The following is a 121,220-nucleotide window of genomic DNA, read 5'->3' on the forward strand; positions in this document are numbered from 1 at the left end:
TTTTTATCGGAATAATTCCCACGGTGTACCATATTGATCGTATGAGTAGATTATCATATTTTATTCTAAGTCCCATGGGTATGGTATATATATCAATTGCTGCATAGATATATACAAGGTTATGTAGTCTAGTGGTAAGTAATGCTCAAATGTGTGAGAATTGATTATGGGATTGCAGCTGAGCTTGCGTGGTCGGGAGTCGTGAGTTCAAACCAGGCAAGTGGCAAAGATTAGTGGATTTCTTTTTTTCTTTTTTTGACAAAATAAAAACTTGAATATGACAATGAATTTGGATCAGACAATGATTATCACCCCAACATTAAATTCATTGTTTGTCAATGAGCGATTCAGTGTCGCACAGCGGCACTGATTTACATCAACTGTCAATTAATTTCCTAGCTTTCAGCACTGATCATAAAGGTCTTTGGTTTTGATATTCATTGTCTCCACTACCCTCAGTATACGCAGCATTACACACTCAGCTAAAATGGCAGACTCCACTCGATGAGCATTTTCAACTTTTAGATTTGAATGAACACCTCACTGAGGACTTCGCCCTCTGCCTAACCACAAATAAGGTTTCAGCCGACGCAGGCGGCAGTTCCCAAGTATACATATATACAACTAGAAAGCCCAAAGCCATCATAACATGCACTCGCCCCCACCGCCACTGTCTGCTTACCCCCAGGTTCCACCTCCTTAATCATCTCAGCAGACTTGCCACCAGAAAAGAAACTAGCTCTGAACATATGTGTTGACGCACTAGCATTAGCTAGAATTATGATCTTGCTGAAGAGAAAAAATCAGCGAAAAGGGCTACAATCATGACTCTTGAGTTGAAACATACGTAGGCGATGCTGAAAAGTGGCTTCAGCAACTGTGTCGAGTAACTCCGTTATCTCAGAACTGAAAGATAGCCCCAGCAGATAAGGCGGGGTCAACAAGTTCACAGTCTTCAAAAATCTATATCTTCGCACAGCAGTGCTCACAGCTTCCCTGACGGCAGCTGCATTCGAAGACGCCTTGAACTGCTCCAGAGCAGCGTCAATAGGGTTGACGCACTCCTGTTGGGCCTGAAGATGGCGTTGCTGGTCCCAAATATAGAACGAGCGTTCAAGAACAATGACAACAGCTAATTGAAGAAGAATAAGCAGGCTTCGTGCGATGCCTCCAAAAAAAACTCACCTGGAGCAAGATAGAGCATTGAATCCAATCTTGTTGAGCACCTGGACTCGGAGGCCTAGCACATATTCAGCATGAGAACAGTGGGGACAGGCTGTGACTAATGGGACTTGCCAGAGAGTGTAGCCTGGACCAAATTTCGTTCTTTGAAAGGCGGTAAGGCTGATAAAATCATGATAGAGAGTCAAAATTGGTTCATATCAACTGAGAATAAATACGCTCACGCCCTGTCAACCCGGATCAGCGGTGTACTCGGTCAGCAAGGCTGAAGTTCGATGGAGGATAAACAACTTGCCGACTGTCAATGCACCAGCGATTTCTACGGTTAGCAGATTCAAGCTCGAATGAGATCAACAAACTTACAAACTATCAACGGGCGAGCAGTTTCTTCGGTCAGCAAGGCTTGTGCTCCACAAAGGATCGACACACTCACAATCTGTCAACAGATGAGTAAATTATTCGGTCAGCAAGGCTCGAGCTTGACGGAGCATCGACAGACTCACATCCTGTCAACGGGCCCAGATTGCCTTCGGTCAGAGCAATAGTCGAGCTCGGGGGAGGATCAAAACACCCACATGCTGTCAACAGGTCAGTAACCCCTTCAGTCAGCAAGGTTCGGGCTCAACGAAGGATCAAGACACTCACTCGCTATCATTAAATAGCAATAAAATCGTCATTCAGCAAGGCTCGAGCTTAAATGATGGTCAACACACTCACTCGCTGTCAATGGATCAATAGTGTCTTCGGTCAGCGAGTTTGAGCTCGACGAAATATCAACGCACTTACAAGCTGTCAGTGCATCAGCGATTTCTACAGTCAGCAGGATCAAGCTCAACGGAGGATCAAGATACTTACTCGCTGTCATTAGATAGAAATATAGTCACTCAGCAAAGCTTGAGCTCAAATGATGGTTACACTCACTGCCTGTCAATGGATCAACAATGTCTTCAGTCAGTGAGATCGAGCTCGACGGAATATCAACGTACTCACACGCTAACAATAGATCAGCAATGTCTTCGGTCAGCGAGACTCGAAGTCGATGGAAGATCAACGTGCTCACAATCTATCAACAGATCAGCAAGACCCGAGCTCGAGGGAGGATCAACACACTCACTATCTGTCAATGAATCATGGACATCTTCAGTCAGCGAGGCTCGAGTTCGACAAAGGATCAACACATTCACCAGCTGTCAATGGATCAGGGATGTCTTCGGTCAGCAAGGGTCGAGTTCGACAGAGGATCCACACTCACTTTCTGTCAATAGATGAATAAAGTCATTCAGTCAGTAAGGCTCGAGCTCTACAGAGGATCAACACACTCACATCCTGTCAATAGATCAGTGATGCCTCTGGTCAGAAAGGTTTGAGCTTTACAGATGGGCAACACACTCACCCACTTTCAACGGATCAACAATGACTTCGATTAGGAACTCTCAAGCTCGAAGGAGGATCAACACACTCACATACTAACAACAAATCAGCCATGTCTTCGGTCAGGCAGGCTCTAGCTCGAAGGAGGATCAACACACTCACTTTCTGTGAACAAATCAGCAATTTCTTCTGTTAGGAAGGCTCAAGCTCGGAGGAGGATCAACACACTCACTTCCTATCAAAAAATCAGAAATGTCTTCGGTGAGCATGTCACTAGTATGGAGGATCAACATACTTACAGCCTATCAAAAAATCAGGAATGTCTTCGTGAGCATGTCACTAGTAGGGAGGATCAATACACTCACTTCCTGCGAACAAATCAGCAATTTCTTCGGTTAGGAAGGTTCGAACTTGAAGGAGGATGATCAACACACTCACCATCTATCAACAATTCGGGAATGTCTTCAGTGAGCATGTCACTAGGTAGGGAGGATCAACAGACTTACTGCCTGTAAATGGGATCAGCAATGTCTTCTATCGGGATGGCTCAAGCTTGAAGGAAAATAAATACACTCACTCGCTGTTAATGGATTAGCAATGTCTGCAGTCAGCAAGACTCGAGCTCGACAGGAGACCAACACTCACAGCCTGTATCAGCAATTTCTTCTGTTAGCAGGGCTCGAGCGCGACAGAGGATCAACACACTCACATTCTTCAATAGATCAGCAGTGTCCTCAGTCAGCAAGAGTTTTGTTCGATGGACGATGAACACACTCACAAACATAAACGAGCTCTTGTGCTGCCAACATTTCAGCAATGTCTTTGCTCGGCAAGGTATAAGATACTCACTTGCTGTTAATGGATCAGCAATGTCTTCGCTCAGCATGCCACTGGTAGGGAGGATCAACTGACGTACGTTCTGAAACCGACCACCCAAGATAAATGACAGCATTTTTGAACACTCTGTTAACTCACCGAAATGTGTGGGAACCATTGAACTAAATCATTCACAAACTCCTCTTCCCGATAAAATCTTCCATCTTCCTCTATCTCCGCCCCCACGTTGCTACAGACATTGAGATGATATGAGCTGTAACTCCTCGCCACAGATAGTGTGATTCAAGAGTTACCTTTTTATCGCATATATCATACACAGCTTCAAATTAGTCTGCTGAGTTGAGACGAACAGCTGCTTGAGTACACGATCATCCAGAATTTCGGCCGTGCGTTCAATGAGTGGCCCGCAGTCTGCATCGTCCTTGGCCATGTCTAAATGTCGAGCCAAAATAAGCAACAGATTAAGTACCGATGCACTGATTCACTGGCTTACCAGGAAGGCATACATGACATTTTGGAGGACGTCGGTTGCCCTCGCAGTTGTACAACATCTTCACCTGTGGCCCATTGTCAAAGGATTCTCTGGCTTGCTGCGAAGCCAGCGCTTGAGCATCTTTCCTCGATACTCCCTTACTTGTGAGCTCTACAAATTCATCATCGTAGAGGGCATCGAATTTAGTAAATAGCACAATTACTGGAACTGAGGATTGCGAATGAGTTGATCATAAATCATGGCAAACCCAAAGACTTACTGCTTCCAGTGTCACACTCAGAGAAAAACTTGATTTCCGCTTCTGTGAAACACCTGCTCTCCTCGTCCATTGGAATGCAGTACCTGTGCCCCAAAAAACTGAGCTAGCACCTCTCACCGACTGAAGGACCAATTACCATATGACATGGATTCGATCTTTTAAATTTACTTTCTCTGAACAGTTTAGAATAAAGGCCTTCACCTTTCCGAATTCGGATTGTCCTCCAGCCTCAAACCCGCATGAATCGTGGAAGACGAATCTTGGGTTGGTTCAAAACACCATTTCATTCTCGATGTCGTGCAACCCTCGCTGAGAACACATCAACTAAGTCACATTATCAATCAACGCCACACCCTACCTCTCTCGATGCCTTCGACGACGGAGGGGTTTTGATCTGGTCTCGATGGGTCAATCATCCTTATACTAGGATCATGCTCCGCACCTTCTTCCCTTTTCTGTTGTATACCTGTGGGTCCTCATTTGTCTTGCAAACCCTCTGGAGGATGGTAGTTTTCCCTGCATTCGCTCTTCCTATAATGAGGATTCGGAAGCGATTGAATTTCTGTCTTCATTGTGAAGGGTCCATGGAAGAACGTGGTGGTATGTGTTGAGAGAAAGTGAACTCTGTGAGCGCCCGAGACGCAACTGGGTCGCAGCACTCTTATAAGTAACGGTGTCTGCCTTAGTCACTAGGCGGACCTATAGAAGAACAAGGACAATAACGTAGCATGTTAGCAAACATTGATGGTGCTCATTATATCTGGCACGTAAGCGGTTGTTTTGATGGTAGCAGTATGCTTCGAGATGGAATGACCCAGTTGTCTCCAACCTTTACTAAAATAAGTATACAATGATTCTAGTGTCTAGGAGCGCACACATGATTTGTCTCCGTTGCGAGAAAGGTACGGCCTGACGTGGGATATTCGTGGTTCCAATTACGGCCACTTCCCAATTGGCTGCGGTGGTAGCACGAGACCCATGACAAGGACAGGGTGATTTGGGCGGGGCAATGCGATGCGATGCGATGCGAAGCAGCACGGCATGACGGCATGTGGATTCAGAGACTTTTGTTCCTATAGAAATTGTCATGGGTCAGGACTCTGGACCAGGAGGTTAATGGGTCTCACGAGCGAATGAAACAGCCAGCGGCACTGCAGCTAAGGGGAAGAAGCACAAGACTCGAGCCCATCGACTTTGGGTGCAGTGAGTGTTGTCTTTCCGTCCCTGGCATGATCATGATGAACCCTTGATGTCAGTTTGTTTTTACCATGCCAGCAGACCCCTCCGTAGGATAAGAACAGGACCCATTGAGAGTATTCTAAGGCAATAAAGATCATTCAGTGGCAGAACACCATATGCAGGAAATGCGACAGCACCCCACTGTTCAAGGTCAATCTTGTTTTTTGCAGACGCAAGGGAGTCATGAGCTTTGTGGTTTAGATGACAGCCTCATGATAGACAGCATCAAACTGATCAGGCAAACGTTCTACTTGTTGACGGTCTCTGAAAAAAATCGATTGTGGCCTCTACACAGTGGTTCGTCTCCTGTCTAAATAGCCAAACCCCAGTTTGTGCTTAGCTGAAAAGCACCCCTCTCGTGCCTACAAAGCCCGTAGCTCTCCATTCAGTGAGGAATGGTATGCATTTGAAAAACCACCTCGGCGTCTCTCGTTTCCTTGTAGTCTGGCCAACTGAGTTTCTTAGCATCTTGAACGAGAGCAGTGAAAAAGCACCGTCGTTGGACGACAAAGTCCAACGAAGTGACTGTGCCCGACCTGGTGGCCAGTAAGGATAGAAAAGCTGAATCACCTGATGTAGACGGCACAAAGGGCTCGATGCAAAGGTGACTAGTACTTGTGAGGGGATGCAAAAACGGAGTAACTATCGTGGTTGGTAGGAAGAAGTGACTGACATACGGTCCGGGCCCAATCCGGGCCGTAGTATAGCACAACAGATCTGCGCGGAAGCCAACTAGTTGTTTGCACTTAAGTAGTATCTGCTATCTTGCCTTCACATTTAGCATGGACGCTGTTGAAAAAGCCAATACAGAGAGACAAAGACGATGGTAAGCTCCTTTCTGCAGGTTTCATCCAGTAAAATCCATCACGCTGCAGGGTAAAAGACCGGAAAGTTGGTGAAGGTACATACGCTGTCGTGTACCAAGGTGAGGTAGCTCATGTGCTAGGCGACAAGTCTCTTTTTAACTCTTATCAGGTCGAGAGGCATCAACAAGCCGTAAGGTCGCCATTAAGAAGATAAAAGTTGGACAATTCAAAGATGGGCTCGACATGTCTGCCATTCGAGAGGTCAAATATCTACGAGAGCTTCACCACCAGAATGTCATCGAGGTCCGTCGCAAATCTCCTTTTCACTTTAATGAACGCTGAACATCTGTCTTGCAGCTTCTGGATGTCTTCTCTTCAAAAACGAATCTTAACCTGGTGCTGGAGTTCTTGGACAGCGACCTTGAGATGATAATTCAGGACCGGTCGCTTGTCTTCCTTCCCGCCGATATCAAGGCATGGATGGCGATGACTTTGCGTGGCCTGGAATTTTGCCACAGAAATTTTATGCTTCACCGAGTATGTTCCAAGCTTCTCACAACCTTTCACTACTCATGGCGTGTTGCAGGATCTGAAGCCCAACAATTTGCTCATTGCGTCCGACGGACAACTCAAAATCGCTGATTTCGGTCTAGCAAGAGATTTTGCAGATCCGGGGCATAAAATGACGTGTCAAGTCATCACTCGGTGCGTGCGTTGATGTTACCGGTTTGTTCTTACTCCTCAACGAGCGCAGATGGTACCGACCACCAGAACTGCTGTTTGGCTGTCGGTACTATAGCTCTGCGGTCGACATATGGTCCGTAGGCTGCATTTTCGCCGAGCTCATGTTGAGAACGCCATACCTTCCCGGTGAGAGCGACATGGACCAACTCAAAACCATTTTCCGGGCTCTGGGAACGCCCACAGAAGAGGACTGGCCGGTGTGTATTTGGACGAGACTATCTATGTCTTACTTGTGTCTCATATCTCGCAAAGGGCCACACCAAACTACCAGATTACGTGCCAGTCGGACAGTTTCCAAGAACGCCCCTTCGCGACCTCTTCACCGCCGCGTCTGGAGATACGCTGAATCTTCTTAGCAGGTTCCTTGTGTATGAGCCACGAAGGCGCATAAGCGCAAGGGACGCTCTTAACCACGCCTACTTTTTCGCCCTGCCACACCCGTCACATCCCTCCAAGCTCCCCAAACCCGTTGTTCAAACCTCCCGTCCCCTCGAAGAACTTGATGGTAATGTTGACATGGCTGGCGCCGGGCCAGGCGTCAAAGCCGCTGCACCCAATAAACTTAAACGAAAACTGACTTCCCCCGATGGCACCGACCTGAGACCACTCGCTCGCAGATTAGACTTTTCTCAACTTGCAAAACACTCATGATCACTCGGTATTGACAACCAATGACACCTCCGTTCCGCACCTTCATCGGTTGTGTACATAACGACTAAGCTAGAGAGGCGTTGTATGAAATAAGGGAATATGTATGAACTCAGACTTGGTAGTGGATAAAAACAAACACTAGTGGTACGGGACAACCCATGGATGGGACAACAAGCTGATGGTTACAAGTGACGAAAAAGTACCGCGGTAACGCTATGCAACTTTCATTCTGACCCCAACGCCATCCCTTGCTCCTGAAGTGGAGCACATACACGACTTAGTTCTCCGTGCCGCCGCTTTCTTCTGAACTCAGTCCATCGTATCCCGAGCAGTGTCACAAACTGTACACTTGGTCGCGCTGGTAGGTACGTTCAGCATGCAAAGGGAACAAGTCCACGTATCCGCGGATGAACCTGGGACTTTCAACCCTGCAGCAGACCAGTCAAACACTGCAGGAACCGGGGCAGATGCCGCGCCAGGACGGGCCGCGTCACAGACAGTGCATTTGAGTTTCGCACTGTCTGGATTAGAAAGCATGCAAGTATCGCATTGCCAAGTCCCAACGGGTTTTGAAGGAACTTTGATAGCAGTTTTTGACCAGTCGAATATCTTCTGAGGAGGCACATCTGCAGGCTTGGGGGCACCACCTGACCTCGGTGCATCGCAAATTGTGCACTTATCCTTGGCGCTGTCAGGATTCTCCAGCATGCATATGTCGCATGACCAAACACCAGAGGTAGCAGCAGTAGGTGCTTTCATGCCTGCTGCGGTCCAGTTGAACCCATTTGTGGATGGTGCTACCGGTTTGAACTCGAAGGTAGGAAGGGAGAGCAGAGACATGCTTGCAGCTGCGATGCGAGCTTTGACGTGGCTGGGCCCAGGGGGATAGGCAGCCTCAGCAAGCTTGAGGCTATACTTTGGCAGTTCATCGACATCCATAGCCGCCACAACTTCCTTAGGGGGCAGCTTCGCCTTTGGGGATGTGGTCTGAGGGAGGTAACGGGATGCCAGTAACGGTGCCGGCGGTGCCTCAGACATAGGTTCCTCCTCAGCTGACGCAGTCTCCTTATCAGCGTAGTAACTGTACCGCAACTTGGATGGTTCCCTAGGAGCCGACGTCTTGGCTACAAATGCATTCTTCGTCGACGAAGGCGAAAAGGGAGCATGTGAGGGGAACGGCGAAGCGCTTGGCGTGGTGAGTGACGAGGGGGCGTCTTCAGTTGGCTCGATAATCTCGGTAGGCCGCATAAAGACCGTAGATTTGTCCTGAATCATCTCCACATCCTCCACCTTTTCCACAGATAGCATAACGGGAGCAGGTTTCGTGGTCTTTCGCTTCTTCGTAGGGCTTTCGTCCTGGTCTGAGACTTCTTCGGGAGTAATTGTTGGTTTTGCGATCTTGCTGTGGCCGTTGGTCATCGGGACATATGTGTCCTGAGCTTCGCGGGTTGGTTTCTCTTGCCTCTCCATATCTGGCGGAGGCCTTGCGCGCTTGCTTCCCTGGAATCGACATTAGTATGGCCCCTTGGACCTGAATCACCAATTCTCACTGACCTTCGGCACTGTGGCTTCAATAATCGCTTGCACGGTCATTTCTGGCTCCTTCTGCTTCTCTTTCTTCTCTGCTGGAGGGCGCGAACGTCTTGCGGGAGCCTTCCTAGCGGGCATCTTCACAGGACTCGCAGTCTGGTATGGGTTCGCCACGTCAGGTTTCTTAAGGGGAGTGACTTCTTTAATGAGCCCCGTCATATAGTTTGCAGCGCGCGTGGGTCGTGTTGGAGGCTGTGGTGGTGAGTCGTTCTGCTTCCACGTTTGTCGTAAAGGTGAAGGTACGGCTGGGGTCGTGGGCTTTACAGAAAGGCCCGCCGTTGTGCGTAAACGAGGCGTGGCTGTTCCATTCGCTTTCGGCGTAACAACAGGCGCCGGAGCCAATGTCGATGCAGACACTGGTGAAACTGTAGTCTTTCCGTTGACTGCAGGTCCAGAACAGGTGGGAGAAGTAGAGTTTGAAGTCGGGAAATCAATTGTAGACGTCGGTACTGGGGACGCAGACTTCTGTGCAGTCGAAGACTCAGCTTCATTGCCAACACGGCGACGTTTGCCGTCGGTTGCGGAAGGCGTCCGTATAGGAGATAGCTCAATACGAGGGCCTTGAGGCCGTGACCCAAACCCAGGCGATCGATATCGGTTACGTGGACGGGCACTACCCGCACCCTGCCAGCGCAATATGCCGTTAGGATTGCGCGAAAGCGTCTTCTTCGGGGCATGTGCGTCGCCTGATGCACCGTTTGGTGTCCCGAACCCATGGTTAGGAGAGGTTCCACGCGACGGAGATGTCGAGAACCGGAATGGCTCCGGTTTGTCTGCTGTTTGAGTTTGAGCGCACGCTTATACAGCATGCTGGGAGCAAGAAAATTCGTACCTTGCACGTTCTTCTGGATGTAGTCCACAATGCCAGCTGCCTCGAATTCGTTAAGAGGCCGCCCCGCTTTCTCGACAAGGAAACGAGTGACAGGCTCGAGGTTCTTAGCAAGCGACGGACTATGCTGCAAGTAGGGGGAAACATTGCTTTGGTGAGGTGGTGTGTTCAAACTATAAAGAGGCTGTCGGGTGGGCGTGACGGGTTGGGATGTCCGATTCGAAGGTCCCGGCTGTTGAGCATCCCAAGCAGGTGGGTAAACTAGTTCATCCGAAGGCTACTCCTCGTGAATCAATGCTATTAGACCAAACAAGAGACTACAAACCTCATGCCCTGGTGGTACATCACCAGGAGGAAGAGGGAGCACAAACTCAGGCTCAGAGTTCCGATCAAGTTGAACTCGACGAGCCGGTATACGAGGAGGCCCCTCCTGTTCCTGAACCTGCAAATCCTCGTCCTCGTCATTACTGGAGGACGAGGCATCTGTGCGCACCAGATCCTCAGCTCGATCATCCTCCTCCGTGCCACCGAATCGTAAGAAGCTCATTAAACCTGAAATGCTCCATAGCTTGGACGTCCAATGTCAGACAAAGTTCCAAATAGAAAACAATAGTATGCCGTGTGTGCTCACAGATTTTTTCGTTGGAACTGGCTTGGTGTGTCTTGTTGGCCGAGCGTAGGGAGATGAATGAGCAGTCCTCTTCGCCCGGCGGTCATTCCGTCTGTCCACGCTCATTCTCCTTAAATGGGCCTATAAATGTGCCAGCGAGTTAAGAAATTACAGGCCGTCTTGTGCTCGTCACAGAACGGGCGACCAGCGACTAGAAACAAAAAGAATAGAAGACGTTGAGGACAAGTTATAATGATTGGACTCACTTGGTGAGCAGACCTGGCACTTCCCGGTTTAGGGCCGGTCATTGTTCGCGACGAACCGTGACCTTGTCTTCTTGCACACAACGAGCACCCTACAGTGATTATTCTTTTCGTCAACATCTGTCGCGATGCCGAACAAGGTCGTCACGACACCATACCCGCTTGTCGACGCTGACCCACACGCCTTCCGCGTTGTGCGTTATTTCCGTTCTTCAGACTATGCAACTTGGGCCGCAGGAACTGCCGCATTCCCGGGTGCTTTGTATTTCTGGAGTACGCATCCTTGTTTCAGCCAGGACACTTTGTATTCAGCTGATATGGATTATCATTATGCTCAGATATGGCCGACCCCGCGAAAGTTAGTCTGCGGACCAGCCTTCGGCTCGGAGGCTTCCTTGGCTTCCTTGGTGGCTTCATGCTAGCATACCAACGCTCAAGTTGTGAGTTGCCCTGGTTTGCATAACTTGAGCAGCTTCATGATTTTCCCTGCTAGTCCGTTTCTGGGGCTGGTCAGAGAACAAACGAGAGGAGGACATGGATCTAGCCGAACTCTCCCAAAGGGCAGCTGAGGGAAAGCCTTTGTATGGCACATCCAGCCAGCCAGAGTGGGTGCAGGGAACTGCATACCGGAACTCTGCTTGGTCTCAATTGAAATTCCGTGAGTGTCACTGGAGTATATCAACTAGCGTTCTCTGGCTAAATCCATCAAAATCTGCAGACGCATTCCCCATGTACGAATATATATCACTAACGTCTCCAGTCCCTGACTCACAGTAATCATTATAGGTTCAACTTCGTGAACCATCAACATCACGGCACCGATCCCGCGAAATATGGTGTGAAGGAAAAGGAACTCTCAGATTAGATGTCGATACACCTTCCTGCTGGTTGTACTCTCATTGGGCCGAACCTATTTTGGCGCTTGAATATAATGGCCGCGTCGTTATCAACATTCCTGCCATGGTTTATCATTTGGTGACAAGTTTCTGGCTGTCGCGACACACCGATGACTGGAGCGTTGCCGACCACTCTATTGAATTCCTACCAGAGTGCAGTTATGGGCCCGAGGCATATATGCCGCGGTCTCCCGTGATATGACAGTCAATGAGACATGCGGCGATCGACACTAGATACAAGTCCGTCAATGAACAGCCATCCGTCGCCCATGCTCTTACAGATCCTATGCAAGTAACAAGGTAGAAGGGCGTGTTTTAGCAAACAAATATTTATTTGCGGGCCTGAGATGACCGAGCCATTCCCAGTACCATCAAAAGGGTTTCGCATCGTTGTAGAATGGCTCAGTCCTGCAACGAGTAGGAGGACAATTTACTTCTTGCCTTCTGTCTTCTTACCTTTCTTTCTCGGCCTCTCTACGTCACCTTCATCCTGGCCTTCACCTGGCGCAGCAGCAATCTGACCTTCCAGGGTTGCCTTTTGTTTTTCCTGTGTCATGACCTTCTGCACAACAGTCTCCCACATCACGTCGTTAATCCCCTTCGCCTTCCCAAGTTGTTCTCTCAAATTCTCTACCTCAGCTTCAAGCTCGGCGACACGTGCACTCGACGCCTCCGACGTGCCCATCGCGTTGGGTTGTACGAAAAACGCGTAGTCTCGTTGAAACTCGCCTTCGGGATAGTTATAAGCACTTGGTATGCCTCCAGGGGTCTTGGACCAATATTCGCATAAGCAGAGTACGCATTTGAACAGAATAAAAACTTACTTCGTCCTGCACGGGAAGCATCATCACTGTTTCGTGCGCCTCCCTTGCCTTAGAATCCTTCATGCGGTGGAACGGTACAACAGGGCGCATGGGAATGACGTCCTTTGCATCGGCGGAACTTCCAAGGTTGAGGGACAGGCTAACATGCCCGACGAGGTCAGGCGGCTTGAGCATGGTTGCGAGATGGGATATTGACATGCCCTTGTGCGTCGAGATGGTGCGAAGGAGCTGGTGGGAGGCAATGTCGTAGAGGTGGATGAGCCCCGTGGCGGTGCCCACAAGAAGAAACGAGCCAGTGAGGGAGATGGTGAGAGATGTTATGGGTTGGCTAAATTCGAGACGCGTCAGCTAGCCATGCGCATGGTAGATTGCATGAGACAGACATACTCGACTGATATAAGTCGTTTTCGACTGCTACTGTTATCTTCGTCGGCGACACGGATTATATCGCTGACACCTGCGCCTCCAACGGCTTCAATTGTCTGACCAGCGTGTTTTTCAGTTCGCTGGCGGAAAAGATTGACTTGGTATATGAAACCATCCGGTGAGGCGGCGAAAAACAAGCGCTCGGTGATGTCCCAAACCGCCGATGATATGGACTTCGGGAAGTGAAAGGTAGTCAACAAGGACTGGGAAGAGAGGTCCCAGAGCTTCGTATCCGAGGTGAACGAAAAGTAACCATGGCTAGGAAAGACGAGCTCACCTTTACGCTGTGATCGAGGGATGCGGAGAGGACGCGACATGTAGGGAATGCACCAAGGCCGCAAACGATGTCTTTTACTGGTAGGGTGTGGTCTGATAGTGTACAATATGGCGTCGGAAGTTCATTTTGCGTGTCATTGTCGACAAGTCTACCTTTCTATTAACAGCACATCGACGACCAAGAAATATGCAACGCACCTTGCCACGGACCAGACACTGACACCAGAGTCATCGCTGCCTGAGACAAGGGCAGCGCCGTCATGAGTAAATTTGAGGACATTAACGTGGCGATAGTGGGCATCCCAGGAGTTGTACAAGATGCCTGACGCGACCTACTGTCAAATTTTGAGTCGGGTATCATCTGACATATTGTTTATCTGACGCGCCTCCCACAGATATATTCGACCTTGGGCCGTCCCTCCCGCACAGAAGCTTCCTGAATTATCCAGTGCAATGCACGAGAGCCTCTCAGGGAGGACTATTTTAAAAGCGAGTTGGTCCTATGATAGACTGAGAAACGTAGAAGCTATATCAGAAATGTGAGGGCTCACCTTTTGAAAATTGTAGACATTTAGGATGGATTTGTCTTGTTGTGCTGCAAGGATGAACCCTCCCTGGCCATCGCGCGTTTCGACAAATGATGTGCAGTGCGATGTAGAGCTGGATTGCTTGAAGGATGCGAGGGAGGTGCCGGTCTGTATGTCATGGAGGACGATTGCGCCTGAGCCAGAACCAGAGGCCTGGGGTGCAGTAGCACATAGAACGACTTCTTGCAAAATCATTTCAGAGACGCATCAATTTGCATCAAAGTTTTGATAAGTAGCAGCCGTGGGAAATTGAAATTCCCCTATGGCTGCACACTGTTCGTAATAACTGAATAACTGACAATCTTAGCTTGTAGACTGCGTCGAACGTCGCAAAGGCTGAGCGCTGAGCGTTTACTTGGGCACAATACAGAAAAAAATTGGAAAACTGAAATAGACTTGGAACTTTTAGAGGATAGCCCAGAAATGGCAGTCAAGGAGGGGACTTCGGAGGCAATAGAATGTCATGGACTCTGAGCCCGTTCTGCCGTTGAACGTTCACCTCATAGTCTTCTGTGACTTTCTACTCTAGACTCAACTCTTGTATTGGTACTCCTCACAACGTCTCAGAATCTCTTGTCCGACACCTAACATGGCTAGCGACCTTTACGAAACGCTTGGCTTGGTCAGAAATGCTACCCCAGACCAGAGTACGTACTTGAGTATACAATAGGTCGAGTCTTGCACACTTACAACCCCTACCGCAGTTCGCAAGGCTTACAGGAAGAAAGCCTTAGAAACCCATCCTGACCGTTTGCCTCAAGGTGCTTCTCCAGCACAGAAATCTGCGTCAGAGGAAATGTTCCGCAAGGTAACCTTCTGGCGTTCATGTCTTCCGTATTGAATTCATCAAGTATTTTAGGTCAATAACGCTTACGAAGTCCTCAGCGACCCAGACAACCGTAAAGTTCGTATCAGTTGTACCATTCATATATTTTATTACAATCTTCTTTCAGACCTATGACCAGTGTGGAGTATGGCCTCCCCCAACTGCCCAGGAGAGCTACACTCAGGGCAACTGGCAACGTCCTACTAGAGAGCCCTTCCAAGATCCATTTTATCAAGATCCCTTTTCCCGACATCCATTTTTCGGTAACAGCCACCAAGCAGACCCATTCGGTTTCTTCGTTGCTTCACGTCATCCACACTTCCATGACTTTACAGATCCTTTTGTGCTCTTCAATCGCATTTTCGGAGATCTCCACCAAGCCTTTTCGAGAGATCCCTTCGGTGATCCGTTCGGTCATCGGGATGATGGCTTCTTTGGCCGGGGGTCCATGTCTCCAATGTCTATGAACCACATCACGAGCTCGCCGTTTGAATTCCTCAACGCCGGCAACGTAAATGTATACAGCTCTTCTTCTCGCGGTAGACTCGGTGGTGGCTCGAACGGCTCGAGATGGCTTTCTGAGAGTTACACGACTTCCACTGTGAACGGTGTTACCCACACCAAAGCTGTCCGTAGAGATTCACAAGTAAGTGGTGTTTACTTATCTGTCTTGACAATAATTCATCCTTCATTAGGGTAACGAGCACGTCACCTACTCGTTCCCGGATGGTACCGAGCGCCGCCTGATCAATGGGGTCGAGCAACCCTCAAACACTAACCATCTCCCATCTCATCACAACAACCGTGCAATCGCTGCGCCGCCGCCAAGTCAAGTACCCCCTTCGCCATATGATGCTCATGTTGTCCCACCGTCAGCTGCAGGATCCACGCGCTCATCACAGGGCCTTCATTCGAGGTCCCGAGACTACGCAAGGCAACCCCAAGATCCCAATCCTACATACGACTCTTACTCGATGCAACCACAAGTGCCTTATGCCTCGCAATATGCGGATCCAAATTCGTCTGGTGCGTACCACGGTTTGCGTGCGTTCAATAACGTCGACTCACACAGTCGTGTCTTTATTTTACAGGACACCGCCAGAAATACAGGAGCCGCGGTGGCGCAGACGAGGCACGGGGTGGGGCTGCGTGGAACTTTTGGAAGTGAATGAGGTTGTGATCAAGATGATGAATTTATTTTGTACTCCATACCTGGCCGTTCGCTCTAATTTCTGATGATTCTGTATACTCATGCGGTGTATTTGTTGTTTGTATTTTTTTTCCTTCCGCTAGTGTTGTATCCTTGTCCATTGTACATTTTACTTTCCATTTTGTTACCTCCCTACGGAGAGCTCGCCCGTTTCCCATTGAAGTAGCAGGGCTCCTGACAATAGAAGAATCATCCTCTCTCATTCACATCAATTTTGCCCCATAATTCGTTAATACACATGCTACCGTGATAAACCTAAAATTGACAGGACAGTCTCACAACCCTTCGAAGAAGGACAAATCTTGTGCAGTCAGCCCACCCGTATTAACCGGCTTCGCAGGCGGTCTCTCCGCTCGCGACGACGACGGTGACAACGATGCAAATGTCAACAGTGGCTGCGACAATGGCGCAGGCGGCGGGGATGGCGACATCTGGGGCACCATCATAGACTGCACCTTCGGCGGCGGGGACCCATACCTCGGTGCCGACAGCGCAGCGCCGCCATCGCTCAATAGATCCATATCCCGACCAAATGACGGAGAAGCAGACGGTGGTGGCAGCACGGGGTGCATGTGCGCACGCGGTGGGGACGGCCACTGCCCGCGTTGTGTAGCAGCATGATCAAGCAGACTCTGCGTGCGTACGTGCATGGACGTGCCAGATCGTGAGCTTGACATTCCCGCTCCCGCTCCTCCAACCACCTTGGAAGGCTTTGCTGGGACGGGCGGCGGGGATGGCGTGCGAATCCGGGAAGAAGTTATAAATTCGTCAAAGTCGTCGAAAGACATTGACGTTGACGACTTGCCGGAGTTCAGTGCTTGTGTGGAGGATGGTGAATTGAGGGATGAGTCGATGGACTCGCGTGGTCTGGGGAAGGGGTCTGTGCGAGGGAGGGCCGAGAAAGCGGAGAATGAGTCGTCGTCATCGTCATCGTCCTGATATGTGGCCGCTGCCCAGCTGGAATTCGGGGATGATGTGAAAGAAGTAGCCGCCGGTATGGAATGCACGACGGGCCGCGGGGTTTGCGGTGGTGAGACAGGGGGTGGTGGCAGGAGTGGTGGTATCGAGAGAGCAGAAGGCGCCTTCAACGGCGGTGGGAGCTGAAAGGGAGAGTGCGTTCTCAAAGATGGTTGAGGTGGGGAGGGTATCGCAGCTGGTATCTTTGGGTTAGTGTAAGCAGAAAAAGTTGCGTTGATTGGTGAAGATGGTTTTGGAGGTACCGCTGGGCTGTGCGGACGCGAGAACGACATCCCTGTCACTGGGGACAATGGTGGCGGCAGGAATAGACCACGAGCCGAAGTAGGCTGTGGAGAACCACTGGCAGGCTCCAGAGCAATACCCAAGCCGCTCAGACCAGCGACAGATGGAGGTCGGCTGGTGTTCAAGTATGGACTCGGAGGCTTTGGCGGCGGCGCAAGTGGGGGCGGAAGCTTTGTAGGCAGCGATGTTGGATTTGAATTGATCAGATTCGACAGCGCCTTCAGCTGGGCATCGTCCGTGTCATCGTCGGGGTCATGTGCACTAGGTACAATATCGGAAAGGAAATCAAGGTCATCTGTCGACAGAGCAAGAGACTTGCGCTCAGATCCAGTGCCTTTGGCGCGAGAGAAACGGTTCAGGAAGCGCGAAACGGCCGACGGGGCGGGTGTGACCGCTGGTATCACGATATCAGGAGTTGTGGATGAGCTGGCTACTGGGGGCGAATCCATGAAGACAGCTGGAGTGCGAGCAGGAGAAGTATCACGTCTCTCTGGCACCTGTGGCTTCGTGTTCTCAGCGCTAGAACGCCCAGGTATAGGCGATGATCGCGCATTCTCCACCTTTGAATCTGTGTAAGGTATTGATGACGATGCCTTGCGATTCCAGAACGATAGTAATCCTGCACCAGATTTCTTTGGTTGACTGGCGTCAGTAATGGCAGCGCTTTCGTCTTTCTCTAGGATTCGCCACCCCACTGGAGCATCGTCCACAAAAATATCTTTCCTAGCTTTGACTGATTTCTCCCAGTCCGTTGACCCTTTGGAACTAAGGAGGAGGGCCATTGGGCTCTTACGTGTCAAAGGCATATGCCTCGTGAGCTTGAGAGCGTTATTTACCGCTTTCACAGTGGCTGTCTGTGAGAATTGTATTGGAGGGGGCAGAGCCACGTCCTCAGGGACTAAGTCATTTAGTAGAGCCGTACTGATGTAAGAGGCATGTAAATTGCGCCGTAGAGAAATACCAGATTATGTACATACATGTTCTCAAGTCCATCAAAACCAGTCCTCCAGTTGCTCTGTGCAACATCTGAGTGAAACTCCATTCCTGGCCAGAGCTCACCAGAGACTTCCTGGCACTTCTGAATGAGAGATGCCATCGTTTCGGGAGGCTAAACGCTGATCAGTTAAGTCGGCGGACATGAACAGCATTCATACCACTGAACGGTTCAATTTCTCCTTCTCTTGTCGCGCCGCTTCCCATTCGTCGGGTGGTTCCTCAGCACTAACAGACACATCCGGTACAGATGTCTCTGCCCAAGCTGCACCCCACTCATCGCCATCATCTGTTGAGAGGTTTATTGGATCTGCCCATGCTTCACCGTCATCCTCAGTTTCATCGTCTTCCTCCTCAATAGACGCGCCGGCTTCAAAACCACCAACTACGTCAGGACTGTCTGGAACTGGTGGAATAGAATCGAACGTTGGCATCTCTAGGCGAGGCTCCGCAGAATCTGGGGGAACAAGTGCTACGATATTGTCCTCCTCGCTGGCTATGGTGGCAGCGGGTACGGGACACATGTCTTCCTCTTGAGTCTCTGGATCATCTACCGGTTCTGTTATTCTCTGACGAGAAAGGTTTATCTTTGCGTAAGTTGAAGAGCCCCACGCGCCATTGTCGTTGGTCGAAGACGTCCAAAGGGCGTCGCTGGTGTGAGATGGTTCTGGCCATTGTGTATTGTCGCTTGCGGACCAGGATGGGAGCCCAATATCTTCCTCTTGATCATGAGTTTGACTGCCAACGGTATAGGTCCAAGACGATGTCGGAACGGGTTTCTTTTGATCGTTTGACTGATCGTTTGACGGCTCCCAGGTTGTGACCCAAGGGTTGTCCATAGCAAGCAAGTAAGCCGAGCCGGTTCAGGCTGCCACTGAATAAGCAAATTTCAGCCGTTCACTCGCGACACTGGACAAAAGACTCCAGTTTCTCTAGGAGGCACCTATACATACCCTGATGATATATTGTCGAGCTCAAAGTGATTGCGTATGAATTGCACAACCCCGTGGGGGGTCGTGGGAATACTTTCAGTTCAATTCTTGCACTCAACCGCCATGGCAGGTCAAGATCCGATGCACAAGTTCGGTATCGATGGCTACTTAATGTTAACTTGCTCCACCTCGAACTATGCCATCCAACCTGACACGTCTGGGCTGACGATCTGTCCTTTTGAAGGTCAAGCTAAAAATCGATCCGAACAAGGACATTCGGTGCCGTCGATGGTGTCACGGGCGAGGAAAGCTCATTTCGTCAAGGGAGGCTGTGTATTTCGAATGTATTCATGGGTTCATGGGTTCCTGGGAGCCTTATCTGCTCTGTATCATCCTGCGACATCCTGCTAGTGAGTGCAACTGCTGGCTGACCTTGGCGGACAAACGGCGGCCTTCCAGAACATTACCCAAGTGGCGGTCCCTTACTATCATGATGATGAATCGTATGCGCTATACGATAGGCTCGAAAAATGGAAGCAGATCTGTACATCAGGTCGGAATTGGCGCAACTCATGCGATTCTCTGCTGCACAACAGGATTTTCACAAGGAGTTTTATGAAAACTATTCATGCTCAGCCGATCGTGTACAGTGAGAACCACAACTGAACCCCACATAATTCACTAAAGAAGATCTCTATTTTAGCATTCGCAGTGCACGTCTGACTTGGGATCGAAGACGTCCCGCGTTCTAATTCAATCAGTCCCGCGGCGACGATATACTTAGCTGTTGTGTTCGTCCCGAAGTCTACAGAGATTTCAGGGCGACTGTGATGGCTAGGTGCATATTGGAGGAAATTGAGGTCCTTGTAGCCCCTTTTGCGAGTCGTAATCCTTCGCTTCTGGTCTGTTCCCCCACATCGTCTCGTTGTCGCCATCGTAGGGGTTGGATGATACAAAAATGGTAACGCGCGCCTTCTATAAATAGTAATACAATCATGTGACCTCACGTACTACCAAAAATGGCAATTGATGTGGCTTGACTGGCGGTGTCAGGTCTCTCTGTTAAGCTCTTGTCTGTTCCCCTCCCCCTTAGCATTCAGTCACGGTCGTCTTCGCCATGGCCATGGACATTGCCAACAGTGAACATAGCATATTGGATTGGGATGAAGACCATGTCCACCGATGGCTTTCAAGTCTTGGTTTTCCGCAGTATGAAGCTCAGATCAAAGGTGCTACTCGTGTCATCTCCGAAGGTTCAAACGTTGAATTACATTCCACATATCAGAGCACAATATATCCGGTGACGTTCTTTGCATGCTAGATGCAGAAGATCTCAAGGCAATCGGCATAAGCACAGTGGGTCAGAGATTGGCCATCCTTAAAGCCGTCTATCAGGCTAAGCTCGCCCACCATGTGCCTGTCGAGGCCGACCACTACATTCCTCCTTGTGCGCGCTTCTGCGATGACCACTACTTCAGAATCTGATTTTTATCTCTAGCCGAAGTGCAGGAACGCAGTGTAACGGTTGAGAAGCTCCACGACATCGTCAAGGAACAAGGTCAGTCAAGACCCTTTCCGTTTCATGGTGATGTGCTAAGATCATCCCCTACAACAGCACAAAAAGTTCATTCACTTGAGGAGGACAACAAACGTCTGAACGAAAGGTTTCAACTGCTTGTTGAGGAGATCAGCCATGCTCCGCTGAAGCGACAGCCCTCATTCAAGTGGGCTCAGTACGTTAACCCTACCAAGTCACCGACCAAACCCGACGTTGAATCTCCCCACCCTTCTCCCCAACAAACGGACCCTGATGTTTCTCATAGTCGCGGGCACCAGCAACATCAAACCCACAAGCAGCCACCAGCACCTGTAGAGTCACCTGTGCAACCATCACCATCAACATCATCATCGCGACCAAGCCGGCAAGACAGCACTGACAATCTCAAGAGTTTCAAGGTCAGTTTGGAGGACCCGACGTGGAAAGTGCTTCCCGCCGCCCTGAAGAAGTACAAGATCAACAACGACCACTGGCAAAATTATGCCATGTTCATATGTTACGGCTCCGCAGGTAAGCACGATGGACTTTACGAACATTTTTTAGAAAAATGTCACTTCTGCAGGAAACCGCATCGAGCGATGTCTCAGTTACGATGAAAAGCCCCTGCTTCTCTTCCAAAAACTCAAAGACGCAAAGAAGAACCCTGTTTTTATGCTCAAGCACATCAAAGATATCCGTTCTCCCATCGCAGTTGCACAGCAAAAACACGCGCTGCGGAAGGCGTCTGTTGCCTCAGAGTCATCATCCAGTCAATCAAACAATAAGTCTTCGACATCAGGGCAGGGCAGGGCCGCGACGCGACCACCGAGATTGGAAGTTAACGACATTACAACTCCCGCACCCCTTTTAACAGGTACCACACCGCAAGCCGGATGGCCAGAGGTCATGTCGCCAGTACTGGAGAAGCAAGATCAGGAGGTTGTGAACAACCGAGACACATGTTCGACTTCGACGACACTCGTAGGCCATACGAGCACCATAGAGGTTCCAAAATCACGGATCACGAGCACTGCTGACGTAGACACGGCGAAGAGGGAGATGCCACCACCAATGGCTGGGGTATCATACGCGGTTGCAATATACCCGTACATGGCTGAGCAGGAAGATGAGTTTGACGTGGTTGTGTAGGTGTTTTTTTCTACTGACCAGTGGTGCCTAAACTTAAGTCTCATTTAGTGGTGATACGTTTGTCATTTTATCGCGAGCACGAGGATGGTGGGTAGTGCAACGGGATCCGACAGGTTCGGGTGTGGTCGACACAGACACCTCAAAGCAGGGCTGGGTACCTGCAGGTTGCTTGCTTGAAACAAACGTCCCAGTTGCATCCGCTATTGCAGAGGCCACCGCAGCCTCCAAGGCACCAGGTTCCTCTGAATCGCCATTAGCAGTCGATTCTAAGACGCCCATCCTCCCTTTGAGCATCATATCGACGAGTTTCCCTGGAATAGCCCTTATGGACTACAAGAAGAAAGGCGAAGAGGAATTGGATCTAGTGAAAGACGACGCGCTTAGGGTGTTCAAGAAATACAATCACTGGTCATATGTAAGATATAGCTTGCCGTCCATGACATGACGCAGCTCATTCGTTATTTAGGCTGTCAAAGAAGATGGTGGTGATCGAGGATGGGTACCTGTGCGTTACGGTGTTCGTATTGATGGTTCCCCACTAACCATACTTTCTGCTTATTAGTCATGGTTCATTGGCAAAGTGCCTACCCCTGGCGCAGCGCCACCGACTCCGAGCACGAGCTCCGCGCCCGCACTCAGCAGTGGACCCTCCGTCTCCCTCGACGCTGAGGGTGCGAACCAAAATCAGGTTTCACCGATGTCCTCCGCCTTTCCCGTGCAAAATAGAGGCGGTGTTATATAATGTCTCCATCACACACTGACAATAATTCCCCTCATGTACATTATTCCATCCTTCACTGCTGATATTTTCTCATTCTTGGTTCCTTACTGGGGTACTTTGTGGTTGATCTGATCGCGATGCTTTCTTTCTATCGTCCATTCGCGACGCATCATTTTCTAATACCTACACATACTTACATATTACGCATGGTCATACTCTGCCGTTCTCTTATCTGCCAAAATGACGCATTCATATCTAGCAATCAATTGCGCTGAACTTGCATCAGTAAAACCGCGCTCCTTGCATGTTATGCACACCCGGATCATGAGAAACGATTGCTGATTAGGTTTGCAACCCTGCCTGTCGTGTAGAACCAATATGTGCTGTGTGATTGAACCGATGTTTTGTTGCATACCAATGAGGAACCCTTTCTGACAATAGCGCCTGCCATGTTAGGTAACTCACAAAACCCGGCATCCAATAAATATGCAAAATTGTGTTGGCCTTGACCTTCTTGTTACACAGGATATTGTCCCCTTCGGGGTGACATACGAAAAATTGGAACGATACAGAGAAGATTAGCATGGCCCCTGCACAAGGATGACACGCTTTCCCGGAGTGGTAGACCTACGGGTCTCAATATTTATTTTACTTTTTCATAGTGTAATTATTTTCTTGAGAGAGATTAACATCGATACATTGACTATGAAAAGGTTAAGATAGGATGCGATGGAAGTTGACCGCACTAGTGCACTTGGTCTCCTTGATACATGTGATCCGGGTACCCACGGTTTGACTGGACCACAACGTTCGTGAGCATGAACCAAACACATGAGTTGAACGTATCTCTAGAGCATCATCTTCTGGAAGTTCTAAACGCTCTCCCAACTGTCTTACCCGACGACCTGGCTCTAGAATTGTCAGCCTTCATATCACCATCATCAAGCACTGTCATTCCGTACTCCATTCTCCTCAAGATCTCTCAATGGTCTCGCTCGCCGGCAGGCCTCAAAGCCCTGCAAAGCTCTTCGCTGGACCCTCAGTCTTATTCCATGGTCTCTATGCTTGCTGGCACACGAACATCACCAGAAAAGAAGTTTCCTGCATACGTAGCAAAAGACCCAGAAACAGAGCGCCGGCAGGCGGCAAATGACAAGAAGTCGGTCTCTACGGTCGTTAATGGCGTCCTCAGCGTCGCAGGAACCGGGTTTGCGACATGGTGGGCAAGCGAACGTACAGGCCTGCGGCTTGAATGGGTATGAAGCTTCTGCTGGGTGTTATTAGATGCTCATAAATGTCTATCCAGAGAGCATTGTTTGCCACATGTGTTGCCCTCGTTGTTGCCCTCGCAGAGATTATTCTGTACATGATATGGGACTCTCGTCGATCAACCAAGAAAACAGATCGCGCTCCGCGCATAATATCAAGGAACGAGAAGCTAGTGGAAGGCTCGGATAAGGCTGACATAGTGGATGCTACCGCAGCTTCTTCTAGCACAGATCCTCATCACACTGCATTACGCCAACGCCTAATACAACCCGCTTCCATTCCTCACGACAGTTTGCCCGGGTGACACGAGATACTCCGTCTCCCACTCCTATAACGGCGAGCGAGTGAAGTGCGACAGTATCTCCCATGTCATCCTGTGAAGTGAACAGCGCCTTAGTATACGCTGTAGAGCAGATAGGCAATAATGTGTAGAGATCCTACTTGATAAAGACAACCTGTGTACGTTGGCTGTGTCTCAAAATATAATCATATGGTCGAGATCAAAGGAGTCATACGCATGGTACGTGCCATGGCCATGGCGTGAAAGTCACGATGCTGTGGAGTATGACGAGTCTGCCGAGAGCTGTACAGCACCAGCGTCGTGAGTCATCAGCCCTTCTTTGTCTTCCTTTTTCTGTTCCCCGTGCCATTACTTGGGCCAGTGGCAGGTGGCAATTCAACAGTGCCTCCAGCCGCTTCGGCCCCCGTGCCGTCCTCCTGCTCGATTTTTGCCCGAGCTTCCAAGAAGAACATGACGTCTCTGACCTGATCCTGGAGTTCATCGATTTTAGCCTGATACTCTTGACGCTGCGTCTCCGATTGTGTGCTCGTCTCCTTCATTTTGGTTAGATTCCTCAAAAGTCCCTCACTGACGGCCTTCTCTTCCTTTAATTCTTTTTCAAACTTCCTCGCGAGCTCTGCGACGCGTTCCGCTTTCTTCTCTGCCTTGATCTTGTCCTTGTATACCTCGTTTAGTTTCTCCTCCTCTTCTCGACGGCATTGTGCCTCGCGTTCCTTTGCTTCTGTCTTGTCCTTTGCTAGGTCTAAACTCAGCCTTTCTACCAAGTTTCGCAGCTCTTCCACCTGGGTCTTCAACTCAGTCGTTTGCTCCTCGTAAAACAACCGCTGCGAATCCAACTGCGACGTGAGCAGATAGGAGTACTCGATTCCAATAGCCTCGATCTTCTCTGCGCTGAGCGAATCGGCATGGCTTGGTCCTAACGTACCGTCGTCTCGAGAGTTGACACCCATCGAGGACGCAGCGGAAGGAAGCTCGACGAGTTTACCATCCGCTTTGTTCTGAATGAGACGATGTACATAGCCATCGCCCGCGTAGTCCCAGACACGTTGTGTTTCAAGCTCGAGGGCGTAGAGATGGGTTGTCTTTTCGTAATGTGCATGTGCATGAGCACGGCCATAGCGCCCGCAGCCAATATTGCCGCATATCAGGCAGATCCACAAGTTCGTGGTGGAAGAGCAGTCAGCGCATGTAGAAAGAGAGGGGGGTAGCAGCGTTTGCAAAAGGGATGGGCCGTGAACGCGAGGTGGACGATGTCGGATGTGAGGAGAGAAGTGTTTGCGAATATCGACAAACGGGACATCTAGTAATGATCATAAGTTGCTAAAGGGGAATTGCCATAGATAATAACGTACCGACTGTCGCCCCATTTACTGAGACACATGCAATGGAATGTATGTGAGCAAGGGACTGTGATGAGACCGGTGACAGCCGAATCCATCCTTTCCAGACACACAGGGCAGGTCGGCAGTTCATAAACTGACTGAGGTAGACGCGCAGCGGTAGAGAAGGAAACAGAATCTGAATCTATCTCGACAGACAGGACACGCACAATATGACACGTCTCGGGCTGCGATAACACTCAGTATCGAGCTAATGGTAGTGTTGAACAACCTACGTCCATAGAATTGAACGGTTTGCCATTGTATGCTTCTGCAAATTCAAGGGCTTGATCGGTCTGCCGAAACTTGATGACAGCGATGGAACGGTTCGGCACGGAGTCTCTGAAAATACTCCATAAGCCTCAGGACGCGAATGATTGATTTTGAGTGCACACCGGATGAGACGAAGGTGAGCCATACCCTCCGCAGCGGGTGCCACAAACGCGAGAAAGTCCGAAGGTGTCATCCATGCAGGAACTGCTAATACACCAAGCGTGCAGCCGTCTTCTGGAACGCTCTCGCTCGCACTTGCGGCAGAGGGTTCGTTGGCCTCATCCGTGCCATTCTGTCGCCGTTCATTACATTGGCGGTACACGTGAACTGTGCCCTCGGGCAAATTCGTTGAACCAGACCTCGTTGTCGCATTAGGGATAAACTCTGCTGTCGAAGGGCCTGACAAACAGCTTGAACTCTCGTCCGCAACAATATGTAATTACTCGCACCTCGCCCTGCTTGTTTCTCTTTACCAGCGTACATAACAGAATTCGCACTCTCGAAATCAATCCAGTCGAGTCTTATTGGACCGAATCTGTAATCCTTGTGAGCTGGGTTGAATAAAGCGTTCCTCCTGGCAGTTGGTTTGGGGCGGTGTAACGGTAAGCTTTGAAATAAGGCCTTCGGCGTGAAAGTGTCGACAGAGTCGGGATGTGACAAGGAGTCGTCAATAATCTTTCTGTGTAATGCAACTCGGATATGATAGCCGTTTAACATGTTGTGGGCTTTCGAGAGGAGCCCATTGATATCGGATAATCTAAGTTGCACTGTGCACGAGCGCTCAGCGCTCGTCAGCTGATCGTCGCGGACCTACTATGGTCATCGCCACTCAACGTTCAACAAAGCTTGTTCCTCATCCAGATGGACTCCGACCAACCTTCGCTCAACCTCCGCTTTTGCGAGATCTGTGCTGGCTTTCTCAGCCAGAGCAGTAAGGACAGTGTCCCATCTTTGACCAGGGCGCTTGATACGATCGCTAGTGATCTCGCTAGAAATGAGGACCTGAGGTGCGATAGGGAATTATCTCCCATGAGAACTCAATAATCAACAATGTAGGATTCGTATGGGATTGGATCATCCTTCGATCTGGCCGTCCCTCCAACAGGTGTGGAATTATCTTGCGGACTATCCCTCAGCGGATGCGGATGTCGCAGAATTGCGCATCCTCGTAATAAGCGTCGCCAGATTTACCAGGAATCTTGTCGCAGGTGTTGCAATGAACCAGCAGAACGCATTGTGAGTCAAACAAAAGTCAAATGATGCTGATGTCCTAACGGCCGAGCGAGTTTCAAGTGGAGTCGAGCCGGCTCTCCGCCGTATTTTGCATTTGTACAGCTCCTGGTCTGCGTTTCAAGTCCCGGATTGTGAGTTGCCCATTCTTCATTACACATGGGAATTCAAATCATATACCCGCACCCACAGCTTTTCCAGCTACTAGGATGGCAGTTCAAGCGCTCTCGAACATTGTTACCACCAATGAGGATCTCACGTCCCGTCTTTGGAATACTTATCTTTCCCTGCCTGAGGAGCATGTGGTTCTCATGTAAGCCACTACAGCTACTTGCTGAGCTACAGGAGTTGATTGTCTTCTTTGGAACAAATCCAGCCGCTTGCTCGGCTCCCCTGACCATAGGACCATCCTATCACTCTTGGTCCTTATGGTAAATTGCATTCACGACAGTACTGAGCGCCGGTACGTAACGTATCGCTCGCTCTGTTTACCCTCTTGACAAATTCCCTTTGCATCCAGTTCTTTACTCACGAAAACACGTGTGGGAGCCCGAATATGTATAACGCTTTTGGACCGTGTAGTCCTATTGTACGATGCGGAGGAATCCAGCGACGGCGCAAAGGCGTTTGACTATGGGTAACTGCAGCTAGTGTATTGTGAAACTTCTTAATGACTCTCTTTAATAGGTATCATTTGTTTGCCCACTTGTTTGACGGCGGCTTTGCGCCGGACCTGTACAATTCCTTGTCCGTGTACGTATAATACTCTTATTCCACGGCAGACAAAGTACTCATGCTCTGAGGTAGTGAAGGGGAGGCAATTGCGCCGCACCAGACTACTTTTTTGAAACTCCTCGACTCATACCTGCAATCGTCGCAGATCTGTCCGATTCATCGTGACATGTGCCCCATGCTGTCGGAAATTTTTCTGTCCCTCGCGTCATATTCGCAATCATCGATTACACGAGCTATTAACCCAACCAATTCGGAACCTTTGGATGGTTCCATCGAACACCTACAAGAACTTGATTTATTACTGCCCAAAACGTGCGAAGCACTCGTACTTGCAACTCAATGTATCGTCAAAATCTCATTACTCTCCGAGGACCAGCGGGCGATGGAACCATCCGCTTCCGATTTGGGAGCGATCTTCCGAGATGCCACCTCAACTGACGGTCAGGGCATGGCTGAGAGTATTATAGGCAGGTCTAGACCGTCAAGCTAGATTAGAACGTAACACCTGATTATCTTTATTCAGAGCTCCTGCGCCTTCTAGACGCGTTTCTTCCACGTATTTACTTTGGCAAGGCTGTCGTAGATCCCGTGACGGATCAAACCACCCCATTGTCAACCGCAGGATCCAACGGATTTTCGTATTTGAAGCGGGATCTTGTGCGTTTGGTCGGGGTGCTTTGCCATCGAGATAAGACATTCCAGGACCGCATTCGGGTATGTAGGGGTATTCCTGTTATTATGAATATGTGTGTTGTGGACGAACGAAATCCGTGTACGTCAACTTTTTTTCTTGTGAGAGCTCAGGTTTCACGCCCTTGAATCTTTAGACCTTCGAGAACATGCTATATTAGCACTTCGGAATCTGTTAGACGACAACAAGGAAAACCAGGACGAAGTTCATAGCATTAAACCATCAGGATATTGGGATGAGACGGGAGTGCTGCGTGAGAAGGTTGGAGCTACGTTGAGATGAACAGCTGTCAAAAGCATCAGATTATGCGTAATTATACATAGAACAACGATGAATGGAAACTAGGTGGCGGCAAATTATTCGTCGTCGTCGTCGAGCGCCATCGTTCTCTTTTTACGTGCACCAGACCCAGCTTTACGGACCCTATGCTCCTCTTCTTCTTCCTCGCTTTCGATGTCCATGTCTTGGTCGCCATCATCATCCCCTGCCTCTGCGCCATCATCCCCTGCCTCCGTCGTCCCCCCGTCGTTTCCAACGTCTTGGTGTTTCCGCTTCCGATCATCTTGCTGGCGCTGAATAATTTTAGCATCAAGCTGATCCAGAGGATCTTCTTCTTCCTCCTCTCGGTGTTTCCGTTTCTTCTTGGACCTAGCCTCACCATCAAACTCCGCGTCATCGTCTGACTCATCCGCCACCACGAAATCGTCCTCTTGATATTCGCCGGGACCCCTTTTCTTTTGTTCATCTGTTTTCCGTTTGGAAGCACCCAAATCATCGTCATCCTCTGAACCTTCATACTCCGGTTCTTCTTCATCTTCCGACCAGATATCGTGTCCCTGCCTTTTCCTTGATTGACTATACCTCTTTTTACGAACACCAAATCCAGTATCGTCAGTTTTCTTTTTGGATTTTCGAGCCGATTGCTTCATCAACTCCATCTTTTCGCGCTCAGGGTCCATGGTTGGATCGGGGGCCATACGTAGTCGTGCCACCTTGTTATGTTTCTGACCAACCGCACGCACCAGCATACGATGCGTTTCGGACTGCATGCCTGTCGGTCGCAGTGTCATATACCCTGTGACGACAGCTTCCGCTTGCAGTACCTCTGATCGCTTGTGTTGTGCGACCAGATATGTTAGACCTTGAGATCTTGAGTTAGAGAGAATGTTTTGTGATGCTGCCGGCTGGCTCTGTGATGCCTGTGACTGCTGAGTGCCTCCTAGTGATTGGCGTACGATGCCGCCGGATGTGTCGACAGTCTTGGTAATATCAAACAGCTCCTTGCCTAATCTCAGGCTGAGAGAACCATCAGACCAACGAATCACGCGACTGTTCGACTGCCTTTTCTGTACATAGTAAGAAGGTCAGGCATCAGGGGCTTGCACAATTTGAATTTTCACTACTTACATCTTGACCAAGTTCATCTTTTGTCCACCGCCAGCGTACAGTATTTTCGACTTTGAGCTTGATAGACATGCTCTTCTCACGGATGCTCTCATTATGGTGGCTATCGTCCTCCTCGTGCTCTGGACCAATGTACGTGTCCGGATGAAACGGCTTTGAGTCCATTTTGACAAATGTTGGCATTCTAATTGCCCAGTGCTATGGAAATGCAGCTTTTAGCGTACAGACATAGTAATGAGACTAAATTACATACATCCCCATCTGAGCTCTTTGGAACCGGGATGTTGGGAATGCGCACATCAGCTTCTCGGACCTCTTCCACGACGACACCGGGCTCTTCAGGTTCCAGATATTCGAGTGCTTGTCGGTGTTCTTTCTCCGTCTGTGAGATATCGTCGGACTCAAACCCAGATTCAGCGGGGGTAACGGCAGGGGCACTAGGATGGTAGCAGTTGTACTCATCAAAGCCTCGTTCCTCGTACACTGTGTATTTACCTGTCTGATTTCGAATCTGCAACGTCATGCTTTTCATCTACCTCGTTTCCAAAGAGATCTTCCATTTCTTCTTCTTGGGCTCCGTCTTCAAGCACCCCAGAAACTTGCGCGGTATCCTCTTCCTCCTTCGGAAGAACGTCAGTGCTCGGGGGCTTCATGTCCACGTCTTGGTGATTGAATCCTCCTGGGATGACAGATGATAGTTCTGCCGAAAACCCATGAGTGTAGCTTGCGGGATGGTCCAGGGCGCCAGCGAGGGATGACATATGAACTCAGTAGCTTGTCCCTTCGAGCGCGACTTGAGCTTGAGCGTTGAACTGAACGTTTGAACTTACAAATCTTGATTCTGGAAAAGGAAATTTCGGGCACAACTGCACTAGTCAGCTGTCAACGGTGAACTCACACCGGAAGTTCAAACTTAATAGTGCGAATGCCGTCGTTTCAATATGTATCCTTCTTTCCTTCTTATCTCCCAAATTCAGTAAACCTGGCTGGGCAGGTGGGCACGAATTCATCTCATTGGCATGCGGCGGGGCAGTTCGGGTCGTTGCTGTGTAGCTGGAGAGCGAATTAATCTCATTGGCGCCGCGGGGCGGTGGATCTCTGGCCATGGTCGTGACAAACAAACTTATTTTGGTGCCCACCCCGCAGCGCTCAGCCATGGCCTGGTTGCTGTTCCTAGATGTTCCGCGACTTGAACCGGATCTGGAATGCCACTGACACTTGGCTGTCTATAGGCTTGCCCATTTATGTGCGGATGTTTCGTTTAGAAACCACTCTCCAACGCGCTTAAGGGCCGACCATTTGGACTGCGGAATTTAGTCTTCCCCAGAGTAAGATATGACCTGACTCAATAATCAGGATACTTGCGATTGAACTATTTAGTGGTAAAGGCTTAGGTCCCTTTTTACTTACACGTTTCACGAGGCAGGTGTCGTTATTCCGACGATCTCTTTAGAACGAGCGTTCCGGCCGCTCCAGATTATCGGCCACACCCCTTGGCTTGCACAGCAACTATGTACTTGCTGTATTTCCATCTTCCATGTCATCCAGTGCCTATAAATTGTGGTCTCAACCGGCCAATTCAATCTTGCTTGACATCATCTCCCCATGACTGACACACCCTCATTCGACGGCTTCGCCAGCGTCTTCAATGCAGAGAATGATATGGGATGGAGCATGGACTTTGAACAGCAGCACCAGCAACAACAACAACAACAACAACAACAGATGTCAAGGTCTGCCTTCTCCCATGCTCCTGTATGTGTGTTTTTGCATGCTTGTCACCTCGCTCACCACCGAAATATATAGATCAGCCAACTGAGTCCGTATGACTACCCAGGTCACGAATTCCCTGGCCAGCTACAGTTTGACTACTCATCATTCCCTGTACCGGTTCAAGATGCTCCTAGGAATGTGCTTCCTCGAATTGACACGAAAAATTTTGGTCCGCCGCGGGTATCAGTATCTGACTCTTCTTCAACGACTTCAGCAGGATCAATGATGCCGCGGACTCCCTCTTACAATTGGGTAGCAGATGGTCACCTTCAGGTCCTTGGACCTCCGGGAACTCCATCATCTCCATCCAACCTATATCATGCATTCTCACCCTCAGTATCAGTATGTCTCGATGAACTAATTACACTATTCATTGACAATCGATGTGTCAGATTTCGAAAGGCCTGTCACCTATCCCCTCTCCAATGTCACCAAATTCGCCTGCTGCAATGGGTAGCTCCGATGAGGGGTCCTTTTCGCAAGTTTTCGACGACGACGATGAGGTTAGTACCAATTGGTGCAGTTGTTGTACACGTTGTTGAAAGATAGATGGATACAGGAAGACGCCCCTCAACCTATGGAACATGTCGTGAAGTGGAAGGCCATCCGCGATCAAGCGATCATCACCACAGGCACCACTCTCTACATACCTCAGACGATCTATCAACCATACACAGAAGCCGATCGTGTCCGCTACATCGAGAAAGCCGACCTTAAGGAACCAATTATCTTCAAGACAGCACACCCTGATCAATGGGGCATAGCACTCGAGGATGCCCTGAGAGCAAAAATGAAAGACCTTCTCGATAAAGATGACAACATGTTTGAGGACTGCGGTCCCTCAGTGTCTATCCGGCTTCAGGTACACTAGTTCCTCGCTGACTCGATTGTTTCCTCATATATCCACCCTTAGTGGCCTGGATACCGTGCGTGGACAAAACAGATCCCTACGATGGACTTCAAAAGTCCGAAAGGTCCTATCACAAGGGCCAAGTTGGCTAAAAACATTGCCAACTGCGTGAAACGATTCATCGAAGTGCGTCCTACAGTCTATATGCATAATCTGTGACTCATCTCACATTCATTACAGGAAAAAGAAAAGGAAAGAATGGAAATGGAAGCAGACCGAAGGTGGAGGGTCGGAACACGCCACATCAGAATGGAGGACCTAATCTTGGTGTCCCTGCACCACATCTCCAAAGGCAGTTGGCAACCTCAGCTACGTCTACGCACTCCACTGAGTGAAATTCACCTTCGGCGTACCAATCCAGTCCAGCCTTCCAGTGCATAGACTGACAGAAGTGCACTGCTTAATTACAATGCAACATGCATTGAACACCCCGGATGCCATCTGGATGACACCATGCCGGTTCCGCTCAGGCCTTTGAACTCGCTTCATTTCTCTGCTACCTCATTGGAAACGTGGTCTGTGCTCTTCGATAGGTTTTCTCAAAATGTGTGGTCGTTTTATGGAGTATCACATTTTGTATCGCTCTGCCTCTCACTGCTGTTAGATTTATAGCTTATTAACGTTTTAACGCCGGGCTTTCGGGTTTCCGTTCTTACTTGTCCATCGTGCTGTTTGCTGTGTAGCGTTCAATGCTTCGCTCCAGTAGGCTTCACTCCACGTTTTCTTGCTGCTTTCTACCTAGATCTGGACATTTAAACGACAGGATATCGTCTGTAACCCTATGTAACTTTTCATCGTGTATCCGTTTTTATACCCAAGGAATGGTATTGGTCAAGGATTTCAAGTTTGGCTGGCCGCTGGACCCGCCGCATCATGGCTCAGCGCCAGCGCTCAGTACTTTTACAGCCTTCTCAAGGTACTTACGAAGGACCAAAATATCAATCTTGCTTGTTGCAAATTCACGATGGTTCAAGAGGATATTTATGGTGTGTTTCATGTGCGTTTCATATGCATGTGTTGCTGTATTTCCAGAAACATCAAACAAAAACAAATTTATCTTGCTCTGCCTCATAGCTAGGCCTCACGAGCACTATCACAAACCAACCGCTGCTTGGTAGTCATGGAACTAACACAGGCTAGGTTTGATGCTGAACAGCGCTGAACACTATGCTGTCTCGATGAAGCATCGGCTCAAATCACTCTCACCCAGGATGTCGCACTGCCTGTCGCACTGCCTGCACCAGCGCCTACTGCCAACGCACACCCCCCAAATGCCTAATCTCCATCCATCGTGCACCTTTCATCCTCCCCACTCTCTGCGTCGGTCTGAGTCGCACTGGATATCGATGTTATTAGTGAGGATGCAAAGAAATTATAAGCCTGGTGGCATACTAGCAATTGCCAACTCTGATGCAAAACTGATGCAAACTAGGGCTCCGTGAAAAACTCCCCACGGAGTTATCGACGAGTTTTTAACCTACCCCCACCTTCGAGGGGTTTTTGACACGAGTTAAAAACTAGTTTTTGACCAGTTTTTGACACACTCAAAAAATGTGTTTTTCCAGGTCATTTTGACATTTTTTCGCTACGGTAATGCAAACTCCCACTGTACGGGCCCTCCCAATGGCGCTGGAACTGTACCAGTGTCCTGTAGTTGAGGTATCGTGCTTGCTCCTTCCACCGGCTTCTCTGATAGTAAGTCTAACAATCGAGGAGCATCAAGATGAGCATCCTCGCTACCCACAAGCACTCTTGTATCACACGACCTGTACATTGGATCACACTCGATTTCTGGGTCCTCACCCTCCTCCAACCAACTGTCCTCTGAGTCCGAATTAGGTGGGACAACACGAACACGTTCAGGATCCATCAAAGCCCACTGCCGATGGAACCTCATATGATGTGTCAGTGAACGTTATTTTTCATACATGCATTTACTCACTGATTGCTTTGCACAATTATAGTGATAAACTGTGGTCCGCCACAGATCACGAAGCCATTTTTGAAGCAGCGCAGAATTGGGACACTGGTTGAGGGCAGCCGTTAGAACGTCGACAACTGCAACAAGACCTGGCCCGCGCTCCTCAAACTCAAATGGGCACAGTGCGGACTCATCCTTCCGGCCTCTGGGTGCAAACGTGACCTCGAGCACATTATTCAGCGCAGCTTCGGTACTGCCATAGAGCTCGACCCTATCCGGATCTGGTACATAGTGTTCAAAATTATATTTGGAATTTCCGAGGGGGATGCTATGTGGAAGTTGTGTGAGTGCCGTTCGGAGGTGGTTTAACCGTGCGTCGTTACGCACAACGTCGTGGAAGAAGCTCATCAAGATTGTGATCATCGAGATACTTAGTTTGTCGGTCATATCTTATCGATCGTTCGGTGATTTCGGGTGTTCGAGAGAGTTGACAGGCTATGTTCCTGGAATCATATACATATATATTTGAGTTTTCGACGAGTTTTTGACATCCCAATATCAGGCCCGAGTTATCGACAGGATAAAAACACGTTAAAAACCGGTCAAAAACTCCAACGTCAAAAACTCCGAAGTTTTTAACGGAGCCCTAATGCAAACCGCGCTTACACTAAATCCATCATGCATCACACAGTTGATGACATCGGTGTCACAGGCATCAATCTGAGTTTTGCACAGAGGCCAGATACATCATGATATCTTGACGTCCGATCATTTGCATTGTTGATTGAATCTACCATCATGTGAGTATCTATCATTCTCGATTTCACACCTGTGTCACCTATCCAGCTATATCTTTGTTGACCTGCCTCTTGTCCATCCCAATACTTTCGCCGCGCCATTCCAAATTCTTCCCCATGATGAGTGACGCACCCCCGTTCGATACTTCCCCGGTCGTCTGCAGTCCAGATGATCATAGCCAGTCAGACATACTATTGGAGGGCTCGGATCTCGCCCATCCACAACAGTTGCCGATCCCACCATACTCTGTTACTCCTGTACGTGTTTCTTTGTATAGTAGTTGCCTCGCTCACCACCGAATCATGCAGCAAACCGGCCACATGAATGAAAATCGCGACCCCCGTGAGCTGCTGTTCAAGTATCATGGTGTACCATTTCCTGCAATTCTAGATGGTCCTCTGAGGAATGGACTTTCTCGAATTGACACGAAAGCCATTGGTGCACCACCGGCACAGTTATCAGTAGATAGTCGCCTTCAGGTCCTTACACCTCCAGAAATTTCAGTATCTCCGCCTGGCTCAATATCATACCCTGCATGCCCTCCCATGGTGTGTCTCGATGAACTAATTACATTATTCATTGACAATCGATGTGTCAGAATTCGAAGGGCCTGTCACCTATCCCCTCTCCAATGTCACCAAATTCGCCTGCTGCAATGGGTAGCTCCGATGAGGGGTCCTTTTTCCAAGTTTTCGACGATGACGACGAGGTTCGTACCAATTGGTGCAGTTGTTGTACACGTTAAAAGTTAGATGGATACAGGAAGACGCCCCTCAACCCATAGAACATATCGTGAAGTGGAAGGCCATCCGCGATCAAGCGATCATCACCACAGGCACCGCTGTCTACATTCCTCAGACAGTATATCAACCATACACAGAAGCCGATCGTGTCCGCTACATCGAGAAAGCCGACCTTAAGGAAACAATTATCTTCAAGACAGCGCATCCCGATCAATGGGGCATAGCACTCCAGGATGCTTTGAGAGCTAAGGTGCAAAACCTTCTCGATAAAGATGACAACATGTTCGAAGACTGTGGGCCTTCGGTGTCGATCCGGCTTCAGGTATACTAATTCCTCGCTGGCTCGATTGTTTCCTCATATTCACACCTCTAGTGGCCTGGGTACCGTGCGTGGACCAAGCAGATCCCTACCATGGACTTCAAAAGTCCGAAAGGTCCTATTACAAGAGCCAAGTTGGCTAAAAACATCGCCAACTGCGTGAAACGATTCATCGAAGTGCGCCCTACAGTCTATATGCATAATCTGTGACTCATCTCACATTCATTTCAGGAAAAAGAAAAGGAAAGAATGGAAATGGAAGCAGACCGAAGGTGGAGGGTCGGAACACGCCACATCAGAATGGAGGACCTTATATTGGTGTCCCTGCACCACATCTCCAAGGGCAGTTGGCAGCCTCAGCTACGTCTACGCACTCCACTGAGTGAAATTCACCTTCGGCGTACCAATCCGGTCCAGCCTTCCGTCGTATATTGATGCAATACCCCATATGCCACCAGGATGATACCATGGCTGACGGTTTGGCTCAGGCGTTGAAACTCGCTTCATATCTTCACTATCTCATTGTAAATGTACTCTTGACTTTTCGATATATTTTCTCAAAATACGCTGGTGGTTCTATGGAGTGTCACGCCGTTATAGAAGCACCAAAAATCGAGTTTCTCATGGCTGTTAGATTGATAAGTGACCGGGCTTTCAGGTTCTTGATTTGTGTTGATCTTTCTTTTTTTGTTAGGTGTTGGAGCGGTAGACATACACGTTCGTTGGTTCAGGAGTGTGCGTGGACGTTAAAGCGTATCTGAAAGGTATCGCCCCAGCGGGCAATAAAGCAAGATTTATGAAGAAAAATAATTCTGAAGACCAAGTAAACGCAGACTAGTCTAAGTCGTTGCTAGCTGTGTTAGAAGGCTTACGTACTCGGTCCTTTCAGCCCATTCCGACGGAATGCGACCATAGTCCATGACGGATATTCAAATGACATATCGTAACTTTTTTATCGTGTATCTCAGGCCTCAGGGCCCAAGGCTCAGAATTGCATGTAAATTGCGCAGTTCACGTTGCCGATTGCAGTCGTTTGGCCGGTGCGCATCTTATGAACGACTAGCGCGTCGCCGCATCCCTTCTCGCGGAAAAAAATTAGTTTAGGTATGGAAGCGTTGCGCATCTGATAGACCTGTTCAAACTTTTCTTCGAGGTATCACCTTTGCCCAGGCCGCTTCCCTGCCTGTCCCTCTGGGCCCGGGAAGTTGAATGGAGCGCGACCCGTTTTCTTGATCGACCAACAAGAGTATCGCGTACAAGATCTCCGCAGAGGCAACATCAAGAGCAGTGTTACTCCCTACTTACGGGTCCGGAACCTCCGAGCATCAAAGAATGGAATGACCAGTGGTATCGATTCCAACTTCAATGGTTCGCCTACTAGGGAGACTAACCCTTGGCAGCTTAATACTACCATTAATAGTTTCATACCCCGTTGTGGAGCTGAAAGAGGGGGTATTCGAGCCGCAAGCCTGGTACGTTTACTAGCGCTTACTTGCCACCATGTTGCGAATCCTGTTCCCGTAACATTCGGAACGATCGTGGGACACTGCCTTCCTGCCTTGCCAGGCAAGCAAGAAATCTATTTTTTCTGGTGACGTCGTGTATCAGCAATCAGAGACATCGTAAATAAGACGGGGGATTCGGCGAAGAGCTTTCGCTTGCAATGAGAGCCGAAGCAGCCCCTACTAACATTAATTCTCTCGTAAATTACACTCGTAAGTGATAAATTTGTACTGCGCGTGTTTCACGAATTGAGCTGATTCATATCTAGAGTCATCTACAAAGGCAGATCTTGGGGTGACTGGGGCTAGCCCAGCTCCTGACTTCAATATCATCAGTATCACTTCGGATTCCCGGTGTATCCGACGTTCCACAGCTGTGGGAGTTTCACAGCAACTTGTAGTTGATGGCCTTCCAAGGAGAGGAACTACGCGATCTATTGGTGTTGGTCATTTGGTCATTTTCACTGAACCCTCTGCGTCGGTACAAAAATTCACCGATGAGATTGATAAAGGACTACAGAAGTGAATGTCAGACGTTTCGTCATTCATGTCCTTCAACAACGCCAACCCCTTTTCTTTTGACAAGCTCGCCACCCCAGAAGCACCCGGATTATTGAACGGTGGGACGACTTCGGCGGATGATCTGACCGCTCGTACACTGTCTGGTAATGTCAGTTATTGCTCTCTTTCTTGAAATCTTAAATATTCGAATTACTCATCCTCGAAGTCATCATGCTCTGCAGGATTCCTGGAACTGCCGCTGCGGCCTACTTCAGAGTCCCCGCTGGATTGGGATTGGGATTGGGATGCTTTCTCGACCCTCATCGGCATTTCTGACAGCCGCATCACACTAGCAATGTGTGATTGTGAAGCGGAACAGCACACGCTCCCGATTGATTCCTTTACAAACTCCAACACAGACATGCAGTTGACAGAAATGGTGAGTTCATGGTTTGTTGGGTGGGTCGGCGATAACCCATTTTTTGTAGCGAATCCAAGCGGAACTCACGCCATTGCATGCTTTTGGCACCACCGACAGCGTATGCGAAGACTCTGGGAGCGATCTCAGCGAGATAAGTCGGTCTCCTCTAGAGAGCTGGGTAAGTTTTTTTTTCTCTTGTGATTCTGTAAGCTCTTACCAAGACTGTACAAGGACACCGGGGCAAGTAGTCGCTCAAATTTCAGGAAACCTGTCGACGACCAGGAGGAGGACCTCCAGCTTGCCATATTTCCGACCGGAACCACTGTCGTTCCTCAAAAAGTGTATCAGCCGCGAGGAGAAACCGAGCGACAGAAGTACGTACACACGGCGATATTATCTTCGCCCATCTTCTTCTACGCTGAGAAGCCATCTGAGCTGGGTATATCCCTGGAAGAGATACTCGAAAAAAATTCGAGACGTCTTAGCGATAGGGATGACCTGGTGTTTGAAGGCGGCGGCCGATCTATCTCATTGAGAATAGAGGTCTGCCACGAACCTTGCGATCTGGGTGTTATGAACTGATCGCGAACTTGAATAACAGTGGCCTGGCTATCTTTCTTGGAATTGTCAGCTCCCTACCAGAGACTATCGCAAGACACCAGGCCCCATCACTAAAGCAAGACTTGCAAAGAACCTTGCTACCTGCATACGCAAATTTGTTCGAGTAAGACTTCACGTTTCTTCGTTCTCTCCTGCCGAAAATTTTAATCATTTCCTTCGGTGGTTTTTTTTTTTCAGAAAATGGCTACTCACCACATGGAGGCCGGCGCTGATCCTATGTGGAGGATTAGTCCCCGTCGCATAAAATTTGAAGATCTCATCCTTGTCAGTTTGGATCATGTGTCGCAAGGAAGTTGGCAGCCTCAGTTACGACTTCGGCGACAGGTGCGGGGTGCATCCAGCAGAGCCTGATGATTCTGAGGTTAGTTTCATATTGTGGGGTGGAAGACAGTATCTAATTTCTCAGGCCCATTGATTTTCCCTCAAGAGGGATGCCGAGACTTCGATTTCTTATCGCTTTCACCATTTCAAATTCCCCCCACGAATCCCATGCTTTCCGTCACAGGACTAATATTTCTTCGCAGCTTTGCCGTTCACTATAACGTGTGTGTGCAGCGTGAGATTTATTCCATTGCAAGTTGTTACAATTTTCTCGTTCTCAAACTTCCTTCATAGTCAACTTGTTGTGCGCTGTTGTATTATTATGCTTTCTGCTGTCTTGTTTTCGTAGCTATCCGATGCATAAATTTTAGTCCGCATCTTCTGAACTTGATAAAGAGGATCTTCGGCTCTCAATGAAAGTCAATACCCAAAATGGTATCATAGGGTATGTCATATATCCGATATCCTTATCGCGACCTTCCAAGTCAGCACATTCTTCCATGTCGTTGTACTTTCTCCTCAAGAATAACTTTGCACGAAAACCTTTTTGGCCATTAGTTTATTGTCCGTCACGTGTTGTACTACCTTTGGACAGTGCTAGCCAGCATGGATGGGTGACAAGGTTGGCCATTTCTTATTCTTCGCCGCTGAACAGGGAATCGACTGTTGTACGTATGACAAGGGTCAAGCCTCAGGAGTCTTGACAGACCGTCGCTCTGTCACTGTCAGAAATGCTCATATAACTGAGGATGACCCTTAAGTTTCCCAAGCGTTCCCAAGTCTCCATTGTCAATTGCCAGTGGGCTTTATCTACTACCAGAGAGCCGTCTCTCATTCCTTTCGTATTTTTTGACATTATTGGCCATTGTATCAATTTCCATATACTTCATCGTCGCCCATCATGAATCGCGGAACAGTCGCTATCGCTGTTGTGCAGCACCAAGTCATGATCATACAACTTGCACAAGGTACGTGCTCGCCGAAACTGTTCAAGATCAAGTTCCTTAGAAAATTCTCTACGCAGCTGCCTCAGACTACTCTCACCATCGTCGTGATCGATGGCTGGACGTGTACACTTATACGCCCTTTGGCGACCACCTGTTCCTGGCTTCATCCGTCCCTCAGGCGCGCATCGCCCCCTCAGACCTTCTTACCGTCTTCCCGTTTCGTACCACCACTACGGACATGATTGAGTTGCCTGCACAGGCATATCAGGAATTCCTGGAGCTCAAAGTCAAGCATCAGAAGAAACAGGAGAATTTGTGGCGTACCTGGAAGGCCAGATTGCGCTAAATCATATGGTCCATTTGTTTCGCATACTATGAGCTGAGGAAAGACGGAATTACTTGTATTTTTAACATTTTTAACAATTTCCCCGGAATGTAGCTGGAACTAGATACCGCATCACATTGTAGCCTTAGTACCTGAATTCGAAACTGTATCTTGGTAGAATTTTAAGACATCTCGTCCATTCGGCGGTATACAACAGATTATTATGTGCTTAAACCGATATTTATAAGAGAAAGCAAGAACAACACAGAAATGGTGTAGTAACAGATGGAAATAAAAATATCGATAAGTCGATGGCGGGCCAAGGGAAGTAACTACGTCGATCGATTACAGTTAAGCAGCAGGGGTGGCATCTGGGTCCCTAAATACCTATGGGCGCAAAGGGTCAGTCACAATCAATGACGAAAGCAGTGGGCGCACTTTCAAACTCCATATATCTCCCACTTTGTCTCTGTCTTCAGAGTCCATGGCTGTATTCTCAGCTTCAACCTCCTCGTCTAGCTGGCAGTCGGGAGAAGTCTGTAGCTTCAGTCCCTGCTCATTAGCAAGGTGCAATAGACATATGAAGCAGAAGCTCGTGCTGATCTCTTCCATCTTGTCCTTCGGATACGATTTCTGTAATCCGGATATCACTGAGCTGAAAACCCTATGTTCGGCAGGGTTAGTGAGAGGCGAGTCATCAACATCCTATGGGCGGGTGAGCAGAAAAGGCGGAGCGATTCAAAAGAGACAAACCATATCGTCCTCTTCGTCGTCCTCCTTCGGTTTCCCGACCTTAATGTCCAAGCCCTTCCATATATTTTCTTTCAGCTTCCTCACGTCTACCCGTTTGGCACGCTTGGCATAATTGACGAATTCTGGTCGAACCCGCCGCGTCTGACCTTGTGTTGCAGCCAAGAGATCTTGCTCCCCAGAGTCCTCCAGTGCTGCACCGTCGCCGTCAAAACCGTCATCAAAGCCCGGGCCGTCATCATAGTCATTGTCGAAGAACTGGGTATTGAAGGGTATATTCAGTCCATCACCGGCTTGCAGAGCAATGAGTTTAAAACATATAAATCGTAGATAAATAATATTCTCACTTTCATCATTGTCAGCTGCAGCACGACCTGCAGCTTGGTTCGCCGCGGCCTGTGCCCAAAATTGTTCGTCAACCTCTCCGTCGCCGTTTTCATTAAATCTGACAGGTTGTCCACGCATCTTCAACTGGAGGTGCACATGTGTCAGCTCATGTCCTCACGAGAATAATTGCACGTACTGAGAATTTGGGCTTCAGGAAAAGGGTAACGAGCTGCCTGCTTGAGAAGTGCATGTCATCAGGAAGAGTATGTTCATCACGTTTCTCCTCCTTTGCTTTACGGCTGCCCCGAGCCTTTTTGCCAGTCTTTGAACCTCCATAACTGGGCAAAGTAATACCAGCCCCCCGCGTGACTTTTGCAAACATCTCATTTGCAATTGTCTTGATGTCTTTCTCGGCGGGCGTCAGGAAGTCGATCTTAAATGCTTCCTTCTTCTCTCGCCGGGGTTTCGGAGCGTCAGCTTCTGCTGTAGCGCAACTTCATTAATATGGCTTTCATGAATGAGCTAAAGAACTCACGTTTCCGGACCACTTTTCTCAGCTTCCAGTGCTCAGGACCTGCCCAGTTTTTCATGAGGTTCTGATCAAAGTAGCCCATCATCGCGTTTTCTCCGTCCGCGTCCGTAATGGCCACCACACGATCTGGCTCATTCGGTGCACGTCGTGGGTCGAAAGGAAGAAATGCGCCTCCTGGTCGTGCCGCATGTCGTTGATCACCTTCGGCGCCGACCGATCCATTCTCGCCACCCCCATAGTCACCCCCACCAAAAGCATCCCCACCGTCATAATCATCATCGACAGCTTGGTCGCCCTGGAAGAAGTCCTGGCCACCATCCACGTCCATGGGTGGATCATTTGCGCCGTAGTCTCCGAAGCCCACATCGTCGCCGTCGTCATCATCAGCTTTATTATCGACTGTATCATCACGGTAGAGAGAGTCGTCAAATGTGTGGTTGCTGTCTTTGGCAAACGAGAAGGTGACCAGCGAATGGGAGATCGCCTTATCTTCGAGAATATCCAAGTCAGGCAAAAATTGATCTGGTATAATAATGAGTATTTTTTCGCCCAAAACGGTTTTCAACATACTTCGTAGGTAACTGATGTCCACATCTTCTGCGGGCTCTCCTCCTCCTCTTCATCGTCTGCCACTCGGCCCATAGAGTCACTCGCGTCAAAAACGACGCGCATACCACCATCACTTCCAACCCCCAAACTGAGGTGATTCATTAGCAAGCCCTGTGCACCACCCTCGTCAAAGTCTGCACAAGTTTTGCGGAAAAGGGGGTCGACGCGGAACTCGAGATCCAGCTTCTTGCTCCGGAGCTGTGAGGCATCTTTAGCAAGCGTAGAGTCGGGGCGATGCGATTTCTTCTTTTTCTTCGCCTGCGTCGGGTCTTGACTATCAGGGTTGTCGGACAAGGCTTCATCGTCTTCTGCGCCAACCATGCCTTCGTTGGCAAGATTGCTGAGCAGCTTGCCTGTTTCTGTGCCAACGGAGTCGACGCGACTAGTCCAAATTTTAACGCAGCCGTCAAGCGTACATGAAGCGCGCTGGAAGTTGATGGAATTGTCGATGTTATTTCGGAGTAGCGACATGTCGTGGAAGTAATCAATCAGTGCGAAGTTCCATGAGTTCGCAGCGTTGATTTTCTGGTGATAACTATGGTAAGAGCGATATATAGTTTCCACTAATACACGTACATTGTCCGTCGCCATTTTCATCCATTCCTCAAAGTTGGAGCTCATGACGTCTAGGGGTACGTTGATAACAGGAGGCGGGGCTACAGAGGTGAGCTGTTGCTGCTTCTGCTTCGCCTGTGCAGCCTTAGAAGACTCTGCCTGATCTTGACGCTCTGTCGAAGGCCCCGCTTCCGCGTTTTCAATGACAGCTAGCTTATTGCTCTTCCTCCGCCTGCGCTTCTCAGCAGCGTCGTCATTGATGTTGACCGCCCTTAGGGGAGGGCGTCCAGATTCAGACTGTGCATCATTCTCACCGCCATAGACATCGCTGATCCGTTTCTTGCTGCCCTGTCGGTGTGTGGGTCTTGGTGTATCTGGTTCGGTGTCACCACCTGAGTCCGAGCCATAGTTCTCTGTATCTGCAATCCTAGCGCGTCTTGAATTCATTTTCCGTTGAATAATGTGTCGGCCGTCCTGAACGCTGTCGTAAAAATGAACTCGCTGTTACCGTTTGGTTACCGTCCTTGGTGGTGTTCACTGTTCAACAAATGATGATCAGTCCATTCTCAAAGCACGTGACAAACGCGCCTTGTCACAGAGTCACGCATCACGCCATGTACATACGCGAGCACAGCCACCAAAAAGCGAACTCTAAACGTGAGATCGCGGCTGCACGTGATTCACCCATTATGCTCAAAACCCAAACATTGTCAACTCTTTGATTTGCCCACGAGTACTTAAGTACTTAAGCTTTAAGTCTTGCTCTACGTTCGTTGTACTACTTCATGATTTTCGGAGACTTGTCTGCTTGTGTATTCGTTGACGGCGAGGAGCTTCCGGAGTATGATGTCATCCTTTCCACCACACCAACAGAGAACAGAATAACCTGCTGGATCGCATCGGAAGAGGGAAAGGTGTGTTATTCATTATATGCACTGAAGAAAGTCTTACATGCTTCCCTAAGAAATTTGGGGTCAGGTGGATGAACACAACTCAGCAGTCCTGGGGCATCCGTGCAACCGTCTCCGTTGATGGTGTTCCCTGTGCTACGCACATGGTGCCCCCGGGCGGGGTCGGTACGAATAACTTCACATGTCTGGTCAATGACTCAGTCACCAGAGATTTCATGTTCTCAAACATTGAGCTTACTGGTCAGCGTGGACAAAGATATCTAGATCATCCTTCTAACATTAATGAACTGCAGATGATGACTCTATGCTCGGTGATCAAAATTCGAATGACATAGGTCAGATTGTGCTAGTGGTAAACACGGGGAAGTACACGAAAAAGGCAATCAATCACGGTAAATTGAGAAATCACACCCTTCGCGTGCGTGAAGGCAGGGTGCATGAACGCTCTAAGAAGGCATGCGCTCATCGCGTCATGTGTGTAGAATTGCACCCCATGTCTCGTGTTTTTTTTAATAATTGTCATCTGTTAAGCTTTGGAGAAGAAGTTCCCCGTCAGGTGCAACACAAGTTCAGCTCTAGCCTCGAACCAGATAACCGTCCTGCAACTGTCTTCGTTTTCAAATACACGCGCTTGGGTGAGCCATGTTGCTTTCTACGCATATCTGCTTCTCACACCAGTTTTCAATTTTAGATATCTTGCAGGCAATGGGTATCGCACCGTTGACATCAAAGAACCCAGTCAAGGAAGAGGCCAATGATCATGGCGATGAAGTTGAAATAATCGACGGACCTTACCAGCCTTCAAGTTTGACCTCAGAGGAAGTGAAGCCCCGAATTCAACATCTTGAGGTAAATTCTCGCTTTGGTGACATCCTTCCCTTCAACTCATTTTTTCTTGCAGATGGAGCTCCAGCGTTTACGTGCGCAGTTGGCCTCGTCTGAGGACCGGAAGCCCTCACGTGTTAAGTTAGAATGCAAGGTCTCGCGACGGCAGCACACCGCTATGGAGATCCTTGATTTGACCGAAGATTAGCTTTCATCTGTCCTCGCTTGTGCTCCGGTTTCTATGCCACTGCTCCTCCATGCAATTCAACTCCCAGGAACTCGACACTTTGCAAGACGGGGCACGCAGCATGTGTCCACTCATTCACACCACCATTACCGATACACACAAAGGTACTTTGCATTGGGACACTACTTCTTACTTAAATTTCAGTCTGTCGTCGCTAGTTGTAGCTTACGCTTGTCGCTCACAATAATACTTTGTTAAATACATACTGTTAGTACGCATTTTTGTCTAGAACCCCCTCCATTTCAAGTCGCCACAGCAAGTCAATTATGTACGGCCGGTTGCTTACGGGGTTTCAAACAAGCAGTAGCGAAGAGAATTCTATATTATTGCTCCCCATCATTCGCTGAGCGTGAAGAATATAGTCAACGCGACAATGCTGAGAAATACTCTTCGAATTGAATGGAGGACGTAACTTCAAGCTTCAAGTTCAAAGCGATTCGTAGTCGCATCTGCGTCTGAGAAAGTAAGAGGCTCGTTCTCTGCGACCCCACCTCGTTGATTGTCCGTGTCGGTTGCCTCAAGCTCCGTCGTCGGGGATCAGACGTTTAACCCAGTGCCTGCGACTGCTTTAGATACTCAAGCTGGACCACACTTGAAGAAAATATTTCCATGATGATTGATGATACAAGAATGCTGTGAAACCAAGCGAAACGAAAAACAACGATACATCGATTTCAACTACCACAGATCTGCATCAAACCGCTCGAGGACAGAATTCGCATCTTCTACGTCCTTTTGCGCCTTCTTCCGCATGTAGAAGATCGGGCAGTCCTTACTTGAACATAGCACATCCTGTCAACCGCAGTGTCAATGATAGTCGAAGCAACAGCAAACATAACCTCACTTGATGCAAAGACCCCTGACAACGTTGGCATTGTGTCCACAGTCGCGAGAACCGTACTTGCAGCTGCGACGCGCTTACGATTTGCTTTTGATATAACTCCCCGATCTTTGGTCGACAGTTATTGCACACGGCACCATCTGCAAAGGCGGTAGTGAGATAGGATCAGTTTTTTTTTGTTTCCGCTCACTCTTTACGCTGTTATTGGACCGCAATGGTGTTTTGCACCCGAGACATGTTACTGTCTTCACTGCGAACTTCATTAGACCGCCAACCGTTGGCGTTGCGATCTGGATTGTCCTGGTATGCGCGCCCGACACTGTGGAACGTATCAAAAGACGATGCTCATGCAGCCAATGAAACTACTTACACAACGATGCTGCCTTCTCACCCAGGATGGGTTCAAAAATTCTCATGAGAGGATTTGAGAGCTGGTTTTCAAGGTAGTATTTGGTATCGATGGGAATGTTGTTCTCCAATACATAAAGGGGGTCCTCGGATTTTTCGTACGCAGCAGCGCCTATTCACAAGTCAGCATGGAACCATGATACTTGGCGGAATCCCACCTTTAATCCCTTTTACAATAACGTAGGCGACACGGTCACCCAAGGCCGGTGCAGAACCTGACCATGGATATTAGGACATACAATCAAATAGCCACATCCGTCACAAACCTGCGTCACGTTGCCGCATGCGCTCTGCTAACTCCACATGCGCTTGTTTTGCAGCATAATCTGCAGACATTAAAGCATAGGCCAATTCTCGTTCAAGACTTACATACCTGCTTTGGCTAGAGCCTTTGTAATCACCAGTTGGGACATATCGACCTTGTTCTGCAGAAGATCTGATATGACGCGCTTCGTGTACCTGAAATAGTTGAGCTGGTAACAACAACAACAACAACAACAACAACAAAATATGCACTTACTCCTCAGCTCCCCTGACGTCTCGATCGATCAACATCTTATGTAGGCAAGTCTCGATGACCGTCGAGACTAGCCGACAGTTATCTCTCCGGACTGTCTAGATTCTACGAGTCAGTATCCACGGAAGCGGCTAGGCAAACGCCAATGATGACAAACCTCGATCCCCTTTGAGTCCATCTTGTCCCATTTGCCTGGCTTTGTCCAGTACAATCCAGCGTACCGCTTCTTGCTGATGAGAAGGTACGGATAATAAACTTTCTCGAACTCGAGCTTGATAGGTCTAACAAATTTTGCCGTCACAAAATCAGCAGCCTCCGCTCCTGTAGAATGGTTCAAATCGCGTGCGAGTGAGGTTGCTGGCTGGTGCTAACCGAGAGCCATGACCTTTTCCAGCTCCGCAGGCCCGAACTTGACCATGACAGAGTCAGTGTCACCATAAATTACTTCGGCATTATAAGCGTGTCCATTATTGATGGAGAATTCTGCTTCGACTTCCTACAACGGGTCAATAATCGGATGTTCACTGATGGACAGACCAAGACTTGCCTGCTTAGTCTTCTCAATCATCTGACGCCCATATGCTGTGACACTGGAGGAAATAGGAAGGCAGGGTAACTTTCCAATCGTCGCACCAGTGAATCCATAAACGGAGTTGGCACTGATCTGCAATTCAATGAGATCGGAGCGTTACTGTACTAGCTGAATCCACATCACCTTCAAAGCGAGCTGACGACCGTCCAAGACTGCACGCTTGGATGGATCCGTCTCTTTCTTGAGATCTGTCTTCGCACGCTTACGAGCAGAGATCAAATCTTCCAAAACAGTAGGTAGTAGACCCTTTCGTTTTGCTTTGGTAGCAAAGAAATCTATTCAAAAGCATCAGCTGATCAATCTGCAAACTGCATATTCAACAACTTTAACATACCGTTATTGGGGGTTTGGATATAGTCTACGTCCTTGACGAGCTGCAAGCGATCAATAGTACTCTTTTCGAGGAGCGTCGTATAACACAAGTTATGCGCCATCATGATAGACGGATATAGAGAGCTGAAATCAAGAGTAGCAATCGGTGTATCGTAGTATCCTTTCTTCGGCTCGATGACAGTAGCACCTTCGTATTGCTCATCCGAACCCTCGCCCTTCAATACAGGAATGACGTATCCTTCTTCGTTGGCCTTGCGGAATAGCTGGGAAAGCACCTTGATAGACTGGCCACGGGAAAGAAGGTAGTTAAAGGGAACACCCGTGACACGTGCCATCTCGGTGTAGTTGACGAAGCACATCAGCTTGTCCATTAATCGCTGGGGAAGATATGCATCCTGTGGCAATTATAAGAACGACAAAGACGACACACAAAAGATATTATCACCTTCAAACAGTAAACGGCCAGCCGACGTCTGGACTCTGGTGTACCATTCTGCAACTCTGTGATGACGGAGTGGTGCACATCTTCCTTTTGCTCACCAAGAAACTGTGCACAAACAGAGTTGAGGGTATAACTGCGTAGCTTGTGCTCACGTTGCATGAATTGCAAGACGTCAAGTTGTAGCCGACCTTCTAGCTCTGTATCTTTGGAATCGCGCTGTCCGTATGCCTTTGAAGAAAAGTGTGTGTCCTTTGTCTGAGTTTTGGAACCTTCAAGACAACATAAATCGCGTCTTATCACAGCGAACAGAGGCGCGTACCCTTCATGCGACCAAGATAAGGGAATTTATTTGCCTTGAGATGCTTTGCTCGCTCCATAAGATATGGAAAATCGAAGCCTGCGATGTTATACCCGATGACAAGATCAGGGTCGACCTCTTCGACAAAGTCGCGCCAGGCCTGCAACATCTCAGCTTCGTCATCAAACGACATCACTTGTGAGCCGACGATGTGTGAACATGTATTCAAAGTGAAAATGTTGCGAATGAACGGTTTGGTCTCGCCTTGAAATCCAACGATAAGCGAATGTACAGAAAAGACTGCAGATCCCATACCTTGCCTCGTCACCATATTAGCGATCTGTATGACTGGGTCAACCTGTGCCTCGGGGAAAATGCCCTTTCGTCCAGCGCATTCAATATCGAAGCTCAGTATGCGGAGAGGTGCAAATTTCTGCCAGTTTTCTTCTGGTGGGTGCGAGACGAAGGCATCCCACCTGGTACAAAATACCATCAGACATTGAAATTCATGACACGACGGATCGGAATTTACCTGACTTTAAGCTCAATCTGACATGTAGATTTCTTGTCTTTCTCAGACACAAGTTTGTATTGACCAGCAGGAATCTCAATCCAATTCATGCCTACAACCTGCAGAAACGTTATTTCTGAGCTCTTGCAAAAGGTATATCCATACCTTGGTGTCGATCATGAAACGCAAGGTGTACGCAATGTTACTCTCGAACGTCGAACAAGGTTGTCCGGTGGGGAAAAAGTCCCGAAATCCGCACTCACCCCTCTCGAACAAGCGTGTTGGTCAAATAACAATAAGTACATGCAGAAAGTGAGAACGAAGACACTTATCTCGAATTTTTGGGAGATTTCTCGGTTCGGATATTGTAATTTTCATGAAAGGGATCCAGTCGTCTCCACGATAGCCCCAAAGGCTGCGCCGCTTGACAATCTCTATTTGCCTCACAAAGGAGCCTTGAGCCTGTTTCTGTAGGCAAGTTCAGCTACGATATACGTTATGGGCAACCACGATGCATACGTTTAATTGGTCTGCGAACGCGTCAATATCTGACTCGTCAAAGCCGCGAGGGACAGCGACGTAGAAGTAAGGAAGGAAACCGGTGACATAAGCGAGTACGCTGTTTCCGCACTGCAAGGTAATTTGAGCGCTGCATGAAGGTGCAAGTGCAAAGGAGGTACCTCGGTCACCCCAAATAACCTCAGTACGATAGACCCATTGCTGTAGTCCGTTGCCTCGTCAATATCAATTTGCTGAAATACTGCAAAGGATAGCACCGTAAGTTGATGAGCGCTAGACAACATGTGTACACACCGATACTATCCCGCTTCTCATTAATGGAGGGAATATTCGGACGGGCCCAGCTATCAGCCCCACCCTCCGCGGCTATTCGAACCATCAATAAATAAAGTGCTGGAGAGGTCTCCACGCTACGTACCGGCGCCGTCATGTGCTCTGTCCTGACTCAGCTGTTCCAATACGTCTGCAAAGGACGAGTTTTGCGTTTTCTGGGAGCTGGATGTGCCCAGTTTGCGCCTTTTTGCGGCGGGTTCTGAGCTTACATCTGGCTTGGTGCTGTCAAAACATATATCTGAGTAAGTACGTTTGTGACGCGCCCCGATCCTTACCGCGTGCGCGCCAGTGGCTGATTTTGCCGTGTGGAATTCGTCTGGCCAACCATCGTCGCGTCTCAGTAGCTGGGAGGAGTATCACACACGACAGAGTATCGCGAGCGTGCCGGGCAATGGATGATGTAGGTCCGGTCACTCAGAACAGTGAAGAAGACTAAGGACGCGTTTGGGATAGAAACACGTATGGTCATATTTGTTCGCTTATGTACACATTCCGTCATGGTCCACAAGTAACATACAATGGCAACATCTAGCTGAGTCCAACGAAGAGTCATTTGGTATGGTTGTGTCTGTTATCCAAATTCTATGCGAGTCCATAGACTTCGAGTTTCTATAACTTTCGAATGAGCGCTTTATGACAGGAAGAGCTCTTTGCAGATTCTCATAGTATCTGCAGGACTCTCAACAGTGTGCCCGACAGTGCGGGAATCACTGAAGATCTCGTAGTCGTTGCCACCCTTCGCAGAAATTGTCAAGTTGACGAAATTTAGTTTGGTAAAAACCTCGGCTCTGACCTTATATGTCTTGTCCCCGAAAAAATGAATTTCTTCGAAATCATCTTTCTCAACATGTCTAAGGCAATAAGTCTTGTCCCACCCGTGTGGAAAGACATCGAATGATATCTGGCCACCGATAGAGAACGTTAAGTTTAGTCGTTTGAATCTCTCTTGGAGAACTTTCACAAAGTCCGCCCTAAGGTGGTGTTCCTGCCGAGAACCAATAAGTATGGTAATCGATGATTCTTTCATGTCACTACCTTATCATAAGCCTCGAAATCGTTGCGTTCCTGGACACTGCGGAGCCCAGGGGTGTTAACACAAGCTCAGGGGAATAGCACGTAAGAGAACACACGTTGCATTACGGCCGATAGGGCTGACGTTGATCATGCCATTGCGGAACTCGACGAACGTTCCACTGCAATTTGCAAGTAAATGGGCTGATCAACAGCCAAATATAATAGAAATTCACCGTTTGATTGGGATGTTCATGTCAGCGATGTAATGCAAGATGAAATTGACCAGCTCCTGATAGTCCTTTTCGCCTACGGTTTTGATGAAGGACTGCGACTCGAGCGGCTTTCCGAGTCGGTACGCAGTAAGGCCATTCTCAGAGAATCCAAAGTCGAACTCCTCCAGAACTGTGCATGCGTATGAGTATCTTAGCCGTCAAGGGGACAAGATTCATACGATTGAAGTCGCCAACATTGAGCTGTTCAGATATCTTGGGGAGATTAGACCCGCCAACATATCCTATGGCGACTTGCTTTCTGAGGCTGCGTAAGAGCTGGATGATTTCTGGAGATGCACTCTGTCGGGAGATCTCGACATCAAGTGTGGTAGTCGTCGGGAAGCTGGTTTACCTGACGGGGGAGCGACAACGTCCCATCGACATCGAACAGTACGAGCTTCTTGACCGGGCGTTCGACGAAATCTGCAGACACCATAATAATGGTACAGTTGTAAAACCGATTTAGTAGCCAATCACTTGAGTCCAAGTACTTTACTGAGTTCGGACATCTCCGAAGTCATGACATTAGCCTTTGTCAGTGACTCTCTTCAAGTCATTTTGCAACGGGTCCGTCGTTTGCCCTATATATTGCCATGGTGCATGCTTAGATTTTACTAACAGACTAGCAGGATTAGCACAAATGGCTCAGAGATACCATGTCTTTTCGCTACCTCCCGAATTACTTGAGACCCTCACACCACGGAATCTAATTAGTCGACCACCACCCCAAGTTTCGACCCTCGTACAAACAGCTCCTCCAGGATCAGAAAATGCGAGAGCGTGTAACATTTGTCTTGGAGCAACCTTTGCAGACGTAACTGCGCAACGCTCTCATTTTCGATCCGATTGGCATCGATACAATGTAAAGATCCGCCTGAGGGGCGGCAGCCCTGTGACGGAGCCAGCCTTCGCGCAGCTTGTAGACGGTGGGCACTTCTGACTGCTGTATCGTTTACTTTGACGAAGCCCGCCTTCTACAAGCTAGGATTGGAAGACTCCCTCTCAGGGTCTGCGTCAACTGATGAGAGTTCTGATGACTCCGATGCAGTCAAGGCACTCGTCAGCAAAATCAAGCGAACATCGAGATCACCTTCGCCCAGTGAGGAGCGACAAACACCGCTTACAGCTGTTACTTGGTTTCATTCGCCTCCATCCACTCAAGTCGGGATGTACAGAATGCTATTTCCAATAGATACCCCTGCTCCGTCATACTTGGCGGAGCTGAAGAGCATCCAAGAACGCGTGGAAGGTGGACGCAAGTGGGCTATGTTTATGGTTGCCGGAGGTCATTTTGCAGGCGCAATAGTAGAAGTCAGTAGACCTGCAAAAGACCAGGATTTTGCTGTTTCTTCAAATGGGAAGAAGAAACCACCAAAACCCAAGCCGGAAACGTCAATCCTGAAACACAAGACATTTCACCGTTATACCAGTAGGTATATTTATGATTGTCTTATTCATTAAACTGAAAATCGCGTCTAGCTCGCCGTAAACAGGGTGGTTCGCAATCGGTCAACGACAATTCCAAGGGTGCTGCCATCAGTGCAGGTGCGATGCTTCGTCGTTATGGCGAGCAAGCTCTCCGAGATGTGAGGGTCTTCCCTTTTTTGCTTGCTATAGCTAAACATACACTCCTAGGAAATTCGCAACCTTCTTCAAGACTGGGCTGATGACATTCAGGACTGCGAAAGAATTTGGTTACGTGCTAGTGTCTCTAATAGGCGCATATTCCTCGACTATGAAAATTGCGTCATTAACAAAGGAGACGATCGTCTGAGGACATTCCCTTTCCCAACGCGCCGACCTGTACGTTTTCTTTGCCGCTGTCACTTGCGTGATTCTTATTTTTTTCTACTTTCAGACTCAATCTGAGCTTGTGCGATGTCTCCTGGAGCTCACTCAAGTGAAGATATCACACCTCACAGAGGAAGCGCTCCGAGCGCAGGACGAAGCGTTCCTTGCCTCCTTGCCTAAGCCCAAAGCTACACCGTCCTCCACGCCCGCTCCAGCACCTGAAAAGGCAAAGCCCCTACGATTGACTAAGGAGGAGGAGGCCTACCGCGAGAAGTGGTCTCGATTACTAGATATGATCAGCAAAGGTCGTTCGGAGCCTCTCAAATCTTTCTGGGAGCGTGAAGGCGCTTCCCTCGGTGGCGTTGATGCACCCATACCGGAATGGACTGGGGATCGGCGCGCATCCTTGCTCCAGGTCGCCGTGCAATCAGGCCAGGAAGACGTTACACGCTGGCTGTTGTACGAACTGCACGCCGATCCAACTATCACTGTTCCGTTTTCAAGCACGCGTCAGGAAGATGAAGCTGCCCATGAATATGACGCATCGAATGCGTCTCCTCCAGGTTCGCGCCGTACCGCCTATGACTTGGCCCGTACAAGAGCAATCCGTGATGTCTTTCGCCAGTGCGCAGGAGATCACGCTGACTGGTGGGACTGGTTTGGAGCGGCGCGTGTCCCAAGCAGCTTTAACAAGGAAAAGGAAGAAGCGAGGGACGAGAAGAAAAAACAGAGGAAGAAAGGTCTAAAAGAGAAAATGCGGGAACGGGAGGTTAGGGAGCGAGAACGGGAAGGTAAACAGTCTGACAAGGATGGCGAACAGGTGGAGGCAAAGCCAGAGCCTCGCTCTCAAGACCCTACAGCTCCCCGAAAGCTTGGAGGTTTGTCGGGTGCAACTGATGGTGTCGTCGGCTTGACTCCTGAGTTGAGAGCAAAGGTGGAGCGGGAACGAAGGGCCCGAGCAGCTGAAGCACGGTTGAAAGCTCTTACAGGAACATGATCGTAGTCAATACTTTTCTGACCCTTCTCTGAATCCTGTATGCATTCAACCTAAGGGTCCCAGTGTGACATTGCACAACGACAAGTCCGGATGTGCTGAGATCCTCTTTTTATTTTCATGACGAAATCCAGTGACTGTAGTGACTCCAGTGACATTTTAGTGACTATAGTGACACCTATAGTCACTAAAATGTCACTGGAGTCACTACAGTCACTGGAGCTGCAACTTTTTTCAACCACCATGATGCTGGATGTTACTGAGCCTTCAGATCTTCTCCTTTCCCCTCGAGAAATCCCTAATATTGCTCATCAAGTAATCAAGCCCATGCCATGTGAGTGGGAAGGGTGCACAGTTATCCTAAACAGTTGGTATAATTTGACCAAGGTGAATTTAGATTACTCTTGATCTCTTGATCTACTGTAGATAAATACTAGTCATAGACGTTCTGGACTTCTGATTGTGGTATACTGAGTGTACTACTCCTCTCCAGGGGTACTTTAGTAAATCTTCAGCTGTAACACTTTGCTTTCAAGTCAATAGTGGTCATGCTGAAGGTTTTCTAATGTGCTCTTGGAGGGAGTACTCCCTCACTTTACCATATCATTTACTTCACCCTTCATCACTGGTCAGTACTAATGTATGCCTATCTATCATACAGCATACCTTGAGGCACTGTGACCGCATGTCCAACATTGTGAGTTTTTTCATTCATAACTTCCCTTGTGATGCTTACCTGTTGTCATGGTAGGAAGGACATTATCAATGCCGATATTTAAGATGTGCAGGTCGCATACATGCCACAAAGGATGCCCTCAAGGCACATGTGGACATCAGCCATCTCGCTCGTCTCACAATTACTTGTCCAATCCGAGGTATTTCTCAATTGCAATCTACATTATTTTTAGACTCATTTTTTTTCTCAGATTGTGAGCAAGTTTTTCCGCGAGCATCTCAGCTCGAGTCACACTTTGAGACCGATCATAAAGATCTCGTCAACAGACATGTGACTTGGGCCTTTGAGAGGCTTGTTCCTACTGCACCACCAACACGACGAACTGTGACTCATCCCCCGCCATTGCCGTCAAAGCACGTACTCGAAAATTGGCAATTTACCGCCGCTCCTCGTGTCACACTGCGCCACAAACCATGTGGCCCACTTGCACCACTGGAACCGATATCCCGAAAATGGAGAAGATTGGACGCGCCGGACGAGGATGACTGTGACAGAGATGACCATATCATTCCAATGGATGATCTTGTCCGTTCGAATGAAGTCGTCCTCGACGTGCGAAGGAAGCCACTGTCATTCAGCGAGGAGCAACGGCTCTCGTATCCTCAATCCATGCCTCGCCCACCTCCGCGCGATGATCTCGTTTCTACGACCATCGGTATTTCTATCTTCGAGCAGAAGTTTGGAGAGCTTGCGAAAGATGGAGTGGTCAATGGCTCGGACATGCAGCGCGCTTGATGGAGAAGCATAGTTTTTTGGTCTTGCGAAGGTAGCGGCGAGAGAAGGAGAGCCTCAGTTGGCCGGTTGATTGTCATCGTTGTCGCATACTGTTGTCGTCGTCCTCATCGCCGCATACTCAGGCTGTTGTCGTCGTCCCCGTTGTCGCGCACTGTCACATCATTGTCCCATACTGCCATACATTGTCCGTTCGTGAAACGCTCAGGACGTATGGATTGGCCGTGTGCCATGAAGCCTCCCTGACACCATTGGCCAATGCACTAGATGTAACCACCGACGTACACTTCTTGTTTACTCATGGTGAGGAACATCGCGAGCTAGAGCGTTGCTTATTTCTCCGTTATGCATCGACTAGAAGATAGAAAACATCTTCTGAAGATCCTGCAGCGTCCTTACATTGCATGAAGCATAAAAGCAGGTGGTAAACGCAAGGGTTATTGTGCTGATGTATGAAGTATGGCTATAAAATAGAGCACATGAACCTATACTGCCAGCATCTCATCGCGATTTTGGGTTTATGCAGCGTTTCCCTCTGCGAAGGTGAGGAGATCAGAGTCTCCAGGATCGCTGACAGTCATGACACTGAAAGAATCCGTTTAGCTTGAGAACGGATCAAAATATGTGACTACTCACCCGACACGGAAAAGCTTTCCAGCAGCAGTGCCAAGTGCGACGTTGGTGCCAGAGAAGTGGTGCACGGTTGTCTTTGACAACATGGCATAGTACTCCAGCTCAGATTTGCGCAGTGGTGGGCAGTTACCAGCAATCAGAACGAGCTTGGCTAAACGATCGCGGGTGCGAAGTGGGCAAACACAAGGCAAAAATTACCATTAGCACAAGGGACCTTCTCAGCCTCACGCTCCAGTCCCCGTGGGTGAGAAGGAGTGCTCACCTTTGCCGCTGCGCATCTGCTTGAGGGCAGACTTGTAGCCAAGGGTGTACTTCCCCGACTTGACGACAAGGGCAAGACGAGACGAGATAGACTCGGACGACTTGGTTGCCTTGGACTTCTTTGAGGGGGCCATTGATAGATTTATGTGTGTCGGGGAGTCTTGAGGAGATTGATGACGGCGAGCGGTTTTTGATATGAGAATGTCTAAATCTAACTTTCAAAATCGTGATGAACTGTACAGTTGTGACCAAAATGGTTTCAACTCCGACAGATCACCCCCATTCAAGGGGTCAATTATCAACATTTGTACTGAGAAGTTAGAACTGAAATCATATGCATAGCAAAAGATGTTACAACGATGCTGGAGACATTTCTAAAACAGCATGTGGCCCCTTCTCATTATAATCAGTCTTCGACACGAAATTCTTCCCATGTGACTCATTGAATGCGATCTAAAGGGAGCTCATCAACACAAAGCCCTTGAGTGTGTTCAATCAATACACATACCTTCGCAACAATGCTAGTGCCAAGGAATGCCGCGAGGCCATCTCCTTTTTCTCGGTATTCCGCAAAGTATTCAGGCACAGTTAGCACTCGGATTGACCGCGGCTGCACTTCAGTCGCCTGGTCTGGAGTGCTAAGAATGAAAGGCGCTAGCCGCGACTGCAGTGCAGCTCCGATGCCTTTGTACGATTATCACTTCGAAATTTACTAGTGGTACACGGTCACGCACCTTTGACATGGTTGGTAAGGTCGCCATTAACAAACAAACCTTGCCAAATGTACTGCCTCTGGACGACATCCGTTTGGCGAACGGAAAACGCAACAGCCTCCTGCAAGGGCAATATTCTCCCTTCATAAGGATCCGCACGCTCAATAGGCAGCCCGTTCAATAGCGTAGGATCAAAGAGCGGCTCGCAAAATCGATGCCGCTCTTTACCCAGAGTGATAGAGTGGTCGCGGAACTCCACAGTGACAAGATCAAGTGCCTCAATCTCCCTCGCGCGAGCTTGCTCCGCAGCAGAAGCCTTCGCAGTCAGCTTTTTCTTCATCCCCGTCTCAATAACGGCTTTTTCTTTGCCAGCAACGAGGACTGCTGCTATATCAGTGACCCCCTCATCTTCTGGTATCTCTACTGTTTGCCCGTCTGATGGAACGCGGACAAGACCCTCCATCCAAATGCACTTGACAAAGTCATCCACGAATCTCTGAGCGACCTCTGGGTCAGTTGGGTTGTCCGGAGGTGATGCCGCTGCCATGACCGATTGGTTGGAGCGAAGGAGGTTGGCGAGGTAAATTTGACAGTCTCTGATGCCTAGAGGTGTCGACGAACGAGCGTTATGCACGATGAACCCATCGTAAATTGGGGTGATGTCGGTTATTTCATGACCAATGTCAACCACGACTCCGTTGAGTTGTCCTGCAGCATAGAGCTGGGCCATAGGACGGTCAAGGAGACCGAAGCCTGCGACATTGAAGCGCTCGAAGAAGATCTGACATATGCGTTCTGACGAGTCTCTGAAGAGGCCTGCTGGCATGGACAGCATAACAGGAGACTCGTTCTGAGTTCGTTTGAGTTGAAGTGTATTGAACAGAACATATTTCCTTAGTCACACCATGTGAGGTGAGGACACCACAATAGAGTTGCAAACGTACCAAAGTGCCTCCGCTTGAGTCCAATCACGAACATCACCATCTGCAAATGGCCACGAGACAATGACATCTTGACCAGCTTGAAGAGCTTCGTCTAGTTGTGGGCCGACAAGGTAGTCGTGAACTTTCGCCGAGGGACTAGGCTGAAAAGGCAATGACGACGCGCGACTGCTGGATGCAGAGGGACGCAAATTCTCGCTGCTCTCGCCTGGCCTTAGTGAGGATGTGCCATTTGCACTATCGCCTGGATTGCGTCGCAGACCGACGCGAGCTTGTATTTCCTGTAGGATGTATCACACATGTGGAATTTCAGACACGAAAATGAATCATACGAACAACAGACGGCGCCTTGAGGAGGTCGTGTAAGCCAACGCCTGCTCTGATGAGCGTTCTGCCAGACTCGATGATGACGACGGACGAGTCTCGGAAACTGACCATAGTGGAACACTAGAATTGTGATTTCTGTTGTGGACGCGTTGTTTACATCATGAATAATCGTTGACATATCTTATGTACATAGGTATTCGGTTGCAATCTTACGACGGAAGACTTCATTTATTAAAGGTTGCCTCTCATTCTTCGGCCATGATGTACATGCCAACAGAAACCCAAGTTTCTGCGCTGTGGCCCCAGCTCGACGTCCCAGAGTCTGGAAACAAGTCCTTCACAAACTACAGCCGTTGGAGGTTGCTCGTAAATGACGGAGGAAGGCACACCTGGCACTACCTTCAAACAGACGAAGAATGCGAGAGGTGGCCTCAGAATGATGTAGACAAATACTGGCTTGGGATTCCACTTGTGCGTGTGTTGTTCAAATTTTGGCTCGCAAACGCGCTCAGGTCTCAGCCGCACAGAACTTGCCCGACCTAGCCAAGCCGAAGGATGCGCTGGATGCTGCTCGAAATGGGTATACATTCTACAAGCACCTGCAGTCTCATGATGGACATTGGCCGGGCGAGTACGGTGGCCCTATGTTCCTTCTACCCGGCCTTGTCATTGGGTCATACGTGACTGGCATGAGCTTCAAGAAGGAGGAGCGTCTGGAGATGATTCGCTACCTTTTGAACCGTGCTAACACAGAAGATGGTGGCTGGGGAATGTAAGTTGTAACATGGTATTTGCTATTCGCCCAGTTACATAAATCCGTACAGACATATCGAAGGACACTCAACCGTTTTCGGGACAGCGTTGAACTACACTGCTCTTCGGATTCTTGGTGTGCAGGCTGATCACCCGGCTGCCGTAAGAGCTCGCGAGACATTGCACAAACTTGGTGCGCTCATTCTTCATCTTTGTCGGTATGTTGATCAATACCTTAAGTGCAGGAGGAGCCACTGGTGCTCCTGCTTGGGGCAAGTTCTGGCTCGCGATCTTGAACGTGTATGATTGGGCCGGCGTGAATCCAGTCCCTGCGGAACTTTGGTCCGTTTGCAGGTTTCATTTTGGCGCCTGGGCTAACGTCTAAATTATCTGAAAGGCTCCTTCCTAATTGGCTGCCTTTCCACCCTCATCGTTGGTGGATACATACCCGGACCGTATATGTGCCAATGAGTTATCTCTACGGTATCCGGTTTAAAATGCAGGAAAACGACTTGATACGAGCCCTCCGGGAGGTGATAGTTATAATGCCGAGTCTTACTCTGTGTATACTGACAATTCGATTTGCAGGAACTATACCCATCTAATTATTATCGGATCCACTGGCCGTCGCAACGTAATAACGTGTGCGCAGCAGACCTATATTCCCCTCATACCACTGTGCTGGATGTTATGAACTCTATTCTTTCAATCTATGAGGGCTGCTCAATTCCTCCCCTCCGCCGGGCAGCTCTCGCACGTGCATATGACCTCATCATCCTCGAAGATGAGAACACCGAGTACCAGACCCTAGGACCCGTCTCCAAAATGATGAACCTCATCTGCCGTGCTCACGTGGAAGGCCCCGACAGTGAAGCATACAAGCAGCACGCTATCAAACGCGCAGACTTTATGTGGCTTGGCCAGGAAGGCATGATGATGTGTGGGACGAATGGAAGCCAGCTGTGGGATATTGGCTTCATTACGCAGGCGCTCGTTGAGACTGGCCTCGCGAAGGAGGAGGCGAATAAGGAGAGTTTGTCGAGGGCGCTTGGGTGGTTGGATATTTGCCAGATCAGGGAGAACCCGAAGCACTACGAGACATCGTACCGTCACACTACGAAGGGTGCTTGGCCATTTAGCACTAAAGAACAGGGGTACACGGTCAGTGACTGTACCGGCGAGGGGCTGAAGGCGGTCCTATATCTGCAAAACCAAGTCGAGTCAGTATCCCTCTGGTCTGTTTGAACCGCCAACTGATCATTCTCACAGAGGCGCAGAGAAAATCATTTCGGACCAACGATTATTTGATGCTGTGGACGTCATGCTAACTATGCAGAACCCGAATGGCGGATTCGCTAGTTATGAGTTGGTTAGGGGTCCCAAGTGGCTCGAATGGCTGAACCCTGCAGAAGTTTTCGGTCAGTCATTTGCTCTCATAGTTTTATCACTATCTAAATGACGAGCTGTAGGTGACATCATGATCGAGTTCTGTTATCCAGAGTGCACAACCTCGGTTATTACGTCGCTATCCATCTTCAGGAGGCATTATCCTGACTACCGATCTGCTGACATTCAGTGAGCGAAAATGCACTGTCCCGCTTACCGCCCTAACATTATATCAGAAAAACCATCGCAGGTGCAATCAAGTTCTTGCACAAAGCGCAAAAAGCCGAAGGTGGCTGGGTTGGCTCCTGGGGAATCTGTTTCACATATGCAACACAGTTTGCTCTTGAGAGTCTTTCCTTAGTCGGAGAGAACTACTCAAACAGCTCTCACGCACGACGAGCATGTGAATTCATTCTCTCTTGGCAAAGAGATGACGGTGGTTGGGGCGAAAGTTACAAAGTGGGTGCATCCAAATTTACATTCGGGATTGAGTTTCCAATTTGTTCCGTATAGTCCTGCGAACAGGGTGCCTGGGTACAACACGAAAACTCACAGGTCGTGCAGACCTGTTGGGCGACCATGGCCCTCATGTACGCGAAATATCCCAATCCCGAGCCTATCCGAAAGGCTGTCCAGTTGGTCATCAATAGGCAATTACCCGTGAGTTTAGCGCAGAATAACGGTGGTCTTCAGAGGCTTATATATATCACAGGATGGATCATGGCCGCAGGAGGCGATTGAAGGAGTGTTTAACAAAAATTGCACTATTTCATACCCTAACTTCAAATTTTCATTCCCCATTTGGATGCTTGGACGAGCGCATCACTACCTGAAAGAGCTGGAGGAGCAGCAGGCCTCTAAGCTGTGAATCTGAGGTTGTGGCTGCTCATCAAGCTCGAGTTTCACCGTTTATTGCGGACTCAAGCGGGAGTGTTATTCGGGTTCCGCTCTCATGAGATTGATCATCGCGAAGCGTTCCGGTCTACCCGCGATGCTTATATACCTGTATCTAACTTGGAATGATATTTTTGCTATATGCCAGGCACTAGTACTACTTCGTAGCCTTTGTAAGGAGGTCACGGTACTTTGCGATATGAATATCATGATTGTACAAACTTGAATTCGGAATTCGGTGGGACGCCAAACAGATGGTGTGCTTTTGCTGTCATCCTTTTGAATCCAGTACTATGGTCTCGTCGCCTCCTCAGCGGTTTTTTCATCCCCTCGGTTTGCAGTCAAGGTAAATTTTCGCTCTTTCACTGGCAATTTGCATTAATTTCAGCTTCTAATGTTTTACAGCCAAAGTCATTATGTCGAGTGCTACCTCCAGCGTAGCCCGGATAGCTTATCTGGCTTCGGATATCATTGTAGATTCCCAGCCTATCCTTCCGTCGACCTCGCAGTTCGCAAAAGAGTATAGTTCGCTCTCTGCGACTTCCATTCGACGTCCGACAGTCTTGTCGGTGCCCCTAGGCGGCGATCCGGGGTCGACATTACTCAGAAACGGAACCACTGCTGGGCTCATCTCGTTTACCTCTTCGGCTGCACCACAGACCGTTATCAGGCTTGTCCTGGATGCCGCTGAACTTTCGTCACTTCCCCTTGCCTTGCATCTTGCCGTAAAAGATGACTTGTCAGATGTCCTTTTGCTCCGTTCCGCTGTCCCTTTCTTCCTTGTCTCTAGAACTGCCCAACAAGCACACGATAATTCACTCCTAGCATCTCGCTTGGCGCGGACGGAGAAGAAGGCAGTCGTTCATGTCTTTTATGAGGGAAAGACTGATTCAGTAGAGGAAATACCAGAGAGTGAGGTGCAGCCATTCCTTCTCTCGGAGAAGCTTGCGTCGACCAATGGAGTGAACGGGTATAATGGTCATGCGAACGGTCACAACGGTCATGTGAACGGGCGCAATGGTCATGCGAACGGCGCAAATGGCACCAACGGTGTCAACGATCATGCGAACGGCGCAACTGGCACCAACGGTGTCAACGGTCATGCGAACGGCGCAACTGGCACCAACGGTGTCAACGGTCATGCGAACGGCGCAACTGGCACCAACGGTGTCAACGGTCATGTGAACGGCGCAAATGGCACCAACGGTGTCAACGGTCACGCGAACGGCGCAAATGGCACCAACGGTGCCAACGGTCATGTGAACGGGCACAATGGTCATGCGAACGGTGCAAATGGTACTAACGGTGTCAACGGTCATTCAGCAACCGTAGTGTCCCCTGGCTCAGAGCTTTACAAGCTTTACGAGCGCGCAGCACTATCTACAGTCGTTCGCATTCGTCGCGCATGCCCCCCGCTCTCTGTACATGGTTCCAACGAACCCCATACTGTCATCTTTGGGCTGGGTGATATCCCTTCTGTGGATATTGACGGAGTGTCGGTTGTCTCAGTCAGCTTGCTCACTCCATTACCCCCCTCCCGCATACTCGATGCCATCCCACCATCTGTATCACGCGTCATCATCCTGGAGCAGCTCCACCGCTGGAACATGAAGTGGACACCTTTGTATCTTGAACTTGTCGATGCAATTCACCAGCGGGTGGTAGAGCAGCGACTCCACGTCCAGAGCGTATACTTCAGTGACCCTGCACAAGTAGTACCCCTTGCAATTTTGAAAGTGCTCCAAGCAACTCCCTCTTCGGCTCCGCTTCAACTTGGAGGCACCAGTGCCTCCTCGCTTCTTTCGCTAGAGGTGCCACACATACCCAAGCACGAGTCTTCTTACACGAAGATCTTGTCTCACGTCTTCGGCGAGCGCCTCGAAGTTTCCAATTCGCCTGCCTTGGTGCATCAACAAGGTGCTATTGCCACCAGCCCAGAATTTGCACTGGGTCGTGTTCGGGGACAACTCGATCAACGAAGTGAACTTATTCGCTCTGTGCAGCAGCTCCTGGAGGTCAAGGAAGTCAGCCCCGAGCTGCACAAGCTTTCTAGCCAGTGGGTCCTCGTCAAGGACGATGATACCAAGAGTCGCTCAGTGGGCAAGGAGCTCATCGCCGCTCTCGAGTCTTCAAAGCTCTCGAGTCCTATTATCGACCGCATTCTTGCACTCCGTGCACACTTCCCCACACGCTCGAGATGGATCATTGGCTCAGACGCCTGGTCCTACGATCTTGGCGCCTCTGGTCTGCACCACGCCATTGCGTCCGGTCTCGACATCAACGTCCTCATCATCGACACCCTTCCTTATACATCCCGCAACTTCGCTGATCCACACCGCCGTAAGCAAGACGCTGGTCTGTACGCAATGAACCACGACGATGTCTATGTAGCGAGCGTCGCCGTGTATTCGTCGTATGCTCAAGTACTGCAAGCAGTCATGGAGGCGGACAGGCATAAGGGCCCCAGTGTCGTGCTCGCATACCTGCCTTACCAAAATGAGGATGCACCAGCACTTGAGGTTTTGAAGGAGACCAAGCTCGCTGTCGACGCTGGGTACTGGCCGCTTTACCGTTGGGACCCCGTGAAAGAAGCACAAGGCAAAGAGCCATTCGCACTTGACTCAGACGCCGTGAAGAATGACCTGCAGCAGTTCCTCGATAGGCAGAATCATCTATCGCAACTCGTACGCTCTAAGCCCGAGCTTGCTACGGAAGTGGTGAGCAGCTTGGGTGAGAATGTGAAGGAGGCGAGAAGGAAGAGGGCGCAACAAGCGTATGATGACTTGGTTGTCTCGCTTGACGCGCCACCATTGCTAGTACTGTATGCATCGGATGGTGGCACCGCAGAGAAGTTTGCGAAGCGATTGGCCAACCGCGGTAAAGCCAGAGGCTTGTCGACGTCCATTGGCACCATCGATTCCATGTCCATCGACACCCTCGCTCAAGAGGAGTACGTGGCCTTCGTCACATCTGTGGCAGGCCAGGGTGAACCCCCGCAGAACGGACGGACTTTGTTCAAGGCGCTCAACGCTGCTGCTCTTCGTGGAGAGAAACCTTTCTCGAAGCTTCGATACTCGGTGTTCGCCCTTGGTGACAGCCACTACTGGCCACGGCCAGAAGATGCTCACTATTACAACAAGCCGGGCAAGGACCTCGATGCTCGCTTGGAGCAGCTAGGGGGAGAGCGCTTTGCGGATATTGGGCTCGCTGACGACCAGGATGCAGATGGACCAGACACCGGATACAAAGCGTGGGAGCCCCTCGTGTGGAAGACGTTTGGTGTCGACAGTATTGAAGTAAAAGAAGCAGAACCCGACCCAATCACAAACGAGCATATCAAGGCGGCCTCGGGTTACCTTCGAGGCACGATTGCTGAGGGTCTCGAGGATACTAGCACGGGCGCCCTCGATCCCAGTGACACACAGCTCACGAAGTTTCACGGTATCTATCAACAAGATGACCGCGACATCCGTGACGAGCGTCAAGCTCAAGGCGTCGACCCTGCTTACAGCTTCATGATTCGCGTCCGCACGCCCGGTGGTGTTTGCACGCCTGAGCAGTGGCTGCAGATGGACCAGATCGCTGACGAGCATGGCAATGGGACATTCAAGATCACCACAAGAGCAACATTCCAGTTCCACGGTGTTATCAAGCGACACTTGAAGCCTTCCATTCAGGAAATCAACAGGGTCTTGTTGGACACTTTGGCTGCGTGTGGCGACGTCAATCGGTGAGATCTGCGGCTTGCGATGAGGTTTCTCGCTGATCGTCCGCCTTAGTAATATTATCTGTTCCGCTATCCCTACCTTGTCCCGACTTCATGCGCAGGTCTATAGCTTCGCAAAGCTTGTCAGCGCCCACTTGTTGCCTAGAACGACGGCATACCACGAGATTTGGTTGGACAAGAAAATGGTTGCCGGCGAGGCGGTCAAAGACTTTGAGCCCCTCTACGGCGAGTTCTATCTTCCTCGAAAGGTATGTTTGGTTCCGCACTCGTTCCCAACCGCTCCTCATGTTGCGATAGTTCAAAATAGCGGTTTCGGTACCCCCTACTAATGATGTCGATGTCTTCGCAAACGATTTGGGTTTCATCGCCATCGTCGATGAGCAAGGAGAATTGGCTGGCTTCAATGTCGCTATCGGTGGTGGCATGGGAGTAACCCACGGCAATAAGAAAACATATCCTCGAATTGCAGACGTTATCGGTTTCTGTACTGTCGAACAAGGTCCTATCGTGGCTGAAAAGGTCGTGCTTACGCAGCGAGACAACGGAAATCGTGCAGAGTAAGTCTTCTAAGCGCTCCATACTTCTGTATTCTGATAGAGTCTTCAGTCGCAAAAACGCTCGATTGAAATACACCATTGACCGGATGGGACTGGATGCATTCAAAGCGGAGGTTGAGAACCGACTCGGTTATTCACTGGCCCCAGCACGACCATTCACGTTTGACCGCAACATCGACGACTTTGGCTGGTCAATGGGAGAAGATGGCAAGCATCATGTGATGCTCTTTATTGAGAACGGGCGCATTCAGGATGAGCCTGAACGCGATTTCAAAACTGGACTTCGCGAGATTGCCAAGATACACAAGGGCACGTTCCGTCTGACCGCGAACCAGCACTTGCTGGTCTCCGAAATTTCTACGGAAGATGTGCCGGAGATCAAGAGAATACTCGCCAAGTACAAGTTGGACAACCTGAATCACACTGGTCTGCGGCTGTCCTCGTCAGCTTGTGTGGCCTTCCCGACGTGCGGTAAGTTGATTCACATCTACGGCTATCTATAGTTTCTGACATGAGTATACGACCAGGTCTCGCAATGGCTGAGTCCGAGCGTGTGAGTAGTGACTTGTTACAACTCGTAAAATTTCATCTCATCGTGACATTTTCTAGTATCTCCCAGTACTCATTGACAAGGTCGAGAAAATCTGCGAGGAGAATGGCCTTCGCAACGACTCCATTGTCATGCGGATGACTGGCTGCCCCAACGGCTGCGCACGACCATATATCGCTGGTAAGCTTCTCTCGCTTCCTCTATAAAATCATCACTGAATATATCCACAGAGGTCGCCTTCGTAGGTAAAGCACCTGGATCATATTCCATGCTTCTCGGTGGTGGGTACTATGGCCAGCGCCTGAACAAGATTTACCGAGAAACCGTATCGGAACCCGAGATCCTCGCCATCCTTACGCCCATGATCAAGCAATATGCGCTCGAGCGACTTGAGGGCGAGCACTTTGGTGACTTTGTCATCAGGGCGGGATACATTGCCCCAACAACATCCGGGAAAGAGTGGTACGACGGCATGGGCGGAGAAGGACAATATCGTGAGGCTGCGGCCGCTGCATGAGGCTCTGGACCTTTTGGAATCAATACATCTATTGGCCTTTTTTTGGGTTTCGAATCATTTCAACTGGCTGATCGTGAATGACGTAGTATGAAATTGAGATGTTTATGTACTCTGTTTATTGTATCGCACATGTCACACAACTATCTCGCTCTAGTTTCTACTGCTTACTAGCCTTGGCTTCTGCAAGCGACTCCTTCACAGCGCTGATAATCTTGTCGATGTCCCCCCTACTAGAGTCAACAACAGAAGCGCCCATATGCCTGAGAGAGAAAGTCAGTCGCATCACCTCACGAGTATTTCGCAGGCAGAAAATAACGCACCCTATGCGGAAGTATTTGTCTTTTAAAGGAGGATGATTTTTAGTTTTAGTAAAAAGACTCCTCGCAGGGAACTTCACTGACCTTTGATGCTGGCGTGCAATCCGCCAGCGACGACGACGTCTTTCTTCAACAGACGAGGAATGATATCGCTCGCTACGAAACCGTCGGGGAAGTAAAGCTGTATGCGGGATCAACGTCAGTTGCTCTCGGTCGCAAAGCAATCAAATACTGCACGTACTGCAGACATGCCATTTGCCTGGATGTCTTCACTGAGAGGCACGCCCTTGAATCCGATTTCCTCTGCTGCCTTCTTGACGCGTTGGCTAGCCTCCTGGTGGAGTTTAAATCGTTGCTCGAGCGAGACAGAACCTTGCATAATCTGCGTGAGAGACGCGTGGAACGCATATATGAGGTTGACGGGTGGCGTGGCGAAGTAGGCGGCGGAGTTGTTCTCGTAGGCTTTCATTATCGGTAGCCATCTATTTGGGTGTTGGGATTTATTTCAGGATAAAAATATGAACTGTGCGCACTTCTTCCAGCTGCCATAGTAGGTCGTAACTGGCGTTGAGCGGTTCTCGAACACCTTCAGGTATTTGACATCAGTAGCTGCACGCCATGGTAGTGGGGGAAAAGGCAAACCTGGACGGCTTTCTGGGAAGCAACGAGGATGCTAAGACCTGGTGGTGTGCCCAGACCTTTCTGGCTGGCTGTCAATACGACATCGATGCCCCATGCATCCATTTGGATTTCTTCGCTCGCTACAGAGCAGACGGCATCAACAACAACCTAGTGTCCCGCTATAATGAGTACGCGTGAATTGAGGAGTCCTTGGAGATCTTACAAGTGTGTCCGGAGAAACTCTCTTCACGACGTTTGCCACAGCTTTGATGTCGGACAAAACGGCTACCCAAGATAGTCCAACATCAGGAACCTATCAGGCATCCCATAAAGCATCACTAACCTGTCGAGGTGTCGACGTGGGTTACAGTAACAATCTTGTACTTCTTCGCCTTGAGTGCACTCTCAATATCGGCCTCCTTGACAGCGCCACCTATCTCAGCCTTGATTTGGTCTACATTGGCACCATAGGTCTCCAAACTGGAGAAATATGAAGAATGAGCGACGACTAGACTGCTTACCCCATGCTATCCCTACCAGTCTGCGAAGCTATCGGCAAAATAACCGCTGTGCAGGACGAGCGCGTTCTCGCCTGGCTCTACGAGATTTGCGGATACCTGCGCCATGAACACCATTGTACCCCTGAAATCAGCACGAGACTGTGTCGTACCTGATCCCATCCCAGCGTGCCTGACCCGGCAATCAGAAACGGCTGCGCATCCTTTGAGTAAAGAAGTTGTCTGGCAGACGCGTGAGCTTATTGTTCGACTGCACCGGCGCAGTATATATGTCCTTGCCTAGTCATGCGAATGCAGTCACCAAAGACTGGTGCGAAATCGGGCGACATATGCGACATCGACGGATGCGCATTGGCGAAAAGGACCTGTAAATAATGGCGTCACGAATGATGCAGAAATATGTCGGGGGGTTGACGCACCTCATCTGTGACCTCAATCGGTCCTGGGATGCTAAGAACACAGGATAAGCTGAAAGACACGCCGGTAAAGACACAAGCACACGTACACCAGAAGCCTTTAGATGTCAGTCGCGATCTTTAGTCGCGGACACTCATTCATGACCTGATCATAACTCACTTGTGTGGAGCCTGCACCATGGGGCGTCAATATCAAGACATCCGAACAATGCACATGGAACAGACCTGAACGAATTTACACTCTGTGGACATCTTACGAGAAGTTGAACTTGCCAATGGGTTGGTGAATATACGGGCAAGTGCGTAGGAGATGGAGGAGGAGGACTTGATGGAGGCGTTACGGAGGGCACTCATTGGGAACATAACAGGACAAAACAGCTACTATGTATTACAACCCTTCGGGATGGGCGGAATCGCTGTTCCACTATTCCCAGATAAAAATCCCGTATGTAATATTTGTTCCCCATATTTCTGTCGCCACTGTGTCACCACATTCCGTGTAACCCACTCTAATTCCGTCCTTGTACTGCAGATCAATCAGTGGGACATCGTACCACGCCAAGCGTGCTTATCGCCCGTATCAGGTCACAACCTCAAAAGCCATCCTAGCATTCAAATCAACCCCCATGAAGACTAAAGTATCATGGGAAAAATGGTAGTAGCATACAGAAGATTAATCTGAGCAAAACAGAACATCCCACTTACGGCACTCGAGGAAGTCGCTATAAATCCCATGACATGCCACGGAACAACCACGGAGAATTGGGCAACGATCATCGCCCAGCAACAATCCGCGTCGCGTCTCCGTCTGATACTCCGTTGGCTTGCGCACCCCCAATAAAGCCCGCAATCGTCTTTTGGAGGTCCGTCCACTCAGATTCACGTGGAAGCGCCATGTCACCAATGTCGTAGATATACAGCTTTCCGTCGCTCCCTCCAAGTGCGGCGCGCCGTCCGTCCTTTCTATCCCATTGTAACTTGTTGATAGCTCTCCCGGAGCCGACGTTCGTAGAGACGACTGGTACCTGGAATGGAAGTCAGAAACGGAGTCCCGTGGACGGCATCAATGCCCGATCTAGATCAAACCAAGTACTCACTTCCGTGTCCGTATTCAGATTCCAAAGATCGAATCTCCCGGAACCATCTGCCGTTCCGAATACAGCAGGATGTGCTGGATGCCACTTCACATCGTATACATAGTCATCTGCCTCGTCGAATGAGTAGATAGGAGAAATAGTATGCGCAGCAGTCGACGGTTTTGCGAGTGACTTTGCGCGCCAAAGCTTGACCGTCCAATCTACACTCGCAGTCAAAAACAGATCTGAGAAGTCGACTGGTCCCACAAGAGGATGGAAGTGCAGCCCCATGACAGGCCCCGCGTGTCCCTTGTAGATATCATACTGATTTAATCCGGCCTTCGCACCCGCACGGTCGTATCGATTGGCCTGATATACGTTGCCTTCTTCGGTACCGACCCAAAACGTGGTAGTTTCATTGTCGGGAAAATCCAGTGTTGTGATGGCCACCTCGCCCGTTTTGTTGTGGCCTGCATGAATAAGCTCTAGGGTTTCCTGAGGACAAATTCAGGTCTCAATTAATATTTGGTGATTCACAGGCTCACTTGCGGTTGGGCGAGCATGTCAACAAGCCAACTGCACACGGTGCCATCTGTACTGCTGGTGATCAAGTTGTGCGCGTTCTGGGTGCCGACCATTTGCATCGCGTACACAGGGTGTGTATGGCCAGCAGCTGAGAGGGGCGTCTTGAGCACAGGTAAGTGTTTCGATCGTGTGTCCCACAGTAGGATCTGCCCCGAGTATGTGCCACCAAACACCAAGTTTGAGTGGAATGGGGAGAACGTGACGGAGAGGACATCGGACTTGATGGGGTATCCCTCAATCAGACAAGCACATATGACTTGCAAAGATGCTCACCGACCTGAGAGTGGAAGACGAACTCGGGCCTGTCGAGTAGGTGGAGGTTCCATACTGCAACAATCCCATCGGGTTCATTCAACGCGGCGGGATTCTTGTTGTACGATGCTACGCTCAACTCCGGGTACTGAATCAAAACAATCAGTATGGATTGTCGTGCTAGAATTATATACGAGACCTTTGGCGACCAATCGACATCTGTAATCGACCGATTCTTCCCATAGCGTTCATCATAGAAAGCACAAATCCGCTTGACGCGCTTCCCCTCCGAGTCATCCCTGAAATAATCATCAACATACCGAAATCACGTCTACAATAAAGGAAACATGCCCGTTTGCCTCCGTGCCTATAGTATAATCACGAATGTAGTCATAACCATCGTTTAACGCCCGCTGTACTATCTTTGATGATTGCTCCACAAAGTCAAGGAATTCAGGTGCACTGAGTATATGCGAACGTTCCTCTTCAGTAAGCTCTATATTTTGCTACTCAGTTGCGGAGCATCAGAAGAAAGGACACCACGCACCGCGAATCTCCTGCTCAATCTCCTTCTCGAGTTGTACACTCTCCTCCTCAAGCTCCATATCCTGCGCAAGACGCTCTGCCTCCAACTCACGCTCGCGCAATATCTGTTGTCGAATATCCTCTTCAGATACATGGGGCGTCTCTGTCTCAACAGCGGTCGTTTGGACTTCTTTATTGTAGATAACGCGTTCCTGTGAGGGAGGTTCCAGATGAGAGCAGAGCAGGAGACGATGAGATTGGGATTGCTTACGCGTTGTGGTAGCTCAAATAGTTCTTGCTCCACATCTATAAGGTCTGGTATGAACCGTGGTGTCAACACCCTTCGCGTTGGCGTCAGCACTGTCCAAGAAACCACTACGGAACGGACCTCTCAACATGCTCCATCATCCCCACCATTGTCGTGCCCATGCTAACTCTATCGCTACCGACATCGCTCTGCCTACTCACCCTGCCAGACGGTGAAAGCGTTGACCCGTAAAGCAGGTTCGCGGTTGGTCGAGGCGGGGTGTTTGGGAGGGATGATGAAGGTGTGACATCCCCGCCGGTGTCTAGGCCACTGCGACTCCCGACGAGTTGGTTGACAAGTTCGTCGACGTCGCGTCGAGCGCCGCTGGAAGGACCGGCCTAGAGAATATAGAATGATCAGAACGAGTGCGTTGAAGAGTGTGTAGACGAGCCTCTGACTGCCGTCTTTCAGTTTCTGCCCGTTGCCGGTCTGCTCTGGCTTTCCGAAGTTCTGCGAGCTTGGCACGTTTAGCTTCGATCTCTGCTCTCCGCTTGTCTGACATGGCTGCGATTCAAAAGAAATAGATTTGATATCAGGAGAGAAGACCAGGGGGTGTTATGAGACGCGTTATGTTTAGTAAAGACTTTAGAGTTGCAAATGCGCGTTCTGAGCAATATAAAAGACCCGCGCGCCCATCTTTTCGATCCAAAACACGTTTCACTTGCGTCGCACAATCAACCTCAACTTGGTGAGTGCTTGGAGTAAAGAAATGAAAATGAATTCAGAAACTACACATCTAATACTCGTCCTCGTACATGTACCAAAATTGTCAAGAGATAAACCATACGGTACATATATATATAAAAGAAAAAATGAACAAATCGAAGGAATTTACATGGGGGAAGTTGGATGTACGTGCGCCGTGCGGGACTGCGAACGCTGGGCGGCGGTCTTCAACTTCTTGTGCGGTGAAGCTCCAGGTTGTAGGGGACAGAGAAGGAGGCCGGGATTTAGTCGTAGGAGACCTCTTACATCGAATATCGCGGAGATACTTGGCGGCGCGTCAAGATAGAGTGTACGCGGCTGGCAGTAGCCTTCAACCTCGTGTACAAGTTGTCCAGGTCGTCGGAGATAGCGAGGGAGGCAGATGTGCGTCTTCAGAATGCGAGTACTTGAGTAGTGTGTTGTGGATTAGTGTGTACCAGCCGAGTTCGGGAGCGATGAGGCTAGGGATAGCATGGAGGTGAGGCTGTGTTTCGCCATGACGCCGGCCCAGCCATCGACGAGAGCCGCCTTGTCGACGATGAATCTCGTTAATGAAGTTCCTCGAGGTGGCCTATTTGATATGAATAAGTGTGGAGACGTCAGGAGCAATTACTGACCAATATAAGAACGTGCGCGGGCGGCATGCAAACGAGCTTGGTGCTAAGAAAGATGAGGGTTGTGCTTGTTATAGCGATGAATATTTCATACCTGTTGTTGGCGCCGGTTAGTAGCGGGAGGCTTGGGCGGTGGAGTACTCCCAATAAGGAAGATGGTTGTCGTCGTTGTCATCGATGCGCCTAGTCGGGTGAGGTCGGGGGCTACCCAGTGTTTGTCGACCAGAACGAGTTGAGGGTTGGAATTGTCAAGGGTGACAAGTAGGATGCCATGCTAAATATTCAAAGATTAGATGATGAGGTTTAGTGGGTATAGGGCTTCGTACCTTGCTTTCTTTACTAGTGCACTGTTTGGGATGCGAGATATTGTCGGAGTCAATGAAGTCGTCGTCGAGTGATGGTGACGCGAGCGGTACTGTGGAAGACAGTATAAGTAGAAATCATCTTGGCAAGTGGTAATTGTGGAGAGAGAATCTCTTTCGCCAAAATCACTACTTGCCAACGTAAAGTTAAATGGGTGTGCACGTGAACGAGGCAAGATGGTCATCTGGGTATTTATACCCCTGGGTTATTTACACGTGCTTGGCACTTCCGCGTCAAGTCACGTATTTCGAAAATCAATTAGAGGGCGACTTCACCCAGGACCGCTCCCCAGCGGCGGAGTCCCCGCCCTCAGCGATAGTACTGCGGAATTTGATTGAGAATAAGCGTGATCTACGTTGAAGTTAAGCCTGAAGCTGAAGGAAGATCATATTATAAACTGATAAGATCAAGGGATGCAAATAAGTATTACTAACCTTGACATCGATGTCACTCATCAATCCAACTTCCCGTTCAAAGGCCTCTTTCAAGCCGTCGTCGCGGCGTGCAGACACCGCCAGAGTATATGCTCATCCTCTCCCAATCATCTTTCCAGAGCCAACATACACACTCCTTGGACTCTCCCTCACCCGTCCACTCAACCCTCACTGCACCGCCCTATTTGACCCTCTCACCCGCTCAGCTTGGGTCTCAACCTCTGGCGACGCTACCCTATTATGGCAGCGCGGCTTCTTTGGAAAAGGAGACCTCTCCAGGAGTGAGCCTAGCTGGTTGGCGAGACAAATCAATGCCAGAAAAATGAAGGGCAAGGGTACGCCGTTCTCTTGTTCTGTTCCGAACATTTTGACTCCTAACTGCCACAGGACTCACATCCGAAGAGATCACCGCAAAGCGCCGTGCAGAGCGCAAGCAGTTCAAGCTCGATCGTGCAAAGGCGATTGCCGCTGCTGCTGCAGAAGCAGAGACTGCTTTCAAGGAACAGGGTCGCATTATCGCGCCTGGTATTGCGCCCGATGGCACTCGCATAATTCCCTCTGCTGCGACTTGGAAACCAACCTTTGCGTCTGTACCCCCGGACCAGTCGCCTCCAAACGTCACACCAGACGACGAGGAAGAGATCGAGCCCATACAAGACCTCGAGCATCTCCAACTCTCGCTTCAAGAGGCCTTTTTCCTCGTCTGGGCACTTGACTGCTTGACAATCTTACACCCTGAAACCGTATGGCTTCTTATTCCATCCTCGAAACCAGTTCATCTCATTATTTTTGCCCAGAATGCGCCCTTTACCCTCGCTGAATTATGGAATGCATTCCAAAACGCCCACATATCGTCGTTGGGCCCACAACTAGATGCACCATCACCTCCACGTTTCGACAATCCCTTTCTCGTGTCCTACATCGCATACCACCACTACCGCTCCCTTGGTTGGGTCGTCAAAAGCGGCATCAAATTCTGCGTCGACTATCTGCTGTATAAACGTGGCCCCGTATTTCAGCATGCAGAGTGCGTAGTATTTACCTCAATATTCATCTTCCATATACTCTCCTCCTAAACCTCCCACTTCTCTCAACAAACCTCGCTACATTCAAAGTTATCTCAGTTCCGCTGACATATCTTCAGATTCGCAATCGTCGTCATCCCCGTATACGAAGACCCTCAAGATCAAGCAACCTCGCCATTCAAGCTGCAAAACGCAGAACCTTTCACGTGGTCATGGCTGAGCACCATAAACCGGGTTAATTCTCAAGTTCAAAAAGTTCGTCTCCATCATTCCGCTGCTGATATCCGTCTCGTCATGCTAAACTGGTTGACAGACGCTGATCTTGTCGTATATCACCATACCCGCAGAGTCAAGGGTATCTCCCAACGTCCTCTCTTCACCTGCGTGTTTTGCGCATTATTCGGTGCGCGAAGTTGTGTTGAGGAGGTTCATTCCGGCACGGATGCGAGACTAGCTGTTCGAGGGGTATTTTGGACGTGAACGTTCGGTGGGCGTTGATCTTGCTCAGTGGCCCTCGCATTACGGGTCGATTCGGTGGTCGCAGTACCAGTGTCGGAACTGTCAAAGTGGCCCCTTTTGGCTGTCGCTATTTTGGATCGATACCGCTGCCAACAGTCTGACCATGGTTTTCCTCGCTGCCGGGGAGCTGACGGCAAGGATGAAAAAGTTTTAGGGAGCTCCTTTACCCTTTGTTACTCGTTGTAAACACTAGTGCAATACACTTTGTGCATGACCCTGCATAATTCGACACATCACCTCAATTTATCAGCCGTCACTCGTTATTTTTCACGTTGTAAAGAAGCTACGAGCGCTGTTGATAGCCTCGTCCGTTCCTCTACGTACACAACGTTATCGCCTACCCTTAAGCTGTCCGAATCAATGGCTCGAGACCTCTCCTAAAAATTGCTTCTGAATGTCTTCCAGACTATGTTACTAGTCTCATTTGTTCATGCAAATTCCAACCTTTCAACATCGAGGCAGCAACGCAAAAGCAACAAAAAACGATTCGGATACCGGGAGTCGAACCCGGGGCCGCTGTGTGAAAGACAGCAATGTTAACCGTTACACCATATCCGACTTGTTAAATATAACTCACGTTGCATTGACATTACGCTAGTGCACCATGTAACACAAGTACACTAGTACTTGTGTTGTGTTGGTGTTGTATACCAAAGCTGGTCCAGCCGCACCTGCCTGCCAACGCCAAAGACGACAATGATGAAAATCAGAGGCAACAACTTTCCTCTAGAACACTGTCGACCACCACCGTCACACACCCGACCAAGAAAAAAATAACGCGCTTGACATTAACTTCAATTGTAAGAGACGATACATAACATACACAAGGCAAGCTGCTCCTCCCACCCCTTCCTCGCACACCACAAAAAACCCAACAAGTTCCCATCAACAACTGTTGGTATGGCGCCGGAAGACTGGAATCAGCTACCCAAAAATAAAACCATCCTGATTCCGATTCTCTCCTCTAAGAAACTACGACCGCAAGCCGCATGAGAATGAGACTCTATACCGTGTTGTGTTCTTGACGGTGACTTGGTTCTCTTGACGCGGACGCGAAGACCTGCTGGGGCTTGAAGATTATGATGAGAGAAGAAAGGAGCCTGGAGGAAAGGCTGGGGAACGGAGTAGTCGCTGCGATATATAAGTTATCTCTCCTCCTTCTATGGTATACCATCCAGGTGAGATCGATTGGACAAGATGAAGATGACATGTAAATGAGACGGAAAAGACGGACAAGGCTGGCAGGTAGCAGTGCGGGAGAGGGATAAGAGCGGCAAGGAAGATGTTGGAGGCGCGGTAGAGGAGCGGAAAAGGGAGATGTGCCAGTGTACACTCGGCGAGCTATATTGCACCCCTGATCCCAACCTTGCGGTATTTCTCCTCGTAAACCTGTGCCAACTGTGGTGCAGCAGCTTTACAATCAACCGTCTTGTCCCGATCGGGGGCGTTCGGGTTGATGAAAAAGGCAGAACCGTGCGTCATGAGGAACTTTAGTGTTTCTGATACTGTTTCAAAGCCGAGCTCATTCTGAATGAAGCACAATAAAAGTGTGCGGTATCTAATCAAGACAAGTAAGACAAGGCCATCAATATACGGAGACGACAGAGACTCACGCTTTTGTCATAGTCATCAGCGCCCTGGTCCTCTCCCGATCAATGAAATAATCCATAATATACGCCCCCATGTTTGGTGCATTCCAGTACATCTCAAACAGGGCGTGGTAGTTGCCCATGGAGATTGCACGCTGGACCCGAAGTGCGTGTTGCACTGCGGGATCCCTTTTCTGTCGTGGTGTTAGCGTACCTACGTAGAGATTAAGCTCTACGCAGTGAAGCGGGAATACAAGTATGAGTCATATCCTGAACTGACGAGAGGGGAAGAAGAGGCACACCGCTTTTATTCCGTCCATGCAGGAGCATGAGAATGCGATAGGCGGTAAATTCTTCGTGTTTGCCTGGTATGCCGAGGTCGTATAAATTCTTAAGCGTTGCCTGACATTGGTTATATTCTACCATGTCCGACTGCAGCAGCAGATCAGCTGTAAGCCGCACAAAAAATCCAACACCTACGCTTTCAAGCGCCATGCGCGCGTGGATTTCGTATACCTGTACTGTAAACTCATTTTTTATACGTTGCACCTACCAAGATGGGGGCGTGTCAACACGAAATTTACAAGCGATGGAGAACGCACGGTAAGATCTTGCCGCAGGCTCTTGAACTGATTACATATCCAGTTATATGACACCTTTTCCTTCCAGCGTTTCTTGAGTTCAATAAGTGTCTGCTGGAGAACGGAGTATGGGCGAATTGTCTCTGGTTTCGGTTCCTGTGGGACAGTTAGAAAGGCAATGTGATCGCAAGTGATCTCATACCGAGGTAAGACGCAGATAATCCTTAAACAATTCTTGGTTCGTCCCCACGATTGTATACTTATCCCAGTCTAGTACGTTCTAACCAACAACATAAACATCCACGTGAACTGCATGAGGAAAAAGACGAACGGGATCAGCCTCAGGGTCGTCAGGATTAGTACCAAAAGCGCTCGGAGAATCGGAACGCGATATCCGGTTGAAGAGGTGAGCATTCTGATTATTTGCCTGGAGAGAGGCCTGACCGCGCATACTCTTCTGTCGCTCTATGTCATGTTCCCGCTGGAAACGTTCGGCTCGGCGATTGAGAGCCGCTTGATCCCCGAAGTCGAGGTTGGCATCAGTGCGCTTCTGCGCCGCGGCTTTCTTTGCTTTTTTGCTCATGGGTGGAGTGTCATTCCTATAGAGCGTCAGCGGGTCATAGCAAGTTAAGATGCAAATGACACAGACATTTTACGTTTGAGGGAGTTGAGCGTCGGTGGAGGTTTGGGCATCAGGCTGGATGTCGCAAGTCACTGAAATCTGCAACTCAGCTTGCAACAAACTCAGACCGCGCACCTTTTTAATTGTACACCGGCCCAGTCGGTTGTCCATAGGGTCTTTTCAGCGAAAGCGTTAGCAATTGATTCTCTCAGCTCAGCCTGAGCTTCTGCCCTATTAGCATCTGTCATTTGCCCCAGGCATCGTGCCACCCAATCTCTGAACCACCAACCTCAGCTTTACTAGCTTGATATGTAAGGATGAAGAGATGGGCGCTTACTTCAGTGGTGGAGGCCACGACTCAGACGACATGGTGACTTAGTTATAGCCTTTTTGGTGTGCTTAGTGCTCCGATATTGGCCGGTAGTGGTATGTATTGATTGGCGGTCGTTGGTAGTGTGTAATAGAAATTAGTGCAAGGAAAGCTTGAGCAGGTTGCGAGAAGAAAGGACAACGATCCTAAACGAAGTACCACTGGCAGCATGTCCTCAACTTCATCCCGAGATTCCCACGGTTGTCACGTCTTTCTCATATATGCCTCGAAGGTAACCGATATCAGACTCTCTCGATTGAAAAATCAGTCTCATTAGAAGATGCAACATAAATTGCAGCATCTGATGCCCGTAAGAGTCTATGGAATACTCAATCTTCCCTACGTACACAAACTCTAATGGTTCAAATCCTTGGGCGGGTTGTAGACTGCCAACTCGATATCAACATCTGCAAACAGTATCAACGATGTTAAGAACTTACAGATCTTCCTGTTCTTGATCACGGTCCACTTGAATCGCTTCACCCCGATGGAGACAGCGAATAGTGCAGAAAAGAGGATAACAGCCTTGATACCCATTTTCTTCCGCTCGTCATGCTCGGGTTCAGCTGCCCAGCTTAAGAAGGTGACAATATCTTTGGCCATCTGAGAGGTTGTGGCAGGGGTACCTGTAACAATAATCAATACAAGGCCAGCTGAGCTTACGAAAGAGGGACATACCATCTTCGTACTCGACGAGATTGTCCCAAAGGACACGAGCCATGGAGATGGCACCACCAGGGAAGTAAGGGTTGTAGTTCATTCCTTCACGAATTTCAACACCAGCAGGGGGATCAATGTAACCCGTCAGCAGGGAGAACACGTAATCCTGGTTCACGAAACAACATATGAGTCGACATCCTCATTGAAATAACAATTTAAACCACTTACCGCACCACCATGACGGGCCTTGATGATTAAGCTGAGGTCGGGAGGAAGGGCACCACCGTTTCCGGCCCGAGCAGCCTCCTCATTGGGGTATGCAGAAGGGAGGTAGTCGGAAAGCTTTCCGGGACGCTGGAACATCTCGCCTTTATCGTCTGGACCGTCCGTGTACTCTACGTCCTCAGCGAGTGCACGCACTTCGTCGGCAGTATGAGACACGCCAACAAGGTTGCGCCAGGCAATGCGGTCAAGCGAGTGACACGCGGCACAAACTTCACGGTAGACCTGGAACCCGCGACGGATGCTGAGGTGCGGGTGTCATGGAAGATATTGCACAGTAGTTAACGCGGACATACCTAGAGTGGTCAAAACTGTCGAACAAGCCCTTGTGGGACCAAGGATACGCAGTGGGATGGAGACCGTCGTCAGCTAGCGAATTCGCGTGCACCTCACCAATGAAGGGGAGGGAGCCGTACAGATGGGTATACCATGCTATCGAGCCAGCAGAGAAAAGGGTGAAGGAAATGAGTGACGCGCGGGATGTGAGCAACGACTGCAATTAAAAATTAGTGGGCCCGTCCAACAAACATCATAAGACCCATTGAAAACGAACCTCAAGGGTAGCTGAGGATGCAGAACTGGATGAAGTAAACCGGACCTGCTGTCGGAGGTTGAGCAGGCGAACTTCGGGTTAGTTTCAGAACTAGAACTGACCGACGTAGCACGCGTTCTGAAGGCGCTGAAAGTAGAGCGAGATGCGCCCAGTACAGATTGACTCTTGAGCGCGGCCACGGGCAGCCTCGACAACATTTTGGTTTCAAGTCCTCAAGATTTTCGAGGAGCGGAAAGGCTTGAAGGGGTGACACTGTCAGTGTCACGCGTCACACATATCAGTCACGGAACGAACCGGAGGCTACTCGGCAGTGTACTCCCGATCCCTCCAATACGATCATCTGAATTTCACAGCCATTTGTGGAGTTGTAAAAATCCGAAAGTGAATGATATCTTTGAAGAATAATTTTACAGGATATCACAGGCAAACAGTCATTCAACACGATACTATCACGAAGTACGGTATCGTAGTCCAACGAATAAAAATCAGGATATGACTCGCGACCAAGTCGTAGAGAGAGAAAGTAAAGGTTCGTGTCCATTGTAGCATAAAGGCATCCGGCCGGCATATGAAACGTGATCGTGAGCGGTTTCTCATCAACTGGGCATTGGACCGTGCCAGCGGACAACAGCCCTCCGATGCGACTCCCAAGTCTTACAATAGACAATCGCAAAGTGCCTCTGTCAGGGTTAATTTTCAGTATGCCGGCGACTCGCCAAGAGTTCAGAAAACACCCACCCTCAGCGCAGCAGCAAAGACATGCACCAGCAAGACAAGCTAAGCAGCCAACGCCTCCACCAGCACCACTAGACTGAGCAGGTTGTTGTCTGTAAAATTTTCAGCCTCGTGTTAGCCGCGCAATTCAGGCGCGCAGGGTTAAGTAAGGATACTGACACATAAACTGTCTGCGGTGGCGGCTGAGGTTGGTACCCTTGTCCACCGTAGGGTTGACCACCGTAAGGTTGACCTCCGTACGATTGCTGGGGTTGTTGAGGGTAGTAACCCCCCTGTCCTGGCGGTGGACCTGCAGTCCTTCAAGTTTCAGAGATCACATTTCAATGAAATGCCAACAAATGTGACCAACCTTGGGGTGGGTAGTATTGCTGACCACCGCCACCACCACCATAGTAATCCTTGTTGGCCATTTGTCGATAGAAGGAACCTTTAACGGTTAACGATGAGAAGGAGAGAATGGAACATGGTTGTCGCTTTTGACAAACTTATCTGTAACGTGCAGTTTTCTCACGCTACACGAGGCATATCTTGGCGGTGTCCAACTCCCAGCAATGATCCAAATGGCAGTGCATACTGCATGGCCACTGGCTGACCTGTGCAGCGGCCATAGATCCGTGGCCGCAGTAGCATTTGAGCCAAAATATCTAACGAGTTACCAATCTTATGCTATGCATTGGCTTCCTTGTTTAAACTGGGGGAATCACGGTCTCAGAGCACAGGCAAACAAGACATATGTGTCATTACATTGTACTGCGCCGTCTAACCATCACTGCACCGGAAATGAATCCCTGCAGGCGTAGAAAAGTCGATGATCTCTCTCGTCGTGGGCCCGCAGTTACACTTTAGGCGAAATCTTGTCATGACTTGGTGGCATTAGATCGACGACGACGTTCAGAGACGCTGGACCTGTCAACTTTGCGGCTCAATTGTCATGCTGCAGACGCCTTCGCTTCTGGTTATTACCTCACCAAGACTTTGAATGATGCGGCATGCAAACTTTAATTGAATAATCTAACTTATCCTCAACGTGTGTTTGCAATTATAGCCAGATGATATGTGCACAGTGCACTCAGCAGGTCAAGAGCATGCGACAACAAGAATAGCAGAAATGGATGTCAGTGTTGGAAGGTCGAATGAGTGCACAAACTATGATATACAGCAGAAAACGAAAGAAAAAAAATGCGAAGGTGACCAACATGCGTCGGAAAGTCCGAACGCGAATTCTAGGGTCTAAGAGTTTGGTGTGAAAGCATGGATTCGTGCGCCCTGTCTCAGGAAGCTTTGCGTTAAGCGTGTAATGGCTGGTTTGGAAAAAGTGGCCCATCAGCAAGAAATAACAACAATAAAGCCAGGTCCTTACGCGGTGCGACGTAATTTTCATGCGCATAGACGTCAAATGACCGTGTGCGAGCCTGTGCAAGCACCGTCCCTTGAGATGCAATACTCATAGTACCAGAAGCATCAGTCCTGCGAATATCAGAAATGAATGAAAATCAGCCACGGTCACCCGCCTCGTTCCTTCATTCACGTACTCTGATATCCGTAACAGAGAAATCCCGAGCTGAAAGCGGCCGCGCCAACGTATACTTGCGTCGGGAAACAGAAAATATAATCCAAGACGGCCCTGAAGGTCGCGCAATTTCTGGGGTGACGACACCAGGTTTCCGTAAAGCAGACGCCGCGGTGGTGCCTCTCCGTTTGGTGAAGTGCCCATGTCCAGCGGTCGTGACCCATCATCCGTGAACAATGACAAGTGGGCGATCAAGAACGGCAGCTCCATCTCACTGTCGGAAAGATATATTCGTGTGCGCTAACCTTGTGAGGTGCTGACGAGACTTACGGAATGATGGAATTTCCAAAGCGATCGCGTACAGTGAGCTGTACGACTACTGGCGGAGCTAGTGGCAAACGAGAGAGGCTAGCTGAACCAAACTCCGCGGTCCTTTGGGGATGCTGCACGACATCAAGGTGGTATGACCTAGTTTACCAAAACGTCAGCGCGAGAAAGATCAACACGCTACAAATAACTTGCCTCGTTTGACCATCGTTTAGGAACGAGGAATGTTGGACCCGAGATTGACTCGAAATATATTGATTAGACATGGATGGACTAGCGCGATCGGTGGAAGAAGCCTGGCTCCAAGCAGTACCCTGCTGGCTAGACGACTCTGACTGGGGTGTCATACTCCAGGAGGACGGAGGCGACTGCGTGTTCGAATGGTCGCTAGCAGCGACGGACCTTGGCGAACCCTGAGGGCTTTCCCAGGGCAATTCGTGAAAAAGTTTCTTGTAGCTGCTGTACATCAAGGGCAGGTTGCTCAGCAAGCCGGGGCCCTAGAAAAGAACAGGCCACATACGATGATATACACTTCACGGGCGTGATAGGCGTTACCGGACGTATTTGACGTGTACGCTGAGACATTTACGATGACGGAAAGTGAGTTAGGCTCCGATGTGTGGGTGAGGATAGACAGCAAGTCAGCACTCACTGCAACATCTCCTTCGACACTGAGGCGCGGGCGCGACGCATGGTCAATATCGTGAGCGTGATAATTCAGCGACTTGTAGGGAGAGCTCAAACCATTCTTGGCTGACACCTTTTCCCATGAGCATTGCCTGGACCAGTAAGAGTCAATAGGGCAAGTAGGCATATGTCACGAGGGAAGATTTGCCTGGGAGATGAGGCGCACACTAAGCCTACAGGAGGATTGAGATGGTCCAGAGCATAGGAGCTTGGAATTTAACCAATTCGTGTGTAGGTGATCATATCATATTATACTTATTTCCAGGGAGCGGAGCTCGGGGTCAGAGGAAGACTGAAAGGTATCAGAATTCTGAATCTCAGTACCCAAAAAGTTTGACACTGACAGATCTGAAGGCGACCGATATAGGGTCCCAAATCTGTTCGGAGCAGTATTTGGGAAGCTGAAGGCACGTCTTCTTTGGATCTCGCGCAGTTGTGATCTAAACAGGCCTGAACTACCGGCCGAGGTTCTGTAAATCCCATTGGGACGCTTACATGTCAACTCAACCGAGAATAAATCTCACATAGGTAACCAAATATTAGGGAAGTGTCTATATGTTACAGGGGTCTATCATACGCTCTTCTTCACATAGCTCCAAATCCCTGCCACTCCTGAGATCACTGATGCTGCTGCAAGAGCGGGTTTTACTCCGGCTAATGGAGAAAAGTTTTTTTGTTAGAAAACGTAAACAAATTTAAACGCTGGGGAAATCCCTTTGTACCTGTCGACTTGTAGAGGGCGCCTGTTAATGCACCCGCAGCCATGCTACCGGCTGTGTCATGTTTTCCGCGAAAAGAGTCAATGGTAGAGTTGATTCCGTTATAGACAAGGGCTGTGAGTCATGAAACATCAGTGACACACCACAACAGAAAAGGTGGACTCACCAAGTACACCAGCCGAGTTACCTATGAACGTCCCTCTTCGCGTGACAGAATTGAGAACGCTGTTGATCCGGAGGCGGGAATTTGATACGGCTAAAGGTCTGCGAGCGCCTTCACTCACACCCCAAAAGCCACCCAATGCCAGACCTTGAGGAAAGATGGATGAGCATGTGACAGGCGAAAACAATAAGAATGGCCGAAGTTGGAGATGACAGTAATATGATAAGGTGAGAGAAGATGGAATGAGAGAGGGCACGAGTCGTAGACGTACAAACTCGTGCAAAACTCATGTTAAATAACCGAAAGAGGGAAGACCTACCGCTGAGATACATTGTCCCCGTTCCGTAGCACAGATCATCACTCCAACCTCGAGAAGGTATAGCAGTGCCAGCCCCCGGCAACTCGCTCGTCTTATCATCATCTAGTACAAGATAGTCTAATTGATCCCCAAGTTGAGCTAGAGGGTGTAATTTGGCCGGGTCGTATGCACCCAGGAGCAGGTCGTTAGCCGTTACAGCATTCTCCACAGACACTGCTGGTCCATCACGCGAGAAAGTGGCCGAACGTAAAAAAGACGTTGGGTCTTGCGAGCCAGAGGCCGAGTTTTGAGCGTCACTTGAAGACATGCTTAAGAACAAGTAACTTTGGTGGCGAGTGAGAGCAACGAGCAGGCAGCCGACGAAATTTTGGAAGGGCGCGAGGGATGCGTGGGAATAAATTACCTAAAGCACCAACCTCCCTTGGGTCTTCTCCAAACGTACTCACTTACCGCTTTAAACCTGAACAATTAGAAAAATGTCCTTTGCAACCGCGAGCACACGCGCCCTCTCAAGGCCTGCTAGCTTCTCTTTGAGGACAAATGCGTCCTTCAAATTGAGCCGGGCTCCCCGGTCAAGGCTTTTACACACGGCAGGCCACGAAGCACCTGTCATTGCCACAGCGCGTCCCGGCTATGCGTTCCGTCGCAAATGTGCGGGTGAATCGAACAATGTGTTCAAAAGTCAGCACCGCATTTTCTACTTTCATCTGGCGCTAAAATGGTATTTTTCAAGGATGGGCAACTTCCACAACACTGCATTCGACGGCATCCGATCCTGCAGAGATGGAAGCCATGCAATGTCTGGAACAGGGGACCCAGAAGCTAGAGGAGGGTGATATTCAAGGCGCCAAAGAACTTTACAATCGTAGTGTCGAAATCAAGCGTAATGCTAGCTCTCTCTTCAACTTGGGCGTCACGCATTATCACCTCAGTTTGTCCAACTCATCTCCATAAATTCCAGGGTGCTGAGTAATTTTTTCCTAGAGGAGTTTGACAACGCTATTGCGGCTTGGAAAGAGTCAATAGCACTGCAACCCGCTAGTGCCGATGCTCACACAAGTGCGTGCCTCATCTTAAGAGCTATCTAAATCTGGATGACGACATTAGTATCCGAAAGACCTCGCAAGCGCATACATAATATCTCCTGTTGCACGTCCTGACCTTGCTTTGCATCATCTCCAGCACGTAAACTGCCTAGAACTTCCTTTTCCGTTCACTGATTATTGTGTTCCAGCATTGCGGCATCCCTCTCACCGGAAGACCCTGAGATCGCCTTCAATCTCGCCGCAGTTTTGGAAGCCAGTGAGTAAATTATGACATGGCTTATTGTTCCTAAAATTAACTTCCGCTCCTTGTGAAGCTGGGCAGCTCGAAGAGGCTCTGAAGCAATATCAACGTGCCAAAGAATACGGCGTCGAGCGTGCCGCAATGCATATTCGGAACGTTAGTAGTTCAAATCTCGATCGCCATTTCCAATCTCATATAGCACTGCTTCAACTGCAGGTGAGCGCAAAGATCCTAGGCAAGACCATAAAAATCGCGGAAAACACGGACAACACGGACAGCTCAGCAAAAAAATCAGATTCTTGATGCCGATTTCCACGCAGGTGCGGGTTTTGTCGCATCAGAAAGCGTAGTCCTCGGTCACTTGAAAATTGAAGACTGGGCTATGTGCGAAGTACTTGTCATTTAGTCTCGCTTTAGATAAGTTCCATCCTGCCAAGGAACCCTGGGCACCTACTTTTGAGGGCAGTATTTTATATTCGTGAGCCTAATGCGAAGTTGTAAGTTCTCTTACCCAGGGTTGAAGTTCATAAAATCTCCATGGGATCTTCAGGAGTGCTAGTACCTGCCCATACTACTCCTCGGACCGCTCCATGGGTCTCGGGGTGTCCTCTATCAGAGTCCTTGTGCCCACTTGTCGAATATGTTTCTGAATTTACAGTTCTACTGATTCCTCCGTGGTCATCACCCCCCCTTCTAGAATAGGACCCAGTAGGACTACTGGACGAAAAGGGGCGGCCCCTGCCTCTGCCTCTGCCCCTGCCCCTGCCCCTGCCACCGCGATGAGCATAGCGAGCTCTGTACCCGCGACCTTGTGTATGAATGGGGGCTGAGCCTGTGGAAATGAAGGAAGCCTGCATAGGAGGCTGAACGTTTCCCCGTTTGAAATATGGATAAGAAGCTTGGAGCCGTTGTAAGATCAAACCAATGTCTTCGCGCGTATACTCGGGACGAGGGTGGTCAGAAGGCTTTAAGTAAAGAATGTGATCATGCCCTTCATTGGGTCGCGGGAACTGGAGGTCTGACGCAAACCTGGCCAGAATAGATTGTCCTTGTTGAGGGTCCTTAATGGTCGGGTGTGAACTTCCTATCGGGCAATACCATCATCGATCTCTGCAATAGATAATGGACTGACAATTTCACGTACGTTCCTGAAGACGGGCGGAGCAGACCTGGATACGAATGCAGTGCATGATAAAGCTACGATTAACTTTGAATCATTCTCAGGAATCTCAACGAACCTGATAGGGGGTATCGAAAACAATAACGCTGATGGAAGTACCAGGAAACTGGCGAGCGATATTGATCCAGTGGGATCGCTGTCTGTGGCAATAATATCGGCCGTAATATCAGGCATGCAACCACGTACGTGATAGAAAAGGCTTACAAGGCATCAAAATTACACCTGTCAATGCAGGGCGATAAGCCTTCGCGGAGCGTGCGATGAGCTAAACTCTCGACGCGCTGTCTCGTCCCAAGCTCATCTTGATTGCATCTGCGAAATTGTGGAAAGTGACGTTCGAGCGCCTGAGCAAACGTGGACTGCAAGAATAGTGTCGGCCATCTCTCCGGACCATTCCAAATCAAATGCCATTCATTACCTTTCCTGATGCCACGAGTCCAACAAGGATAAGCATCGTCCGTGTGCCAGCGAATGCCGCTAGATCTTGCAAGGTCAGGTCCATCCTGTCTGTAGCTTTAAAATTACCGAGTTGGAGGTTGGAGGCGAAAAAAAACAGTCGACCTCAACTTGAGGCTTGAGCTCGAAACATGATAAATTAAAGTCACACGGAGGCCGCCACAACGTGCTATATCCTAACTCAAAATATTTTTATAAAGTGAAATCCACGGTGCAAATCCTTGTCACCCTACACTCCTTGACCAACAACTCCTGGAGGTCCAAACAAAAATCTAACAGTCCCTTGATTTCTTCCTAGCATGGCAATATCATTCCCATTGTATAGCTCGCTCGGATCAGCACTCCCGAGAGGTTGCTGAGGTCGCAGCGGGTGTTCATTTTGCCGCATCATAATCTTAAGACGGATGAGCTGATCTGCTTTGTATGGTATCGGCGGGGGTTGCGGGGTGCCAGTGGATGAGAGATGTTGATTTCGCGGGGATGGGTGTGGGGAAGGTGACGCCGGAGTGCGCGGGGACGTATTGGCGGATGGATTTTGTGTGGCTTGTATGAGTAGGTCGATAACTACGTGCGCAATCTCTGTGGGAGGAGAGAATTAGTAGGGACAAAAGGCAAATAGAAAAGTCCCCGACCTTCCAAGTCCTCGGCTTCAGCCATGTACGTCCGCTCCCAATCACCTTTTTCCTTTAAAATGGTTGCCACCCGCGAGTCCAATTGTGTCTCTACAAGGGGCGATGGCGGCGGCTCAAGGGTCGTCAGTAAGGAGGCAGTATACAGACATCCTAATGCGACAGTGTTCGGTGGATACATGATCGGTACCAATGTCCTGTGGCTGTCATTTTGCTCAGATATGAAAACCAGGTGAGATATAATAAAAAATTGTGACACACCTGTCAATGGTGAGCCGCCATGCACATTTAATTAGCTTCTTGGATGCTAAATATGCAGAAGGTTGAATATGCAAAGCAGAGAGCATTGAATCGAGTAGAAGCACCTTTCAGCTTCCTCCCAATTTTGATCACATACGAAAACGGCATTTTGCTGGTGAAATTGAAGCATATTGTCTCTAATATCAGTCGTTCCACAGCTAGGAGTCTCTGGCGGTCATTCTCAGCCGTCTAAATGCACCACATCAGTAGACACCTGAAAGTTCAGGATGATTACTCACCGCGGGATCCATATCAACTTCTCCGCCGACAGACTTCGACTTGGCCGCAAGCTCTGGGAATCGCACAGCATATGAAACCATGAGGATCTCCCGAGGCTTTTTCAGCGTGTCGTGCATCTTAGTGGAAACGTACAGAGCTGCCAGAGTGACATCATGATAGTTGAAGTCCTTTCGAGGAAAGAACAAGTGAAACCTGTGGTACAGATTCTGGGCAGTGGCTAAAGTCTTCCGAGGACTGTCCTTTGCCGTCAACGCCAGTGTCCATTTATCTGCAGGCAAGAACGTACAAGCCAATCTTTGAGCCCACAGCTTCTATGAATCCACATGCTTGCTGTCTTGTTTTCTCCTCTTGCGTGGCAGACAGTTTTCCGCGTTGTTTCTCGGATAGGTATTGTACCTCAGCAGGTGTAAAGTAAGGATGATGATATTTCGAGAATGAGGCCGGCAGCTGCGATGGGGATGGAACCCTAGAATGTCCTGGATCCATGTGTAGTCGAGGTATAGATGATTTTCAATTGCTGAAGCTTTCGTGCAAATGACTTTGGAGCACGTGAGCGGGCAGACGCGTCGCTCAAGCACTGAGCCAAATATAGCATTCATTCACATTCAGCCCATCGTGCTATGCGTGTTGTACGCCATCGAATCACAAACTCACAAGTTATAGATAAGTATCTATATAACCCAAGGATCTCGCTCTAAATTCGATCCAACAAAGCGATCATAAAACGTCCAGAGCACTGTCAGAAATCTATGACAATTCGAAATGTAGTAGGTATTATTCAAGGTATGGGCACGGATAAAAATTACCGAATCATCTTGGAGTCATAACCAGGTTGATGTCTGAAACCTAGACCGTCTATATTCTAAAAAGCAGGTATCTAAAGCGATAATTAAGCACAGAACAAAATCGAGTCATTGTAGTTACCCAATTGGCAAGCCGCTTAGCATGCAGGTACAGTCAGCGGAATTTTCACGGTTGTCTACAAAAAACGTTATGGTTGCGAAACATACGAAATTCAAGCGAGCTTACAGCAAGACCCTTGATCCGGCATTGGATGAGAAAAAAAATTTGTTGAAGATAAGTTAGTGACGTACGGATAGACTAGTTTCTTTGTATTTGACGCTCATGTCAGCCGCGGTGAGGCGCATTGCCTCAATTGCTTCGTCCAAGGTTACACGGTATACGCCGGTGCTAGCCATGGAAAGCTGAGCTGCGGTCACGGCCTTCACAGCTACATCGCGCAGTCCCATGTCAATAAGTAGCATCATCGAATGGAGAAATGCGGACGCACCACCTAGGCTATTTCGTTCCTGTGAGGCTAGATAAGCAGTTGGTCTTCAAGATGCTTTCATAATAACTTACAATGCAAGGCACCTGGACCAGCCCGTCAATGGGGTCACAAGTTAATCCCAGATTATGTTCTGCGGGCCATCAACATAAGCACGAATTAGAAAGTAAAATAATCTTACCGATGCCAATTTCTGCAGCCTGGAAAATGCTCAATAGAGGTTGGCATGGTACAAAACAGAAACACAAACCTGAAGGACAGTTTCGGGCGACGCACCCATGCAGGCAGCAAACCCAGCACTGGCCATAGAACACGCAACTGATAACAGTGGCATGAACACCATCATTTTCTATGACAGTTTAATTCAGCGCACCACCGACTTCCGCTTGGCACCCTCCTTCCGCAGCTGAAATCGTACTGCCCCTCTTGAATAGCATGCCCACTGCCTGTAAATTTCCGTGAGAATTTTCACATGAAACCAATCTGCTTTGCTTACTGCTGCGGTCAGCAAGAAGGTCTTGATCGACTTCTCGGGGTCGTCGCTGATGAATTCGATGACATACTTCAACACAGCAGGGATAACACCGGCTGCGCCATTTGTTGGTGAGGTGACGATGCGCCCTCCGCTGGCGTTGACCTCATTTACAGCGATTGCGTAACAAGAAAGGAAATCGACAGCGGGTATCATTGTCTTACGCTATACGCAATGTCAAGACCCTGCAGATTGGCGAAAAATAAGCAATTACCGGAGGCATTGGAAGAATTGCATGATCGAATGAACCTGTAACCAATGGGGCGCGCGGCATTTTCCCTGATGCACTTACTTCACCACACCTGTCACTTCCGTCTGCATTAGACGAAAATTGTGTGTCTGATTCTGGCGCGTCTATTGCCCCAACAGAGGCGGCGGATGCGGAACCGATGAGCTGCAAATCGGGCGTTGCAATCCCGGGATAGAACCTGTTTCACCAGGAGTTGAGAATCATGTCCACTGGTAAGTACACAGTGAACTATAACTGACCCTCGCATCAAGCGTTTGTACAGCATCGGGGCACGGCGTCGGAGACCTAAACGACCGGGGAGAGTCTTCTCAGCGGTGCTCACCCCTGACCGGATGCAATCATCCATGACCGCCCATATCCGCATGAGCTACGCACAATCATAATTAACTATGTTTGAAGCTGATATGTGAAACAAGTTGAATACCTTGTTGTCGATATCGGCCTCGGATAAACCAAAATAGCGTTCATTATCGTGCACGATTTGTGCGATAGTGAGCTATTTAACCGGTGACAATCAGATACCCGCTCCATGATGTAGTGAGACGTACGTTGTGTTTTCTCGTAAGTGCTAGCAGACTATTTCCAGACTCAAACGGATAGGGCGGATGCCCAGGATCATTTGTTGCTGGTTGGTCTTGGGTTTGATCTCCTTCGGCGGCGTTATGGGTCTGATGCAACCTTGCTCCATGCACCACGCTCTTGTCGACACCCTTGTAAAATAAATTTTCGTCTACTAGTGTAAGTGTTAGCCGCTGACCCTATAATGCATTGTCGGGAGGTACCTTTTGTCTTCTCATTTACTACAAAGCCTCCTCCAACGCTAGCATTTCATTCAGCTTCTTGATCAAACCCCAAGCTTATCATACAAACCTGAAATACTCGTTAGTTGCCAAGAGTTCGCCTTCTTCGCCAAAGCATGAGAAACGCATGCCATTCGGGTGTGTCTTTAGTACTTGATCCCACCGCCACAACATATCACGGTCCATGTCAAAGTTGACGCGGCGAATGCCTCCGAGATGAAGAGTCCTATTTGCTAGTATGGCCTCATAACGGGAAGAAATTGTACCGGTGTCGATAGTTTCAGGGTCCGAACCTTCAAGCCCGAGGAGTATCGCTTGCGGAGTGTGATGGCTGCATAAATGGGATTCCAATGGTAAACAGCGAGAAACGAACATCACGGTGGGGCTGGAATAAGGTACTTACCCTTTTCCTATGTAAGGAGACATCTCAGTTAGCTAACAGAATTCTGGAAATCCGAATACTTACCCGTAGCGGCCAGAGATCCATAGCTATCGTGCGGACCTGCACTGTCAGCTGGATGCAGAAAGAAATCACGCTCCTGCACTCACAGGACTATCTTCAAAGTTTTGACCTGCCAGAACAGGTTCATTCGAATGGGTCTGAGGTAAAGACTAGAAGCACGTACCTTCTCCAACATCTGCAACTCTTGCAAGTCAGCAATGAAAATCTTGCCAGCACGCATGGGCCCAACCGTGTGTGAGCTACTTGGGCCCACTGAGATCCCGTTCAGCCTTGTGTTCACGGACTCAAACTCAATGATACAAGGACTCACCGCCAATGCTGAACAAATCGAATGTGGAAATGACGGCATGACCAGGTTTGACTTTCTCCGTTTCTATGAGAGCAGAGTCCTCTCTTGCCTGGTTCGACGTTAAAGTGTTTGTAGGATACTGCGAGATTATCGAGTGGGATATCTTCCTATTCATGCCCACTGGAACACGTCGGATAAAGTACTGCGGTCGCGCACGGAGGGCAATGCGGATTGTTGAAGGGTTCATTATGGATAGAGGCAAAGAGGTGAGAGGACACAATCTACGTATGCCTGTGGTTCTATGGTATGATGATGATCCAGCTCAGCTGAACCTGCCAGCGAACGGAAAACTAAGGACAACCGACTTGGACGGAATGGAGTCAAGTTCCAACTTGGTTGGTATATCAAGTGCTAAACTTTATTTTAGCACATCCTAGAAAGGAAGGCGCCGTATTCGCGAATACTCCTGTCGTTCCCTATATCTAGGGAAGAATAACACCTTTCAGATCTGGCCGCCCGAACCGCAGGCCTCGAGCTCAGCCTGGGCTTGTCTACAATTTTCCAGATTTCGTAGAAACAGCCCATGTTCTACTTGGTTTCTGCACGAACGAATTTCCAGAGTACCGAGCCATGTGCCTCTCGAGTCTCGAGCAGAGATGAGATGCATTGGCAAGTATGTATTCGTATGGGGCCTGACTTTCGTTCTCAGAGGACGGGCTTATACCGGAATTGTACCGGAAGGCACCAAGGTACGTATATGATGTTTAATTGGCGTGAACTCGGCGATCTGTTGCACAGGAACCAGCTTGATTTTAATTCCGACAGCGTGGTCCAGGCGGTTCTGGATGCGAGGGTCGAGTAGCGACTCCATGACTCGATGAAGTGCCATAACCCACAATGACGAAGGAAAAAATGTCTGAGTTAATGAAGCTCGATTTGTTGTGCGCTTCACACTCATAGAAGCAGTGCTCTCTCCACGCTCTTTATAACTGCCTCTCCCTTTTTCAGTTCACTCCCCTTCCCTCGCACCCTTTCCCTAGTGTTCCGTTCGATGTGCTTTTCTGCTGGCCAGCTTACCAGCAAACATGCCCCTCTTCCTGCTTCAGTTCTGAATGATCATAGACCCTTGGGCGTCTATACCCCCTCCCCTTCCCGAGTTCTTCAGCATCTCCTTCCACGCAGTTGGGTATGAGCAAGCTCTTCGAGTTCATATCATAAATGAAGCTCAATCGCCTAGTTTAACGGCCCTCATCGCCCACCGCTGCTGCTGGCTGTGTCACTTCTACTCCGGTCCATCTTCTCCCACTCCTCCAGGCCCACCTGCCTCGCTAAGATGTTCTCGGGATGTCGTAAAACAAGGAACAGCTCGACATCTGACTCAACAAACCAGCTTCAAAAGGTGAGCGTGTACCTCAGGAGGACCCGCTCGTCACCCTGTCACCTTCACCGCTCTTGTTTGTTTGTTTTTTTCAACAAAAAAAAACATACATGTGCATGCCATCTGAGAGACATCCCATTCCTCCCCTACGTCACTCGCATCTATAGGCGGGCATCTTCCGCGGCTTCACCAAAAAATCTCCCCATGCTGTTGATACCAGCTCTCCTAACTCACCTGTGCAGCTCCCCTCCATTGAGTTGGATATTAAGTCAGTTGATAACCTGTTCTTCCGCTCTTCTTTGCCTCTACAGCACTAGGTACCACCCCCGCTGTGTTCGCAGGGGGTTAGCGCCGCACGACGACGGGCTGAATCATCTGTCTACCAAGCATCTAGCACTGCCTCCCCAGAAAAAATTGACTGGGGCAACTTGGTGAGTCCTCATCGAAGGCATTACCACGCAGGCAGATGAATCGTTTGACAAGTTCCATGAGTCGGTAGGGGTATATATGACCTATGTTTGAAGTAAGAGGCGCTTTTGAGGGGATCTGTGCATACCTCAGCATGGTGCGCGCTTCCCTTCAGAGGATACGTACGATCCGACGAGTCTCAAATTAGCATCCGTGGCACGTCCATGTTGTATCAGAGAACGCGCGCCACACTGCGTTTCCTGCCATGTCAAGGGATTGCGAAGACGGCGCGAGCTCCTGTTTTACAGCCGCTTTAGCATGCGACAGATCTGGGTTGTGTGTTTCAAAATGACATCTGATGATCAGATTCACAATTTCATCGAAAGGATGCTTGTGTGGGTTTGATCGGGGACCACTGGCACAACCTAGCAGGAACTTTGTGGACATGGACTCATAGCCCGATCCGTCATTGTTTCACAACAAGGGCACAACGCAAACCTCAGCCTCCTCAGCATAATGTGCCCACAGTAAGCAATGTGCAACCCGTGGTGAGTATTAGAACTCACGTTCATGGGACTATCCGAGTCCGAGACAAATACATACTCCTCCGGGGTCAAACGTTAAAACGTGATCTGGTAAATGAAACAGCATCTTTCCCTTTTTTTGCCCCGTTTTCCGATTGGTGCCTCGAAATTTTGATGTGAGCCTTACCAACAATAAAATATGCAAAGTATGATCTGCCTCGCGGGATCCGTCAAGCTGAGGCAATGCAGTATGTAAGATAAGCATTAGGTCTAGAATCTGACTCTGGTCTGTTCTAGATAATACTCCTACACGGCAGGATATCTAGCAAATCGGATAGTGTTAGCCAACGCCGATCACGCGCGGTATGATGGTCATACCATCGACCGGTAACCAAGTTTTTATGGCGTAGATCATGATCATTGGGAAGGTCGGCGTCGCGTTGCTAACTGTTGAAATTCAGGTGTCTGCTGGATCGTTGGTATTGGTCGTGAAAAAAAACTTTGTGCTACTCTTGGTGAATGGAACCCGGGAGTTTCGGGCGGGAGGTGGTCATCACACTTGAAATTGCGATAATTAGTGTGTGGTTGTTGCGAAACCTTCTTTTGGACAACCACTGAGCTTCGACCGCGGCTTCCTTCTTTCCTACAACCGCGAGCTCAACGTCCAACACGACGAGTTCGACGCTGCCCACGACGGTCTAGACCACAGACTTACGAAATAAATATCCCACTCCAACCAGACCTCAACTGGTATGTAAGAATCTCCGATTATCGTCTGCCATAACTCATTTTCACGCTTTTAATTATTGGGACAGATCATCGACGAAACGTACAGCGCTACGACGATTAGGGCTCACTTGCCACAAAAACCATCTTCTCAGGCTTCGCTTGCCTTCCTAGTTTTGTTCCAAGTTTTGTTGTTGTGCAATATCACGAAAGCTTGACTTGTTACAACTTGCTACGATGACTACTCCAGTCGCCAGTGCCACGCCCTCCCGCGAACGAAGCTCGACTTCACAGTCAACGTCATCTCCGATGTCAATGAGACCTCAGGCATCCTCTTCTACTGCTTCAATTGCGGCCTCTGCATTGGGTCAAAACGCCAACACCACCACATACCCCATTTCTCTCGAAACTCTCCTTGCCACCCATGCCAACGCACCAAATCCAATACTCGCTGCATTGGATCAGGTCCTATCAGAACGCAACGTCCTCTCAACTCAAAATACACAGCTTTGGAAACTTATTGAGAAGCAACGTGCCGCATATAACCAGGTGCTCAAGGAAATTGAACGTGTCCGTAGTGAACGAGATACGTACAAGACCCGCTTACAAGCAGCGGGAATGAGCACTGAGCTGGCAAAGAAGGAAAAGGATCGCGAGAAGGAGAAGGAAAAGACTAGGAGTTTGAGGTCCTCAGGATCCAATGCCACGATGTCGAGTATGTCTGTCAATGGGTCTGCTGACTTACGGTCAAGGATAGTTCGCAACCAATTAGATGCCACATGTAAGTCATTATCTCATCTCCTGCTGGTCACGTTCCTAAGTACTTTCCTCCCAGCATCACCATCTCGTAACGACGACCGTCCTGTTTCTCCACCATGCCTCCCAGACATTAATACTAAGGACCCCAATCCTGAAATGCCCCAAACGCCTCAGACTTCAATGTTTACACGTCCACTAAACTCTCCTTTGGTTGTGCCTCCTCGAGGTACCTCATTAACACTTGCTGCCGCATCTTCTGCTACTTCATCTAGCGGGGCCACCTCGCCAGGATCAACGTCACAATCGAGTATCGACCTGGAGAGAACTCCAGTACCACGTACAACCGACTCACGACCTCATTTGCAACAGTCATCTGCACCACCACCACCACCACCATCTCTTCAGTCTGGTCACCTGCCTCCCGTTTCCCTTCGGCCAGCTCATCCTCCCACCACTACACTCCAGCCTCCTGCTCCATCTATCAACACTCTCGTTCCCCCTTATGGCTCAGCCACGTCTCCCAACAGTTCAACCATATCTCCCATCAATATCTCAAACACCGCATCTCAGACAGGCTTGCTTAGCCCAACAGTTGATCACTCACAGCACCCATCACGGGGGTCTCGAATTTCTTCTGTTTCACTCCCAGATGAGGCGAAGCTTTACATTGCCAGCATGGGTGAGAGCCCATTGCCAAGTCCATCTATAGGCCCGGACAATGCTGGGTTTAGCGATGATGTGCAGTGCAATGCTGGACAGGCGCCTCCTGCCGATGGCGCGCCCCGGAGGGAATCTCCCACGATCATGCTGACAAATGGGCAAAGTGGTGAGGTGGGAGAGTTCCTGGACATGGATGATGATGATCGTGAGGAAGAGGCGATAGAAAAGCACTTGAAAACGAAGAATAAGCCTCATGCAGCAGTAGAAGATTTTCCAATGCCCCCCTCGCACGGCGCCATTCATATTCCCTCATCCCATGTGCAGTCCTTGGATCCTACATTAATGCTCACGCCAACACAAGCGAACCCACTGCCATCGGCGGCGGCGAGCACGCCTTTGCGAGCGCAATGGCACCCGCAGCGGGAGCTGCTACAGTCCGACAGTGCTTTTGTTGTTATCCCTGAATCTCCTCTACCTACATCCTACTTGTCGCCGACAAATCCGACTTCATCATCCGGCACTAGCGCAACGTTCCGTGCGCTTCCTCTCTTGCCAGACGACCTCGTGACGACGCGGGTCGCCGTCTCATACTCGTCCGTAAAACCAAATGACCGTGGGAAGGAGGTTTTATCATTCATCGTTGATGTGGAGCCAGGACATGGTAAAGAACCATGGAAGGTGGAGAAACTGTACTCGGATGTGCTGACCCTTGATAATCGCATGCGAGCTAGCGTGGGGAAGGGTCTCGGGAAGAAGATGGCGGTACTCCCAGAGGGGAAGATCTGGAGGGATCATGCACCTGCGAAGTCCGATCAACGCAAGGTGAGTGAGACACACTCATCAGTGATGGTCATATCTTATATATGATCGATGCCCAGGTCGCACTCGAGGTGTACCTCCAATCGTTGGTCGACCTACCTGTGAAAAACAAGGACGAAATTATCGCCTTCTTCACTTCCGACATCGTTCGAGAGACCCATAAGCCTGTCATGCAGGCTGGACACAAGGAAGGATACCTGACGAAACGCGGGAAGAACTTTGGTGGGTGGAAGTCACGATACTTTGTCCTCCAGGGTCCAGTATTGGAATATTATGAAAGCGTAAGCAACCTCCATTCGTCACCCGCCACAGCCGTCTTATTATGTACCCTCAGCGTGGAGGCGCCCATCTTGGCTCGATAGTGATTACCTCCGCCCAGATAGGGCGACAGCAGCGCACAGCTGACAATGACGACGAAAGAAATTACCGGCATGCTTTCCTCATCATCGAGGCCAAGAAAGCTCCAAATGGATCTCACTCGCGCCATGTTCTGTGTGCAGAAAGCGATGTAGAGCGTGACAGCTGGGTTGACATCCTTGTGCGGTATGTATCTGGATCGTTCAACGAGGATCCTGCCACATCCATTTCCACTGGCCCCAGTCCAATATCTATCAATGTCAACGTCCCTTCTGGGCAGGGGCAAGGGTCTGGGCAGCCAAGATCAAGCACTAGTTCCAATCATGATGGTTCAGTGTCCACGCCGAACGGAAAGCGTGCCAATCGGACGATGTCTAGGGATGATATCTCGCGCGGTGCCGCAGTCCCCACCAGCCAGCTTACGCAAGACGGGACCAACACAAAACTCTTCCACTCCGCACCAATTCCTGTGGTCACACAGGATCCACGCCCACACTCGGCTAGTCCAACCAAAGGACTCGACCCGTCAGCTCACCACGAGCGAGACCATTACACTGCAGAGGAGACTGCTCGGCGGATTTTGGAGCGAGGTCAGCCTTCGGGGAGCTCAGAGCAGCTTTCAAACTCGTTACCTAGCTCCTCGCCGCTGGAGGGAAGCAGTGGAAATCTGATAAATCTGAGAGCGAACTCTGAGCTTGGGCACTATTCAGACCTACAACGTGGTTCTAATTCCAAGCAGGAACCATTTTCACCGGAGAACAAGCTGAGGGAGCAGCGACGTGACAGGAAGTCTGTCCATCCAGGATTATCTGTTATAGCTAGTCCAACCACAGCGAACTTTGGTGATCGTGCACCATCACCCGAATCTAGCGCTACACCTTCGAAAGGCAGTGATCGCGCAAAGATATCTGCTCCGATGAACGGAGCGCCTATACCAGCGGGATACAAGTTTGGCAGCAAGGATGCTCCTTCCGAGAATTCCGCAACTTCGAGTGACAGACGAGAGAAGGCGAAGTCGCGGTCCTTCTGGAACTTTGGACGGCCCGTGGACAAGTCGATAATTCATGTCCCCAGAGCTATCTTTGGTGTCCCACTCGAAGAGTCCATTGATGTCGCAGAGATCGCTCGACTGCCCGCAGTGGTTTTCAGGTGCATTCAGTATCTGGAGGCAAAGAAGGCAGACCAAGAAGAGGGTATATACCGTCTTAGTGGGAGCTCAGCTGTCATCAAAGGGCTGAAAGACCGCTTCAACGCAGGTCAGTTACACGATGTTCTGAGTTCCGCCTGACCGTCTGACATTTTATTCGCAGAGGGTGACGTGGATCTCCTTGCATCGGATGAATATTGGGATCCTCACGCCATCGCTGGACTTTTGAAGAGTTTTTTGCGAGAGTTGCCCGCCAGTATCCTGACACGCGAGTTGCATCTGAAGTTCCTGGCAGTGATAGGTGAGAGGACTTATAGTTTGTTGGCCTACCTGTAATGACATCTGTAGCAGACTTCGTCGACGCACAGGAACGCATCCGAGAACTATCTGATCTCATCGCCTCCTTGCCGATCGCCAACTATAGCCTCCTGCGCGCTCTTACAGCCCATCTCATCCTCATTGTTCAAAATTCGACGGTGAACAAAATGACGATGCGTAACGTTGGCATCGTCTTTAGCCCTACGCTTGGGATTCCTGCGGGCGTGTTTAGTTTAATGCTGGGCGAGTTCAACCGCGTGTTCAATGTTGACTCTGGACAGGGTGATGAGGACAATGTTGAGGAGCTGAGTCGGAGGAACAGTCGGCAGTATACGGACGCTGCTGCTGATCAGTTGTTGGGCTTGTCTGGAAGGAGCTTGAATGGTATGTATGTGTCCTGGTTCATTTTCAACTCCTCACGATTGTGTTCAGCTCCTTCCGACGGAACTCCTTCTGAGGACGGTGACAGCATTTCTCTTCATTCTGAAAGTGGAAATGATACTGCCGAGGACGCAACCGTAGAGTCGAACTTAACTCAGTCGAGTGCTAACCTATCTTCGAGTCACCACCATCTACAAGACTCACAACAGAACGACAATCTCCTTTCGCCGCTCCGATCTGAAGGAGTTTCGTCGGAACAGCGGTCACGAGCATCTAATCTTGCCGCCAGTCGTGGCCTGAACATTGCGGTTGGCAAGAAAGGCAACAGACAGAGCCGTATGATCGGCCTTCCCGCGTCAGCCCGGTTACCAGTTGACGCACCATGCTCCCCTATACCTTCACCAATGCACACGGCAAGACAGAGTTGATGACCTTACCCTGTTACTTTACCCTGCATTCGAGATCAGGGCTTGTACTCTATTTACCCATCTCGATTGTGGTCATCTGTTTTCATCTATACCCGTCTCATATGTTGTTGGTTCGCCAGCCTCGTTGATTTTTTACGTAGATACCCTGCTTTATTCGAAATAGCGACGGACCTCCGCTGAAATGTCAAATACATGTATTCGTGGCTATTTGTGCTTGTTTGTGACAGCACATGATCGTGACAACTTTAAGTTCACGCGACGCGTTCGACTCTCACCTCCACCCTGCTTGAAGCCTCCAAATCTGCCGTGTCATTCGAACTAAACGTATTTGTTTGAGCAGGATGGCTAACGCGCAAGCAAAGCAAATTCCGTTTTCCTTGTGCGTTCAAAAGTTCCTGGCCGCACTCGAACCGTTTTTGAAACCCCTGACTCTAGCTTAGTTTCTTTGCTGCACGAAATCGCCAATCTTCCAGCACATAATACATCACTCCGGGTCAACAAACAGTCTTCTGTTAACCGTTCTCCCGCCCACATTCTCAGACTATGGGTCGAAGCCCTCAAGAAGAACTATTCACCTTTACCTCGGGATACCACTACACACGTTCTCCGTCTTCTATTTCCTGAAGAAGACTCACACAGGAAGTATGACCTGCAAGAAGCAAGGTTATCGCAGCTTCTACCGGAATGCCTTGATACCTCCACCTTTCCGCCTATCTCTACCACTCGCTTGAAACAGTGGAGTAAGCAACAGAACTCGGGATGCCTTGGCCAGGAAATTCTCGCTTTACAATCATCAGATGCTGAGGTACCTCTTTGAATAATTGACCTGCTGGCTGCAGTTAATTGAACCGTAGCCATCTATCGGCCCAAATAGTCTCCAGGGTATCAACGTATTGTTGGATGAACTGGCCTCTACCTCCGCATTTTCTGACAAGACTCTCCACGTGGCTCATTCTCTGTCGCCACAACGGTCTAAACATGCTATCCTGCGGTCTTTATTTGAATCTCTTCCTGCTCTCGATGCTGCTTATCTCACGCAGATCATTCTGAAAGATCTGAGACCCATTTTATACGCTCCCCCTGTCGCGTCTACCAGTCGTGCTCTCCTTGAATACAATACGAACAGCAAATCGGTGTTGACGAAGGAGCAGTTCATGAAGATTTGGGACCCAAGTGGCTCCATGTTGAAAATGTACAGAGCGCGTGCTAACATGACCGAAGCGGCCCTGTGCTTTGAGGCTGGAGGTGCGATTTTGCACCCGAGGCCGCGCTGGGGTGTTCCAGTTGAGGTGTGCTCTTTGAATTCTGCGGTGACTCGCCATCTGATTTGAATCATTTGCAGATACCGAAATCTGCAAAGGGCCGGAGCCCGCTGCATGCACTTAATGTTCTTAGGCTCAGCAACGCTATCTGGGCAGAAACCAAGTATGATGGCGAGCGTGCACAGATTCATGTCCGATTTAGCGGCCAAGGTGATCCACAAATTACAATTTTCAGTAAGAGTAAGAGGGACTCGACGATGGACCGTATTGCGGTACACCCGTATGTTTTTCCCCATCTAGTCATGTTCACAGTTCATGCGCTGAGAAAGTCTTGGAAAGCATAATCATGGAGGCCCTTGCTGGCTATAGTATGGGAGACATCATACTTGATGCGGAGATGGTTGCGTATTCTGATGAGCGGCACAGAATAGAAGGTAATTCTACTCCCACATGACTGTGGCATTTGCACAACTTGAATTTATCACAGAGTTTTGGCATATACGTAGCTTAATAGCGCGCACTGCTGAGGGTGCCCGGGCAGGCGGATATCGAAGGGGCGAAATCAAGCATGATTCGTACACACAGCATGTATTTCTTTCGAGATCATGACCCTTAATTCACACGTACCCACAGAGACTCTTGCCCTTCACTCCATTCGAATGCGTCGTCAACGGCGTCTACCTTGCATCTCGCACTCGTTTTCTTTGATGTCTTGCAGGTGGGCGCAGCCTCCATGTTGAACGCACCATACTATATGCGCCGGTCACTACTTGAGAGTATTATCACCCCAGTTCCAGGGCGTTCGATGTTGGCTGAGCGAGCAGTTATCGTAGATGGGCAAGAGCAAGAGCCCGAAGGGCAAAAAAGATTGAGGGAAATATGGGCCAAGCGTATTACGGAATGTGAGGAAGGGCTAGTACTCAAGGCTTCAGACAGCACCTATGGAGACTGGAAACTCCCTTGGGTCAAGGTATGCAAACAGTTCATCGACCTATAGCCTCTTTCAACTTCTGAAAACACACGCATACAGCTGAAAAAGGATTATGTCCCTGGGTATGGTGATACTATTGACCTCGTCGTAGTTGCCGCTGCTTGGGAGAAAGACAGAGCTAGAGAACTGAGATGTGTGTTTTATCTACTGGACCTTGAGGTTGTGATGATGAACCAGGCTGTTCAGTGTCACCATCAACCCTGACTACTTTCTACATCGCCGTCCTAAGCAACTCGGAGCAAATGAACATCGATGTAAGTGCGGAATCATCATTGTTATGTGGTCTGATGTCTTTCTTAGCCCGGTTGCAAACCTCACTTTGTTGCATACTTCACTGCTTCATATGGTTTAACCCGCGAGCAGCTTGAGGAATTCAATTTTTGGATACGTGCAGACGCGGTTGATGGGCCCAAGGTTGTACATATGTGCACGAGCTTATAATCATACTGAACACTGAATATCCAGCCGCCTATTGATGAATTGTGCTACACGTACGCTATGCTCCAAACGCTACCAAGGCCATCTGTGTTTGTTCGGAAGCCGATTCTAGTAGAGTTGTGTGGTGCGGGCTTCACCAAGGCGCTGCAGAGCAAGGTACACTTTGTTCTCACCTTGTTGTCGCGGTGCATATTTAAAACTCATCCAGTACTACGAGCTCCGCTTTCCACGCATCACGAAGACCTTCCGTCCATCTGAGAGGTCCTATATGGAATGCATCACCCTCCGTGGACTGCAGACTATAGCTTTTGAGGCAGTTGGACGAGAGGCCCATGATGCCGCGAAGTACAAGGACCTGGATGACTGGGGAAAAGGCCTGTGGGGGAAGCTGGGAAATGATACTGCTGAGAAGCAAAGAAGGGAGCTCAAAAGACAACGGTCCATTGTATACTGGGAAGAGAAGCTGGAGAGCATTGATCGTGTGAGGAGTGGAAAGAGAAGGAAGGTAGACCTGGAGATGTCCCCATAGGTGGTTCATGTGCTGAACAGATGCATTACTCACGGTGATAATATATAATCTTATGCACGGATGGCTTAACTAACATCCTTTCGATTCCCTGTTAGCAAGGACCATCTTGCCGAGGGTCACTTGTGATGATTTGGGTAGACTAATGGTGGCTTATGCTGCCGCTGAAGCGAGTGTTCTTGGACTTGAACACTTACCATCACTCCTCATCGACTCTGCGGCAAGCGAAGACTATTAGTAGCGCACAGAGCCGACCAATAATGATTTCTGCCAAGCTTATGACAGGTAGTTACATGAATCTAACGACGTATTTTGCTCGTTTCCCCATGGCCGACTAGCTCAGTTGGTTAGAGCGTCGTGCTAATACCAACTCATGGTACGCGAAGGTCTTGGGTTCGATCCCCACGTTGGCCATATTTTTTGTTAGGTGTTCACTGTCTGGATTGTGAAGTTTGTAATTAGAGACTAAGTTAGGGCTCCCGCTTAATGCGTCCTCTAGTGCATTAATTGTTTTCGCAAGCTGGGCATCTAAGGCGATTCAACGTTGCTGACCGTAGATGACATAACTAAACTAACGATTTCATGGTTCGATGAGTCATAGGAATAGCTGAATTCAAGTCGTTCAAGATGTGCTTATATTTTGTGGATGATCGACTGAATGTAAATCCACATCATGTGGCTATAGTGAAATAAGTGGGTAGTAAGTAACAGCCAGCGATCAAAACCATAAGGTAAAGGCGGGAATCCGAGGAAACGGCTGTCATCTGAGATTCCTAAGGGCTTCATTGACTGTACTTCGCTCGCCAAGCAAAGCAAGTATCTGCCATCGCTGATCTCGTACCTCCCGATCCTTTAGTAAGATAACATCTTCATCATCCATAACGTCGTTGTCGCCAATAGCCAGGCGCATAGCCGCGGCTGATTTATTCGGTAGCACGGCAGGCGAAAGTGTGAATAGGGTATCGAAAGATGATGCAGTGAGAACACGGCTATGTGAGTGGCGTGTGGATGGATGTATTGAGGCGATTGCGTGAGACGTCGAAGTAAGAGAAAGTGCATGTGTAATAAGTTGCTTCAGTTTGGCCTGCATGAAATGTGAGAATTGCATGTCAATACTGTCAAGGATGACGGACCTCAAATGCAAGCATCAATAGCGATGCTACGGTTCGTGATGGTGCGCCAAGGTTATGTTGTGCTGCTATGAGATTAACTCTATCTAAAATATGTTGTAGTGTCGGTGCTCTTGAGACCGATGCAAGATGCAACGGCATACGACTGCCGGGCGGATCTTTGAAGAACCAGAATTTCAGTGGTCATCAAAATGCAACGAATAATTATGCGCACCTCCGCGCTCAGCTAACAACACCACCCCTCTATCACGTGCTATCTCATCAATAGATTTCCGAGGTCTCGGGCGTTCAGCAGGAGCAGACGGCAGTGTTCGTATGCGGTCGCGTTCGCGCTTCCCCAGAGATACAGCCCATCGCTTAATTCTTGATGACCGCAAAGTATCATCATTGTCATCCGGGCCTTGGTAAGGCAATGTTCGGCGACGTTTACGTGGTGGCGGCTTCGATACATCAGGAGGGGGTGTGGGTAGTCGACGGTGCACGGTAAAGTCAAACAACGAGATGATAAGGGAGTTGTGTAACTGGACTAGAATAACGTCAGTACCACTGTGAAACGCCAGGAGTAATTGCACATACCTAAATTCGGAGCATCCAGCGCCTGGCGAACGGATTCGTCAAATTCTATCCTGGATATCTTGCCAGAAACAAACTGGCTGAGTGTTTCAAAGTATGCTTGTGCTTTCTGCCCCAGAGCAGCATTGAGCTGGTTCTTGATTGTCGATGTTGAGGACAGTGACATTAGTTGGCTAGAGCAAACTTGAGTCTGAGGTTGGTATCAGATATTTCCCACGACTGAGTTCATGCAGTTAAATGTAGTTCCCATTTGGTTCGTACTTAGTCCACAGTTCTAGCTTGTTGCCACACCTCATGTTGGAGGAGGTCAAGAACCTCATGGCAGTTCTCCACTTTGTTTTCCATGGCGCTTTTTATGTCTAAGCCAGAGACACCATCATAGCACCGGATACTTGAGGTATGCACTAATCCAGTTCGACTCGGATGACGGCCGGGTCATCGCTTCTGAGTCGGAAGTCCTTCATCAGTAAACCGATGAACATATTAAAATAACATATTAGACTATATATGAATAACAATCGCAACAATCCTCCACAATGTTGCGGGGAGCGTTACATGACTTTATGTAGGAACGATTAATTTTTGAGGTAACCAACCCAGTTGTCCTAGGTCCAACGAATCATCATCTGCTTTAATTGTCCTGCAAATGAAAGATGAGACTCCAGTCAACGGAGTAAAACGCAAGTCCGTAGTTATCCGAACAAGCCCAAAAGTTAGTAACTACTATTAGCACGAGGTCCTCTCGTCATGCGACAATCTACAACACAATATGCCTGGCGCAAAAGACATAACTCTTCATGCCAGTTGTGAATTGTTGCTGTTAATATTTGGTTGCGTAATGAGAAAATGCGAAGTTTACATTGGACAACCTATTCGGTTGGTAAAACACAGGTCCCTCGACCCATACGTGTCACAAGCTCGCCTGAACTGACTGAAATGTTTATCATGTGCTTCGCTTGGAGTCCCACCATTGTCTCACATCATATCCGACATCAAAGTATTTGGTCAATGACGGTATACCAGCACAGCCTACAAAAGTGCACTCAACTTATGGCACCGGAAGCTCTATATAATCTTCCTTGTGATGTCCAATCTTCGCAATCATGAGATTGCATGAATATTCGTAAGCCGCCGGTCTAGCTGCCGTATCGAACGAGATATGGTGATGCCGCTCAATTTTCTGCTAAACAATACAAAAGTCAGATTTCCTTGATCAAAAACACAATCTGCAAACTCTAACACAAGAGGTGCACTTAGCGAGTGGGGGAACTATGGTTAGTGTGGGCATAGCAAAATTCTTATTAGCTGATAGGACCAACACCGAACAAGATATCAGATGTGAAAACACGTACTTCTTGTGCTCTGTCTGCGCAACAACAGAGTGTTTGACTAAAATGAGGGATACAGCAGATAATAAAGCAACACTGCGGGACGGTCAGGTTGGTGGTAGTTCTAAACAAGATGGGAAAAATCATTCGATGGGAAGTATGGATGCAATGAACATGAAGGTGCGTGGTTGCGGAATTGGCTTTGCAGAGCCAGACAGATTGTCCCGATCAACCTTGGGAAAGACAAAAAATGGCAACAAAAATTATTCCTTCGTCCCACTTGAGCGCTGGATACAATACATTTTGTTTGGCAGAACAATTTACCCCTTGGAGACTGGATGACAAGAGGTTGGAGTTGCGAGGAGGTGATAAGATATGTTAGAGTTTCATTCGGGTACCGATCTGTCTGTGACTTCAGACAACGTAACATATTGAATGAGTTGTGCATCTTAATGAGGAGGATAGATTGTTACTAGGAGATAATATTGTCCGTTAACTCGACTTTCTGCTGAAATTCATCCTGATATCCCCACATCCACCATAGTTCCATCTCCTACAAATGTGCGCCTCTCATGTCTAGGATTATCAACTAATACCCTACAGGTGGAGACTGCGAGTGACGTCCTCTACCAGAAGTATTTCACATCGGAGCATTTGTTATCACAGTCGTGAATGAGTGAATTATATAGAGCATGTCCAGAAAACATAATTTTAGCGGTGAATGGCATGCTGGACATTATGGACTTAATGTATCAGTGCTACTATTATCATCAGTGCGTCAAATGGTAGTCAATCCTAATTATAAACGGTGAATGCGACATCATGATTGCATTATTAAGAGACAATGATATAGCAAAGCGTATATACAATGACGGAAGGTAAAATAATGATTGAGCTAGTCCGAATCAAAGACGGAATCCTCCAGTGCCTTTCGTTGCTCTGCTAGTGCTGTTACGGACATTTTGGATACTACCTCCGGCGTGAGGTCCTCGCGATGATTTTTTCCAAAAACCTTCCTAAACAGTTAGGTTAGATATCTGAACATATGTGACAAAATTGTAAATACCTCGTCCACCATTCGAGAAGTGTAGTCACCCTACGTCGTGCGACAGGGCCAGGTACGTCCTCGAAAAAATCCACGATATGGTTCCAGAATGCTTCGTAGTCGAAGTCACCGTCGATGGTGCGCCAAGACGAGATGTTGGATAGCGAAAACCGAACCTGGGAGACAAAGATGGTAAGCCAGACATCAATGGGGGATTATTTTAACTGACTTGACAGGCGACATAAGCGATAGAACGAGGTGTAACTTTCCTCATATTGATTATCGAGGCCACGCACGTTTTTACCTTGACTTGATTTAGTGCCCGCCGCGCGCGCCTGTTGTTCTCGAGGATATCGGCTCCGTCACCATCGCCATCAGCTTCTTTTGCCGATGACGGAGACGTAAAGGTGGCTTTAAAAGCCTAGCGCCATAACAAATGTTATAAGTATTCACGACTATTACTCCAAACTACTAACCTGAACCAAAATTTTCGACATGAAAAGACCTTGCTGGAGGTCGCTACTGTTCACTGAGTAGTTCTCATACACAAAGAGCGGCCAAGAATTCTCCGACACAACATAATCTGATGTTCGGTCGCGAATGCCTGCTTTCACGCTGCCCAAGCCTATCAGCGTCACGTAATAATCAACGAAAATTGATACTCACCAGTCCTTACTCCAATCCCACTCAGCAGGGCAGAGTAATTTGCCACAAACTTCGTGTATGAAGCCGCGCGACTGTTTGTCATCAGATTTTAGTAGGTTGGACGGATGAAAGCTTTGATTGACCCAGGCGGCAACCAAGTCCTTGAGAGTCGAGGTATCATCACCGCGGGCCGCATCCGCTCCTCTTTTAATCTAAACATTATCAGTATGCGGTGTGAAAAGTTGGGCAATGGAGAACTCGCACCTTTTTCATCATATCCTCGACATCATCGGGGTCGAGTTCTGCAAGTTTTTCATGCATCCATGGCAGAGTCTGCACCAGCGCGAAATAACCACGCTGCAAGCGATTTTGGCTATATCACAGAATTAAACATATGATAAAACAAAACAAAAACAAAAAACATGCTCCGGAGTAGAATTCTCCCAGCTCTCCTCACATCTGCGATCGTTCTCCGCAATTAAGTTTTCAATGTTGGCATAAAGGACCACCATGCGGCGGATTGCCCGGCCTTGAGACACATAGTATGTGGTCTTTCTTTGAGGATCAATGAACAAGAGGCATATAGCGAGCAAGATGGGTGACGAACCTTTGCTTTGTTCCTCTTTCTTGCTTCATCATCTGTAACTCCTCTTCTAGAGCGGCAATACGACGTTTTGCCCTCGCCTCCGTGGAGGTCGGGACGGCACCAGAGAGGTCTGGGAGTGGGAGTGTGTGGGTCCGATTGTGCTGGTCATGCTCTGCCGCAGACATGGTAAAAGTGAAATATGTTAGGTGCGGTGAACCAGACAAATAAAGAGTGTGAGTAAGAGCAAAAAATGAAGAGCAACGCGCAAGAGAAAATAACGAGTGATGTTGGAGAGGATTGTAGAGAAGATGAAGGTAAGAACACCCTGCTTTATAGTGTGCACCTGCGCTAAATGGTCGAGACATAAAAGGACAATTAACCACATACGGACATTAGCCTAATGAGGATATTAGCCTAATGAGGACATGAAAGGACGGAGCCGAAGAGTGGGTCACTCAAAATATCACAATACAATAGTATCATAACGCACATAAAAGCTTTCCGGCAAGCGACTGATTTCATACGGGGTTCGTCGATGGATGGTAGCCGAAAAAATTGGGGAGGAGGGAGTAGATTTGGCTCAACAAGCGTCCCGTTTGAGTCAAAAGTATACTCGGATACTTTCCAGTCCCGTTGTTGGACGGATTCCAGTGTAGACAGAGATGTTAAAGGGTGAGGGTTCGTATGCAAGCACGGTGTAAACGTTACGCATGAAAGGAACACCGAGGACCATGACCCCGATTTCGGAAGTGGCGGTAAGTTGTGAGTGATCGATCGATCAGCGCTCAGCGCTCTGAGCAGCTTGTGTAAGGCCAATGCAGTACTGTGCGCAACGTTGTGCTACTGCAACAGTACTAAGTTGTTCAGACACAAGAAAACATTTCATCGAATGTTGGACACACCAGTATACAGTGCAAACGGTTCGTCAAGACTCAAGATATTAATATTGTACTTGCTGTGAATGAATCCCAGTGAAAACTGGACCTTACCGGAGAGGCTCGTAGATGTCGTGACGTGTTATTTTTTGTATTGGAGAGAAAAGCATATACGAGAGCCTCAGAACATGCAGCGCACGAGAATGAGAAAAATGTAAAGAGACGGGGCAGTCTGTGTAATGTCCTCGTATGTTTTTTCACACAAAACATAATTGAAACATATCTGTGCATATTAGCGCACACTTTCCTAGCCTTACAGAATATGCTCGTAGCTCGTTAATTATGATATCATTGCAAAACTAGTATATATAGTACTACAAAATGCAGGTATTCCATAGCGGCGGTATCGAAAGCGGGATATAATGATAGCACGGAAACCGAACGGAATACAATGACGTGAAAAATCATCCTGATGGATACGAGACTTGGATAGATGAAGAGAACAGACAGGGAAGATGCGGGAGATCGGAATGAAGAAAGGTCCACTAGTAGAGTTGGACTTCGCAAACTGACTTGCCCGAGGTCCAAGAATCTTTGGCAATCTGTTGCGAGCGAACAATTAGAACAGCATCAACAAACAAAACAACAAAAAAGTCACGCACCGATAGAGTAGCTCTCGCTGTTCTAAACTCGTGCGGTCAGTATAATCATATCTCCAGATAAACGACACATGAGACACTCACAAGGCGGAACCAATGGAGGAGAATGGTGGGACCTTTAACTTGGAGGCGGGAAGATGGTGGGGAGAAGAAAGGTTTAAGGTGATGGTGGGGATCCCGGATAAGAAAGGTCTAAGGTGGGGCAACGAAAATTCTGCCCCAACAGTTTATGTAACTTTGGGGTGCAGCTGCACAATCTTCGTACCTCGCAATGACATAATATTGGACTTCGCGAGACAAATGTTGCGCTTTTCACTGGGGAATGTTGTCCACTGGCGCCCTTCATTCATTGTGCGTACTACAAAATCAACCACTACACAGCATGATGTTTATATCACGTGACTGACAGATTTTGTTCCGATCGGATCCACATGACTGGTAAAATTTTGATGGCCTTCCAGGTTTGCACCTAATCCAGACGCAAATTCACTTGATAAGCCCGTCACCGCGTCACCCATCATACATGTCTCGGTCCACTGTGGCAGACGATGAATGAAATCACTGTCGATTACGTTGAATTTGTGAATGGTACATCCTGTCAGAATCGATTAATAGGTGGCCCTGCACATACAAATTCATCCAGGTCCAGCTCTTCTGAGTCCATCTGAGGATCGCTCAAAATATGGCTCGCATGATTTTCACAGGCTCCACTACTTCTGCAGCATCTGACTCTGGTTCCCTACTCGATTTTCTACTGGTAAGTCTTATATTAATTGAAACTTAGACTCACATTCTATCACAGTGTTTGCTTCTCCATCGGCTCTGGCTCACTGACATGCAGCTACCCCCTCCCTGACACAACGTGTTACGGATGTTGCAATGTCCAGGAGTGCTAATTGGATCGAGCCGATTAATGCTGCAATTCTAGCCCTGTGTATTCAATTGAATGTGTTTGGTCCTAACACGAGTCCAGACTTTGTAATGTTACATACTCCAACGCGAGGGCTTGGCGAGATCGCCGCCTAGGTTTAAATACCCTGGAATCCAATTTATAATACTCTGGCAGCCAGTTTACCGTCTTCATCTGCCGCAGCTGTAACGGTCTTCGTTGAAGATGCCCAAAGGTGCATTTTTTTTACCATTGAAATCACACTAATATTCACTCACAACATGCTATAGCAGGTGGCAAGAAAACCAGATTTGTTAGCGTTTCATTCGATCCTGCGACACAAGTCATGGTTCAGGCTGGCCATGGTTACCGCAGACAACAGTACAGCCGGGACGTTACTGTTGGAGGGGCTTTCCAGTCTCAGTTTGCGCCCCATAGCAAGAACTCTAGCAAGTTTCGCTTCTTCATAACCCCTCAACCGGAAATTATGCAGCCAGAAGCGCCACCACCGTCACGTCAACCGTGTCTATCCCCACCGTCCTTACCGCCGTCTCCACCACCGTCCTTACCGCCGTCTCCATCACCGTCTCCACCACCGCCTCCACCGCCGTCTCCATTGCCGTCTCCATCGCCATCCTTAACACCATCCCCACCACAACTATCCTTGCAACCCCAGACACCACTTCCTGAGTCGTTTTCGCCCCTGGTATTTTCACCCCAGCTGGAGTCAGTCAGAAAAGTGCCAGACCATGAGGAAGAATTGTCTTCGATAGTGGCACAACTGAGTCAAGGACTTGAACTGAACGTCCTGATTCAACTCGCCAATTTGCAGTGGGACTCGACGCATTCAGAGATGTGGGGTCGTTACGTAGATATTTTAGAACTAGAAAAAAGCTAGTCTCTTTAGTGTTACCGGTACTACTACTGCTATATATCACCGGCACTGTATGCCCTTCGAGACCTACAAAAAGTTCGCTGGAAAAAGGCCCCTATCAAAAATATATCGGAGTTGTATCGGAGTGTATTGTCCCCAAATCGGAGCTATCTGAATCAGGCAGTATTGCCTTATGCGTCTAACTTGAAAAACGTTGAAAGAACGCGGCAACGACGCGTAAGAGACTACTTCGCCTCCGGCTGTTGTCCGGCTGTTAGTTTTATTTTGGGGTACTGCTCGATTAGGCATATTGCCATATTGGGCAAACATGATAAATATTACACCATATTATTTTGGATTGTATAGTACGGCCCCGAGCTCTGCTTGCTTACTTTGCTTTCTCTCTTACCATGTACTCCGCTGGTTCTTCAGCGCACTCTTCAGACTCAGACTCACACACTGTCATCCAGAGTAAACCAAAGCTAGTAAGTGTGTTATCTATCATACATCTGATCTATTACCAAGAATCTCATGATGCCGCATACCGCACTCATCCAGACCTTCACGGGCCATCCTGATAAGTAGACCATGCGCTGTCCATGCGCAGCCTCGCTCGATTTACAACATCACATGGAGTTGGTGTCATCTGTGAGTAAATTAGGTTCTAATTTGCGTCTGGAATCTAAATGAAATATATTCATACTACAGAACATTGCTTGTACATCTAACCGCCATGAACCGCTCCTTTCTTAACCTCCTTCATTCTCCTTTGTGCGTGCTGTACTCACCTGAAAAGTATAAACAAGCATGTTGCTTTGTACAGTAGACGTCTGCGGAGTTGTCAGTACTGATCTAGTGGACGTCTGAATCCCAATTAGATAAGCATGCCACTGGACATGTTGTATGATTTTTATGTAAATAAGTCATGGGATTTGAAAATCTGGCACAAGCCATCATGTCGACTGCTATCGTCAAGCACACTTTCTTATCGGAGAGCATTTCCGCCAATAACGACTCCAAATACCATGCAAAAAGCCTTATGAAATCAGAACGCAAAATCCACGAGGTCAGAGACCTGGTAGTTGAAGACACCTTTGCAGTTGGATCTTCCATCAAAAGTTATCCACCTAGTCCACCCGAGTGCAAGCTTTTGACTACACTTTCTCCATCAGATCATTTGGATCAGCTGTTGGATAGTTTTAATCGGTTTTCACGGGACAATCCCGAGCTTTCACTAGCAGGTAAGCACCCAATGCAAACAACATGCAGATCATGTAACCTCTAATCTCCCATTCTGAAGCTATCCGTGTGGGCCAGGAGGTGCTTCGCTTCATCGCAAAGCCAGACCGTCAACACGAGTGTGAGGTAAGTCTCTATCATAAAATCAACGGACCTACATCTATGACAGTGGCGCTGACTGCATTGTCACTTGTAGGAGTTTTCTGGGGTCTGGCGTGAGGAATTCGAAGCAATCGTACGCTTTATCGAAGACAACCATAATTTTGGCTTGAAGCCCAGGTGCGTCTTCAACTCATACCAATTTATCACTTAATTCTTATTGCAACGCTACAGATTGTCCTATATAGACACCGACAGCACCCTCATAGTTGAGATGCCGTCAGCGGTCCACGAAGCTCCACTCATCGCCTTACACTCTGCTTTCACGTGCTTCTTCGACAATCTGCCCTTTAATCGCGCTTCAATCAATGCAAATGTATTGAGCAACATCGAGGCATCCGACTCTCTTGTCCCGGACTTGAGGGTATCGTTTCAAAATATGCAAGACGTTACAGCGGAAGTTGTCATCCCTATCATTGGGGAGACCGCGTTTTCACAACACATTGACGCCTTAATGGAGAAATTCAAGATGGCGCTTGCCGCTAACCCATCCTTACTGACGTTGATCATGGCTGTCGTGACCGAGAGGGCACGCTACTCTTCACCCGCGAAGAACTCACCTGCGCGGCTCGCATTCATGAGAGATGGGTCGATTCGCTCGGCCAAGGATTTCATCGCTGGGTCAAACGTACTCCCGACCCTTGACGTACCCGTTGTTGTTGAGGGTCACACATGGTGCTCGGTGGAGTCGGTGGAGTTTGTGGTCTGGGTGAGGGGGGACGAAGCTATAAACCTTGAGACACGTGATCCAGCCTTGATGGCGGAGGGGGTAAGCCAATCTTGTCTCAACATTCACATTCAAGTGATATGTTTGTTTTTCACAGACTCTATACCCCGTGGACAATATGGACTCAGTCATGGATATGATTCAGAAAGGAGTGGAGGCCATGAGGGAACAAATCATCTCGATGGCTAAGGCCATTGATCCCGACGTTGATGTTGTTGCCCTACAGGATCCCACCATCAAGTTTCGCATCAGGAAAGACGACATCATCACAAAGATTGCGGGCGCTATGCGTGAAACTGCATACCGCCGCTATGCCGCGTGGTATAAGAAGGCATCCAAAGCTGTCAAGCGGAAAGCTACCTCTGAGCAGCTCCAGATCAAGTCAGGCCCACCGGCTACCAATACTCGTGCTAAGACGAAGGCCAAACGGCGTGCAGGTACTTCTCGTAATGGTTCGGGACCTTCGCGCCGCAGAGGCACTTGACCCTAACATTGTTGTTGGCACCCTATATTTTACGAAAATCTCATGTGATCATAAAATATTCCCGACGTAGCGCAGCGACTCGCGTTTTCAGTAGATAACACCCTCGTATCTGCACTTTCGAATTCTCGAAACGCTAAGTCCGTACTTAAGTCTGCAGCTGCGCGCTCGCAGTGTGCCGTGGGCGTATGGTGGGCCGTTTGCACCATAATTAAATCACGTGCACGCGGGAATTTCACGCACGCACGCAGAAAAGAAATCGCGCGCAGACACTTCGACGTTTTTCAATACTAACTACGTATAAAATTTTGACACAAGGTCAAAGGCAAAAAAACAATCTCAAGGATTATCACAGTCCATTTAGCTGATTGTAGGGTAGATTCAGGTGGAGAGTGCCAGGAAAACCACGAAAATAACAAATGACTTCATTTCCTATCCCAGGGGTAGCACTTTGATTTGACGAGCATGTTGAATCCCGAACGGGATGACGAGAACCATGGAGTGTTGTTGCGCATTGCATGAGGATTCTGCGGAAGGCTGGAGCCAAGTTCATGAGTTGAAGCGTAAATGCTGCCATCAAGGAAGTACCTGTTAACATGGATGCGGAGGGTGGTATATCTTCACTGGCTGGGAGTAGTGCTGTCACAGTCCGGTTCTGAACCTGAACCTTTCCGAACTGGACTCATGGTCTGGTCCCAGGCCAAGACTGAACCTCTCCAGAGGTTCGGGGTTCGGCTGACGGTGAATAGGTTCGAACCTGTTTGTGACGGGCAACCGTCACGACTAAGACGAGAATAGAATGCCGACGAGTTCGAGGAATGAGACGAGGACCGGAAGAATGAGTAGGATGCCAATCACTGGCGTTGAATCCGCAAGAAGAGTACAAGGCAGCAGACGACAGGAAAACTTCTACTACGCTTAGGTAATCTAGATGGCGCGAGAATGGGGCGCAATCGGAAATCAACGTGACTGTAAACGATGGAAACACAAGTAAAGTGAATTATAGGTGAGGGTATCCATAAACCCTCACATCATCCCCCTTCTGAGGAGACGAGTGCAAAGGAGTTAACAAATCAAGACGAGTGGCGGGGGCGCGAGATTCGTCCAAGCGCGTGGTAGGTGCGGGAAGGCGGCACATACTCAGAACGTAAGTTCTGTTGCGCGGGTGGTGGACTGGAGGGACGTAGAACGGCAGCGGGCACTGCAGCAGGAGCGACGGGAGCGACGGGGCTAACACTAACCAAATTCCTTCCACCGCGATTATCGATCGAAGGCGGAGATACCTCGGACACCACGCAAGACGGATCCGTGTGATCGAACGTCTTGTTTCGAAGGTGGATCGCGACGATCGACACCGGAGAGAGGATCCGCGGCAGGGACCTGTATCAGAAAGAGAGAAAGTTTGGTTTAGTACAATGGAATGGGGTCTAGGTGCTTGTGGATGGCGGTCTATGGTAGCGTTCGAGTAACTCGTTGTAAGGTAGTAGGAATATCGGAAAAGAGGAATCCATGCATCCTCGGAATCGGAGGAGTTTTTGAAGTTGAATAAGATACTCGTAACGGTGACCAAACCTTTCGGCAGTCGCAAATAGAGTGAATGGAAAGTGCAGGATCGTTGTCAACAAGAAGTTCGAAAGGAGTAGGGTCTGAGTGTGGGTGGGAATTCTGAAGGTCCTTGTAAGGTTCTAAAAGTGAAACGTGAAAGACGGGGTGAAGGCGTGAAAGGTAAGTAGGTAGGTTGTAAGTGATAAGAAGAAGTGCCGATTTTTGCGTATGATGCGATAAGGACCGAGCCGACGGTGGTCGAGTTTGTCGGAGGGACGTGTGGTTCTGATGTTGCGACGGAGTAACCGACGAGCTGGGTCCTGTTGGAGGTTCTGGGGCTGGAAGGTGTTTTTCGGTCCATAATACTGGGACTGTAGGGCTTGCGCGTGTTTGAGTTCTGCGCGCAATTCCACGTGAATTTGCTCGAGACGACTTGCTAGATCAGCGGCTGCGGGAACAGTGGAACGTTCAGTGACGCGTGGCTCGAAAGTGGGATGGAAGCCATAATTGGCGAAACGGGGTCTGTTTCAGTGATGAGTTTTCGAGATTGTTGAATGCAAACTCTGCGAGAGGGAGGTAATCGACCCAGTCGTCCTGCTGATAAGAGCAGTACGCCCGAAGATATGTTTCGAGAGTCTGATTAGTCCGTTCTGTCAGACCGTCAGTCTGAGGGTGATATGCTGTCGAGGTGTCGACACTGATGGAGAGACGGGAGGTGAGTTCTTTCCAGAACTTCAGACAAATAATGATCCACGGTCTGATACGATCGAATCTGGCAGGCCATGAAGTCGGAAGACACGGTCGAGGAACAGCCATGCTAATTCTGGTGCATTCATGGCTTCACGACATGGGATGAAATGAGCTGCGCGAGTAAGACGATCGCAGACAACCCAAATAGAATCGTAACTGTGAGAGAGTGGGAGCTTGACAATGAAGTCCATGGTGATGGCACGCCAAGGACGTTCTGGGATTTCGAGGGGTTTTAGAAGGCCAAATGGCTTGTGACGTGGGGTCTTGGTTCGTGCACAAGTATCACAGGCTTCTACATAGCGTCGGACATAGGTATTGATGCCGGGCCATGAATAATCTCTTGACACGAGGCCGAGAGTGCGATTTCGACCTGGGTGACCTGCTGTAAGCTGGTCGTGGCGGGAATGGAGTATGTCAGCGCGTAAAGGTTGAGGAACAAAGAGACGGCCTTTATGAAAGACCAGACTGTTTTCGGCAGTGAAATCAGAGTTCCCGCGAGCGAGAGCTTCACGCCACTCTGTATCCATTCGGAATGCATTCTTGAAGCGTTCCAGAAGTGCCGAGTTATCAACTGCTAGGGTAGTGAGTGCTGAGACAGGAGCAGAAAGGGATGAAATGAGAGTGGGCGAAGAAATAGACTTGGTATGTTCTGAAGTGAGTATAGTTTTGCGCTGGCACTCAAGGGTGTCATCCCCCTTCTGAGGGACGAAGTCCGGACGTCGAGACGGAGCATCTGCGACGTTAGTGTGACCCGGACCCCAGGCAAGCTGAAAGTCAAAATCAGATAAAAACATAGCCCATCGTGCCTGACGACGGTTCAAAACTTGAGAAGACATGAAATACTTAAGGTTATTATGGTCAGTAATGACCGAAACGGGGTGCGGAGAGCCGAGGATCCAGGCACGCATCTCGCGAAATGCTGCCACAATAGCAAGTAGCTCCTTATCGTGAACCTCGTAGTTGATCTCGCTGGAAGTGAGCTTGCGGGAGTAGAAGGCAACTGGGTGGAGAGTGCCGTCATCATCTGGCTGTTGCAAAACAGCAGATAGTGCGAAATCAGAGGCGTCAGTGCAGAGTGTGCACGGCAAGGTGGGTTCGAAGTGGCAAAGGACAGGGGCTGTGATGAAATGTTGCTTCAGGGACTCAAAAGCTTGTTGTGCCTTGTCCGAGAAGTCAAAACGGTGTCCTTGTGAGTTAGGGCAGTAAGCGGGAGCGTGATTCGTGAGTAACTGGCAATAAAACGACGATAAAAGTTAGTGAAGCCAAGAAATGATTGAAGCTCCTTGACAGTAGTCGGAGCAGGCCAGTTAATTATGGTATCAAGTTTTTTCGGGTTCATCTTCACGCCGTCAGCGCTAATGATGTAACCCAGGTACTCGACCTCAGACTTGTCAAACTCACACTTCGCGGGGTTAGCGCAAAGCTGAGCGTCACGGAGGCGATCGAGAACCTTCCCGACATGAATATTATGCTCCTCCTGGGAGCGCGAGAAAATGAGAATGTCGTCAAGGTAGACAACACAGAAGATGTCAAGAAAATCACGTAAAGTATCCTGAATAAAAGCCTGAAAGGCGGCAGGAGCATTAGTAAGTCCATAAGGAGTGACAAGGTGTTCGAAAAGTCCATGGGGGGTGCGAAACGCGGTTTTCCACTCATCACCCTCCTTGATGCGGATGTGGCTATATGCAGACTTCAGGTCTATGACCGAGAAGATCTTGCAACCCTGCACACGATCAAGGAGGTCATTGATGAGTGGTAGTGGATACCTATTTTTCTTCGTGATGGCATTTAGCCCACGAAAGTCGACACAAAGACGGAGTTCGCCAGTCTTCTTGCGAATGAATAGTACGGGGGCAGCAGCTGAAGAGGTTGAACGACGAATGTGGCCACGTCTGAGATTGGTGGCAATATGCTCAGCCAGGGCTTCGCGCTCGGCTGCAGTAAGTCGGTAAAGAGGACCGAAGGAGGAGTTTCCCTTCTTCAAGCTCGATGTCAACGTCATAAGGACGATGTGCTGGCAACTTGTCGAATTCCAAGGGGCAAAAAACAGACTCTGCCCAAGCACGATACTTGTCCGGGATGTACTTGAGATAGTCGGATGTATCAGTGGGTGGTGCTTCGAGGGGATCAATGTCGTCGATGTTGTCAAATGAAGGAGTGGAGATGGAGTTGACAGAAGTAGGGGCTGTGGAAGGAGAGAAACGGAGGATACAAACAGAGTCAGGATTTGACTTTGCGTACTTCTTGAAACGAGAGGGACCAATCAATTTGATGTCCGGGGGTGAAGGAGAAGGGTTGAGGGTAGGAGTGGAGTGACCGTAGCCAGTCCAACGCACAAGAGATGAGAGAAAAAACGAGTCGGAGGAGGTGTAGGCGACAACAGTGGCGAGGGAGTAGACGTCTGAGGATTGTCCGTGGACGGACTGGCTGAGGAGCCCGAAATGCGAGAAGATGCAAAAAGAGTTGAGCCGGATAGACCGAAGCCTAAACCGAGCATGGAGGTGGAGTTGATAGCCAATTTGGAGAGAGGAGGCTTAAGACCGAAGCCTTTGGCCGAAATGGTGACCGGATGGGTGCGTGAGAGCCCACAACAGTTGAGCGAGAGGTTCATCTCAGCCCAATCAATGTTGGGGTTGTGCTTCCGAAGCCAATCGAGGCCCAGAATAACTGGGTACCCCACAGCAACGACAGTGAGAGGACGAGTTTCTGTGTGAGAGTCAACAGACAAGCAAGTAATGACGTCTTGGGTGATCAGCCCAGACGCAATAGGACGGTCATCAACCGCAAGAATGGGTATAGGGTTGTCCTTGAGACGACGTGGAAGTGAGTGCCATTCGGCAAAACGTTCCGAAATACATGACGCAGTAGCGCCAGAGTCAACTAGAGCATAAGTAGAGATAGGTTTTCGATTAGGAAAGGAAAGACGAATAGAAATAAAGAAATGCGAAGGTGCATTAAGATGAGAGCCGGAGTTGGCGAAGATGTATAGAGGAGCAACTTTGTTCAAAGGGGTATAGCCATCCGTCGTAAGACGGATGTGAGAGCGCTCTGATGACGGCGAAGGCGAAGGAAGCGTGTCAGTCAGATGCTTGGAGATACCTGGTGCTCCTCCTAGGCTTTTCCCGAAGAGGGATTAGCCTTTTTCTTGTCCGCAAACCGTTTCTTGGCTGCATCGGACATGTTGGGACAGGAGTCCACCTTATGACCACTGCCACCGCAGTAGACACAGAGATTCTGGGCAATGCGGCGTTCGCGTTCTTGAGCTGTTAGCGGGCCCCGACGGGTCTTCGTAGCATCGATCTGCATGGGTTCACCCTGCGGGAGAACGGAGGCCACAGCTGGTGGAGGTGGAGGCGGACGAGAGTCGAATGATGAGACCTGTTGGATTTCGAGGTCTGGCCGTGCTTGGAATTCTTGGTCTCGAGTTCATGCTGGTGGTAGTCGTTGTCGATCTCGACGCAGATCTTGACGAACTCATCGAATTCCTTTGGCTTTTGACGAACGGTGATGAGAAGTGTCTTGACGTGGTCCTTAAGGCCCTGCTTGAAGGCGGCGATCTTCGAGGACTCTGACCAATCTAAATGAACTAATAATTCTCTGAAACGAGAAGCATAGTTAGCAACAGAGCCGGTTTGCTTCAGGGACGCAATCTTCCGATAGGCGGAAGCTTCTAAGTCGCTGTCCCCGAAGTGAGCACGAAAATTCCCAATCAACGAATCAAAGTCGTCGAGGAGATGAGCGGCCGTTAGCCTGATTGCTTGGTACCACGATTTCGGGCTACCATCCTCAAGATAAGCAGATAAATAAATAGACCTGTCATAGTCAGTAATAAGGGAACGGCGCTGCAGATGAATAGCATTCGAGACTTCGTCGATGAATGCTTCAACCTCGGCAGCTTTGCCGTTGAACACGCGCGGTTCGCGGACTCGAACAGTGCCACCAGACGAATTGCTGGATGGTGCAGGGCGCGTGGAAGGGGGCTCGTTTGTGCTGAGGGCTTCAACCTTGGATGCGAGGGCTTCCAAGGCTCTGCCGGTTGCACGTTGAGCATTATCAGTAGCGGAAATAAAATTACCCATTTGCATGAATGTTTGCATCAACATGCGGTAGTCATCCCATGAGGGCATACGAGGACCTGTTGGATTAGACGGCAAAGACTGGTCCGTCGTATCAGTTGTATTAGCAGACGCTGTATCAGCGGAGGGCAGATTTCCGCCCCATGCGCTCTGTTTGAGAGGGTCC

The 121,220-nt window shown here is 49.0% G+C and overlaps 47 protein-coding genes and 2 non-coding genes across 49 annotated transcripts; 23 read left to right on the forward strand and 26 right to left on the reverse strand.

The window, feature by feature from the left end:
* Positions 1-778: 778 nt before the first annotated feature.
* On the reverse strand, positions 779-1,204 carry DEU56DRAFT_917897 (uncharacterized protein; the record flags this gene model as incomplete). The annotated part of the gene is made up of 3 exons (XM_041358047.1): positions 779-789; positions 848-1,132; positions 1,186-1,204. The coding sequence occupies 3 exons, from the start codon at positions 1,202-1,204 to the stop codon at positions 779-781; spliced, it is 315 nt and encodes a 104-aa protein (XP_041203127.1).
* A 2,083-nt stretch (positions 1,205-3,287) lies between these two features.
* Positions 3,288-4,212, reverse strand: DEU56DRAFT_917899 (uncharacterized protein; the record flags this gene model as incomplete). Its single annotated transcript, XM_041358048.1, has 6 exons — positions 3,288-3,352; positions 3,403-3,472; positions 3,529-3,619; positions 3,684-3,822; positions 3,884-4,090; positions 4,143-4,212. The coding sequence occupies 6 exons, from the start codon at positions 4,210-4,212 to the stop codon at positions 3,288-3,290; spliced, it is 642 nt and encodes a 213-aa protein (XP_041203128.1).
* A 1,913-nt stretch (positions 4,213-6,125) lies between these two features.
* DEU56DRAFT_77951 (CMGC/CDK/CDK7 protein kinase) lies at positions 6,126-7,737 on the forward strand. The gene is made up of 7 exons (XM_041351892.1): positions 6,126-6,207; positions 6,257-6,306; positions 6,357-6,490; positions 6,545-6,724; positions 6,774-6,892; positions 6,942-7,128; positions 7,184-7,737. Exons 1-7 carry the CDS (start codon positions 6,164-6,166, stop codon positions 7,580-7,582), a joined length of 1,113 nt encoding a protein of 370 aa, XP_041203129.1. The 5' UTR covers positions 6,126-6,163; the 3' UTR covers positions 7,583-7,737.
* A 6-nt stretch (positions 7,738-7,743) lies between these two features.
* On the reverse strand, positions 7,744-10,853 carry DEU56DRAFT_77962 (uncharacterized protein). The gene is made up of 6 exons (XM_041351897.1): positions 10,633-10,853; positions 10,495-10,569; positions 10,327-10,443; positions 10,005-10,278; positions 9,137-9,948; positions 7,744-9,082 (listed from the first exon to the last, which is right to left on the reverse strand). Exons 1-6 carry the CDS (start codon positions 10,735-10,737, stop codon positions 7,892-7,894), a joined length of 2,574 nt encoding a protein of 857 aa, XP_041203130.1. The 5' UTR covers positions 10,738-10,853; the 3' UTR covers positions 7,744-7,891.
* Positions 10,854-11,002: 149 nt separating this feature from the next.
* DEU56DRAFT_917902 (NADH-ubiquinone oxidoreductase complex I, 21 kDa subunit-domain-containing protein) lies at positions 11,003-11,739 on the forward strand (the record flags this gene model as incomplete). Its single annotated transcript, XM_041358049.1, has 5 exons — positions 11,003-11,147; positions 11,213-11,314; positions 11,368-11,532; positions 11,593-11,605; positions 11,661-11,739. 5 exons carry the CDS (start codon positions 11,003-11,005, stop codon positions 11,737-11,739), a joined length of 504 nt encoding a protein of 167 aa, XP_041203131.1.
* Positions 11,740-12,200: 461 nt separating this feature from the next.
* On the reverse strand, positions 12,201-14,078 carry DEU56DRAFT_873652 (WD40-repeat-containing domain protein; the record flags this gene model as incomplete). The annotated part of the gene is made up of 7 exons (XM_041355874.1): positions 12,201-12,539; positions 12,595-12,922; positions 12,982-13,244; positions 13,298-13,445; positions 13,495-13,628; positions 13,683-13,796; positions 13,848-14,078. 7 exons carry the CDS (start codon positions 14,076-14,078, stop codon positions 12,201-12,203), a joined length of 1,557 nt encoding a protein of 518 aa, XP_041203132.1.
* A 271-nt stretch (positions 14,079-14,349) lies between these two features.
* Positions 14,350-16,115, forward strand: DEU56DRAFT_832784 (uncharacterized protein). Its single transcript, XM_041354607.1, has 6 exons — positions 14,350-14,530; positions 14,588-14,691; positions 14,743-14,787; positions 14,837-15,355; positions 15,405-15,735; positions 15,801-16,115. The coding sequence occupies exons 1-6, from the start codon at positions 14,473-14,475 to the stop codon at positions 15,875-15,877; spliced, it is 1,134 nt and encodes a 377-aa protein (XP_041203133.1). The 5' UTR covers positions 14,350-14,472; the 3' UTR covers positions 15,878-16,115.
* A 79-nt stretch (positions 16,116-16,194) lies between these two features.
* DEU56DRAFT_873653 (uncharacterized protein) lies at positions 16,195-18,606 on the reverse strand (the record flags this gene model as incomplete). The annotated part of the gene is made up of 3 exons (XM_041355875.1): positions 16,195-18,100; positions 18,157-18,287; positions 18,334-18,606. 3 exons carry the CDS (start codon positions 18,604-18,606, stop codon positions 16,195-16,197), a joined length of 2,310 nt encoding a protein of 769 aa, XP_041203134.1.
* A 1,548-nt stretch (positions 18,607-20,154) lies between these two features.
* On the forward strand, positions 20,155-22,783 carry DEU56DRAFT_832792 (uncharacterized protein). Its single transcript, XM_041354608.1, has 8 exons — positions 20,155-20,333; positions 20,390-20,551; positions 20,603-20,662; positions 20,720-21,172; positions 21,225-21,786; positions 21,839-22,205; positions 22,257-22,295; positions 22,353-22,783. The coding sequence occupies exons 1-8, from the start codon at positions 20,222-20,224 to the stop codon at positions 22,530-22,532; spliced, it is 1,935 nt and encodes a 644-aa protein (XP_041203135.1). The 5' UTR covers positions 20,155-20,221; the 3' UTR covers positions 22,533-22,783.
* Positions 22,784-23,032: 249 nt separating this feature from the next.
* On the forward strand, positions 23,033-24,081 carry DEU56DRAFT_78166 (uncharacterized protein). The gene has a single exon (XM_041352057.1). The coding sequence runs from the start codon at positions 23,330-23,332 to the stop codon at positions 23,771-23,773; it is 444 nt and encodes a 147-aa protein (XP_041203136.1). The 5' UTR covers positions 23,033-23,329; the 3' UTR covers positions 23,774-24,081.
* A 308-nt stretch (positions 24,082-24,389) lies between these two features.
* DEU56DRAFT_873656 (uncharacterized protein) lies at positions 24,390-26,450 on the reverse strand (the record flags this gene model as incomplete). Its single annotated transcript, XM_041355876.1, has 5 exons — positions 24,390-25,381; positions 25,438-25,648; positions 25,697-25,802; positions 25,856-26,132; positions 26,183-26,450. 5 exons carry the CDS (start codon positions 26,448-26,450, stop codon positions 24,390-24,392), a joined length of 1,854 nt encoding a protein of 617 aa, XP_041203137.1.
* Positions 26,451-26,546: 96 nt separating this feature from the next.
* Positions 26,547-28,736, forward strand: DEU56DRAFT_832804 (spinocerebellar ataxia type 10 protein domain-containing protein). The gene is made up of 10 exons (XM_041354609.1): positions 26,547-26,740; positions 26,790-26,969; positions 27,027-27,097; positions 27,156-27,276; positions 27,340-27,426; positions 27,484-27,600; positions 27,651-27,716; positions 27,771-28,165; positions 28,222-28,470; positions 28,526-28,736. Exons 1-10 carry the CDS (start codon positions 26,595-26,597, stop codon positions 28,669-28,671), a joined length of 1,578 nt encoding a protein of 525 aa, XP_041203138.1. The 5' UTR covers positions 26,547-26,594; the 3' UTR covers positions 28,672-28,736.
* On the reverse strand, positions 28,737-30,611 carry DEU56DRAFT_832809 (Leo1-like protein-domain-containing protein). Its single transcript, XM_041354610.1, has 4 exons — positions 30,289-30,611; positions 30,047-30,230; positions 29,797-29,991; positions 28,737-29,735 (listed from the first exon to the last, which is right to left on the reverse strand). The coding sequence occupies exons 1-4, from the start codon at positions 30,552-30,554 to the stop codon at positions 28,746-28,748; spliced, it is 1,635 nt and encodes a 544-aa protein (XP_041203139.1). The 5' UTR covers positions 30,555-30,611; the 3' UTR covers positions 28,737-28,745.
* A 1,532-nt stretch (positions 30,612-32,143) lies between these two features.
* Positions 32,144-32,857, forward strand: DEU56DRAFT_873659 (uncharacterized protein; the record flags this gene model as incomplete). Its single annotated transcript, XM_041355877.1, has 3 exons — positions 32,144-32,428; positions 32,480-32,602; positions 32,657-32,857. 3 exons carry the CDS (start codon positions 32,144-32,146, stop codon positions 32,855-32,857), a joined length of 609 nt encoding a protein of 202 aa, XP_041203140.1.
* A 1,129-nt stretch (positions 32,858-33,986) lies between these two features.
* Positions 33,987-34,959, reverse strand: DEU56DRAFT_832815 (uncharacterized protein). Its single transcript, XM_041354611.1, has 2 exons — positions 34,419-34,959; positions 33,987-34,368 (listed from the first exon to the last, which is right to left on the reverse strand). The coding sequence occupies exons 1-2, from the start codon at positions 34,842-34,844 to the stop codon at positions 34,336-34,338; spliced, it is 459 nt and encodes a 152-aa protein (XP_041203141.1). The 5' UTR covers positions 34,845-34,959; the 3' UTR covers positions 33,987-34,335.
* Positions 34,960-35,314: 355 nt separating this feature from the next.
* DEU56DRAFT_917912 (uncharacterized protein) lies at positions 35,315-36,692 on the forward strand (the record flags this gene model as incomplete). The annotated part of the gene is made up of 6 exons (XM_041358050.1): positions 35,315-35,452; positions 35,504-35,743; positions 35,794-35,904; positions 35,958-36,260; positions 36,312-36,434; positions 36,489-36,692. The coding sequence occupies 6 exons, from the start codon at positions 35,315-35,317 to the stop codon at positions 36,690-36,692; spliced, it is 1,119 nt and encodes a 372-aa protein (XP_041203142.1).
* Positions 36,693-38,508: 1,816 nt separating this feature from the next.
* DEU56DRAFT_78395 (uncharacterized protein) lies at positions 38,509-39,937 on the forward strand. The gene is made up of 5 exons (XM_041352179.1): positions 38,509-38,699; positions 38,749-38,859; positions 38,913-39,224; positions 39,283-39,405; positions 39,480-39,937. Exons 1-5 carry the CDS (start codon positions 38,616-38,618, stop codon positions 39,651-39,653), a joined length of 804 nt encoding a protein of 267 aa, XP_041203143.1. The 5' UTR covers positions 38,509-38,615; the 3' UTR covers positions 39,654-39,937.
* Positions 39,938-40,096: 159 nt separating this feature from the next.
* On the forward strand, positions 40,097-41,085 carry DEU56DRAFT_894278 (uncharacterized protein). The gene is made up of 2 exons (XM_041356363.1): positions 40,097-40,591; positions 40,648-41,085. Exons 1-2 carry the CDS (start codon positions 40,525-40,527, stop codon positions 40,914-40,916), a joined length of 336 nt encoding a protein of 111 aa, XP_041203144.1. The 5' UTR covers positions 40,097-40,524; the 3' UTR covers positions 40,917-41,085.
* Positions 41,086-44,238, reverse strand: DEU56DRAFT_832829 (condensin complex subunit 2/barren). The gene is made up of 9 exons (XM_041354612.1): positions 43,690-44,238; positions 43,138-43,638; positions 43,075-43,108; positions 42,508-43,026; positions 42,169-42,455; positions 41,993-42,116; positions 41,649-41,938; positions 41,334-41,600; positions 41,086-41,282 (listed from the first exon to the last, which is right to left on the reverse strand). Exons 1-9 carry the CDS (start codon positions 44,113-44,115, stop codon positions 41,247-41,249), a joined length of 2,484 nt encoding a protein of 827 aa, XP_041203145.1. The 5' UTR covers positions 44,116-44,238; the 3' UTR covers positions 41,086-41,246.
* Positions 44,239-44,359: 121 nt separating this feature from the next.
* On the forward strand, positions 44,360-45,981 carry DEU56DRAFT_832831 (uncharacterized protein). The gene is made up of 6 exons (XM_041354613.1): positions 44,360-44,582; positions 44,633-44,819; positions 44,873-45,053; positions 45,111-45,214; positions 45,271-45,428; positions 45,481-45,981. Exons 1-6 carry the CDS (start codon positions 44,454-44,456, stop codon positions 45,610-45,612), a joined length of 891 nt encoding a protein of 296 aa, XP_041203146.1. The 5' UTR covers positions 44,360-44,453; the 3' UTR covers positions 45,613-45,981.
* Positions 45,982-46,243: 262 nt separating this feature from the next.
* DEU56DRAFT_832838 (DNA polymerase family B-domain-containing protein) lies at positions 46,244-50,894 on the reverse strand. Its single transcript, XM_041354614.1, has 24 exons — positions 50,721-50,894; positions 50,531-50,667; positions 50,407-50,478; positions 50,274-50,353; positions 50,113-50,223; positions 49,926-50,061; positions 49,759-49,871; positions 49,615-49,712; positions 49,398-49,558; positions 49,104-49,346; positions 48,788-49,053; positions 48,344-48,737; positions 48,133-48,284; positions 47,965-48,081; positions 47,790-47,913; positions 47,575-47,738; positions 47,421-47,515; positions 47,274-47,359; positions 47,167-47,226; positions 47,059-47,115; positions 46,863-47,012; positions 46,683-46,811; positions 46,496-46,632; positions 46,244-46,443 (listed from the first exon to the last, which is right to left on the reverse strand). The coding sequence occupies exons 1-24, from the start codon at positions 50,771-50,773 to the stop codon at positions 46,330-46,332; spliced, it is 3,249 nt and encodes a 1,082-aa protein (XP_041203147.1). The 5' UTR covers positions 50,774-50,894; the 3' UTR covers positions 46,244-46,329.
* DEU56DRAFT_832843 (eukaryotic phosphomannomutase) lies at positions 50,889-52,268 on the reverse strand. Its single transcript, XM_041354615.1, has 7 exons — positions 52,084-52,268; positions 51,911-52,031; positions 51,693-51,861; positions 51,576-51,638; positions 51,481-51,517; positions 51,239-51,430; positions 50,889-51,181 (listed from the first exon to the last, which is right to left on the reverse strand). Exons 1-7 carry the CDS (start codon positions 52,165-52,167, stop codon positions 51,077-51,079), a joined length of 771 nt encoding a protein of 256 aa, XP_041203148.1. The 5' UTR covers positions 52,168-52,268; the 3' UTR covers positions 50,889-51,076.
* A 34-nt stretch (positions 52,269-52,302) lies between these two features.
* Positions 52,303-54,654, forward strand: DEU56DRAFT_832845 (uncharacterized protein). The gene is made up of 5 exons (XM_041354616.1): positions 52,303-52,657; positions 52,717-53,160; positions 53,211-53,317; positions 53,367-53,534; positions 53,590-54,654. The coding sequence occupies exons 1-5, from the start codon at positions 52,372-52,374 to the stop codon at positions 54,517-54,519; spliced, it is 1,935 nt and encodes a 644-aa protein (XP_041203149.1). The 5' UTR covers positions 52,303-52,371; the 3' UTR covers positions 54,520-54,654.
* Positions 54,655-54,726: 72 nt separating this feature from the next.
* Positions 54,727-56,300, forward strand: DEU56DRAFT_832847 (uncharacterized protein). Its single transcript, XM_041354617.1, has 4 exons — positions 54,727-54,903; positions 55,178-55,213; positions 55,268-55,391; positions 55,443-56,300. Exons 1-4 carry the CDS (start codon positions 54,760-54,762, stop codon positions 55,985-55,987), a joined length of 849 nt encoding a protein of 282 aa, XP_041203150.1. The 5' UTR covers positions 54,727-54,759; the 3' UTR covers positions 55,988-56,300.
* On the reverse strand, positions 56,245-57,105 carry DEU56DRAFT_78617 (60S ribosomal protein L30). The gene is made up of 3 exons (XM_041352349.1): positions 56,880-57,105; positions 56,621-56,768; positions 56,245-56,569 (listed from the first exon to the last, which is right to left on the reverse strand). The coding sequence occupies exons 1-3, from the start codon at positions 57,010-57,012 to the stop codon at positions 56,503-56,505; spliced, it is 348 nt and encodes a 115-aa protein (XP_041203151.1). The 5' UTR covers positions 57,013-57,105; the 3' UTR covers positions 56,245-56,502.
* Positions 57,106-57,229: 124 nt separating this feature from the next.
* Positions 57,230-58,970, reverse strand: DEU56DRAFT_746132 (actin family; the record flags this gene model as incomplete). The annotated part of the gene is made up of 5 exons (XM_041349186.1): positions 57,230-57,331; positions 57,387-57,562; positions 57,613-58,484; positions 58,536-58,813; positions 58,869-58,970. The coding sequence occupies 5 exons, from the start codon at positions 58,968-58,970 to the stop codon at positions 57,230-57,232; spliced, it is 1,530 nt and encodes a 509-aa protein (XP_041203152.1).
* A 97-nt stretch (positions 58,971-59,067) lies between these two features.
* DEU56DRAFT_832852 (terpenoid cyclases/protein prenyltransferase alpha-alpha toroid) lies at positions 59,068-62,115 on the forward strand. Its single transcript, XM_041354618.1, has 11 exons — positions 59,068-59,330; positions 59,387-59,631; positions 59,684-59,805; positions 59,858-59,954; positions 60,010-60,145; positions 60,201-60,832; positions 60,882-61,030; positions 61,082-61,187; positions 61,235-61,457; positions 61,512-61,658; positions 61,711-62,115. Exons 1-11 carry the CDS (start codon positions 59,118-59,120, stop codon positions 61,864-61,866), a joined length of 2,226 nt encoding a protein of 741 aa, XP_041203153.1. The 5' UTR covers positions 59,068-59,117; the 3' UTR covers positions 61,867-62,115.
* Positions 62,116-62,137: 22 nt separating this feature from the next.
* DEU56DRAFT_78770 (sulfite reductase subunit beta) lies at positions 62,138-67,501 on the forward strand. The gene is made up of 8 exons (XM_041352427.1): positions 62,138-62,238; positions 62,298-65,622; positions 65,672-65,867; positions 65,917-66,176; positions 66,226-66,647; positions 66,704-66,729; positions 66,786-66,906; positions 66,957-67,501. The coding sequence occupies exons 2-8, from the start codon at positions 62,309-62,311 to the stop codon at positions 67,241-67,243; spliced, it is 4,626 nt and encodes a 1,541-aa protein (XP_041203154.1). The 5' UTR covers positions 62,138-62,238; positions 62,298-62,308; the 3' UTR covers positions 67,244-67,501.
* On the reverse strand, positions 67,401-69,295 carry DEU56DRAFT_873670 (pyridoxal phosphate-dependent transferase; the record flags this gene model as incomplete). Its single annotated transcript, XM_041355878.1, has 12 exons — positions 67,401-67,503; positions 67,641-67,741; positions 67,802-68,042; positions 68,094-68,146; positions 68,203-68,349; positions 68,405-68,466; positions 68,525-68,661; positions 68,719-68,798; positions 68,852-68,921; positions 68,979-69,064; positions 69,119-69,167; positions 69,276-69,295. The coding sequence occupies 12 exons, from the start codon at positions 69,293-69,295 to the stop codon at positions 67,401-67,403; spliced, it is 1,149 nt and encodes a 382-aa protein (XP_041203155.1).
* Positions 69,296-69,541: 246 nt separating this feature from the next.
* On the reverse strand, positions 69,542-72,472 carry DEU56DRAFT_78712 (WD40-repeat-containing domain protein). The gene is made up of 10 exons (XM_041352398.1): positions 72,252-72,472; positions 71,942-72,198; positions 71,825-71,894; positions 71,576-71,765; positions 71,380-71,524; positions 71,228-71,327; positions 71,054-71,176; positions 70,737-70,994; positions 70,213-70,686; positions 69,542-70,140 (listed from the first exon to the last, which is right to left on the reverse strand). The coding sequence occupies exons 1-10, from the start codon at positions 72,360-72,362 to the stop codon at positions 69,889-69,891; spliced, it is 1,980 nt and encodes a 659-aa protein (XP_041203156.1). The 5' UTR covers positions 72,363-72,472; the 3' UTR covers positions 69,542-69,888.
* A 1,514-nt stretch (positions 72,473-73,986) lies between these two features.
* DEU56DRAFT_832891 (uncharacterized protein) lies at positions 73,987-75,834 on the forward strand (the record flags this gene model as incomplete). Its single annotated transcript, XM_041354619.1, has 5 exons — positions 73,987-74,311; positions 74,364-74,719; positions 74,774-75,003; positions 75,121-75,256; positions 75,315-75,834. The coding sequence occupies 5 exons, from the start codon at positions 73,987-73,989 to the stop codon at positions 75,453-75,455; spliced, it is 1,188 nt and encodes a 395-aa protein (XP_041203157.1). The 3' UTR covers positions 75,456-75,834.
* A 172-nt stretch (positions 75,835-76,006) lies between these two features.
* On the reverse strand, positions 76,007-76,078 carry DEU56DRAFT_t102. Its single transcript has one exon. It is a non-coding gene; the product is annotated as a tRNA-Glu (tRNA).
* Positions 76,079-76,861: 783 nt separating this feature from the next.
* DEU56DRAFT_746205 (SAC3/GANP/Nin1/mts3/eIF-3 p25 family-domain-containing protein) lies at positions 76,862-78,681 on the reverse strand (the record flags this gene model as incomplete). Its single annotated transcript, XM_041349188.1, has 10 exons — positions 76,862-77,078; positions 77,134-77,341; positions 77,412-77,541; positions 77,590-77,658; positions 77,712-77,846; positions 77,893-77,970; positions 78,022-78,289; positions 78,340-78,387; positions 78,448-78,588; positions 78,650-78,681. 10 exons carry the CDS (start codon positions 78,679-78,681, stop codon positions 76,862-76,864), a joined length of 1,326 nt encoding a protein of 441 aa, XP_041203158.1.
* A 253-nt stretch (positions 78,682-78,934) lies between these two features.
* Positions 78,935-80,438, reverse strand: DEU56DRAFT_832897 (cytochrome c1, component of the mitochondrial respiratory chain). The gene is made up of 7 exons (XM_041354620.1): positions 80,279-80,438; positions 80,178-80,225; positions 79,921-80,117; positions 79,571-79,868; positions 79,361-79,508; positions 79,123-79,308; positions 78,935-79,068 (listed from the first exon to the last, which is right to left on the reverse strand). The coding sequence occupies exons 1-7, from the start codon at positions 80,372-80,374 to the stop codon at positions 79,037-79,039; spliced, it is 1,005 nt and encodes a 334-aa protein (XP_041203159.1). The 5' UTR covers positions 80,375-80,438; the 3' UTR covers positions 78,935-79,036.
* Positions 80,439-80,533: 95 nt separating this feature from the next.
* Positions 80,534-81,393, reverse strand: DEU56DRAFT_832899 (uncharacterized protein). Its single transcript, XM_041354621.1, has 4 exons — positions 81,262-81,393; positions 81,072-81,201; positions 80,916-81,004; positions 80,534-80,857 (listed from the first exon to the last, which is right to left on the reverse strand). The coding sequence occupies exons 1-4, from the start codon at positions 81,320-81,322 to the stop codon at positions 80,832-80,834; spliced, it is 306 nt and encodes a 101-aa protein (XP_041203160.1). The 5' UTR covers positions 81,323-81,393; the 3' UTR covers positions 80,534-80,831.
* A 487-nt stretch (positions 81,394-81,880) lies between these two features.
* DEU56DRAFT_832902 (velvet factor-domain-containing protein) lies at positions 81,881-83,939 on the reverse strand. Its single transcript, XM_041354622.1, has 8 exons — positions 83,402-83,939; positions 83,270-83,325; positions 82,945-83,208; positions 82,753-82,890; positions 82,445-82,696; positions 82,273-82,379; positions 81,958-82,213; positions 81,881-81,899 (listed from the first exon to the last, which is right to left on the reverse strand). Exons 1-7 carry the CDS (start codon positions 83,561-83,563, stop codon positions 82,143-82,145), a joined length of 1,050 nt encoding a protein of 349 aa, XP_041203161.1. The 5' UTR covers positions 83,564-83,939; the 3' UTR covers positions 81,881-81,899; positions 81,958-82,142.
* A 2-nt stretch (positions 83,940-83,941) lies between these two features.
* On the reverse strand, positions 83,942-84,983 carry DEU56DRAFT_832908 (Tim17/Tim22/Tim23/Pmp24 family-domain-containing protein). The gene is made up of 4 exons (XM_041354623.1): positions 84,638-84,983; positions 84,322-84,465; positions 84,159-84,269; positions 83,942-84,090 (listed from the first exon to the last, which is right to left on the reverse strand). The coding sequence occupies exons 1-4, from the start codon at positions 84,942-84,944 to the stop codon at positions 84,008-84,010; spliced, it is 645 nt and encodes a 214-aa protein (XP_041203162.1). The 5' UTR covers positions 84,945-84,983; the 3' UTR covers positions 83,942-84,007.
* Positions 84,984-85,080: 97 nt separating this feature from the next.
* On the forward strand, positions 85,081-86,323 carry DEU56DRAFT_79248 (TPR-like protein). Its single transcript, XM_041352708.1, has 6 exons — positions 85,081-85,318; positions 85,371-85,568; positions 85,622-85,696; positions 85,755-85,818; positions 85,872-85,939; positions 85,998-86,323. Exons 1-6 carry the CDS (start codon positions 85,114-85,116, stop codon positions 86,225-86,227), a joined length of 840 nt encoding a protein of 279 aa, XP_041203163.1. The 5' UTR covers positions 85,081-85,113; the 3' UTR covers positions 86,228-86,323.
* A 14-nt stretch (positions 86,324-86,337) lies between these two features.
* Positions 86,338-87,668, reverse strand: DEU56DRAFT_79326 (P-loop containing nucleoside triphosphate hydrolase protein). Its single transcript, XM_041352748.1, has 5 exons — positions 87,523-87,668; positions 87,309-87,463; positions 87,163-87,244; positions 87,069-87,093; positions 86,338-87,008 (listed from the first exon to the last, which is right to left on the reverse strand). Exons 1-5 carry the CDS (start codon positions 87,604-87,606, stop codon positions 86,449-86,451), a joined length of 906 nt encoding a protein of 301 aa, XP_041203164.1. The 5' UTR covers positions 87,607-87,668; the 3' UTR covers positions 86,338-86,448.
* Positions 87,669-87,678: 10 nt separating this feature from the next.
* Positions 87,679-89,365, reverse strand: DEU56DRAFT_832918 (cyclin-like protein). Its single transcript, XM_041354624.1, has 6 exons — positions 89,016-89,365; positions 88,729-88,963; positions 88,555-88,678; positions 88,451-88,496; positions 88,193-88,392; positions 87,679-88,139 (listed from the first exon to the last, which is right to left on the reverse strand). The coding sequence occupies exons 1-6, from the start codon at positions 89,213-89,215 to the stop codon at positions 87,790-87,792; spliced, it is 1,155 nt and encodes a 384-aa protein (XP_041203165.1). The 5' UTR covers positions 89,216-89,365; the 3' UTR covers positions 87,679-87,789.
* A 13-nt stretch (positions 89,366-89,378) lies between these two features.
* On the reverse strand, positions 89,379-92,743 carry DEU56DRAFT_832927 (serine dehydratase alpha chain-domain-containing protein). Its single transcript, XM_041354625.1, has 20 exons — positions 92,373-92,743; positions 92,226-92,314; positions 92,149-92,171; positions 92,066-92,088; positions 92,003-92,009; positions 91,670-91,930; positions 91,582-91,619; positions 91,348-91,532; positions 91,224-91,295; positions 91,039-91,166; positions 90,764-90,977; positions 90,514-90,714; positions 90,391-90,463; positions 90,268-90,335; positions 90,199-90,217; positions 90,092-90,150; positions 90,021-90,039; positions 89,824-89,960; positions 89,759-89,767; positions 89,379-89,708 (listed from the first exon to the last, which is right to left on the reverse strand). The coding sequence occupies exons 1-20, from the start codon at positions 92,596-92,598 to the stop codon at positions 89,670-89,672; spliced, it is 1,890 nt and encodes a 629-aa protein (XP_041203166.1). The 5' UTR covers positions 92,599-92,743; the 3' UTR covers positions 89,379-89,669.
* A 1,049-nt stretch (positions 92,744-93,792) lies between these two features.
* On the forward strand, positions 93,793-94,228 carry DEU56DRAFT_79465 (uncharacterized protein). The gene has a single exon (XM_041352810.1). The coding sequence runs from the start codon at positions 93,934-93,936 to the stop codon at positions 94,162-94,164; it is 231 nt and encodes a 76-aa protein (XP_041203167.1). The 5' UTR covers positions 93,793-93,933; the 3' UTR covers positions 94,165-94,228.
* A 1,023-nt stretch (positions 94,229-95,251) lies between these two features.
* On the forward strand, positions 95,252-100,461 carry DEU56DRAFT_832941 (uncharacterized protein). Its single transcript, XM_041354626.1, has 8 exons — positions 95,252-95,411; positions 95,477-96,168; positions 96,223-97,628; positions 97,685-97,906; positions 97,960-99,238; positions 99,293-99,430; positions 99,481-99,831; positions 99,880-100,461. Exons 2-8 carry the CDS (start codon positions 95,625-95,627, stop codon positions 100,254-100,256), a joined length of 4,317 nt encoding a protein of 1,438 aa, XP_041203168.1. The 5' UTR covers positions 95,252-95,411; positions 95,477-95,624; the 3' UTR covers positions 100,257-100,461.
* A 63-nt stretch (positions 100,462-100,524) lies between these two features.
* Positions 100,525-103,691, forward strand: DEU56DRAFT_832943 (DNA ligase/mRNA capping enzyme). Its single transcript, XM_041354627.1, has 12 exons — positions 100,525-100,635; positions 100,692-101,061; positions 101,111-101,545; positions 101,599-101,798; positions 101,858-101,952; positions 102,006-102,102; positions 102,152-102,488; positions 102,549-102,642; positions 102,696-102,763; positions 102,810-102,923; positions 102,975-103,103; positions 103,156-103,691. The coding sequence occupies exons 1-12, from the start codon at positions 100,598-100,600 to the stop codon at positions 103,474-103,476; spliced, it is 2,298 nt and encodes a 765-aa protein (XP_041203169.1). The 5' UTR covers positions 100,525-100,597; the 3' UTR covers positions 103,477-103,691.
* Positions 103,692-103,801: 110 nt separating this feature from the next.
* On the forward strand, positions 103,802-103,887 carry DEU56DRAFT_t101. The gene has a single exon. It is a non-coding gene; the product is annotated as a tRNA-Ile (tRNA).
* Positions 103,888-103,998: 111 nt separating this feature from the next.
* On the reverse strand, positions 103,999-105,375 carry DEU56DRAFT_832950 (transcriptional regulator of RNA polII, SAGA, subunit-domain-containing protein). The gene is made up of 4 exons (XM_041354628.1): positions 105,180-105,375; positions 104,818-105,129; positions 104,607-104,761; positions 103,999-104,557 (listed from the first exon to the last, which is right to left on the reverse strand). The coding sequence occupies exons 1-4, from the start codon at positions 105,340-105,342 to the stop codon at positions 104,234-104,236; spliced, it is 954 nt and encodes a 317-aa protein (XP_041203170.1). The 5' UTR covers positions 105,343-105,375; the 3' UTR covers positions 103,999-104,233.
* A 2,024-nt stretch (positions 105,376-107,399) lies between these two features.
* Positions 107,400-108,965, reverse strand: DEU56DRAFT_746140 (uncharacterized protein; the record flags this gene model as incomplete). The annotated part of the gene is made up of 8 exons (XM_041349187.1): positions 107,400-107,520; positions 107,571-107,725; positions 107,842-107,970; positions 108,026-108,164; positions 108,216-108,406; positions 108,459-108,551; positions 108,587-108,749; positions 108,802-108,965. The coding sequence occupies 8 exons, from the start codon at positions 108,963-108,965 to the stop codon at positions 107,400-107,402; spliced, it is 1,155 nt and encodes a 384-aa protein (XP_041203171.1).
* A 2,463-nt stretch (positions 108,966-111,428) lies between these two features.
* Positions 111,429-112,101, forward strand: DEU56DRAFT_917940 (uncharacterized protein; the record flags this gene model as incomplete). The annotated part of the gene is made up of 2 exons (XM_041358051.1): positions 111,429-111,438; positions 111,494-112,101. 2 exons carry the CDS (start codon positions 111,429-111,431, stop codon positions 112,099-112,101), a joined length of 618 nt encoding a protein of 205 aa, XP_041203172.1.
* A 931-nt stretch (positions 112,102-113,032) lies between these two features.
* On the forward strand, positions 113,033-114,686 carry DEU56DRAFT_917941 (uncharacterized protein; the record flags this gene model as incomplete). The annotated part of the gene is made up of 5 exons (XM_041358052.1): positions 113,033-113,318; positions 113,378-113,442; positions 113,513-113,595; positions 113,650-114,244; positions 114,300-114,686. 5 exons carry the CDS (start codon positions 113,033-113,035, stop codon positions 114,684-114,686), a joined length of 1,416 nt encoding a protein of 471 aa, XP_041203173.1.
* Positions 114,687-121,220: the final 6,534 nt, after the last annotated feature.

The sequence above is a fragment of the Suillus clintonianus genome (assembly GCF_016758775.1).
Source record: "Suillus clintonianus strain FC179 chromosome Unknown DEU56scaffold_119, whole genome shotgun sequence".
NCBI classification, from domain to species: domain Eukaryota; kingdom Fungi; phylum Basidiomycota; class Agaricomycetes; order Boletales; family Suillaceae; genus Suillus; species Suillus clintonianus.

Excerpts from the sequence above, each read along its gene's own strand:
- DEU56DRAFT_77951 (XM_041351892.1), top strand. The coding sequence starts at position 6,164 with ATGGACGCTGTTGAAAAAGCCAATACAGAGAGACAAAGACGATG. Across the intron at positions 6,491-6,544 it reads ACCACCAGAATGTCATCGAG|CTTCTGGATGTCTTCTCTTC; the intron begins GTCCGTCGCAAA and ends TCTGTCTTGCAG. Across the intron at positions 6,893-6,941 it reads ACGTGTCAAGTCATCACTCG|ATGGTACCGACCACCAGAAC; the intron begins GTGCGTGCGTTG and ends CAACGAGCGCAG.
- DEU56DRAFT_77962 (XM_041351897.1), bottom strand. The coding sequence starts at position 10,737 with ATGAGCGTGGACAGACGGAATGACCGCCGGGCGAAGAGGACTGCTCAT. Across the intron at positions 10,279-10,326 it reads ATGTACCACCAGGGCATGAG|CCTTCGGATGAACTAGTTTA; the intron begins GTTTGTAGTCTC and ends CACGAGGAGTAG. Across the intron at positions 9,083-9,136 it reads TTGAAGCCACAGTGCCGAAG|GGAAGCAAGCGCGCAAGGCC; the intron begins GTCAGTGAGAAT and ends TGTCGATTCCAG.
- DEU56DRAFT_832784 (XM_041354607.1), top strand. The coding sequence starts at position 14,473 with ATGGCTAGCGACCTTTACGAAACGCTTGGCTTGGTCAGAAATGCTACC. Across the intron at positions 14,531-14,587 it reads AAATGCTACCCCAGACCAGA|TTCGCAAGGCTTACAGGAAG; the intron begins GTACGTACTTGA and ends CCCCTACCGCAG. Across the intron at positions 15,356-15,404 it reads CTGTCCGTAGAGATTCACAA|GGTAACGAGCACGTCACCTA; the intron begins GTAAGTGGTGTT and ends ATCCTTCATTAG.
- DEU56DRAFT_832792 (XM_041354608.1), top strand. The coding sequence starts at position 20,222 with ATGGCCATGGACATTGCCAACAGTGAACATAGCATATTGGATTGGGAT. Across the intron at positions 20,663-20,719 it reads CGACATCGTCAAGGAACAAG|CACAAAAAGTTCATTCACTT; the intron begins GTCAGTCAAGAC and ends CCCCTACAACAG. Across the intron at positions 22,296-22,352 it reads GTGATCGAGGATGGGTACCT|TCATGGTTCATTGGCAAAGT; the intron begins GTGCGTTACGGT and ends TCTGCTTATTAG.
- DEU56DRAFT_78166 (XM_041352057.1), top strand. The coding sequence starts at position 23,330 with ATGAACCAAACACATGAGTTGAACGTATCTCTAGAGCATCATCTTCTG.
- DEU56DRAFT_832804 (XM_041354609.1), top strand. The coding sequence starts at position 26,595 with ATGGACTCCGACCAACCTTCGCTCAACCTCCGCTTTTGCGAGATCTGT. Across the intron at positions 27,717-27,770 it reads CTGTACAATTCCTTGTCCGT|TGAAGGGGAGGCAATTGCGC; the intron begins GTACGTATAATA and ends GCTCTGAGGTAG. Across the intron at positions 28,471-28,525 it reads TGTGGACGAACGAAATCCGT|ACCTTCGAGAACATGCTATA; the intron begins GTACGTCAACTT and ends TTGAATCTTTAG.
- DEU56DRAFT_832809 (XM_041354610.1), bottom strand. The coding sequence starts at position 30,554 with ATGTCATCCCTCGCTGGCGCCCTGGACCATCCCGCAAGCTACACTCAT. Across the intron at positions 29,992-30,046 it reads CAAAGAGCTCAGATGGGGAT|CACTGGGCAATTAGAATGCC; the intron begins GTATGTAATTTA and ends GCATTTCCATAG. Across the intron at positions 29,736-29,796 it reads AAGATGAACTTGGTCAAGAT|AAAAGGCAGTCGAACAGTCG; the intron begins GTAAGTAGTGAA and ends TACTATGTACAG.
- DEU56DRAFT_832815 (XM_041354611.1), bottom strand. The coding sequence starts at position 34,844 with ATGACCGACAAACTAAGTATCTCGATGATCACAATCTTGATGAGCTTC. Across the intron at positions 34,369-34,418 it reads ATAATTGTGCAAAGCAATCA|GTTCCATCGGCAGTGGGCTT; the intron begins GTGAGTAAATGC and ends ACATCATATGAG.
- DEU56DRAFT_78395 (XM_041352179.1), top strand. The coding sequence starts at position 38,616 with ATGTGTGATTGTGAAGCGGAACAGCACACGCTCCCGATTGATTCCTTT. Across the intron at positions 38,860-38,912 it reads GGTCTCCTCTAGAGAGCTGG|GACACCGGGGCAAGTAGTCG; the intron begins GTAAGTTTTTTT and ends AGACTGTACAAG. Across the intron at positions 39,406-39,479 it reads GCATACGCAAATTTGTTCGA|AAAATGGCTACTCACCACAT; the intron begins GTAAGACTTCAC and ends TTTTTTTTTCAG.
- DEU56DRAFT_894278 (XM_041356363.1), top strand. The coding sequence starts at position 40,525 with ATGAATCGCGGAACAGTCGCTATCGCTGTTGTGCAGCACCAAGTCATG. Across the intron at positions 40,592-40,647 it reads GATCATACAACTTGCACAAG|CTGCCTCAGACTACTCTCAC; the intron begins GTACGTGCTCGC and ends TTCTCTACGCAG.
- DEU56DRAFT_832829 (XM_041354612.1), bottom strand. The coding sequence starts at position 44,115 with ATGAATTCAAGACGCGCTAGGATTGCAGATACAGAGAACTATGGCTCG. Across the intron at positions 41,601-41,648 it reads ACGACGAAGAGGACGATATG|GATGTTGATGACTCGCCTCT; the intron begins GTTTGTCTCTTT and ends ACCCGCCCATAG. Across the intron at positions 41,283-41,333 it reads GAGATATATGGAGTTTGAAA|GTATTTAGGGACCCAGATGC; the intron begins GTGCGCCCACTG and ends TTGCGCCCATAG.
- DEU56DRAFT_832831 (XM_041354613.1), top strand. The coding sequence starts at position 44,454 with ATGATTTTCGGAGACTTGTCTGCTTGTGTATTCGTTGACGGCGAGGAG. Across the intron at positions 44,583-44,632 it reads TCGCATCGGAAGAGGGAAAG|AAATTTGGGGTCAGGTGGAT; the intron begins GTGTGTTATTCA and ends TGCTTCCCTAAG. Across the intron at positions 45,429-45,480 it reads CCCGAATTCAACATCTTGAG|ATGGAGCTCCAGCGTTTACG; the intron begins GTAAATTCTCGC and ends TTTTTCTTGCAG.
- DEU56DRAFT_832838 (XM_041354614.1), bottom strand. The coding sequence starts at position 50,773 with ATGGTTGGCCAGACGAATTCCACACGGCAAAATCAGCCACTGGCGCGC. Across the intron at positions 50,224-50,273 it reads GGTTATTTGGGGTGACCGAG|TGCGGAAACAGCGTACTCGC; the intron begins GTACCTCCTTTG and ends ATTACCTTGCAG. Across the intron at positions 49,054-49,103 it reads TTATCTTGGTCGCATGAAGG|GTTCCAAAACTCAGACAAAG; the intron begins GTACGCGCCTCT and ends GTTGTCTTGAAG.
- DEU56DRAFT_832843 (XM_041354615.1), bottom strand. The coding sequence starts at position 52,167 with ATGGTGTCTGCAGATTTCGTCGAACGCCCGGTCAAGAAGCTCGTACTG. Across the intron at positions 52,032-52,083 it reads CGTTGTCGCTCCCCCGTCAG|AGTGCATCTCCAGAAATCAT; the intron begins GTAAACCAGCTT and ends ATCTCCCGACAG. Across the intron at positions 51,431-51,480 it reads ATTTCGAGGCTTATGATAAG|GAACACCACCTTAGGGCGGA; the intron begins GTAGTGACATGA and ends GGTTCTCGGCAG.
- DEU56DRAFT_832845 (XM_041354616.1), top strand. The coding sequence starts at position 52,372 with ATGGCTCAGAGATACCATGTCTTTTCGCTACCTCCCGAATTACTTGAG. Across the intron at positions 52,658-52,716 it reads CTTCGCGCAGCTTGTAGACG|GATTGGAAGACTCCCTCTCA; the intron begins GTGGGCACTTCT and ends TCTACAAGCTAG. Across the intron at positions 53,161-53,210 it reads GACATTTCACCGTTATACCA|CTCGCCGTAAACAGGGTGGT; the intron begins GTAGGTATATTT and ends AATCGCGTCTAG.
- DEU56DRAFT_832847 (XM_041354617.1), top strand. The coding sequence starts at position 54,760 with ATGATGCTGGATGTTACTGAGCCTTCAGATCTTCTCCTTTCCCCTCGA. Across the intron at positions 55,214-55,267 it reads GTGACCGCATGTCCAACATT|GAAGGACATTATCAATGCCG; the intron begins GTGAGTTTTTTC and ends TTGTCATGGTAG. Across the intron at positions 55,392-55,442 it reads AATTACTTGTCCAATCCGAG|ATTGTGAGCAAGTTTTTCCG; the intron begins GTATTTCTCAAT and ends TTTTTTTCTCAG.
- DEU56DRAFT_78617 (XM_041352349.1), bottom strand. The coding sequence starts at position 57,012 with ATGGCCCCCTCAAAGAAGTCCAAGGCAACCAAGTCGTCCGAGTCTATC. Across the intron at positions 56,769-56,879 it reads GCAGATGCGCAGCGGCAAAG|CCAAGCTCGTTCTGATTGCT; the intron begins GTGAGCACTCCT and ends GCGATCGTTTAG. Across the intron at positions 56,570-56,620 it reads GGAAAGCTTTTCCGTGTCGG|TGTCATGACTGTCAGCGATC; the intron begins GTGAGTAGTCAC and ends GGATTCTTTCAG.
- DEU56DRAFT_832852 (XM_041354618.1), top strand. The coding sequence starts at position 59,118 with ATGATGTACATGCCAACAGAAACCCAAGTTTCTGCGCTGTGGCCCCAG. Across the intron at positions 59,632-59,683 it reads GAAGATGGTGGCTGGGGAAT|ACATATCGAAGGACACTCAA; the intron begins GTAAGTTGTAAC and ends AAATCCGTACAG. Across the intron at positions 59,955-60,009 it reads CCAGTCCCTGCGGAACTTTG|GCTCCTTCCTAATTGGCTGC; the intron begins GTCCGTTTGCAG and ends ATTATCTGAAAG.
- DEU56DRAFT_78770 (XM_041352427.1), top strand. The coding sequence starts at position 62,309 with ATGTCGAGTGCTACCTCCAGCGTAGCCCGGATAGCTTATCTGGCTTCG. Across the intron at positions 65,868-65,916 it reads AGTTCTATCTTCCTCGAAAG|TTCAAAATAGCGGTTTCGGT; the intron begins GTATGTTTGGTT and ends ATGTTGCGATAG. Across the intron at positions 66,648-66,703 it reads TGTGGCCTTCCCGACGTGCG|GTCTCGCAATGGCTGAGTCC; the intron begins GTAAGTTGATTC and ends GTATACGACCAG.
- DEU56DRAFT_78712 (XM_041352398.1), bottom strand. The coding sequence starts at position 72,362 with ATGTCAGACAAGCGGAGAGCAGAGATCGAAGCTAAACGTGCCAAGCTC. Across the intron at positions 70,995-71,053 it reads AGTTCGTCTTCCACTCTCAG|TCCGATGTCCTCTCCGTCAC; the intron begins GTCGGTGAGCAT and ends TACCCCATCAAG. Across the intron at positions 70,687-70,736 it reads ACATGCTCGCCCAACCGCAA|GAAACCCTAGAGCTTATTCA; the intron begins GTGAGCCTGTGA and ends ATTTGTCCTCAG.
- DEU56DRAFT_832897 (XM_041354620.1), bottom strand. The coding sequence starts at position 80,374 with ATGTTGTCGAGGCTGCCCGTGGCCGCGCTCAAGAGTCAATCTGTACTG. Across the intron at positions 80,226-80,278 it reads TCAGAACGCGTGCTACGTCG|CAGGTCCGGTTTACTTCATC; the intron begins GTCAGTTCTAGT and ends AACCTCCGACAG. Across the intron at positions 79,069-79,122 it reads GATCAAGAACAGGAAGATCT|TCTACAACCCGCCCAAGGAT; the intron begins GTAAGTTCTTAA and ends TCGAGTTGGCAG.
- DEU56DRAFT_832899 (XM_041354621.1), bottom strand. The coding sequence starts at position 81,322 with ATGGCCAACAAGGATTACTATGGTGGTGGTGGCGGTGGTCAGCAATAC. Across the intron at positions 81,005-81,071 it reads CCACCGCAGACAGTTTATGT|ACAACAACCTGCTCAGTCTA; the intron begins GTCAGTATCCTT and ends AAAATTTTACAG. Across the intron at positions 80,858-80,915 it reads TCTTTGCTGCTGCGCTGAGG|AGGCACTTTGCGATTGTCTA; the intron begins GTGGGTGTTTTC and ends TAACCCTGACAG.
- DEU56DRAFT_832902 (XM_041354622.1), bottom strand. The coding sequence starts at position 83,563 with ATGCCTACTTGCCCTATTGACTCTTACTGGTCCAGGCAATGCTCATGG. Across the intron at positions 83,209-83,269 it reads CCCGTGAAGTGTATATCATC|CAGCTACAAGAAACTTTTTC; the intron begins GTATGTGGCCTG and ends CTTGATGTACAG. Across the intron at positions 82,891-82,944 it reads CTAAACGATGGTCAAACGAG|GTCATACCACCTTGATGTCG; the intron begins GCAAGTTATTTG and ends TTGGTAAACTAG.
- DEU56DRAFT_832908 (XM_041354623.1), bottom strand. The coding sequence starts at position 84,944 with ATGTCTTCAAGTGACGCTCAAAACTCGGCCTCTGGCTCGCAAGACCCA. Across the intron at positions 84,466-84,637 it reads GGGGACAATGTATCTCAGCG|GTCTGGCATTGGGTGGCTTT; the intron begins GTAGGTCTTCCC and ends TCTTTCCTCAAG. Across the intron at positions 84,270-84,321 it reads TAACTCGGCTGGTGTACTTG|CCCTTGTCTATAACGGAATC; the intron begins GTGAGTCCACCT and ends CATGACTCACAG.
- DEU56DRAFT_79248 (XM_041352708.1), top strand. The coding sequence starts at position 85,114 with ATGTCCTTTGCAACCGCGAGCACACGCGCCCTCTCAAGGCCTGCTAGC. Across the intron at positions 85,319-85,370 it reads ATCGAACAATGTGTTCAAAA|GATGGGCAACTTCCACAACA; the intron begins GTCAGCACCGCA and ends GTATTTTTCAAG. Across the intron at positions 85,940-85,997 it reads CGCCGCAGTTTTGGAAGCCA|CTGGGCAGCTCGAAGAGGCT; the intron begins GTGAGTAAATTA and ends CTCCTTGTGAAG.
- DEU56DRAFT_79326 (XM_041352748.1), bottom strand. The coding sequence starts at position 87,606 with ATGGACCTGACCTTGCAAGATCTAGCGGCATTCGCTGGCACACGGACG. Across the intron at positions 87,464-87,522 it reads GACTCGTGGCATCAGGAAAG|TCCACGTTTGCTCAGGCGCT; the intron begins GTAATGAATGGC and ends CTATTCTTGCAG. Across the intron at positions 87,094-87,162 it reads TTTTCGATACCCCCTATCAG|GTCTGCTCCGCCCGTCTTCA; the intron begins GTTCGTTGAGAT and ends ATTCGTATCCAG.
- DEU56DRAFT_832918 (XM_041354624.1), bottom strand. The coding sequence starts at position 89,215 with ATGGATCCAGGACATTCTAGGGTTCCATCCCCATCGCAGCTGCCGGCC. Across the intron at positions 88,679-88,728 it reads AAGTTGATATGGATCCCGCG|ACGGCTGAGAATGACCGCCA; the intron begins GTGAGTAATCAT and ends TGGTGCATTTAG. Across the intron at positions 88,497-88,554 it reads AATTGGGAGGAAGCTGAAAG|CATCCAAGAAGCTAATTAAA; the intron begins GTGCTTCTACTC and ends CTGCATATTTAG.
- DEU56DRAFT_832927 (XM_041354625.1), bottom strand. The coding sequence starts at position 92,598 with ATGAACCCTTCAACAATCCGCATTGCCCTCCGTGCGCGACCGCAGTAC. Across the intron at positions 90,978-91,038 it reads TACAAACGCTTGATGCGAGG|GTTCTATCCCGGGATTGCAA; the intron begins GTCAGTTATAGT and ends CTGGTGAAACAG. Across the intron at positions 90,464-90,513 it reads CCTTCTTGCTGACCGCAGCA|GCAGTGGGCATGCTATTCAA; the intron begins GTAAGCAAAGCA and ends GGAAATTTACAG.
- DEU56DRAFT_79465 (XM_041352810.1), top strand. The coding sequence starts at position 93,934 with ATGCTGTTGATACCAGCTCTCCTAACTCACCTGTGCAGCTCCCCTCCA.
- DEU56DRAFT_832941 (XM_041354626.1), top strand. The coding sequence starts at position 95,625 with ATGACTACTCCAGTCGCCAGTGCCACGCCCTCCCGCGAACGAAGCTCG. Across the intron at positions 97,629-97,684 it reads CGAAGTCCGATCAACGCAAG|GTCGCACTCGAGGTGTACCT; the intron begins GTGAGTGAGACA and ends ATCGATGCCCAG. Across the intron at positions 99,431-99,480 it reads GAAGTTCCTGGCAGTGATAG|ACTTCGTCGACGCACAGGAA; the intron begins GTGAGAGGACTT and ends CATCTGTAGCAG.
- DEU56DRAFT_832943 (XM_041354627.1), top strand. The coding sequence starts at position 100,598 with ATGGCTAACGCGCAAGCAAAGCAAATTCCGTTTTCCTT. Across the intron at positions 102,103-102,151 it reads AAGCATGATTCGTACACACA|AGACTCTTGCCCTTCACTCC; the intron begins GCATGTATTTCT and ends ACGTACCCACAG. Across the intron at positions 103,104-103,155 it reads CCAAGGCGCTGCAGAGCAAG|TACTACGAGCTCCGCTTTCC; the intron begins GTACACTTTGTT and ends AAACTCATCCAG.
- DEU56DRAFT_832950 (XM_041354628.1), bottom strand. The coding sequence starts at position 105,342 with ATGTCACTGTCCTCAACATCGACAATCAAGAACCAGCTCAATGCTGCT. Across the intron at positions 105,130-105,179 it reads GCTGGATGCTCCGAATTTAG|TCCAGTTACACAACTCCCTT; the intron begins GTATGTGCAATT and ends ACGTTATTCTAG. Across the intron at positions 104,762-104,817 it reads GTTGTTAGCTGAGCGCGGAG|ATCCGCCCGGCAGTCGTATG; the intron begins GTGCGCATAATT and ends GGTTCTTCAAAG.